This window comes from Pseudopipra pipra, chromosome 4 (assembly GCF_036250125.1).
Source record: "Pseudopipra pipra isolate bDixPip1 chromosome 4, bDixPip1.hap1, whole genome shotgun sequence".
NCBI classification, from domain to species: Eukaryota; Metazoa; Chordata; class Aves; order Passeriformes; family Pipridae; genus Pseudopipra; species Pseudopipra pipra.
In genome coordinates, this window is record NC_087552.1 from 70,662,996 (window position 1) to 70,805,315 (window position 142,320).

Here is a 142,320-nt window from a genome sequence, read left to right on the forward strand (position 1 = left end):
CTTAGCACTGTGTGTATATACATTTGTGTGCATGTATGTGTATGCATGTCTGTGTCTCAGCCTAATTACAGGCACAACACTGTGTTTGCAGGAAAAACAGCATGTGCACCCCACGCTCCAGATGTCCCAAGTGTCCAAGTTACAGCTCCTCTTAATCAATTCCTTGTGCATCACACCACACCTCCCTCACACAGTCCCCATCTGCCATTCATCCATCACAAATCATTCATTGATACAACTCTTTTACCCACTTGTTCAACACCCAGGCAAGCTCCAGGAAGAATTCAGCTTTGGGAGTTCAAGTTTTAATGCCACAGTCGGAATTGTCTGGCTGCACACCTTCCTCTACACAGTACTGTGAGCTAACCTTTGCTTGTCTTGTGATACTTTACAGACATTTATTGAGAGATATTAAAAAATGATAAATATTCTTCTCTTGAGCCTACGTCAGGTGCCATCATCATGTAGTTTTTCTGGCAGCAAAGATTCTGCAGAGAGCTGAGAATGGGTGGTTACACGCCTGACACAGCATGGGAAGGAGCATATTCAGCTGCCAGATCACAAATGGTGAGTGGTGATATCCATTAACACAGAAACATCCCGGTGGTGCCTGCATGCCCCTCACCTCCAGGTCAGCACTAATTGCATTGCCGGGCTTGGCCACACAGCACAACACGCTGTGACAACTAACAGCACTTTTCTTGTGAAGAAAGCTCATAGACTCAACCAGCTGAATATAAATCTCCATTGGCAACTCATGAAATCTGCATTTTTCCCTCCCATCCTGTGTCCGGGAATACAGCACTGATGCTCTGTGAAAGCCTATTATGGGTAAGTGGGAACTCTGCAGTTATAAAACAGAGCAGGCTCTTTCTTCAGTCAATTTATTGTGCCAAGTGCAAAACGAAGCTTCAGCTTTTCATGTTGTGAACCAAATATTAAACCCCCAGGGTCTGGGTTTGTTTCATGAGGCTGCCATGTGGCACTGGGTAACAAGAGTATTGGTTTGGTCTAACACTGAGCTGGGAACTTCTGTGCAGCTCAGATAACTTTATTCTCAGACCCTTTCTGACCTTCAGACTAATTCATATTGCAGAAGCACTGGCTCCCAGCTGTGGACCACTGATGGCTACCAACACAGGTGTGTTTCACTGCTGGGGGGGTTTACCTTCTCAGAATTGCACTGTAGCAGTGACAAATGGGCACAGCAGCAGCAGTTGGAGTCACCACTTGGAGACTCACAGGGCACAGTGCGAGAACCAGTATGGCCATATTTCTCACTGGGGACTTTGGCTTATACCAGGAGTCTCAAAAACACCTTTGAGACAGGTGAGAGCACTGTAAGTAGGCTTAAAACCTTCTTTCATCCCTATTCAGACTCATGCCTTGTTTTCTTTGAGCCCTGGGTGGGCTCAGAAAACTGTGGGTCAGTCCTGGTGTGCAGATACCCATTGTTTTTGTGAACAGATCTCTGAGTGACTACAGGAGCCCTGCAGACTCCAGCAGATTCCTCCCCCATGTTTGTTCATGCCCAGCTGACATCCCAACTGACCACACTTGGCAGGCACCGTCAGATGCATTTGCTAAAGGATTCCTGCAGGTAAAAAGGAAAACAAACCTCTGATTTTGCTTTATCAACGCTGAAAAAGTGTTTTCTAAAGGGGGGTCACTTCCCAAAGTGAGTTAGAGGCCAATGTCTATGCCATAAAGGGATTCAAGTACACAAGTCCCAGTTATGGCTTTACTAGGCAGTACTGGAAGTCCACGTGTTCCCTATGTTTTTGGTAGGAAAGGTCTTTAGGCAGTTGACCATTTGACAAAAAAAGAGGATCCTAGTAGTTCTTCAGGGATGATCCAAGTCCATCTATAATTCACATTTGGGTTATCATTTGGGACTGATGACCTTTCAAACAGGACCTGGCCTTGTGAACACTTGCTGAGAAGGCAGAGGCTGGGAACCAGGCTGGGGTGGGAGAAGCTGCCCAAGCCCTTCTGCTCTGCTGCAGTTCCTCTCCACACTGAGTTCCCACCAGTCTTCAGGACTGGCAGAGACCAGAGGGCCAGAAGCTTACAAACCACTGGAAAATTCCTCAGTATGGCAGGAAGGTGCTCTTTGAGGAAGGTGGACAGAAATGCTCAGAGCATCCACCTTACAGTATCATTATCCTCTTTGGACACTCATCTGCCTGGGTTTGGTGCCTTCAACCCCACCACAATGCAAAGGGAAAACTGGGAATGTTGGAAACATGATCCAGAAAACAGTGGAATGGGAAAGCTGCTGTGTGAGGCAGTGTTGAGCCCAGCTCTCCCATGGGAAATCAGGTAACTCCCCCCATTTTCATGGGCAAAAAGAAATTTCTCTTCTTCATGACCTTTTCCTTGTAGCTCAGCCCTGGGATCTGGTGGTGAGGGCCATGGTTGAGAGGAGGTGACTCTTAGACAGCTTTGGAAGAGCATCTGAAAAGATAACTCTGTTCATTTGCTCACTAAAACTAGTTTCTACCTGCTATCAGATTAAAAAAACATAAACAAAACAAACATTTGTTTCTCAGTTCAATAAAATAAAAATAAAATTCTTTGTAGTTTGCTGACTTGAAAAAGGTAACAGTGGTCCCCTATTTCAAGGAACAAAGAATGATGAATAACAAGAATCTAAATCTTTAAAGAGCAAACAGGCTTTTTTTTCTTAAACACTAGAGCTAGAAGTGTAAATTTAAAATCCAAGCACTAAGTGGAAGCAGGCTATTTTTCATGTGTCAAAGTTTGAAATGAAAAATATTGATTGGCTCCCGCCTCATTTTTTTTAATTCCACATTTATCCTTGATAGGGATGAGGGCAAATTACGGAAAAAAGGATGCCACTTCAGAAGAAACAGGACGTGTGACATCATAACTGGTAACCCATAAATTATAACAGGGAGAATTGCTGCTTGTTTAATCTCAGACTCAAAGCCAATCAATACATTTTCTAGCTTGCACTGATGGAAGTTCACAGTCTCCTGGGTACCTTGGTAGCACGTTTTGGGTGAGCATTGACTCTGCTGCTAAATCTCCACCTCTGAGGACCCACTTCTGCCTCTGCAGAAACATATTTTCATTATTTTATGCTACACCACAAGCCAGTGAAGAGGTGCTGCTAGGTAACTCCAGCTAAGGAGTTTAGAAGATCTTCAGAGAAAGACATCTTTCTTCTTTGAAAAGATATGAATGCTGAATTTTCCCTTTATTGCTTTCCTATAGTTTTGGTCTTACAGAAAAGCAATTTCACCTGAGAATCACCTGAGACTAATGTATCTTCATAAAATATTCCTGTCTTCACTTTGGAGATGGTTGTTTTTCGCTGTACATGATTTGTTTTTCAACCAAACTAAAAATATTTTTGCATTTTTGGTGGGATTTTTCATTTTCTAACAAAACACATCAGCAGCCCTACATGCAATCAGGTTTGTGAAGATTCCAAATAAGTTTCCCCGATACCAAGCATGAAAAACTGGATTTCAGACTCATCCTGCTAACAGCAATGTTTTCTGTATCCTGCTGTCCCTCTCTTATTGGATTTTAGGTGTTTTTGGTAAACACAAAGCAATAAGTACATCAAAGTTGTTTGGTTTTTTTTTAGTATCAACACCATCAGCCACCTCTTCTGGACACCAAGTATTTAAGTACCCTCTCAAGACATTGCACAAAGGAGACTCTATAACACTTTATGTTATTTTATCTTTTTTTTTTTGCCTCTCTTCAGGCATTTTTTGCCAGTCTCTCTCCGATTTTTGAGACCAGTTCCTTTAAAACATGTATTATCATTCAAGTGGCGGAGGATGCTGGTGCAGATCAATTACTGCACACGCTCCTGCTTTAACAGAATTGCACATATTGGCCTTGCAACCCACAGAAGCACGGAGCCCACAAATGAGATGCTGCTTATTTTTGAAATGGCAGCATTTCTATCACAGGAACCTGGGGAATATGGTCAATACATAAATCAGCACATAGGGAAAAAGAAATTTGAGTTGCAAGGTTCTGCTCCGAGACCTTCAATTTCATGAGTCATGAGGTTCACAAGCAAAGGTTAAAAATGTTCTTGGGCTGCCAAACTCCAATGACTGCTGGGTCTCTGAAAAAAAAAAAAAAAAAGGAAGAAATTTAATATGCAAGATTCTTCTCCTAATGCATGTTTAATTAAAAACTTAATTGGTTTGAGCTAAGTGTTTCTGAACTCTGGTAAAGTAAATGAATATTTAAAGCTCCCTTGGGGCCATGATGACAAGCACTAGCCAGAAAAAATAGGATTTTGTTTTACCAAAAAATGAAGGTTTTAACACGACACGATGTAGCACCAGGACCTGTCAGGCAGCCAAAAGTCTGAAATGGGCAGTGGGGGGGAAACCTAATATTGCAGGGGTTTTTTCTCTTGCCAGAAACTCAGTTTTGTTTTCTGTTTTCCAACAAGTGTTTCTTATGGTTTTGTTTGTTTGTTTGTTTTTTCAAAAATTTTTTGGTTTTGTTTTGTTTTGGGTTTTTTTGTTGTTTTTGGGTGGGGTTTTGTGTTTTTTGGGGGGAGGCAGGAAATAGGGGGTCAGCAGGTGTTGAGGAGGTTTTTGTGTAATATTTTTTCTTCTATTTAATGGAGTAGCATTTCTCAGGCAGTCACCTCACTGGAAAGAGCTAAAATTGCTCTAATTAGAGCAGCCTTTTGGGACATTTCTGGATGTTCATTAAAAAAAGAGACAGCACACAGTAGTCTTCATTAATACTCCATGCAACATGAACTATAGAAAAGAAAAAAGGAAAAGCCATTGTCAGAAAAAAATATCTTCAGATCCCTCTTAACCTTCTGCAATAATCTACATAAAATGTCTGACAGCCTAAGAGCTGATGACCCATCAAAGGAACCCATTCACCAGGATGAAGCTTTTTGTTCAGACATGTTGTGGCTGCTCCATCCCTGGCAGTGTTCAAGGCCAGGTTGGATGGGACTTGGAGCAATCTGGTCCAGTGGAAGGTGTCCCTGCCCATGGCAGGGGGGTGGAACTCAATGACCTTTAAGGTCCCCTCCAAACCAGGCTTTTCTGTGATGCTATGATTCTATGAAATGCAGGATTCTGTGTTCTGTGACTTTGACTTGCAGCTAAATCTCTTCTGGGTTTTCCACACAAACCTCAGACATTTGGGGACCACTCAGCAGAGGTCAGACAACAAGGATGGTCACCTTTGGGAAGGTGCACAGAGAAGAGGACAGAGACCCTTCCCCACAGTCAGAGCCAAAAAGCTGGAGCTCTGCTTCTTGCAGTGTGTGATTTTAGCACATCAGAAGCTGAAGTCACCTATCACCTCATCTTCCTCTGTTGGCTCATCCCCATGCTGCAGGAAGGTACTTATCCCTCAGAATTAATGAAGCAGAGAATGTAAAATGCTTTAATTCAGTGTCTGACATGAGAAGGGCTCAGATCCTCCCTTGGATGCTTTGGGGACATGCCCATTTCTTAGAACATCAGATCTGAAGCTGGCAGCATCCTACCCCTGGTTATGTAGCTTGTGAAGTCTTTGCTGTCTGTGGTGATAGCTTCAGCTCAGGTCATTTCCTCATTTTATTCCTGGTATAATTCTCATCCCTCAGAGCCAAAGGACTCTTCTTCAGCCATGGTTTTAATGGATAAGCACTAAATTTTTTACTACGAGTTTCTGTAAAATGCAGCCACTTTCCAGTCAGATTGCCCAAGGACTCCTAGAGATGCTTTGCCAGCTGTGCCAAGCAAACCAGTGGATGGTGGGATGAGAAGGTTTCCTCAGCCCTCTTACTGGGTTGCTTTGTACCTCCTGAATGAAGGGACCCAGGAAAGCTTCTCCTGCTCCTCAGACATTTTGCCACATACTTGAGCTCCTGAGGTGGCCACTGAGCTCAAAAGGACATTTATAGGAACATCTGAAAAAAATAAGAGGAAATAAACTCCCACTGGATGAACCCACATCCCATCAGTGACAGAGGTACTGCAGATCTCCTCTGATTTGAATCCATGTCTCTGTGCTACCTTGGCATGAGGCAGTGAATGAAAAGTACCTCAGGTGTGTATGCTGTCTAGATAAAGGAACGAAAAGTCCTGCTTAACTCACTCTCAAACAGAAAAGAGCTGAGAAAATCTTTAAATTGCAATAGAAGGGAGAAAAGTATTGCTTAACTCACTCTCAAATAGAAGAGAGCCAAGAAAATGTTTCTGAAATTGCTTTATTGAGATACGATGCAGAGAGCAAAGCTTTGCTTCAGGTGGTGTTCACAGTCAGACCCAAACAGGACAGTGCCTCCCACCAGTGTCCTGGTGAGCCTGAAGGTCACTCTGACCTTAATCTGCTTTTTGTGGATGTACCTGATCTGGGAAATTCTAGCTTTGTGGCTATGGATAGTGTCAGATCTAAAGGGGTGAATGGCAACTTCATCATTAAAGTCAGAAAAACATAGTTTTACAAAGGAAATAAAATGTGTCAGAACATCTTATAACCTGTGTTCTTGTTTGTATATGGTTCCTTTTCTATGTCCAGATTTTATTTCCTTACCTTGATTAAAACTGACTCAGTCAAGCTGCTAACATAAATAGGCTGGATACCAATGCTTTGAATCCAACCTATATTTATCTGGCATAAACTATATTTGTCCAGCAAAAGTCAGTGTCAAATAAACAAATGTGGCCTGGCTTGCATGAAGACAGACATGAAAAATGGAATAACCAAAAAAAAAAAGGTTTAGTATTCTAGATTAGGCAACGGGAAGCAGATAATTATTGGTAAAAGAGGTCTTTGGGGGTCCTTAGAAGTCAAGCCTGACACGGCTGTCAACAGAAATAAATTTTCAGACTTTGTTCATAAGTTACTGGCTAGATAAAGCAATTAGTTCCATAGTTCCACACCGAGAGAGCACCTGGTGCATTGCTTTATGTGAATGCTTGGGAGAGAATTACTGAGCTGGGATATCAGGGGGAAAGGGGGAAAAAAACAAATATGAGAAAGCAATGAAATGATACAGAGATCTGCTGGGTGGACACGATTCTGGCAAGGCAATGTGCACTCACTCTCACCCCCTGCCCCCAATTTCTGTTGTCCTCATCAATTATGTTATTTTTCATTCCCTTCCTCACTCTCTCTATATCTGTTCCTGGAAAGGACAAGGTTTTGATGAGAAGGATTTTTGTCCTGCCCCTGAAGGGCCATGTAATCCAGCTCAAAGTAGTTCATCATTTTATCAGACAAGATGTAATTTTCCTCTATTCAACCTCTTCTATATCATGACCTATCAAATGAATCTCCCTCTCTCCTGTTCCTTCTGAGAGCCAGCAGATGCAATTGTGAGGTGGCAGAGGGCACAGCTGGGCACAGCTGGGCATCCCCAGCACAGATGCCAGGAGCTGCTGGCAGGAACACAGGCCTTTAACAACCTACCAACATGTGAAATGATTCTTGCTGCCCTCCGAACTGTTTCATTTTTTCATCTGCCTTCCTTGGTTTTGTATTTATATTCTAGCCCTTCTCTTGCCATCCAGATTTAATGACCAATAATATTCACACATTATGCAAAATCAAAAATCCTTGGAGTATAATACATAATTTCCAGCACATGCTTCTTTAATCTCCCTGAGGCTCACTTATCTTTGGAAGAAAGCACCATTTCCAGAGTTTAATTTCCCATCACAGTGAAGCAGCATGTTTCTCATCCTGCCAGTTCAAACACATCCTCATTTCTACAAACACTTCCATAGACATTCGGATCAGGTGTGTGTTTTCAGCACAATTATCCCACAATTCCTGGTGGAACAGCAATGCTTTGACTTCTCTGATCAGCTTTCCACCCATGGAGCTGTGAGGCATATTGCAGCATCAGTTAAGCTTAAAAAGACAAGTGATATGTGCTTTTACATGCAAATGTTCTATGGATATGTCATCACCACGTTACTGAAGTTAGTAAAAGGTTTTTCTATACTGGCAAGGGAGTTATGTTATACAGCTCTAAAATACTTTGTAACTGTAATTGTCGTTTTATTGACAGGTACTGGAAGGAGGGATCATGTTCTTAAAAAAAAAAAAAAGCACCTTCCACTAGATCAGGCTGCACAAAGTCCCATCCAGCCTGGCCTTGAGTACTGCCAGGGATGGGGCATCCAGAATTTCCTGCAAAAAACTGTTTGTAGTTCAGGCCTTAAGGCTTGTAAATAATTTTTAGCTCCTCAAGTGAAAATCCATACTAAAATGTGAAATATTAACCTTGCCAGGCGACATTTTATCCTTCAGCTAACGAATCACATCAGTAAACAAGTCTCTCCTGGATTCAAGATGAAATGCCTTGGGGAAAAAAGACTATTAATGTGCTGTTACTGTGCTCTTCAGCATAAGGTAGTCTACATTGTGTTTGTATTTATGTCCATTCCACTTGATCTGGGTAGGAAGGGATAAGATTTGAAAGGTTATATCCAATTAAAGATAAAAATAAGCCACAGATATATTTGCCCAATGGCAAAAACATGATGCAGCTTTTTGTAGAGAAGAGCACATCTCAGTGCAGCGTAGGATGGTCTGAGATATTGACAGTCAGAGCCCAGCTCTTCTCCTGCGCACAATTTCCCTGTCCACCTGAGTATTTCTTTGTGATTTGTCATTTCCTACCGAGAATCTTTTCTGAAGATCAGGCACCACCACCCTGACGTCACCCAGCGAGATAAAGTCTGTGCTCCAGGCTCGTCAGAAGGAGCCGTCGGAGTGGAAACACACACATTTCACAGCTCAGCAGCAAGACTTGGCTCCAGTCACGCCAGGAAATGCTGTGCATGTGAATGAGACTCAGCACTGTGCTCTGGGGATGGCACATTAAACAGTGAGAAAAACATTTTCCAATGGGATTGTAAAATTGAAATGAGACTGGCTCTTGCTGGAAATGACAGGTCCTGGCATCAGTGCCGTGGAATCTGAGGAAGAGCGTTTAAGAAACTCTGTGTTTCAGAAGTACACTGCCCATCTCGCTATGGAAGGATGAGTTTCTTCAAAATTCTCCAGGATTTCAGAAGTAACTTTGACTTTTTAAAAAAGTTACCTATTTATTAAAGCCTATCTACAGCAGATTCATCATGTCTGATGTTGTGAGACTGAGACTTAGTCTTTTGATCCCATCTTCTACTCAGCCCAGTGCATTTTTCTTTGGCTCTGGTCTGCTCTGACATGTTTAGAATTACAGAATCACAGAATGTTTTGGGTTGGAAGGGACCTTAAAGATCAGCCAGTTCCAGCCCCTCTGTCATAGGCAAGGACACCTTCCACTAGACCAGGTTGTTCCAAGCCCCATCCAACCTGGCCTTGAACACTTCCAGGGATGAGGCATCCACAGCTTTTCCAGTCAATCTGTTCCAGTGCCTCACCACTCTCACAGTAAAGAATTTCTTCCTAATATCTAATCTAAACCTACACTGTGTCAGTTTGAAACTGTTCCTCCTTGTCCTGTCATTCCATGTCCTTGTAAATAGTCCCTCTTCTCCTGTAGCCGCTTTAGACCCTGGAAGTGGCTCTAATGTCTCCCTGGAGCCTTCTCTTCTCCAGGCTGAACAACCCCAGCTCACCCAGCCTGTCTCCAGAGCAGAGGTGCTCAGGTCTTCTGATCATCTTCATGGACTCCTCTGAACTTGTTCCAACCAGTCCATGTCCTGCTTGTATTGGAGGTCTCAGAGCTGGACACAGCACTGCAGGGTGGGCCTCGATACCTGTTGTAGTCCCAGGGCAGAGATGAAGCTGTGCTGTGATAACCAGAAGGACCCTGGTCTTCCACTGAGGTTTGTGAGGAAGTAAAATGCATTTACTGCACGGCACTTTGTGGCCATGTGAGAGGGGGCATCCCAGTGAGGATGTCTGGGGTATCACCATGGTGTACTGGAGACCCTCCTCTGCATCACCTGGTCCAGAGCAGAGCTTCCAGGCAACAGCCTTGCTGCTGCATGGGAGGTGCCCATGAAGATGTAATCCAGAGAGGGATCTACTTTTTTCTTTAAAACAGGAAGCCCAAATGATGGTTTAACATCCCTTTATTTTAGGTGCAAAGCTACATTTGAATTTCTAGACTAAAATTTGAATTCCTGGACAGCCTGATTAAGGCAGAGCAACCCCAGAGAAGCTCTCAGCTTGTGTCTGTGGTAAAAATGTAGCTCGCAGTCCCATCCACAGTGCTTCCTGAGGTTTATCCAGGGCCAGAAGTTCAAGCTGTGATAGCAAAGGTTCAGTAGGAGCAAGCTTTGGCTTTGGTTTCTGTGGTTGCTACAGTAAGAGAGCGCATGAGAAGAAAGCAATTCCCAGGGAATGGTGGTGTTCAAGACATTGTTCTTCTTGGGCGTTGCAAAATGTGGGTGTCTCATCTTCCACTCGGCCAATGGTTTGTTTCTTCATCTCTTCTGGGATGCACAAACAGTATCACCCTGCGATGGGGAGCTTTGCTGAAGGCACTGGATTGTCCTTTAGTGGCTTATCTTCTGCAATGTTTCCAGCATGCAATAATCCCAGATGCCTGGTGAAATCTTCCTCCCATCTTCTCCCAATTACTCAGCCTAATCCTTTCCAGTCTGTAATCGAGCCAAGCAGCCTTGAGAGACACTAATGTGTTTTGTGATTGTAGTTTGCTTGCCAGCGTTTATGACATTTGGAAAGACAGTGGTGAGTCATGCGAGACAAATGGTTAGTGCCTTCTATTTTTTTATGTACGTATATAATTAGATTTTTCAGCACAAGAGAAAACAGCCTCTGTCCACCTTGTCAGAAGAACAATAAAAAAGGAAAAGAAAATTTTCTTTGGCAACTTTTTGCAGGCTGACAAGTGGTTTTGAGGATAAGATTCTTAGATGGCTTTTTTTCTTTCAGAGCTACACAATAATTTCAGCGCTGTTGCTAGAAATACATAACAGAGCCAGGAAACATAATTGTTGGAAGCAAGTAAAACATGGCAGCTATTCAAATAGATACTCTGTCCTGATACAGTGTGTAGGACATACTGACTTTTTTCCTCCAGTGGTTTTGTGTGTGGGCATTTAGTGCTCTCCTCCCTCTCAGGACACATTTTTGTGTATCACTCTGCCCACTGGTGTCTTTTCTTCCAAGGTTAACAAAAGCCTTTGCATCTGCCCTTGGTGGTCTCTGCAACAGATCTCTAGTGTCTACTCAGTGGAATTGCTGACTAGATTTATCATTTTCTCCCTCCCTCACATCTGACGTGGTCTAACAGATAACACGCAGAACCAGGGTTTTTGTTTCAGACCATGACGTTGAGTCATTATGCTGTTTTTGGCAGGCAGTGAAGGCTTAAAAAATGTCCACTCACTTCTGATGACTCAGTTTAAGCATCTTCATACCTCTTGGGCTTGAATTTTCCGATGGTCTTTGAGAACTCAAAGAACACACAAGGCTTAGTTGCACAACCCCACTGCAAACCCAGCCAAGGCATCCCAATCTGGGTGCTGAGGAACGGAGGTGGCCATAATTAGGGAGCACTTTGGGGAATGTTGGTCTTACTCACCAGGTTTCGGTTGATTCCTTATTAACATAAGGGTAAAAATACCAAGGCTCCTTCCTGACAATGGGCTTCTGTTTGCACAACACAGGGATGCTCAGTGAAAGTGCTGCGGTGTAAACAAGGGCAGGGAGCGTGCCCACGTTGAAACCCTGACCATCTGATAACTGGGACATGCCCTACACATGCAAAAACATTTTGCTTAGAAGTACCATCAAATTTCTGGAGAAATTTCCCACACAAATAAAAGGCATCTGCCCAACAGCTACAAAGAGATAAACAAGCCACTTCAGAGATGTGAACAAGCAATTTCGTGAGAACACGCAGCAGATGCGTGCACAGTCCAGTGCAAGCTATCCAAAGTTCCCAGGGAGTGTCCTGATGTCTAACAGCTGGTACTACTGTAAAAATCATTATTGCTTTCAAGAAAACTCAGGGATAGTTTCCTGACAGCCTTATATATCTGCGTGTGAACTATAGGATACCTCAAGCACAGCTATGGCTGTTATATTATCAGCCAGTGCAAAAGGACTGTAATCTGGCAGCATCAAATCTATTATCCCTCTACAGAATGAACTGCCCAAGGTCTTCCCATGGAGTGATGAAGATTCAGCTGGAGCTGCTCACTGCTGTGTGGAGGAACACCAGAGTGTGACTGAAATGAAGCCACAACGAAAGACTCAAACATTCAAGGGCATTCAGGAGCCGCCGCTGTTGCAAGTCACAAGGCAGAGATATGCCATGTCTGTTTCTGAACATGCTTTTACAGCTTATGAGCCTCAAACGCTTCACTAGCTCAAGGGTCCATCCATAATAGAGCAGAATTTGGACACTAACCTCCATATATCAATTAAGTCAGTTAAGTACCTACAGACCTGCAGCTGAGGGTTTATGAGCTGAGGTAAGGAGTGAGCGACCACAGCTCCATCTGGTAACCACACTTTGCTTGTTGGTACCAATGAGAAACTCATGTAGAATGACAGAAAAAACGGATTTTGAAACTCATTTTCATCATGAAACAGCTACCAAGGGATACACTGTCCTCTCAAATGAGTCAGGCAGTCTGTACCTCAGCAGTCCCCCTGCAAACCAGCCCTCTGCACCGCCCTGATCTCTGCCACAGCTGGCCAGTCCTGCTCTCTGTCAGAGACTACATCCACATCCTGAACTCCAGGAAAGACTGGGCTGAGTCTGCACTTGGGTCGAGATGCCTGCCACATTTTACAGTTTGGGTTTTGAAGAGATAAATTATGATTGCTCTTCTTCCTCCCCAAGTGGGACTAATCCGATGATCCAAAATTGCCTGTAACTGTATATCCATCTTCCTGCCTTGAATTAATGGATGATGTGAAAATAAATTCTGGTAAATTCTCTCCTGGGCTCCAGTAATTCCCATGGATTTTGCTAAGAATGTTTTGGGTCTTTCCGGTTCCCTTGAAAATCGGGAATATGCTGATTTTTCAACAGAGTGACACAGGCTGCAGTTCAGCTGAGGCACACACAGAGACGTGGAGGTATTTGCACAGTTAAAAGTGTATCCAGAGAAACATTGCTGGAAGGCAAATGTGGAAGGCAATAGGAATACCCGTACTATTTATTTCCAGAATATACATTACATAATTGAGACAGGTGAAATTAGGAGTTTATATCTCCCACACAGCCATTGGAGAGAAGTGGGACCACTTTTGGGGTCCGAGGGGCAAGTGGAAGCAGCGTAGAACAGTTGAGCTGAGTGCCTGGCACAGGCAATAAAGAAATCCCTCAGTGTTCATCTTAGGAGTGAATATGTCAAGGTAGAAAGATTACAAATCCCACCTGAAAAAGGAAATATAAATATATGGGTTCTGATGAGGGAAAATTGCAAGTGAAATTGCCAGGTAGAATTCATCAAGCACAAGAAATGTCTCAGACGCTACAACACATAAGATATTGAAAAAAGCACAATCAGAGAGCACAGCAGGTATCATGTGTCAAAGGAACTTCATTGCTTGGGCTGATGACTAACACCACTTACAGAGAAGTCAAGCCCAGCATGCCAATGCAACCTGACAGTGAGCACATCTCAGAGGCAGCTGCTTCTGATTTGTAGGGCTGCCAGAAAAGTGGTTAGCAAGTGCCTTCAGAGGCTTCTGTTCAGAAATCCTGTCAATCAGCAGAGTTAGTAAAGAGTTATTTAACAGTTGAGACAACTGTTTGTACAGTTTCACACCTGGATAAATCAAGACAGACAGGAAAGCAAATGCTCATTTCTTCCTTCTACTTCTCACACCGCTGCCCTAAGAAGGGGCTGAACAAGAGGCAGTGCCATCAGTGTCCCCCTTTCAAGAAGCAAGGGAAGAGAAAACACCAAAACAAACCTGCCACTCCCACAGGCCTATTTACCCAATTCCACGTGATTTACAGACCTTTCCTATCTGTTATTCTCTGTGCATTTCTTAAATCTCCACGTGTGGTGGGGCTATCATATGCCATGGCAGCTGCCCCACTGCTGAAGCCGTGAAGTCTAAAAGCCACCAAGGAAAGTGTTTTCTTGTATCCTTCCACTTGGAAACGTAACACATTGGTCTGAGCTCCTTCCCCCACTCCTCAGGGGTTTTAACAATGCTTTCCAAGTAGGTACCAAGTGGAAATGAAGCCTCAAACCATTCTGAGTATCCCATCCCCTGTACCATCTTGTTTGCCAATTTAAGGAGCTGTACTTCAGTATCTGCATAAACAGCTCTACTACTCCTCAGATTTTCCTAGATCAGGATGCTTTTTATATACAAAAGGCTCTGCAATGTACATTTCCTATTACTCTGCTCGTGGTAAAGATCAGAAAGCCAGATAAATTCTATTTTCTCTCACTTCTCCCTTTCCAGATAGCACTGAATATAATGTAAACCCAGAACCCCAACAATCCATGACATCCTAAGAATTCCTGCTTGACAATACCCTTGAAATTCCAGTAAATATTAAATTGTGTCATGTTTTTTGATGGTCTGTAACATCAATCACAGATAACATCAATACAAGTGTCTGACACAGTATTTGCAGCACTCTGTCCAAGCCACAATCTTCCTCTTCTTGCTGTTATTTCCTTTGCCATTTTTCTGAAATTGGTGCTATTGAAGAGCTGCAGGCCTTTGCTATTATTCTCTACTCCATAAAAACTCAATTATTGGAGTCTGATAGCCTGCCTGGATTACATGAAGACAAAGAAAGGCCCAGCAGGAGGAAAGCATGGCCGGGTGACCCTGTGATACCATGGACAGCAGCAGAGACCCCTCCAGCCCCCAGGAAAGGTAATTAGGTAGAGAGGCAATTTCCTTTGGATTTTTGAACTATTTCTGCACTATCAATTCGAGGGAAAGAGAGGAGGAGAAAAAGAGGGGTTCAACAAGGCCAAATGAAAGGTCCTGCACCTGGGTCGGGGCAACTCCTGGTATCAATCCAGGTTGGGGGATGAAAGGAATGAGAGCAGCCCTGGAGAAGGATTTGGGGGTGCTGGTGAGGATGGACATGAGCCAGCAATGTGCTCTGGCAGCCCAGAAAGCCAATTGTATCCTGGGCTGCATCCAAAACAGTGTGGGCAGCAGGTGAGGGGAGGATTCTGCCCCTCTACTCTGCTCCGGTGAGCCCCCACCTGCAGTGCTGCCTCCAGCTCTGGACCCCCAAGATAAGAAGGATGTGGACCTGTTGGAACAAGTCCAGAGGAGGCCACAAAGATGCTCAGGGGGCTGGAGCACTTCTGCTATGGAGACAGGCTGAGAGAGATGGGGGTGTTCAGCCTGGAGAAGAGAAGGCTCTGGGGAGATCTTACAGCACCTTCCAGGGCCTAAAGGAGATTATAAGAAACATGGGGGCAGATGTTTTAGCAAGGCCTGTTGCCATAGGAAAGGGATGATGATGTTTTTAAACTATAAGAGGGTAGATTCAGACTAGAGATAAGGAAGAAATCTTTAGCAGTGAGGGTGGTGAGGCCCTGGCACAGGTTGCCCAGAGAAGCTGTAGATGTCCCATCCCTGGAAGTGTTCAAGGCCAGGTTGGATGGAGCTTTGAGTGACCTGGTCTAGTGGAAGGTGTCCTTGCCTATGGCAGGGGGGTTGGGACTGAACGACTCCAAAATGTTCCTTTCAACACAAAATATTCTATGATTCTGTGATTCTATGGAAAATATGCTTTAGGAAAGTTCTGTTAAAAAAAAAATGAACTAGCTATTATTTAAAATTACAAGGTTTTTCTCCTTTGCATAATTTTATATATATTATATAATTTTAAAATATTAATATAAAATGTGCTATACTTAATATAAATGTGTAGATTTATGCATAATTTAACTCTATTTGTTGATGTTTGGTTGTCAGCAAATGGAGAGATAACAGACTGTGTACCAGATTTTAAATAAAACCCTCAATCCAGAAATTATTTTTATTATAACTTCCACCCCTTTGCTCCTTTTCCCTGAGTGGCTCCAAGAGCTCAGCTGGCAAAGAGGACTGGTGAACCACAGACAGAAACTTTTCTTCAGGTTTGAATACTGTTGATTTTTTATTAAAATAAAATATTTTTCTCAAATTTCAGTTTCTATAAAAGCCTTTTTAAAATTAAATGTAAATTAGAAGATAACTTGAAACACAATATTAAAGAATTTTACACCAAAGTTGTCAAAGCTGATATTTTCAGAAACACATGGAAGCTTATGTTGACTAAAGTAATGGAATCAATCAAAATTCATAAAATACTCTGATCCACAAATAAGAAATACTTATTTCTCCAGCTTTTCCTTCCTTACTTCCTTCCTTTCCTTCCTCCTTTCCTTTCCTTCCTGCCTTCCTTCCTTCCCTCCTTCCCTCCCTTCCTCGAGTGGAAAAACATAATTTAAACTATATTTTATTATTGTCAAAGGGTAATCTGCTATTTCTGAATACAAAATGATCCAAACATGCTCTTCCATCACAGTTTAGTTATCAACATCCAACACAAACCCAAAACCTGGGAGGCCAATGGCCAGCCAAGAGCTAGGCTATTCCAGGTAGAGGACAGTAAATCTGAGTTTCTTTACTTTTCACCAATCCTACTCAAGAGATTTCTTTTCCAGACTCATTGAGAAAACTCTGCAAGGAGGTTTTTGGTTATATGTGAAGCCACAGTCCAAAACCTCTGCAATTCTATTTTGAAAACAGGTGGGAAAGGAGAGAGACTTACTGGTGACAGCAAGCCAGTGTGAAGAGTTGATGCATTTGGGTGTGATTTAGGGGGTTGTTTTAGAACAAGGGCTATGGACGAGGTTGCCACCCAAGCACTCAAAGAACGAGATTTTCACACCTTTTCTTGCCAAGCTCATTTTCTGCCAGCTCATTAAGTTGAGTGAGCTCCCAGAGGAGTCCGAGAGGTGTCAGTCACTCCCTCAAGCCCAGACCTGCAGCTGGGGAGAGGGCTTCTCCTTTGCAGGAAGCCAATTTAGCCAGGTTTGCCCCCGGGAGATGCCTAAACAACCCACCGCCCTGCTTCCAGCTGCTCCAAAACCCAACACCCACCATCCCATCGCTCCAACCCCGACCCAACCTCCCTGGCAAGGCAGGGAGGGACTGGACAGGTGACACGTCACCAACGCTGATGCCACAGGTTTCCCTTCCAGTCTGTTTTTTTTTTTGGCATTTTGGTTCATGAACAGAACACCCTATTTAGCAACGGAGGAGACAACCCCACTGAACGCCGCTTATTTTTATTTTCGTGCATCAGATCGCCGTGCCCCTGCAGCTGCGGCGGGGCGGGGGGAGTGGGAAGGCTGGTTTGAAGGCAGGGAAAAAAAAAAAAAAAAAAGCACCATTTCCACGGGGAGCTCCGGCTCCCGGAGGGATGAAACGGCTCCCGGCTGGGAGCGGGGAGGAGGCGCGGGGAGGAGCGGGGCAGAGGAACGAGCGCGGCGGCTTCCACGGCTCCCTCGGTAAGTGCTGCCGCCGGCATCCTCATCCCCGTCCCCATCCCCGGGCAGGTCCTGAGATCCCCTCCCCGGGCTGGGCTCCCCGTGGGCTGTACTGCCGCCCCTCGCCGCTCCGGGTGGGACTCCCTCTTTAGCAGGCTTCCCCCAGGCAGGTCGTGTGCTCCCTGCCCAAAGGACACACACCCCTAGACAGCGTTTCCCAGCCCGGGCAGGGTTTCTCCCGCTCCTTCCCCATCCCCGAGACAGACCCCGGGCTGGTTCCCCCTGCCCCGGGCTGATGCAGGGGCACATGTGCTCTCCAGCATCCTCGGGGTTTTGCCCTGCCGGTGGCCAGGGGCTTTGCTCCCCGGAGGGTTGGCATTCTTACTCCCCGAGTTTTGGAATTTTTTACCCCAGGGAGTTGGATTTGGAACCCCGGGGCTCGCGATTTGCACCCCGGGGGTTGGTGTTCTTGCGCTCAGGGGCTGGGGGTTTGGCACCCCAGGGCTTGGTAGTTTGGCAGCACAGGGACTGTGTGTTTGGCAACCCCGGCTCGGTCGCTCCCCCAACACCAAAGGGCACCCCCATGTTTGCAGAGTGGATTTAACTTCGCCTTGAGTTTTACTGCTGTGGTTACACTCCAGTCTCTCCTCTCTCCTCGGGGCAGTGGTTACGAGAGATTTGCTCTGGCTGTGGAGGAGCGTGCCCGTCTGCCGGAGGGCGATCCCAAACCGCTGTGCTGGCTGTAGGTGCGGGTTCCCTGTCCTGCCTTGGGGCAGGAGCCATCAGCCTCACGCAGCCGGGCTGGGAGAAGTTCCGTGGGGAGGGATCCGGGAGCCCCGAGAGCTGCTCTGAGTCCTTTGTACCCTGCTGCTGAGCAAGATCCACGCTCCGGGCTCAGGGATACTGGTCAGCTGCTTCAAGCCGGCCGGCTGCGTTCAGCCGTCAGCTTTGAAGGTAAGGATACTGTTCTTTGCCGGGTTTCCAGCCCCGGGGCTGGCAGAGAGGCCGTGGGAATTGTTCTGTGCCGATTCCACACCTTTAAATGTGGAAAAAAATGCTGCCCTTCAGATGGGAAAGTTGGATAGAGGGAGGGAGAAGGAAAGTCAGTGCAGAGGTTCAGTCACTGCGTGGCCTCCTTGAACGCAGATTGTACGGGTGGAAGCATCCCCAGGGATGTTCCTGCTCCTTTATCACCACACAGAGCCTTGCACAGTAATGCACTGTTCAACAAATTACTGAGCTGATGCAGTTTTCACTCACGGGGAGGAGGAGGAGGGAAATGTGTTTGAGGTCCTGGGGCAGGTGAGATTTTCGAACCTGCTGCCGTAGGTTGGTTCCTTCTTGGTTTAGCAGAGTCTGACAGCAAATACATTTCCAGTAATGTATTTCCATTTTTCATCATTCCTGTAAGATTTTAAAGTGCAGTCAACCTTGAGATTGCAGAGCTTGTTTCTTTTTTTCCTCCCTTGCCATCAAAATATACCTTTTACTGACGAAATTAACCTTTTGCTTGGGATTTTTCTGCAGAATAAATTAGGTCAAACTTTCTGGATGTTAAAGGGAAACTGAAATGATGGGGTTGCTTTGCTCAGGCAACCTGAGAGCAGAATCTAGCCCATGAGTTTTTTTGAAGGGAAGTAAAACTATAATAAGAACAAATAAGAACAGTGCAAACCCCAAGGCATCTGAGATCCCCAGGAAACCTGGGATGCTCCCACATCATGGTACAATTGGGTATTTATCCTATTGGTTTAAGAGGGCTCCTTACAGAAAAGACTGAAAGACTGATGTTGTAGAAAGGCTCTGGGGTATATGAGCATCACAACCCCACGGGCTGGTGCAGCTCATGGGAGAATTTAAAAGCAATATTTTAAGCTGTGGAAGTACATCCCTGGGAAGGATGGCACATCCTGCTTTGTCCCAGTAATTTCCACAGAGATGTTAGGATTGCCTCATCTCCCACTTTCCTGCATTAACAATTCTCCAGGTGGAGAAGCTGCACTTCTCAGTTAACAGGGACTGTGGATGAGCTTCCAGGGCCCCTCTGCCTGGGGATCTTTGAAAAGGAATCAGGAGCAGCAAGACCCTGTTGTCTGCACTCTAAATTAGGGTTCAGGGTCCAGGCCTGAAGTTTCAAGCACCCATCATCCCTTTCTTTTGTCATAGAGAAATCATGGATGTAAAATAAGGACAGCCTTATTTCCAATCCTCAGCCTGTCTTTGTGTTGACCAAAGAATAGTAAGACAAGAAAGTTTTTCCCTAATGTTTTTTGAGTGTGGGCACATCTGTATCCTGTTTTTCTTCATCATTGAGTCATACTCCTGGATATATCCTGCATTAAGGAACCTTCTGTGAGTTTTTCACTTGAGAAGACCTTTTAACCCAGGTTGGTGGTAAGATGACACTTGAGGAGCACAGGGTACTTGCAAAGAGAAACTCTAATAACCGTGTCCTAATGCTACTTAAAGTTTGAGAGTGGTGTGTATTTGCAGAGCAGTAGCAGAGCAATGTTCTGTAGGTAACAATCTGCTTTAATTAGAGCTGTACTAACACTGATACAGACTTAATGACCGTCTGGGAACAGTCTTTGCAGAAAAAGGAAAATGTGGCTTTGAAACCTTCTTGTTTCAGTTACATCTAAAAAACCCCAAATAATTAATCCAGACTTCTCCTCTATCATTCTCATCTATCCACGGCTATAGAACAAAAATCTGACACCATTTTTTTAAAACCTTAAGACCTTGTGTTTTACAAACCAATGTCAGATTTTAAGGTTTAAACCATAGGTTTTTCGTCAAAACTGATTTTTGCTGTTCATGTCTTAGAAGACCCATGGTCTTCTGGGACAATGTGGGGCTGACTGGGTGGTGCTCATGTGTGTAAACTGGTTAGGGGTCAGCTTGAGGTGGGAATCAGAGGACTGTTTCCAGACCTTACAGAAGTACCAGAGGTGTGAGGACACCAGCATGTCCCAGCAGATATGGGAGATGAGCTGGGAGATGGATGTGGAACATGGAATGGCCCTTGCAGTGGCAGGTTCTGGAGCTTGGCTGGCTGTGTGGCCACAGGTTGTCTCCACGTGGTTTTCCCAGCTGGCAGTCACTGTGCAGTCTGTGCAGACCATGCAGGGGGGGAGAACGGGCTGAACAGTTTTCCTGCCAGGAAGTGTGGCTGCATTGAAATCCAACTGTTCTGCAGGAGCTCATCCAGCCTGGTGACATCCTCAGTGGGGCTGTTACAAAGAGTGGTGCAGATTATCCCCTTTCCTGTCAGTAACAGAAGAACTGGAGACAGGATGCTTTATTTTACTTTTATGGGGTGTTACTGGCATGTGAAATGTCGTCCAAGGAACATTTTCATTGACTGATGTACTTAAGACACCCTGCAGACTTCTAGCAGTGCTGACTCAGGGGGCTGCCACACAGATGATGTCCAAAAAATGTGCCTGTTCATCCCAGCTTGGCTGAGTAGAAGCTTTCTTTCTTACCTTCTTAGTTATTTCTAGACAGCTTTAGTTATTTCTTGATTTTACTTTTTTTTTTTTTTTTAACTTGAAAAAAACAAACCCACTAAATCCAGCAAATAAATAGAAGTAAAAGGAGGGAGCTGAGGATTTTGAAGGATGAGTGGGTGCATGTGATACATGATTACATCCAAGGACAAGGTCAGCATTGCTCTTAGAAAAAGCAGCCCAGCTTTACAATCATATAGGAGTGCCTGGAAGAAGTGAACAGGTATGTGGATGAGAAGCAACTAGCTGGTGTAGCCTGCTTGGATTTCTGAAAGGTTTTCAATATGGTCCCTCATGGTGGGGGATTTTAAGGAAACTTAATAGCCCTGAGCTAAGAAGGAAGTTCTTTGTGTGAATAAATACTTGTCTGGAAGGTGAAATGTGGGGGGAGAGTGGACAGTGAGTCAGCATGTGGAAGAGAGGCCAGTGATGCTCTTTGCAAGGATAGGGGCTGGGATATGTGGGAACCTATAAACCTCCAACTGGAAAAATCATGAATCCTGAAGTGGTGATATTTGCAGGTGAAACAAAGTTTAATCAGGGCCTGAAGGATAAGGAAGGTCTAACTCAATGAATTGTAGAAAAGGTTTTATGAGACTCAGTGAGCACTAAAGTGGAAGAAGAAACTCAACTGTGAAGTGATGGAGTTTGGGGAAGATGAAGAGAACTTAATTTCCTCATTTCATCCTATTTTCCTATCTAAAGCTGCTGTTACTGCTCAGGAACAAGACCTTTGGATGGTGACAGCCCAATGGAAAGGTCAGTTCAGTGTTCAGCACCAATCAAACCAGCAAACCGAGCCCGGAATGGTCATGAAAGGGAGGCAGGACAAAACAGATTATGCCCTTAGATAAATCCACAGTCCATTTACCTCTCAGAATTTTTTTTGAGTGTTGGTCCATTCAGACTGGAAGATGAAGCTGCCCATGATGGCAGTAAAAAATCTCTTAACTTCAGAGCCTGAAAAAGCACCAGGACAACCCAGGGCAGGGCATGGGCTGGAGAGTGGGGTTATGGGAGCAGCCAGCCTGGGCAAGCAGCCTCAGCTGGTCTGGGGGTGGCAAAGATGATGGTGATGAGAATATAGAATCATAGAATGGTTTAGGTTGAAAGGGACTTTAAAGATCATCTAGTTCCAGCCCCCACACTTTGTGGACATGGCATGCTGTTCAGTGGGATCTAACCCAGCTGCTTTAATTTTTGCTTTCAGATGTTTGCTTGTCCTTTCTCTGATCTCGGTACATTTCTTTTTTCTTTTTTTTTTTCTTTTGTCTCACATTTCCTCTGATGATGCATTTTTGTTCACAGAAGGGCTTTTAATTGCCATGAAGGACTTATGCTGCACATTTATCCTCACCCTTAGGATTTCAGACACTTCTAATGGACTCATAACCACGGGACAGTGATGGCACAGGCACAGCAGGGTGCGTGGATTTTCCTTGGAGTAAATAAAGCATAAACAATGTTTCTGTCCTTCATTTCACACACCTATAAGTTGTGCATCAAAGTAATTTTGTTTTTCCCCTTTCCTCTCTTTCAGATTTTAACAGTGGGAAGATGCTGATGGACAAAAATGAAACTTGGCTCTCTAATTTCTCCTCTGCTGCCTCCTCCTTTGTGAGGAGAGGGATCGGGCTCCAGGAGGTGGTCATTGGCCTGATCCTCACCCTCATCGACCTGATCACCCTCCTGGGAAATACCGTGGTCTTCCTCTGCCCCGTGGTGGAGAAGAGGCTGCGCACTGTCACCTACATGTTCATCATGTCCTTAGCCATGGCAGACTTCCTTGTGGCCTGTCTGGTCATGCCCTTCAGGTGAGGAGTGTCACTGGTACAGTGACACGTGCATGAACGTCCTTTCTCCCTGCTCTGCATCCGCTCTTTGAGCAGGGCTGGCTGGAAGTTCACCTGCTGGGCTTAGGGCTGGGCTTAACTGTGGGTTGGTGATTATCTGTGCTTCCATGTCTCTGCCCCGTGTTATGGATCCCCTTATAATGGATGGAGAGACAATTCCCAAGGGTGTTTTTCCTGCTGGCCACACAGGGACCCTGGCTATCTGAACTAGATGTCCAGCTTTGCCCATGGCTCCAGGGCAACGAGTCCCCTCTTCCAGGAACAGCTCTGTGTTGCACGTGGGGCCAGCATGGTTGGTAGAGGATTTTGTGGGCTCCAAGTGTTTGGGGAATGTGAGCTGAGGACTGCATTAAGAGCAGTGACTGCTGATGGAGTGGTTGTTGTATCCCATCTTTCCCACTGTCTTGGCTTCCTATCTATGTTGCTCCTTTGAATTTCAGTTTGCTCCTCAGTTGGCATGCTAGCACATGCCAAAGAGAAGGGAAAGAAGTGACCTTAGGAGCCAGTTTGGCTCAGGAAAATGTGTCAGAAAGGAAAAACAAGGTAGGCACCTGATGCATTAATCTCAAGAGTAAAACATCTGTTTTGTTCCTGGCTTGGTTTGTTTGAAGGAGTGGCTCAGCTGAGCTTAGCTTTTTGTCTGGGTACTCCAGCCAGCCCAGTTGTTTCCAGGCTGAGTATTTCCAGCTACTCTTTCCTTTTGCAAGTGTAAGTGAAACACAGAGGTGGCTTCACTTCTGCTCAAGCTGTGCATTTTTTTTTTGGCTTTTACTATTCCTTCTTACCCAGCATCATTTCCAAGCTGCAGAGAGACCTTTTACATCAGAGAAGAGGGAACAGGTGTCCACTACCCCGTGGTGTGAGAACATCTGCTAGGACAGGTGCATCCCACCAGATGCGTGCAGATGAGAGCCAGGCACCTCCTCAGCTGGGGTCTGTGTGTGGGAATATCCTGGATACTTCTAGAAGGCCACAGCACTCACACCACAGGCTCTGCAGCATCTCTGGGGATAAGGAGGGCTCTGAGGAATGGCAAAAAGGCACCAGAGTCCATGACTGAACTCATGCTTCAATTCTGCATGTCATTTCCCCATCTGAAAAAGAGCCATGAAACCTTTCCATGTGTGTGCAGTGGGACCCTCCATGATGCCCTCATGGGGACCATCATGGTGCAGGGACAGGCTCTGCTGTAGATCCATGTTTGCTTGAATTTTTGCTGGTCATCCCCCAGAACAAAGAGCTGCCAAGGGCTGGGACCTTTTAGCTGCACTGCACCCGCCTACAGCAGTTGTTGTGCTCTGGAACAACCTTCACAAGTAATTTTAAAGAGTTGTTGCCAATCAGATGTAGACCAGGCATTGTTTTCTCTCTCCTCTGACACCGAGTTACTCTTTCTGCCCTTGCTGGAAGCAGAGCCCACCTGAGCTCTGCAGAGCAACAGCCTTGATCTCACTGCATTTAACCAGCAAGCTGGGAAGTTACAGGATAATTAAAGCTTTGCAGGACTAGGGAGTTACTCATCAAATTCACACACAAAGGTAATTTCAGCAGCACCCCAGGAGTTGCAGAAAGATGGTGAAAGAAAGGGGAAGTGAATGGCATCTCATTGAATGCTATAGAAACATGCATCAGCCTTCCTACAGCTGCCATATGTTCCTTCCCTCGCTGCTCACTTCTCACAGGCCCCTCTTGACTTTGCTGGAATTATTTCTGGTATAATGTCTGCTTTTTGCTAGTGTGTTTACCTCACTGAGGCGTTTATGAGCTACATAATGTACAAGCTGCATAGTCTTCCTACCAGAATTTTTTTTTTTTTAACCAAGAGTTGAAATCCTCTAGTTTTGAAGGGTGAGATCAGATGTAAAGTGAATCTCTTAGGGCACTGGAAGAAAGCTATGATAAATGGAGCTGTGCAGATGTAAATTTGGGGAGCTTAGTGGGGCAAAGCCCCTCTCTCAAGGCACCCGCTCAGGGTACAGGCAAGAAGCACAGGTTTGGTCTTCTTTAGCCATGCTCCACCTGTGGGTTATTGCCCTGGGTTGTGCTTTGAGGATGAATCCCTGCTGTCAGAGCTGCATCCCCATCTTTAGTACCTCCATGATAAAATATGGCATTACATCCGTGCAGTCATGAAGAAATAGAATCACAGAACAGTTTGAGTTGGAAAGGACCTTAAAGATCATCCAGTTCCAAGCCCCTGCCATGGGCAGGGACACCTTCCACTAGACCAGGTTGCTCAGAGGCCCATCCAACCTGGCCTTGAATACTTCCAGGGAATGCACGAACTCAGCCCTTTGAGCTTTGATTTCCACCTGTTTTCTCTCACAGTATCATTTACGAGGTGACGGGGATGTGGCTGTTTGGGAGGCTTTTCTGCAAAGTCTGGATCTCCTTTGATGTCATGTTCTGCACGGCATCCATTGTCACACTGTGCTTCATCAGCCTGGACAGATACTGCTCCGTGGTGACCCCCTACCACTACTCCAGAAGGATGTCCCGTGGCAGGTGAGTGGAGTTGCTTGTCACTTTGGGTTCCTCCAAATTGTCACTTGGGCGTGGCCTGCATTGAATTTGTCATTGAATTTGAAATTGTCAGCAGCTACTGACAGCTGCTGCCCAGAAGCAGTGTGTTGTGGCAAAAGGGTCTTTGCACTGTTTAAAACTCTGCTGAAAATGTCCCACGTGGTGCCAGAGAAGAGGAGGATACAGCTGAGCTGGTTTGATGGTGCTCCTGGAAAAGCAGTTTTTGAGCTAAGGATGGGTTGCAAAATGGGTAGAAACCAGTGATATGGGCTAATTGGACCTACAACTTTTGCCCTTTGCAGGCATTCCATTGGCATTTCATAGAATCATAGAATGGTTTGGGCTGGAAGAGACCTTAAAGATTATCCAGCTCCAACCTCCCTGCCATGGGTAGGGGCACCTTCAACTAGACCAGGCTGCTCAAAGCCCCATCCAGCCTGGCCTTGAACACTGCCATGGATGGGGAAGGACTTTGAAGCACTTCGAAGGACTAGGGGAAAGAGACCCAGAAGAATGCATGTAGCACTACTCTTCCCTCTCTTAAGCTCATCATGTTTTCTGAAGTGATATTCAGGGAAAACCACAAGAGCATATAAGCTCCTGGGTTGGTTTCATGGGAAAGGTTGAAATGTGAACTGAAGGGCAGGGAAAGTCATCTGAGGGTGGGCAGAGAGGACACTGCAGCAGTGGGATGCTCTACAGGGGGAGTTCAGGCTCTTTTGGGCATGTTTTTCTGCCTCTGTACCCCTTGCTTTGTATGATATGCTGAGTGTGTGCAGTTGCAAAAGTGAGGAAGGGGCTGTGTGGCCACCCGTGTGCGGGTTCAGCTCCACCCCCATCATGCCTCAGAGGGTGAGAAAATGGCCAGATATTAAAGCTGAAACTAAACTGAAAAATCCACATGCTGTTGTTTTAAATAGTAACAAACATCCTCTGTAAAACCTTTCCTCCTCTTTTTTCAACCAGCTCTGAGCATTCCTTTTGCCGCCCCCAATTCTGTAAACCAGCGACCAATTACCCAGTTGTTAGAGATATTCACGTCTGGACTTGTTGTACCCCAGCTTTTTCCCTTCTCCTGGACTGCTGAGCAGTGATATCCCACACAGGTTACCATGGGGATTGAATCGTACTGGATGTTCTCAAATCAAAATTACTCAGACCCTCTCTCCCCTCCCCGTTTCTTTCCTTTCGCAGATGCATTGTGATGACCTGCATGGTCTGGGTGTATTCCTCCCTCATTTCCTTCCTTCCTGTCATGCAAGGCTGGAACGAGATCCCCGGGGTGGACTTTGATGCGGGCAGGGAATGCATCTTTGTCACCAACTGGATTTTTGCCATTGTGGCTTCTGCCCTGGCGTTTTTCGTTCCCTTCATGGTGATGTGCAGCATGTATTTCTTCATCTACCGAGCTTCGCGGCTCAAGGCCACCCGCATCATGTCCCAGACCCTGGAGATTCACTACCACCCCAACAGCAAGCGGCAGAACCACCTGCAGCTGGAGAACAAGGCCACGAGGACCATCAGCATCATCATCTCAGTCTTTGTGCTCTGCTGGCTGCCCTACTTCGTCCTGAACGTCTGGCTCGCTGCCAGGGGCACCGACTCCACCAGCACGGTCCTGGTCGACACCTTCAAGATCATCACCTGGTTGGGATACTGCAACTCCACCATCAACCCAATGCTCTACGCCTTCCTGAACAGGGACTTCCAGCGGGCCCTGAAGAAGCTGCTCATTTGCAGGCACAGGTCTCAGGTGGACATTGGAGAAGACATGGTTTCCATTGCCACCTTCTCCAAGACCGCTCCAGATCTGGAATACAGCACAGCGGTGCCAGTGCCCAACGGTGCCCTGAAGGGCAAACCCAAGTCATAGGGATTGCAGGGTCAGTCGCTGGAGGTGGTGATACAGAAAGTGCCAGAGCACATCCTAATGGAAAAATAATGGGTAGCAAAATAAGGGAAGGAGGGGCTGGAATACTGCAGCTGGGGACATACAACAAAGATGCATTTCTTAACCTTCCACAGTTATAAGAATGAGGAACTTTGATATTTTTGGGATAATTTGTGATACTAATGGAGTTAATTCCTTCCTGGGTATTTTTTTTTTTAATGAGCATTTCCCAAGACAAATTCAACCATAATGTTGGGGAAAAAATATCAGTATGATAATGTGAACTCATCTTCCTGTGCATCCTGGTGATCTGTGTCAGGTGGGACAGTGTTTCTTATCAAGCCACTGTAGCTCTCATTTCACAACTTCATTACAGACCTGACCAGTTTCAGTAACTCCACCTGTATCAGTCTGGGTGTGGGAACCATGAGGGATGTGGCCAAAGAGCAGAGCTTGCTTGTTACCGAGGCACCAGTCCACAGCCTGGGCTGTTGCTCAGGGTTCAGCTCTGTTGCTTCTGAGATATTGAGAGGTTTAGAGCTTTCTGAGGCTTTCTGTGAATTATCTGTGAGCTAATTCTGGAAGGGAACATTCTATGTGGCAGAGCCCAGGAGCAAGACTTGCTGTAATGCCAAGAGCACTGAGTGCCCAGGAGTTTCAAAGAGGGCTACAGGTGGCTGACACCACCCAAAGAGAGGATGCGAAGAGGAATCATTACTCACTTGTGTGTCTTGCACTGTGATGTCTATGGACCACACAGACATAAAAAAAAATCATGATAAACGGGAACCACAATTTTTACTACTTCCAAGTGCTTGTCTGGACTTCCAACAGCTTTTCTGTAGCAGGGTGACATGAGGGCTGGTGACCCCTGAGACAACAGCCATCGCTTCCCAGCACAGTTGTGGTGGGGTCTCACACTGGTTTATGTGGGAGGGTTGCTGCACTCAGAGCCTGCTCTTAGACTGATCTTCTGTGGGCATGAAACACTTCAAAGATGGTTTCTGAAATACCTCCTTCTGAGTGTCAATCACTTCCTTGGGACAGGCAAGGCTTCTGCAGCCTGGGAAGCAGAGCAAGCACAGCAGAAATATGTCCAGGCTAACATTTAATGCTAAAACTACCAGACTGAGGCACTGAGAGGGGTGAAGAACTTCATTTTGCTGAAAAATTAAAAAAAGGGAGGATAATACAAGTTCTGAGTCCTGCTCTTCCACCTCAAAGGTAGCTGAGGACTGTCCTCAGAGGTGCAGCAAAACGCAAGTATGTCCTGCCTGGAGCAGCTCAGCTACTGAAAAGACAGGTACAAGGGTCAGGAGTTCTCTCTCAAGAGTATGGTAGAAAAAACAGCCCTGACCTGGGGTTGCAACACTGGTTCTCCTGTCAAATGGCTCTTCATGGAGTGGGTTAGGTCTCCCAGATCCTATGACTCCAGTAACAACATGGAAGTGGTAAGTAGAGTAACTACACCTTATTCTGGGAGCAGCATCTAAGTCCAGTGGGCACAAGGGTGGACAGGGCAGGATTCTTGCTGCTGCCACCCTGTTAATTTTGATAAAACAGGGCAAGGAATTATGTTCCAGCCCCAAGAGCTTTGGGGGGGAAGGCAGCTGAGGGACAGGTAATATCCTCTGTAAGAAGGGGATTGCGACAGTGCATCACAGCCCCAGTCAAAGCCCCTCCTGCAGGGCTGTAGGCTCCCAGCTATCCCAGTTCAGGTGTCCTTCCATAAAAAGAGCTGGCAGGAAGGAACGCACAGTTCGCAGGAGAACCTCTCTGATCAGGGAAAAGGCTTTCTCAGTCAAACGCTGGGGCAAAGAGGTGCAAAGACAGGGACAACACACTCCAGCAAAGACTGACCCAGGCAGTGAGGGGCTGAGTGTGGCCAGATGCTTTTGTGGGCATGGGCCACACAGGGGAGGGTTTGTACACACCTTTGAGGGTAAGTGTAACATCTCAGAATATGCAGACACACCTAGTGTGAACACATATACCAGTGTTGGTACTGAAATGCTGCAGGGCCCTTGGAATAGGCAGCTGCCTACATCAAGTTAAAAATACCTTATTCCTCATTCCTGTGCTCCCATCTGTAATCACTGAGCTGGCAGGGAAGCCAGAGAAGTTTCAGCTGTGGCCATTTCACTGTGCTGTTGTAGCTGATGCAAACTGGGAAATCCAAGGGAAGAGGACACACTTAACTGTCTTCTGCTTTAACCCCAGCTAAAAGCAATTAAATTCTGTTTCTGACCAAATCTTCTCTGCAGCCTTCTGGCTTCACCTGGACAAGTCAGTATCTAAGACAGTTATCCAAGAGCACAGGGGAGACCATCTTTGTAATTCACCTCGGTCTTATCACAAAGCTGCAGAGAGTCAGCAGAGTGTCAGCTGGTTTAATTGCTGGTCGCAGTGTCACACCACAGTGCAGTGATCCCCAGAAGGATTTGCATCCAACACCTTTTTAGGAAACTGATTTCAGAGGCTACAACTTTAACAAATTTAACTCTGTGAAACGTAAAAATGCATTTCTAGAAGAGGAATTCTAACAGTATAAGAATTATCGCTTCTTCTTCCTTCTCTGTTAACAGGTGAGAGATTGCCTCCTCAATCCACTCAGTTTAGAGCCCAATTCCCTTCTTTCTCCAGATCATATCTCACTTCCAAGCAGCACATTCGGTTTTGCGTCATCACACACGCTGTGGCCAGTGTGAGACAGGAAAGCAAAGGAAGTTACAGGAATGCAGAGCCCATCCTGTTCCCACTGCACAGGGCTGCCACCTGCAGCATGCACAGATCTAGGCTTCCCACAGAAGCAACCACTATTTTGTCTTATAAATAAAAAAAGTTTATTAAATCATTTAGACTTGAAAGAAGTCACAATAATCAATGCACTCAACAATTACAGCAAGTGCATCCTGTACACCACCAACCCAAATGGATTGATTCTGTATTTTATAAATAAAAATTAACATATGTACAGTGAGAAATAAAAGCATGGCATTAGGCAGTTAAATTAGCAGATTACAGAAATGCCTACAGGTTGATTTTTTTTTTTTAAAAGTACAAATCTACAAGATTACATACGACACGTATGACTTCATTAGCTTTAAATTTTCAGAATCACAACATTTTCGTACATAATTTTGACTATGGCTCTTCCAACCACCCCCCATTTAATGGCAAAAAGCTCCTTTTCCTTCTCTACAGCTTCATCTGTATAAGATGCATTCCCTAAGATCTACAGTAGTGCAGAAGTATGAAATGATTTCCTCTAATGACTGGCTATGGACAGTGACAATATGTACAACTGTGGTACTTTTTTGCTTTAAAAATAGTGCAGATTCCCAGTTTACACACCAGGGACAAAAATGGAGTCATAGTTCATTTCAAAATCATCTTCATTTCACCAAAGAGCAAGTGATCCAGATAGATACTCACTAGGCTTAGAGACTGTAATTTGCTCTATAAAAATACAGTATTTTAATTCTATTTACACGTTACAGATCTCTCACTTACCCAGCAAGCTGACATTTACAAGCTTCAAAAAACCCCAAGAAACCCAAAAAAACTGACAATGGAGCACAACATTGGTAAGCACAGTAGCTGGACCCGTCCGCCTCGGAAAGTTAAGGTAAGGAAAATGGAATGTGGAAAGTGTGGTTACTGGTTTTCCTTGGCTGTCAAAGTAAAGGAAAATCTGTCCAACGTGTCTTATACACTAAACATGGCAAAAAAAAAGTTTAGGTAAACTGTTTCCAAGATAAACATTCTGCATCATAGGATCCTTCTGCTGAACAATCCCTGTAAAACCTGCCAAGTGGAAGAAGTGATCCTGAGGATAGTTATTTGCTTGGTTGTCTGGAATGTTTATTTCCTGATAGACTCATTGTCCGTGACCTCTGCCTAAGCACTGGTTTGGGTGGGAGCTCCAAGTCTTCAAAGACAGGATTTTCTATGATTGCTGCAGCCTCTGGTCTTTCAGTGGGACTTGGAGAGAGCATGTCCTTCACCATGGTGTACTGAAAGAAAACACGACACGTTTTACATGAACCAGTTCATAAAGTCTTTCTTCTTTAACGTTCTGACTTCAGCTGTGGCTGTGTGAACAAGCATAAAATCCCCCACGCTCTTTCTGAGTAATTTGGGTGTTAGTGCTTTGCCTCAGCAGCCAGAAGTGCATTAAATATTTTAAAATGTATCAGTGTGCATCTGTTAAACTGGCTTCACTGTCAAGGACCACAAGCAATTTGGCAAACCAAATCTGATCCAAGATTTAAGAGTTACAAAACCTTTACATTATTTGCAATCAAAAAAAAAATATTAAATATGTGAAATATAATTTACAAGTGATTTTTAGCTTCACGTTTAAGCCACCATGTTTTAAGTCACACAGTAATTCACAGTTTCACAGCAAAACAGAGGTTTTTCCTTTAAATATAAAGGTAATTTGAATATTTACTTCAAATTTAATCAGAATTAGTGTCCTGCTGCAGCTGAGCACAGCACATCACCTTCCCCCAGGCAGCCTACAGCTGTAAAGCAGGAAAGGCTGGTCTCATTTAGCTGCTGGACTAAAGCTACCATGAACACCTGAAAGCACCTCAGCTTTTTACTGGAGCGGTTTTGTGCATCACCTCCTCTTTATCTGCAACCACATCACTTTACAGCCCTGACTAATAAGAACACAGCACAATTTGCTCGTATGTTTTCCCACTTGGGAGATCCAGTTCCTGGAGGGAGATCCCATCCAGCCATGGATGTGCTACCTACAGTCTCCCCTCTGTCTGGAACTCTGCACTTTCTCCTTGGGAATATGGATTTATTGCAAGAAATCATATCATGAAGTATGTGAAATGAATGACTGCACATTACAAAGGGAGGTCAGGTAATATTGTACAGTTATTGGAGGTAAACCTTGTGGCAAAAGTATCATCATCCACATTACTGGAATGTCATAGCTTTGAAATGTAAAGCACAAGGATAGAGAAATGCATCTTAATAACACTAAAGTGGTTTTTTTTTTTCTCTGTTTTTACCTGCAAAGCAAATGGAAAACAAAGAAAAAAGCTACAATGATTAAAGAAAAAGGTATCATAGATAGCATCAGATGTACTTACCTCTTGTGCATATTTCTGAGTGAACAACGGTGGAAACTTCAAATTTCTAACATCACTTAAGGTCTGCAAAAATAGGAAGAACAACATATAACTTTTCCAAAATAGCATTCTTCAGTAATATTACTCTATTCTTCAAAAATATGCAAACTATGCAAACAAATCAGCCTCATGGAAAAAAATTTCTTTTAAAAAAGTCTTGCTTTAGTGATTAAAAAAATCACAACATACTTGAACAGACAAGTTGCTGCTTCTCCATGTATACAGACTGCAATAGGAATTACAAGAATTGTGATCTCTGCAGTTTTAAATCAGTCAGATACACAAACTTGTACTTTCTCACTTCAGCTCAACAAAGTCAGCAGATCTGTGTACCACCCATAACCCCCAAGGTGGTCTACACCAGTATTAAGACATGTGAAATTACTGTCTCTGTCTTAGTAACACAAGCACCAGTCTTTATTTAACATTTATGGAGGAATGAGCAGATTTATCAGCAGTTGTGATGGGTATTTCTGTGTTTCTTCCATACCAAGGCCACTGGCTCCATCTAGTGACAGTACTTTCACCGTGTTCAGCCAGAAGCACAATATTCAGCCCTTCATTTCTTTTAGGAATGATCTCCTTTTTCAAATGTTTGAGCACAAAATATAAAAATTCCAAAGTTAAACCGAAATTCAATTCACTGTTATTCTGCTGAAAGTATAAACTGACCAGTTAATAGTGATGGGCAACAGTCACACTCCTGCTCAAGAGAACTGAGTTTTATGACATTAAAATGCTTCAAAAAACTTTTCTCCTTCTCTGCCAATTCAGCCTGCAACTAGTGACCTATTTCAAAACATCTAATTTGGAAATAAATTGCACTGCCACAGACCAACTGCTAACAGCTTGAGACAGAGGCAGGTCTCATGCTCCACCTCTGGGGATTTTTCCAGCCAGTTGTCACGGATTCCTAGAATTTGCTGGGTTACTTGGTCAGGCAGAGCATGTTTTGCTTCAGCAGGCAATGCTAATGCTTGGCTGATGCCAATGAAAACCTCAGCGTAACAACTCAGAAAAAACTCCTGAAGTAGCCAAATTTCAGAACTTGGCAATGAAGGGGGTTGGAGGTTCCTTCTGGATTTTAGCAAAAGGAGCAGGATGATAGTGAAAATCATGGGAGGTCAGGGCACTCTTTTAACCCTTTTTTGAAGTAAAACATTGGAATTAGATGCAATTTAAATTTGATTCTCATTACTTGCTAACTGGAAGGGCAAAGCTTGTAGTCTCTGCTGTGTGAGAGAGAGAATCCAGGATGGCTCTTTATTGGGAATACTTTTTTACTAAAACTGATTTAGGGAAATTGAAATTGGTTTCAGTGCAAGAGGTTAAAATTAAACACTAGTTCCTCCACTAGACTATGCTCCTTTGTGCCATAAAAAGCTGGAGCATTTTAAGCAAAAGACTGCAATGGCTGAAGCACTTGGTCAGGCTGTTGTTGTTTCTTACCTCTCTGCTAAACCCACTCCATCCCCACAGGAGAATGTAACCCCCCCAAGCACATATAAATGATAAATACGAATTATAATGACTCTTTCTCTCCTGCACAGGTCACTGGTCACCATGCACAAGAGGAAAAGCCTTTCTGGCTGTCGCCCTTGTTCTCTATGAACTTGTTCCTGAGCAAGATGGATCTCATTGTAACAGGAAGCAAGAGCTGTAACGAACCACCAAACATCCCAAATCCACATTTGATGCAATGAAGGTCATCAGTTATGGGAAGATTGTGCCTGAAGCTGAGTGAGACTCACAGCTAAGACTCACTACAGGAAAAGGAACAGCAATTTTTCACAAATTGCTTTGGGTGAAAAAGCAGTGCAGATACAAACGAAAGAAGAAATAATAAAAATGCACCGCATGGTTCCAGTTCTTGAATGAAAACCAAGCTGGTAGGCTGAAAGTCACAAGCTATATTTGTTGCTTGAGTTCTTGGATATCCTAGTTCAATAGTTTCTCTTACTTGGCTTGACAACAGAGGAGCTTTGTAAAGAAATTAAAGCCTCCATTCAACTGCACACATTCGGAAGACTGCAATTTATTTTCCGTGATTCAGGGGGTCTGTACAAGGCTGATAAAGAAGTTGTGCTGCTAATTGCAAGGCTTTCTCAAAACTGACAGGAACCTCTTGCCAGTGTTTCACCAAGTCAATAGCTACTTTAAACAAATGCTCCGAGGATAACCCAAACACATAAATACCTTGACCCTCTCCATCTGTGTGCTGAAAGGGTAAAGCAGCTCAAAGAGAATCAGTCCCAGAGAAAAGATATCCACTTTGTGCGAGTAGGTGTTCCCACAGATCTGAAAAGGCAAAATCAGGGTTAGGGCAATCAAGCTACTCACTGCATGTCATTATGTACCAGGTAAACAGCACCCTTTCAAGGCCACCTATGGAAGTGGTCAGCTCTGTGCAGGGCTGAAAGCTACAGCACAGGCACGTTGGCAAACTTCAGCAGTGAGCATCAGGGACCAAGATCCTGGTCTGATCCTCAGCTCCTCTCTGCACACCCAACTGCAAAGCAACGTTTCACCTTACTTAAACCCCATGCAGGAGGAGTGTGTCCTCCTGCAATTAACTGGAATGTTACACAGTTACCCTTGTACGGCATTCAAAGCAAGAAAAATGATTACATCAAGTTTGAATCATTAGCCACTTTTTTGCTATAATAAATATTATATTAAAATACTGGTTTTGGAATTCAATTTATCTTAAAACTCTACTTTGATGAGGAAGAATTTAAGTGGCTTGACTGCAACAATTTACTAGGAGTGCCTGATCTTTGAGCTCCCAGGAACTCAGGGCTCTTCCAGGCATTGCCAAATACAGCTTTAAAGCAGAGAGCACAAACCTGTTCCGGGCTCATGTAGAGTTTGGTCCCTACTTGTCCTGTGTGCCTGGCATAGGCTGGCATTGGGGTCAGTACCGATTCCTCCTCCTCATCTTGGTCCATAGCAGTTACCAGTCCAAAATCCCCAACCTTTACTATGTCATCCATTGTGAAAAATATATTGGAAGGCTGAGAAAACAAAGAAGTGAAAAGAAAAAAATGAGTACTAAACAAGTGTCCGTGTTTCAACCATTACAACACTTGGTTCTAATTCAGAAGCCATGCTGTCAGGGCTAAAATCACTCATTAAACTGCTGAAGTGTAACAGCTAAGAATTGTAGCTACTGAGGAAACACTAATTACTCCTGCATTAAACACTGTCCCTTCCTGAAACTCAAAATGCTCATTTCTTGCCATTCAGCAGAGGTTTACCAGCACCACACAGATCTGCTGAGGAACATACACAAGAGTCAACAGCTGCTGGGAACAGCAGAGATAAGTTATCCAGCTCCCCATCACATGGCACATTCACACCAGATGCTGCAGTTCTGACTCCTGGTCTTTCTTATTCTAATCCCGAAGTGCTAAACTCGTTCGCTTTATTATTAACCAGCGCACAGCATGTCATCCTAACATTAAATTACAGATAATGGAAGCCTGGGAACAAGGCCTGCTTTTCAGCTGCTGCGTAAATGTGCAGTTTGACTGGGGAGAAGCTGTCAGCATAACAGAATTGAAAGTTTATTTTTGATAGAAGCTTAAGGACTTGGCAATTCACAAGAGCAGCAACAGTGATGATCTGGCTTCAACTTTCCTTTAGCTTGTTTGCTACATACCACCATCCTTGGCTTAACCTGATAAGAGACTGGAACTGAGATGTCCCTTTGGTAATGGTCCATTAAATGGACCATTTAAAAAACAGATGGTTTTTCAAAAGATTTGCATCCTGGCTGATAGAACAGCACCCACCAAATGGATGATTATTTCTTTGAAATAAAACCACTCTGCCTCTGTTACAAATACAGATGAACACACAGTTTTGAGGAAAGAAGAGACTGATCCTGCAAGCGGGAGGAAACAGCAGGATAACGTACAGGGAAAGGGCCAAGGTGTGGTAAAGAGGCAGGTGGTGCTGGGTAAGGTCCTCTCAGAGCTCCTGGACCCTCAAGACTGGGAGAACATGGTCTGTGTTTTGCTGACACAAATGCTGGAACAGGAGGAGGCAGACAGAGAGAGGGCAATATTTTTCCACAAGATTAAGGGACTACAAAACTGACCTATTTCAAAGCCCATCCAACTTCTTCAGTTAAAGACAAACCCACTGTGTGCAAGAGAGAAATGAGATGGAAAAAAAGGTTTCTTGGCTTTTTTTTTTTAAGCAACGGACAGCTCTGAGATAAGCACTGCAGAAACAGCTCCCCAGTGCCCACATCCTGCCTCTGAAACTGCCTTCTGAGCCAGGTCTTATCTCCCCTATATTTCCCTGTAATGAATGTCAAACCCTTCAGAGTCACAGCACACTTAGGGCACAAAAGCTACTACCCTGTAAGCCCACAGGACCTCCAGGCTCTTGCTGAAGCATTTGCACAGCACCCATCCTTCGACTGCACAGCCCTGCTGGCAAACACCTTTGCATCAGGATTTTAATGCTCAAGGATCAAACGTCTCCATTAGGGGTTTGTATCCCACTGCCTTGATCCCCATTTTCCTCCTCCAACAAACACAGAAGAGTTCAACAAGATCTGTCTTGCTTCATGGAGGAAAAACTCTTCTTAAGAGGAAGTTTTATTTTTATACTTCTCTGGCTGGACACAGACTGTCTCTGAATAGGTTGGCGTATAGTTTCTACAATTTAAGGAGAAGGGACTCTCTGCTATTGCAAAGTACCAGCAAAAATAAACCCTCAAGGTCTCATTTGGAAAGATGAAGTCTAAGGCAGATGCACACAATTTTGATTTAAATCATCAGAAGACTGCATCAAATATAACCACCCTCTAGTTTAGTTATCTTGCCACCTGCACAAAGAAATTTCTCTCCATATTCTTCAGTCAGAGCAAGAACTCTCATCTTTTCACAGACATGAATAAGTTTCTCACACATTTGGAAGACTCTGTTTAATTTAATTAATGCTGTAAAATGTATCCAAGACTGTTCTTGCAGTTCTATGAAAGTGATAATTTCTTTTGAGCTGCCAAGCATGACCGACAGCTTATCCTGGGAATAACATTAAATTCACTTGACAGACAGACTTTTGTTTCTGTAATCCATTTTCTTCAAAAGAATTTGAACTGTGACCTACTCACTTGCCTACCTAAATTCCTGTCAGTATCTCTGATTAGCAGGAGCCTAGCTAATGCATCTTAATGTGCACTGTTAATTTAAATACTTAAAATGTCTTCTTGGATCTTTTAACATTCATACATACAAATTTATTTACACACAGATCTACCAGTTCTTGTTGGTGCCAATGGGAGGAAGAACTGGCCTCTGCTACCACTTAGCTCTGCCTGTAGCAAGGCCAAAGCAGCTTTGCAGATTATTCACTTGTTAGTGCTGGCATGAACTCAGGGTTGCATGACCAATCTCTTGGACAAATTACAAAATTAGGTGAGATCTGTTCCAAGGAGCTTCTGAAAAGTACAGAAAATAATTAAATATACTGCATGGTTTTTTTGGGCAAATTAACACATAACAGACAAACTCTGGGATCCAAGAATAACATCTGTACAAGCACAGAAAGTTTCCTGAAGGAGAAAGTTGTTCATTCAGGGAGAGCGTTTCCAAGTTGGTTATACCAAGTAAACAAAATTAAATCTCTTGTTCAAATTGCTGCTAGCATTGAACTTTTAAGATGTTCCAACAAAACCCTCCACACCTAGTGATTAAGACTAATACAGTTTTAAGTGAAGCTCTACATAAAGTTTACTGAACAGCGATCTCAGTGAAGGGAGCTACAACTGACAGTATTGTTAAGAAAGGTTATTAATTAACATGTCTAGCAACATATTAGTACAGGGATTTAATTACTTTTATGGTCAGTTTCTCAAGCACTAAAGATTGTTCAGATAACTTGTTCAAGGTAATTGCCTAATGCTGATGGGAAAAGAAAATACTTGGATGGGTTAATGAGTTTTTCTAACTATGACATATCCTTTCAGTATTACTGAATTTGAATTCCCTTTTACTGCCACATCTGAGATGGCATTTTTACCTTTTGCTTCTACTGATATCAAATGATTACCATCTGAGAAGCTACAACAGCAGTTACAGCTATTTCAGTGATGACTCCACTAAGGTGGGTATTAATGCCTCCTCAAACAAGCAAAGAGAAACAGGAACTGCCTCTCCACTTTAGCAAAAGGGATCCATTTCTCAGAGCTTGTGCTAATAAAATTAACTTAAGCTGGGCTCTTCAATTAAATTCTGGTATTTGGTAACACATACAGTACTTTAAATTTCAGCAAAATTAGGCACTAGCATAGGAGAATGAAAGAAAAGGTGCAACAAGTTACTCCTGACTTCAGTTACATTAAATATCAGAGGTTAAAACCACTTTTCCCAGTCCTAACTGTCTGGATGCTATCAAGCATTAAAAATATTACGAATCCTGTAGAAAGCTGCGTTGTGATAGTCAGCATTGACTCAGAATTCAACTCTAGGACAGTTTACATTTCAATCCCAGAGCACTAATAATCAAATTTTACTTTCTCTAACCAAGAGTAACACCTTCCTCTTAGGCTGTATTGCTATAGAAAGAAGGAAAATAGAATCACAGAATCATAGAATTATTTAGGTTGGAAAAGACCTCTAAGATTGAGTCCAACTGCAAACTTAACGTTGTCAATTATCTGCTTCACTTGAAATGGTAGAACAGGATCCAAAATAGCTTTGTCACACAGTTCAGCACTGAACAACCCTGTCTAAAGAACATGAATTAAAGATGCCATAAAACAAATGCAACTGATCTGTGCCAGGTACAAGAAGTCTTGCTGTAAGAAAGACTTTAATTGCAATAAGCAATGATGAATGTTTATTTCCTGGAGCACTGCACCTCCAGATTAATGTACAGACGTTAACCCAGCTTTTGTAACACCCATGCTGAGGTCACTGATAAGAGTCAGCTATTTTAGCAGGATTTGTCTCCAGTGCCATATTACTCCCACATACAAAACAATTTTACCTCTATCCACACACTCATCATCTGTCAGTTTAAAGCAGAATTTGACCCTGAACTAAGCAACCTGGCACTGCTGCTTTAGGATCACTGAAATTTGTAACTGTTGATGCTCAAGTCTGTAATGTAGCAGAGGGACAGTTACTCTGTGATACCACTTGAGTCAGTATTTGAGTCAGTTCCAGGAATTTTACAGCACCAGAGACTTCTGTGAGGTATTTGGGCATAGGTAATTCAAGTTAGGACAGCTCCAAAGATAATCCCACAGTACTAAACCAGAAAACGTTTGCCCACAGGACACAGCCACTGAGATAACCGTTACAAGCAAAGTTCAGATGTTCAGTGATGATCATGGCAATAAATAAATAAAATTAAAAATCCAACATACTTTCTACAGTAACCTATGAATACAAACCTTGAGATCCCTGTGCATTAATCCTTTGCTATGCAGAAAGTCAACTGCCTCAGCTATCTGCAGAAATATTTGCAGACACTCTGTCCTTTCCCTCTCCTCTATCTCACACCTTCTGCTCATCCAGTCTTTAAGGTTCTCTTTCCTGCAGAGCTGCATCTGGATGTAAAGATACACCTTTGGAGACGTGGGTTTAACTTTTTCTGCAGTATTTTTAGAAAGGTCCAGGCTTAAACTTGTTGGCCTTGGTGGAGAAACAGAGAGGGGACTTCCTGAAGCAGATTTCTTGTTATCAGATTCCTTTGTACTTTTCCCTTTATCCTCAGAAAGATTCTCATCATGTGAAACATCAACTTTATCTTCCTTACTAGAAGCATTTCCACAGCCAGAATCTTCAAACACAATGGAAGAGGAGGTCCCTTCCTTCAGGTGTACAATAGGAACAGCTGAAGAGCAAATTTCCAGGGAGGAATTTTCCAGCTCATTACTGTTGATAGTACTGCCTTCTACATCACAGCCCATAAGGACACTGTCCTGAAGGTTTAACAGTGGATCTTCTGAGTGCTCTAAGTCCCTGTTGTCTGTCTCAGAAAATTCCAGAGGAGAAAAATGGCTTCCAGATGAATTTGACTGACCACAGGGTATCCCCACGGATCCCACACCCTCTGATGAAGTGGCAATAATTTCAATGTGTTCCTGCGTCGAAAATGGCTCTGTCCTGATCTTAAATGATGGGACATCCATTGGGCTGGGAGAGCTGAGTGGCCAGTCAGTGCTGGAAAGCAAAATTGAGAGATCAGTACTACAGAAATTGTAGCAGGTTCCATCATTCCACTCATTCCACTAGAAATGCATTTTCAGAAGATTTTAACAACTGCTACCTCTGAGACCCATGTCCTACCGTAATGGTGAAGGACTACCCAAGTGTGGGAATCACTAACAACCTGGATTTAGCATCCATTTGCCTTAGCAAGGATAATGTTTTCTCATTGAGACAAAAGTGTTGATAAAGGAAAATTTAACAGTCTCTGCTGCCTGGACTCCCAATGTGCAATCAGGCTTATCTTCAGCTTGAAAAAAATTCAGTCCTTTGGAACACGCACTGCAATGACTATTTAAAGTGCCTGGGAGGAATTACAGCTGTGAAATGTTATTTGATGCCTGAAATATAAAGGTCGCTGTATTCTAAAAATTGTGAGGCATGTTAAGATGTTATTATGAGACCACTCAATAGTCTTGCACTAGGTCTCATTCTTTAAATGCCAACATACACCCACTTTTTCCTTTCTCTTTACACTCTCTAAACTCCTGTATCTAATTTACAATTTTTAACCTACTTCTACTGAGCTTTACAAATCGTCACTCTGATTATCCCTCGCATATTTCTGCTAAAATAAATTCACTGAAGCCTTGGAGTACTGAATCAGATCCATCTAAACCAAGATAGCAAAGAGGAGGAAAGCAATAGAAATCCAGTCACCCAAAGATTCAATTACACAAGTTAAATTAAGAACTACATGATGTTTCCTAAGCTGAAAGAAGGACCCTGACACAACAGAGGATCAAAAAATAGAGAGACTCTATGCAGAAGGGTAATATATTTGTACCTTGTTCAACTGAACAGTTAACAGGCCAAGTTATAACTTTCCTACACAGTCTCTCAATTCTCCTGGATCCTCTACCACTTCTCCAGTTCTGCTGATAGACAATCTCAAATTTAACTGTTAGAGAGAAACCCCTATGAGTTACCTTTCATCTTTTAACCACTGTTCATCCATCTTTTCCTGCCATCTCTCAGGTGGAGCTTCCAGCCACGCGTTGAAATACCGGACAATCCCTGGATGTTCGAGTTTAGCCAATGCCTTGACTTCCCTCATCACCTTTTCCCGAGCCAGCTCCCTGCGGTTTGGGGTGAGGGCAACAACGAGAGACATGGTCACAAAAAGCAACAGCACAGCACATAAATTTCTGCAAAGGATTTAATAAAAGCTGCCCCAGCACAAACCAGGCCAGTAGTATTGCTTTTCACATCAAAAGACAAGTATGTTTTAAATTCCCCAGAGTAACTCCTTTAGGTTAGAGTGTGGAGGAGCAGTATGGGCTCACAGTGGCTAAATATTTAGTCATCCCTTTTCACATAATCACAGGCAGCAAAACTGAGAAGAAAAGGTAAAAAAAATCACTAAACAGCAATATTCTACAGGGATATAGAAGACACTGACACAAAAGATGGACAGCAATACCTTAGGATTTGTTTTTAATTGGAATAATGTAAGGAGACTGCATAAGGACTATCTCTGTCCTGTGGACAGGAAAGCAGGTAGCCTTCTGTCTCACTGAAGTAATTTATCTCTCTTCATAAGTCTAACTGAATCAAATGAAGTTTGATGGTTTTATTTAATAGGTTTGAATATGCTTAGAGACTAAGAATTCAGGCTACCTGAAATTTCTGAACAAAACCTTTTATCTTAAATAGTCACAAATTATTTAACACATTCAAAAAAAATAGTAATTCTAGATTTCATAGCTTTACCCCCTCCCTCTTGCTGTTCTAACTTGAGATTTCCAGAAGCAGTGTCTCCCATCTCCCACTAAAAGGAAGTGCTGCAAGCTCTGGGTAGGGTAATTCAGCAGCATGGCTTGACCACCTATGACTGAGAGAAAAGGTAGGGGTTGTGGGACCAGAAATGGAAAAAATGGACAAACGGAGACAGAAAAGCTGGTGAGGGAGAGAGAAAAGAAAGGGAAGGTGGAGTAGGAAAGGTAAGGAGAGGAAGGAGAGAAGCAAATTAACAGTGTGCTACAATAACTGGTCCTGTTAGCAAAGGCTCTATTCATCAAGGAAATCACAGGAGTTCCCATGGAGCTGCAGCATCGTCACAAGGGTCCTGCTATCCAAGTATTTTAGCCAGGCAGGTCACCCCTCTGCTGTGATTACATATGCCAAATTCTTGATGCCAAAACTAAGTCAGCCCCCCCATCAAAAAGTGTGTCATTCATGCCAATGAAATATCTGGGAATTCAGCTCAGGAGCAGATGGTTCAGGGTAGGACAGGATTCCACCATTCATTCATTACTTCTGTGTCTCAACAAACCCATTCATTACCTGTTGGGCAAACGGATCCTTTTGATAGCATAGTTGCAGTCATCCACTTTATTTCTGGCTTCGAAAACCACTCCAAAACCTCCACGACCCAGACACTGAATTGGTTCAAAATCTGTCAGATATCTGTGAGCAGCAGAGTGTGAGGAGGGGACAGAAGAATAGAGGGAGGTAGAGGAGAAAAATGCATTAGTATAGATAGAAAAATAAAGTAATTTATGACTTTGACTGAAGTAGTTCTGTAAGGGCAAAACACGCTGAATGACTTGAAGCATTGTTTGTTTTTCCCTGCTCACCCACTGAAGCTGTCAGATGGTTCTCTATTTATGAACTGGGCAGTTGCTGATTGTGCCTTTATTCAGTGTCCACCCCAACCCAGCAGGATCCATTCTGCACACACTAGACCACCTGAAGAGGTTTTTCAGAATATCAGGTTGCACACTTACTGGATCATGGACCACAAGGATGCAACCTAAGTTTCTACAGTAAACCAGGTGGTGACAGCTAAGTATTTTCTGAATCATGACTTGCCTTTAGCCCTACCCCAAATAACTATTTCTGCAACTAGTCCTTCTAAATATCCTTTCTAAAACATCACTGTCCTTAAACTTTTCTTATTTTAGCTCACTTTAAATACTCCAGTTCTTGCTTTCCATGCAAATGTACAGGAAGTGGTCACATTTGCCCCAGAGTAAGTATCCTGACATGCCCCTATGAAGCATTCTATCTTAACCAACTCCTTTGTAACAGCAACAAAGGTTTTCTTTCAAGTATAGACTGCTTATTGTGCAGAGTATATAAAAAATCACCTGTTTCCACCTGCAATTGCCTTTCTCTGCCTTAAACCATAAACACAGAAACAGAGGGAGTAAACACTGATAAAGACCTTCAAGAATCAATCAATCTCCCATCTTGCATATCAGCAAGAAATATGACAGCAACCTTCCTGATGACATGTAATCTGTTGACTCTCTGGAATTGCTTACACTCATCATAACTGCAATGTCCTGTCAGTAATGGGGTCACAGAGTTCTTTGTGTTGGTTGCTGATCATCCTACAAAGTCAGAGGACTAGGAGTACTTAGGTAAGAACAAGTGAACACCTACTCTTCTATCTCCAGACAGCATTAGTTGTGACAGTGACAACACCCTGTTCATGTTGTGTTGGATAGAGCTCACCTTGACACGTATCCAGAGTTCTTGACATCACTCCAGCTGTTGTCTTTAACATCTCCACAAGTGGGCTCATATTTGCAGTCAGTCTGACACTGTGTTTCAGATTCCTTCCGCAGCTAACCACGGTTTCCAAAACAAGAACAAAACAAACAAACAAACAAAATCAACTTCTTAAGTACCTGAAACTAGTTTGTACCCCAGATACAGCATTAAATAAGTATCTCCCAAGATGCTGAAGCAGTCTAATCTACCTGCTGAAGCCATTAAGCAAATTGTGGCAGCTGGCAGCCTTCACAGACAGATTAAACAGTAAATTTAGGCTTTTGATGTTTTTAATCTCATTAGTTATTAACTTATTAATATTACTCACTGCAGACTCAAAACTGAAAGAAGCAGCTAAAATAACAACCTCTTAGAATTCAGGAAAAAACCCACTTACTCTGCTGTACGGATGGGGATGGAAAAGTTTGCGTACAATAAAAGTTGTGGCCACGATGCAAAATATGATGGTGCCAACAATTTCCTTCCACCAGTGGAGCAGGAGAACAGGATCTTTTTTGCGAATGTTCTTGTAATTTGTATCATCAAAAAATCGAACGGTTATCTGGTTGCTACGTTTGTTTCTCTCTCTCTTGTAGTAGGGTAAGTAATAACCATTATCTGTGCATGAAAGACACAGAGAGACAAGATTTACTTGCAGGTAACTAAAAAACAATTTTGGCTTCTCATTAATAAGGTTTCCTACACAGACATAGGGTATTTTTGTTTGCACGCCCCATGATTTTAAATGGCACATGAGCAAATTCAGTAAATCAAGGTGGTGGACAGCAACTAGGTCACCCACCAAAGTTTGCCTCTTCAGGAGGCCTGACCACCGATAGCTTTAAGCCAGAATATCTTTCATATGGAAAACTTTCCACCACCAGGCTGTGGTGGTAGCACTGTCAGCAAATTCTAAATAACATAATTCTCAAGCTTTTTCCACTTGGGCCAACTATCAGTGGCAATGGCAGCACACAGAACAGCTCTGCAGTAGCAATTCCAGGCACTCTGAAGTGCTCTGCGTGGCACTCGCTGTACCTACACCACAACCTGGAAATCCTAATTTGGACAATGATTTCCCAGTTCATTAAATGTTAAAAAAAAAATACACGTATTTAAGATCAAACAGCTGGTCATTTGTTGAATTTCACAGACAATAAATGGGTAAACCTGGCTATTTGAAACACCTAAAATTTGGAACTTCACCTACCATAAGGATACTGCAGAACTGACAGTGCTCCATTACTGTACTCCTCATGAGAATACTTGTCATTGCTGAGGCACTTATCAAACTCATCGGAGCCCACCAACACTGGAGTCCTGGAAGGAGAATCTAAGCAGAAAAGACACAGTTTTCTGAGCTGAACTGTTCTAAAAATTCTGTTCTCATATTAATTTAATGAGAACTCCAACAGCATAATCTTAGAAAATCCCTCTTGCACCAGACCATGAGAAGCAAATTTCATGCAAGGAAACATTAATAAGGATATTTTAAGGTTACAGTTACTTAACACCTTCCCCCCTTGCTAAAAGAGTAGTTTTGGACAAGTCAATTCACTCATATTCACATCACTGTGAAAAGCTTCTTCCTCTTTTTGTTGAAAAATTCAATTTAGAAGACCCAACACTTCGTTATTAAAAAAGACCCTGTCAAATCCATAGTAAAAGAAAGCAGACATTAAACATTTAATTAGAAAAAAAAAAAACACTTAATAAAGCACAGAAATAGTTCCTGAACTGCTTTACAGCTGGAAATATCAGACTAGTTTGGAACATACAGGAAATCAGAAAGATGTCCTGTTTTTTTTCTGGGCTAAGACAATAAATGAAACTCTGAATTGCTACTTACGGATTAAAGGTTTCCACTTGATTTTGGGAAGAGAAATAATTGCATTATCATTCTTGGATTCCAGAGCCTTTGGGTTGGTTGGGAATTTCTCAGAAAGTCTGACTGATGACTGAAGATACAACTGGCCCCTGAACATACCTAAGTAATAAATCAGAGAGCATATTAGTCTTCAGATTTAGTTCTCTTCACTCTCATAATAAAATTGCCCAGTAAAATGTGGTTAAAACCATTTTTGAAAATATTTCTTTAAATTCTGAGAACCAGAGATACCGACTCTGATTGCTAGGCTAGATGAATTCAAGTAATATGTTTCCCCTGTTCTAGAAAATCAAGAGGTCAGGACACCTCATTTTCATTGCTGGAGAGCTGGTGCTACAGGAAAATGCCAGAAATTTTTAAGAGCTATAAAGCAGCTTGGGCTTTTAAAACCCCTCTCAAACTTCCTACACTTGTTAATGCTGTAGAGATTATTCCTCAACAGCCACTACCAGGGAGGCTGGAACTATCTGGCTTCTTCTTAGTGTTATTCTTTATCTGTTATTCTAACCACTAACAGGAAAGCTACAAGATATAAAGATGTGGAGAAAAAGGCAAAGGCAAACCAAATCTTAGAAAACCAAAGCACATTTACCTCCCAGAGACAGATAAACAGGTGAGAAGGAGGACCTGGGGCCATTATTTCAAATTGTTACAAGCCACATCCAATGAATTCTGACAGTTGGATGAAAACCTAGTCCTGTAAAATCTTATCTGAATTTTCTTCATGGTAAGTTACTGCAATCAGTGTACAAATTAGCAGGCAATAAGACTGCCTTGTTAGCTATAAACCTGTCTTAAAATTTCAAGACTTCTAGTTCTCTCCAATGTACTGAAACTACGAAGCAGTGAACATTTCAGAACCATAATGGAAAAGATTTATAGTTTTGAAATCTACCAGTACAAAAAGATCTTTACTACAACCTCAACAGGGAAATGAATAACATTTACTACAGATAATGCTGCAATTGGTGTCTCACCCAAATAGACACTGGATTCTGTGGCCCCTCTGGCAGCTTCCACAAGATCTTCTTCATCTTCCAGTACCTCATTATTTGCAGTGTAACTTGTGTCATCAAACAGACTGATTGGAATTACTTTGCCATCCTTAAGCAGCCATGCAGAAGCAATTGGAGTGCAAAACTGAAGGAGAGAGAGGTAATTGGAAAATTAATGTTGTATTAACGAGCTATTATATAAGAATAATGCTAAACAATGTGCCTAAATTCCTTGTTTTAATTTTTGTAACAGATGCAGCAGCTCAAAGTCAGAACTTTAGTTAAAAAATTACAAGCAGATGTGTGCTCTTTTACAAAGACAGTGCCTGAAACTCAAGATGAAAGACATCTTCAAAACTTCTACTTTTGTGATATTTAATAGTCTGTCTTTTCCCCTACCTGGTATTCCCATTCCAGATGTCCTCCTCGTTTGTTAAAAGCCATCACTTTCCAGTCAGCCACCGAGACCTTTATCACTGTGTCTTTCATCATAGCTTCCTGCTCCTCCACATCCGAAATGATTTTTGTTTCTTCTTTGTTCATAGTTGATTTAAAATTGCTCTCAATGTATCCTGCTCTGCTTTCAATATCTGGGACATAGCGCAGCTCAAAGTGACCAACACTGAAATTCCACCTTAAAGAAAAAGAGAAAAACTTTGTAGAAGCAACTTGTATATTCCAAGGAAGTCCCAAATCCTCTGTCCAGAAGATTCCTAAACTGAATTATCTATATTTGGCCCATATTTTCACAGTAAACTCTCAGACTGTCAGATGAACAGAACTGTACCAGGAGGGGAGTGCTAATCCAAAGCATAAACCAAACAAACTGAGAAATCTTGCCTAACATGATGGGTGAGCTGAGAAAACAGCTGGTGAAGTAGGGCCAATGCCATTGAAGGCTTAGTATAAGGAGAGGGCAATTAAAATCATCAAATAGTACAGCTGGGTCTGCTTAGTAGGAAAACATTGTGGAGCTGATGAAAGCAACAAGTACAAAGCCTTTATGAAGCAGCATCCTACACAAGACATATTTCTCTTCACTAATTGAGTGGATTTGATTGGAAATGTAAGATTTTTCAAACCGAGGAAGGGACAAGCTTTTTTTGTTTGTTTTAATCCAACACACTACCTAACACAGATCCCTTGGCAGATAGTTCATGAAACCAGGACCACTCGTGTCCCATCGGTTAACAATCAAAAAAGACAACTACATAATGAACTGTATCAAGAACACAGTTTTACTGCATAGCAAAAAGCTCTTCAATTCTTGTAAACCAACAAAGATACAGATGGGAAAGGATGCCAAGTTTGTGTCTTGAACTGCACGAAGGGGTAAATATTCTTCAACAGTCTGGCAACCACCAGGAGCCTAAACTGTCTCCTTAAAGAATTTACACCCTTTTGGTAAACGTTTGGCATATTTTACATACATGTTTCTTTCTCTGAATTAAAACCCCAGATCTATCCCATTCATTCCATGTCACCAGGAAAGGCACCTCTGTTTCTAACCACAAAGACAGGAGAATTCTGGTGCACAAGATGCAATACTATGGTTTTTGACACACTTCTCCCTGCTAATTTTAGTCTCCAAGAATAACAGAACTCCAGATTTCCAGATTTATCTTCTCAGACATCTGATCTGAACTCTAATCTATTGGAGTTCCCATTAGGTGATCCCTGATACACTACAGACGCACAACCTGTCACATCCTGCTGCAAACAGAAGAGGGAGCAGGGGAACAGGGAATGATGAACTATCCACTAAATTGCTGGGGAGTTACTGTATCTACATACAGTAACCAGCCTTCTAAATCTGTATTTTATCAAATGGGGTTTGGTGGGCTTTTTTAGCAGAATATATGTCGGCATCTTTATAAAAATCTTAACGTATTAAAACTTAAATGTGACCGCATTAGGAAATCCACAGATTGAACCAGTTTCTACAACTTGTAAAAAACAGACCACCTACATTATGAAATCAATAACACAGATCTAAGAATGATTTAAAATATCAACTTAAAATGAAAGCTAAAGACATCAAGTATAAAAAACCCACCAGAGATAGTTACCACGAGCAGGTGAAGAACTTAACCATGAATCAGTAGGTTGTAAGAAGACTTTTAGACTGCCCCTTCTTGTACAAAAAGCAACAGTTAGAACTAAAATTAGTGACATTTGCCTTGTGCAGCAGAACAGTGATAAACTGAGGTATGCAAGGACAAGGGAAGTAATTGTCATTTGACTCTCATCTTTTCTGTCTGACCCTAAAACTGAAGCCCAAGACATTTTCAAAAGCACTGAAGAGCAAAAGGGTTCGATCCTTGCCAACAGCCCAGAGCATTCCTCTGGTTAACAATCTAAACTCCCTGTGCAATTCCTAAACTGATGAGAGTAAAAAGAAGGTCAAATCCTTAAAACATTACGTATCAAGAACTGTGTCTGTGGGACTGTCTCTGAACTCACTTTTCATTGCCGCTGCGGGGTCCAACAGCACGGACTGTTTTCTGGGTTCGGTGTAACAGGAGCGTCTCCTCCTGCTCCGTCTCGTCGTCGTCCCAGCGGCGACACCCCACAGCCGAGCAGATGTACTTCACCTAAGGGACAAGGCAGGAGACTCCCCTGTGCAACTTCAAAACAAGCGTAACCAACAGCGACACTCAAAGCTAACAATCCTCACAACACATTTTTGGCTGCCGGGCAATTTCGAGCACAGTGACTTTAGATGCTCGACTTGGGGGATGCTGAAAAGCCTGGTTTAAGAGATAAGGGCTTTTCAGAACTAGGATATTCGAAGGATCCTAGAAAGTTTACAGCTTGTGGTATTTTGACTACCATTTGAGTATATTTTGCATGTATTTCTACTTCTAACAGAAAGAAACCTTAGCTTTCTCTTTTCCCACTATTTTTATGGACATCAAAAGAGCATTCCTACAAGACCCACAGCATAATTCTGCTTTCATGTCGTATTTGTCTCAGCATAACTCTATCAGCTTCAAATGAAGTACTACTGATTTATATAAAATACCACAGAGCCTTCCCCCTTTGCCTTGTCAGCTATTTAGGAGAAAGAAAACCTTATTGGACTCTCACAGTCACACAGACTTTGCAACAGTCCAAATCTCAAACAGAATTTGCATTATACGAGCAACTGTATTTTGAAAAGGGAGTTGAACACACTTAGGAAGTTTGGATTGACACCAAACTGCCAAAGACAAGAGACTGCCTGAACTGTTAAGAAGGAAGAGTCAGGCACTATTTCTCCTATGAGACACCACTGCTACTGTGAGTGTAAAGAAGGAATAAAAACAGAAATTAAAACCTCCACTTCCTGAGCACTGGGGGAGAAGCAGTCTGTTGGTGCACAGAGCCCGGTGAGGAAATCAAAAGGAATGCATGAACTCTTGTTTTGGGTCTATGCTCTTTAGCACTAGTGATGACTCTACACCACACCATAGAAGTGTTCTACATTAAAATGTATGGTGAAAATGAAAAAAAACCCCACCCTGATTTTGCTTAAAACAAACACTGCGAAGTTTAAATTTTTTTAATTGAATCTATTTTTTACTTGTTTCAAAATGTAACAATGTTTCCGATTTACCAAATGTCTGTTCTTCACTACACAAAGCATCTACGAGCACTTTAACGACATCTGACATTAAAGAGGGGGATGGGTATGTCAGTTCTAGGACTCTGAATAATGCAATTAATTCCTGGGCTTTTTCTAGCCTTTTTTCCATCTGTGCTCTTTCAGGACACACAATTTTGAACCAGCGAGTTTCAGAAGAAAAACACCTTCTGTACTAGTCAGATAGCAACTAGTTTTTAACTTTTACATATGACTCTACAGTGTAAGAAGAGCTTCTTCTGAGAGATAGTAAACACACTGACAACCACTACAAGTCTTAAACTTTTGACTATGTTGAATGTTTTTCTCTTCTCATTAGTTTGGGAAAATCTGAAATTAGTTATGAAAAAAGTGTCACCTAAAGCCTTAACTGATATGCAGTAAGCTGGACAGCAAAGTCTACTTCAAGTAGAGCCAGGTGATAAAGCTGAACTCCTCTCCCAGCCTGGCAGAAAGGGGTCATCCTCTTATCCTCGCCTCTGGTCACAAACCCCCTGTCCCTTCCCTTGTCCTGGCTCTGGCACTCCCCGACTCCTTCCTACAGCTCACCCAGCATAAAACTAATCCAATAAAAACTGGGCAGTGCTCTGCTGCGTTTGCAAGTCGAATCAGCTGAGCAAAGGGTGAGACAAGGCTTAAAGCCAGCATAGGGGATGCAACAGGAGCTCCCAGGCAGGAGGAGATGGCAGTGAGGGGCTCAGCCATGCCACCTACTCCAGCCCACTGCAGCTGTTGCCCAAGAAGCTCAGGCTCTGCCCTTTTTGCCCTGCAGTTATACACTTGAGCTGTACCACAGTTTAAATCTCAAGAGTTACAAGAGTTTGCAAGACAGTGCTCAAAACACACACACACAAGACAACTTTTCAGGCTCTTACCTTCCCTGAGTAGGAGCTCAGCCCATAGGTTGTCAAAGACTTTCCCCCAACCAGGACCACATCCTCGCCAAATTTGTAGGATGACTCCAAAAGAGATTCTACTGTGAAAGGAACTGCTTCCATGCTCTCTCGATCCCGATCCCACTGGAAAAGGTCCCCATCCAAGGAGGGGATTATCATCTTATTTCCAAATACCTAAAATAATTGAACTGAAGGTTAGCTATGATTTAACCACAATTTTATCAAAATACACAGACCACAAATGGAAACGGAAATGCTGTAGAAGCAAGTCCAGTTCATTATATTCCAGTGTCCTATTTTATGGTTTCGTATCCCAGAGTCTTATTTTTCAAAGTCACGCTGAAGACAGAAAACTTTCAGGCCTTCAAATCAAATCCATATTTCACTATTCTTATTTGAAAAACAGTTCAGTGTGTGACACTTCTTCAAAACATTTTAAAGCTCAACCAGTTGACAGGTCAGTGTTCATCTAAACTGCAGAAAATATGATGTGGGTAGGAGCATTCTCCAAGAGACAATCACTGGTGAAAGTGCAAAGTTTTGCAATTATTTGTGATAGTTTCAAGACAGTGGCATTTTAAAAGAAAAACCGAGGCTGTTTTTACAATTAATGACTACTCCAGAATATCTAATGTTCTGTTAGGCAGGGAGAGCAATTATCACTGAAATCAGAGCTCACATTTCCCCTTTGCCTTTCCAGACAGTTAAATCTGACCACTCAGAATTTATGTTTAAGCACACTGTTCCTTTAAAACCTGCCTGGTTTTTTCCTAAACATACAAGTTAAAAAAAAAAAAAATTAAAAAATCTTCACAGGGATACGACGTTTCATCCATTACAGTGAGATTTTCAAGGAGATCCTACTTCCGAAGGATGAGTCATTGTCAGTGAGTACTAAGGGACTTATTAAGAAACTCATTATCAGCATGATGGACCGTAACTAATACTGTGGAGCCACAGTGGCTGTGCCCATCAAGAACAGTGAGAAACTGTTATCCACATAATCTTAGCTATTGAGGATATGGATTAACATGGAACATTTCAATGCTTTTCCAGAACCTCTTGTCCAGCTGGGTAGTATCCTACAACATTATTACATTAAATTTCGATACTTTAAGCATTAGGATTTAAAGGTTACTTCTAGTACACATATATTTGTCATTTCAAACAAAATATTCCTGCTCAGACTCTGAGGCACACACGTGTATTACGAAGTGAAACAAAAGATGCAGAAGGTTTCTGGTTATTATTTCTGGAACCACTGTGAGGATCCGAAACCACATCTACATGATTCAAATTCTCTCTTACATGAGACTTTTTATTCCTCTAACTGGGTCACAAATGAGCAAACGGAATTAAGCAAAGTTGGGATTCACCTAAACAGGCAGGGAACGGCAGATGTTGTAAACGTGTGCATGTCATGACTAATATCTCTCTCCCCTTACGTTGTTAGACACACTTCATTCACAGAGAAAATTCAGGTGAGCTACCCGACAATGCTGGTGACTTTTAAGATCCCCAAAGGATTCAACACCCATACTTTCTGGCTTTGAAAAGCCTCATGATGACTGACAATTAAAATATAAACTCCTCTCAGGAGCACAATGTGTAACTGAAGAGAAGATAAAAACAAATCCCTGAGAGTAGTTGTGAAGCTCTTTACAAAGCAAAATGAGGTGTGTTCTTTCCCTCCCAGATATTTACCTTATGGCAAAAAGGGCCAAATATCCTGGAAGAGACATTGAATGAGATATGTGTGATACACAATAAATGTTGCATTAAGGTCTACCATCTGGGAGGAAAAATAAACACATAAGGCTCTATATATACACAGAAATAAATCAACAAAAAAGGTAACATTCCTGGGGCAGGGAGGGGTCATTTGTAAAAATCACCTGATCAGCAGGGAAAAAGCGCAAACAAATAAGGTTTACATAAGCATTCACATTCAGGAGCTGCCTTGTGATCCCGAGGAACAAAGGCACGCAGATTTTGGAAAACACCAACAAAAGATGCCAGTGCCAAAGTTGCAGCTGCAACCATGGTGGAGTACCTTGTTAAAACACGCATCACAGAAGAGTAATATCACAAAATGTTTTTGTAATATATTCTTTCAAAAATGCCTAATAATTCTGGGGACAACACTTAGCCTGTGCAGCTGTCACCTTGCATTAATAAATCCTCTGTAAGGTTTCTTCCTGCACATGATCAATATACCTGCCAGCAGCCTGGAGGCTCATGCTCACCTCCAGCAAAATGAGATATCCTGCTCCAAGGGCTGCAGACCACCCCATCAGTTTGTGAAGAGAGGAGGCAGCAGTGTAAACTGCCCAGCAATTGCTGCTGAGCAAGGAAGGCTCTCGGTGGGTAACGTGAGCTCTGGGGACAGTGTGACACATGTCACCTTAAGCGTTTCCCTTGTCCCAAAGCTCTTGCTCCAGGGTCCTGAGTATGAAATTTTTCACTAGTAAACAACACAGAAACGTTGGCCATTTCTAGGAATCACACACCCAAATCCCCAGCACGCATCAAGATCACTCAGCAACACACACTTGTAATACTCCCAAGATATGGATCAAACCAAGTCATGCCTTCAGAACTTCCCTGGCAGTGGGTCACTCATCCATCACAGCCTCGGTTCCCATAGGCTGTGCAGAACAGATGATGCCGTGTGGTCAGCTCTGTGATCACCTGCCCGTGCTCCCAGCCTTGAGGGCATCTGTGGGAGCAGCACGTCCTGCGTGACATTGGGAAGGAAAGGCTGAGAAAAGACACAACTGCTATGGGTGAACACATCAGGAAAGGGAGCACAGGCAGCAGGAAGAGCTGTGGCAGTGAAGGACAAAGCGCCGGGGCAGGAGCAGATGGGGTTAAACTGACCATGAGTAAGTGCAAGCCAGACATTTGGGTTACTATTACAAACGTGGTATTTCACTACAGAAACAGAAGAGGGGGAAAAAATCACCTTCTTTTAAGATTACTCTATCTGTAAGAGGGATTACATTACACAGTGCTGACCAGGGACTGCACCTGATTACGGCAAAGGTCTTCTTTTACTAAAATAGCTTTATTTGAAGAAAGGGGCAGGTATGCAAATGTGCCACTTGCAGGTGCCCATATACACACACGTAACAAAAGCCATTTGTGGCCATTTGCGGCCACTTGTGGCGACATCTGGTTTTCAAAAGAGCAGTTCAGCCAGAGGCTTTGGAAGGACATTAATAAAAACATCAACTCCTATCCAAATTATGCAGCTCATTCTCTAGTAGATCAGAAGCAGCAAAGGGACTTTCCTTGAAAGTACTAGCAACTAGCATCGGCATGCAGCTCAGGTAAAGGAATGACATCACCCTGTATCTCAAAAGCATTACCTCATCTCCTAATCCAAGGAGTGAGTCACCCAGGCAGTCAGCTGCAAATCTCTTGGCACAGAAAATGTAGGTTACCACGATGCACTTACACATTCCTCTGATCTGTCAATGTAAATAGCTATTTGTTCAGCTTCACCGGTCAGCAATATGGCACATAATTGTTAAGTGGCTTGTCTTTCAGAAGTAACACTTAAAAAAAAAAACCCAAAAAACCCCCCCACATTAACTATCGAGCCCTAAATGAGACGCTGCTCTTTTCGCTCATTAAAGAGTTTGAAGCCCAAGTTCTCCATTGGCTCCGCGCGGGGCTCTGCAGCCCTATCAGCGGCGGGGCTGCGCAATCTCCAGGCCGACGGGTGAGGTAATGCAGTTTCTAAAAAGCCCTCACAAAAAAAGCGAAAAGGCAATAACGATCCGAAATGGCATTCGCTACCAGGGAATTTGCTGTCTAGACTCTTTACTGGAAAGGAGGGCACCGTGCGCCAGGTGCCGCGGCAGGTTGATGGGCGCGGGGAGCTGATGATTTATAGCGGTGGGGGAAAGGGAAACAGAGAGAGAAAGGAAAAAAAAAAAAGTGTAAACAGAGATCAAAACGAGCTGAAGTACTAAAGCTTCCAGGAGCGGCTTAACAGCAAGCGTGACATTCTACCCCATTCCCAACACTCTTTATCATCTGAAGCAAAAATCGAGCCTGCTCACGTGCAGACACATCTGAGCCAAGTCTGCTGCCAAAACAGTCAATAATATTGTTTACAGATGGGCTGGACTGTCTAATAACTTCAAGGAAACAACTAAGCACAAGTAAAATATCTTCTTTAGAATAGGAAGCTTGATTTTATGCCTTTATGTTTTTCTCACACTTTAGCTTGTAGTTTTCAAACCTCGCTGTTACTATAAACTGTGAGAACTTCATTCCAATTGCTAATTAACTAAGACTAACCTATATGATCTTAAATTATAAGGGCGCCAATTTTTTTCCCCTCTATGTTTAGCCCTACAAAAGGATCACTGTAACAAACAGGATCAAAGCCAAGATCAAGCATGCTCTTAAGAAAGCTACTTCTCACTGAGAACTGTGTCTTTTAAGCCTCCTTAAAATTAATCTAGGCAACATATTAAAAGTCACATATGGCAGCTTCATTCTAAAGGGTAGAAACAAGAGTCTGCACAAACAAATCTGGGAAAGAGAAAGCCATCTTGCATGCTCCACATTAAAAAACAAACAAATAAAAAACCCAAACCCCACAGACAGACAGTAATGCAGGTATTCCTACTGTAAATGTTTACAAATTTTTCAGGTTAGAGATATATATACACACACACACACATTTTTTGAGATGTCCCTAGTTTGGGCTGGTCAGGAACTGGTTTATTGTCTGTTCTTTCTTGCTTAGCATGCAAGATCTTATCTGCACAGATCCACCGGTTTAGGATTCCTTTCAGTAGAAGAGGTTATTTCTCCTCTTCACCTTAGATTTCAAGATGCTGACTCACCTGTTTTTCCTCCAGATACCTAGAGAAATCCTGAAGCACAGGACACTACAAGGGTGACATTTTAGTATTACTAACAGGCAAACCCTAATGAAACAGCAGCACACTGGGGTGACCAGCTAGAGTCTTCAAACTTCTGCAAGGCCCACAACAGCCCCGCTTCCATAAGAAGAGAACAAAGAGAACATTAGTACACTCTTTTGAAAAACAAAGGCTGTTGAGTTAAGCTATTGCACTGCGTAAAGCACTGGTAAAAGAGCAAAGTATTCTTCAGAGTATACAATGCTGTTTAACCAGCCAAGGAAGAAGAAAATTGACTGCAAAGGGGAGTCCCTGATTTACATCAGTGAAACAACCTTCCCAGTCGTGTTCAAGGGCAACAAGGAAGCTGAAGCAGGAAATACCAACAAGCAGGTGGTTGTTTGTCTAGAAAAATCTTTCCTCGTGAGTGGCATTATTTCTGATCTCAGCACTACACTTGTTTACAAAGTGCATACCTGTTCCTGACCACCTCCTGTGTCTGTTAAGCAGAGCACATGCCCAGACCAGTTTCAGGACCTGGACTGTGAGAAAGGCTGCACCTGGACATTGGATAAATCAGTATTTTATTGAGCTGTTTATGAGGCAGGATCAGATGGCCTTCCTCCTCTGAACAGGTAAGAGCCAGCCTGTGCCAGAGCGGCACATCAGAGGAGCCATGGAAATAAGGTTTTGTCTCAGCTAGGGTGTGACAGACTGAAAGAGCACACACACACCAGCTCTGCACAGCAACAGTGAGAAGAGACGTGTCTCAAACCTCAGGCTGATTTTTACCTGGGTGCACAGCTCACCCAGCAACAGTTCACAGCATCTGTCTACTGGCCAAACCTGGTTCCCAGCTCCTGCCTACATTAAGATCCTTATGAGAAAAGTTTAGATCTATTACAGTCCTTCTTCACCTTCCACCATCCCCCATACTCCATAAGTTCGTAGTTTCGGTTTCATTTTCACGAATACACGAAAAAAAGTCATAAACGCAACTTTCACGGCCCTGTACTTTGTGTATGATGAGCACATCAAGTGTTGCTGTAACCCTGTGCCTGGATAAGTACTGGGGAACTCAATTCCAAACTCCTTTTTAATCTGTCCTCAAAGCAACACCTGCAACATCCTTCCCACAACTCTAATAAATGACAGGGGTTGGCATCTGTCATGATTCTACACTTCAGATCTTAAAATCCGATCAGTTGTAACCACCAGGGTCCCAGCAAAACTGTCTTTTACACCAACAGTGTAAAAAGCAACAGATGACAGCAGCACAGTAGAGAATTATACTCTCCTTGAGAACATCAGGGGCACAGTATCTTGTTTAGCTTGAGTTTGCCCTTAAAAGAATTACTCCTGCTCTGTCCTCTGCCCTCCCTTGAAGAGCCATGCAGGGAATTGGAGGAATCACACTGTGTTAACCAGGCCACCCCAGCCTCAAAAGAGATCACGAACCCAATAGTGTTTGCTGTGCAATCAAACAGACCCTTCTTCTGAAGACAAGCAAACTAAAATACCACTCTTACTTTAATCATAGTCAAACAAGACTTGGGGCTTTGACTACAGAGATGCCAGCCTGCTCTGCTGCCATGGTAACAGACTTTTAAAAACTGTTCTCCTTAATAATAATAAAAAATCCAACTGCACAGTGCTTTAAGAAAGACTTTATTTTGACATTATTCCATCCCCCTCTTTTTCATGGCAAGTTTTATTAGTAAGACTGTAAGTCTCCTGAAACTTAAGAGCAGTGCTTTCTGAGGCAAACCGGTGCTGCTGCTACAGAGCCCGTCACTGAGCTCCTTGGAACTAACAGCACATAAGGGAGTAGATTAGTGAGGAAAATGAAAATTACTCAAAGCCTTGCCTCTCCAGAGAGAGGCCCTACACAGAAGTTCATCAGCCACCATGGCAAAATTGGTATTTGTATTGAGTTTGCATGGCAAGGCTTTGGTACTGGGGGGGGACTACAGGGCTGTGAGGGACCCCATGCTGGAGCAGGGGAGAACATGAGGAATCCTCCCTTGAGGAGGAAGATTTGGTTTTATTTCTCATTATCCTACTCTGGTTTGATTGGTGATAAAACTAGTTTTCCCGAGTCTTTTTTGGCTGTGACAAAACTGGTAAGTGATCTCTCCCTGTCCTTATCAAGCCTTTCGATGTATTTTCCTTCCCCTGTCCAGCTGAGGGGGGGAGTGACAAAGCAGCTTTGGTGGGCACCTGGTGTCCACCCAGGGTCAACCCACCACAGTCCTTTTCCTGCATTGGGATGTTTTAAGAAAATGTTTTAACTCTACCCCACCTCAAAGCTCTCCTGCAGACTACCTGGACTCCTACAGCACCACTGAGAGCTGACCAAGATGCTGCTCTTCAGTGACATGGACCATGGGCAACAGCAGAAGCTCATGGCACTCCAGGGCTCCAGGATTCAAGCTGATCTCTGCTGGACCTTGAGTGTTTCTTCCCCTGGCCCTGCCTGGACAGGTTGGTGTTTTAGATAAGGACACAAAGTCTGTGTGTCTTGAAAAATTAAGCCATAGAGCAACTCCTATAGGAAGAGAGCCTGATAGGAGGAGGACAGAACACAGAAAATCACAGTCTCCTCTTTCAAGGATGCGAAGAAAGTAGAGTGAACAAAACATGCAGTGAGTCTGACAGAAAGATTAATAGTTACCTCCTTATGGAGCACAAAGTCCAGAAGAAATTCGGAAATGAGATGTCAGCAGCTGTGCTGCTGGAGGAATGATTTGCTAAACTGTCTAAAATGTTTAGCCCTTGAAACAGGCACTTCTGTATACTGATAAAGATACAGGCTGAAAGTTAAAAAAGGCTTTAGAGCACAGTAAATTACTTTGCTGTGTACTGGGCAGCTGAAACCCAACTAAGTTATCCATTACCTGAAACAAGTATTTGTCTACAAATTACTAGATCCACTTTTATATCTGTAAACACCAGAACTGCTCACCATGCAGTGTGCTGTAGGCAATTAAATTATGAACTCTCTCCCTGCCCTTATCTTGACCCAGTAGGTGAAAGGTCCAGAGCACAAGACTTGCAACAAGCGGCTGAGCGAGCTGGGGTTATTTAGACTGGGGAAAAAAGGAGGCTCAGGGAAGACCTTATTGCTTTCTACAGCTACCTGAAAGGAGGTTGTAGCCAGGTGGGTCAGACTCTTTTCCCACTAAACAAGCAATAGGACAAGAGGAAATGGCCTCAAGTTGCACCAAGAGAGATTTATATTGGCTATAAGGAAAACTTTCTTTACTGAAAGGGTGATCAAGCATTTGAACAGACTGCTCCAGGGCAGTGGTGGAGCCACTGTCCCTGGAGGGATTTCAAAACCATGCACATGTGGCATTTAGGGATGTGGTTTAGTGGTGGCCTTGGCAATGCTGGGTTAAGGGTTGGACTCTGTGATCTTAGAGGTCTATCCCAACCTAAACCATTTCATGCTTCCATTAAAGACAATTAAACAATACAGACTGTGCTGACGGCAAACATCCTTTCCAATATTTGCATGATTTTGACTATATCTGTGAGCATGAAATGAAAGTTAGTTGTAAACATTAACCCAGAGTGACTCAGATAAACTTTCTTGGTTTTGTTCAAGGCAGAGCATCACTTGTGAGGACCAGAGTTGAGAGCTCTGGTATCACACAAGCCACAAAATCCTGTTCTGTAGCTGCCCATGTCTCATAACAGAAGTTTTCCTCCCGCCCAAACATCCTTAAAGCACCGTGGCAGGACACACATCAACACTTCATCAGGGCTTTATCAGTGCTAACTACAACCAGTGTCAGCAAGGCAGCCACCGATCTGCAGCTTCAGGAAGTCTTTTGGTTTTTCAACTGAACAAGACATTGAACTAAGATGACTGAAGATGTGCAGTGTCCATAAATACACAAGACTACTTGTCTAAGCAATGGCCCTACTTATCATCTCAACAAAAAAAACAGGTACTGCATCATACTAAGCACCAACTCAGCTCAGGCATCCATTAGCAATTCCCATTCTCCTCAAGGAAGTTTACCACCTCCACTAAAAGAGCTGGTTGCAGTTTCCTAGAGTAGCACAACTTCCAGCTATCAGAGTACTTTAAAACAATCTCTTGTTGGTGACTTTTTGCCCACTAAAAACCATTAGGAGTTTATTTTCAGGAGAATTATAATTGATATGTTTTAGTTTCACCAAGAAAGGAGCAAAAATCTGTCCTCAGAAATCCACAGGTGTCTCTAGTGAAGTTTCCCAAGCCTGTCACCTCTTCATGTCCACGCACACAGAACTGAAAGGAACTGCTTGTTCCATCAGGAATCCTAACACATCCATGTAGTTAGAGAGCAGTCACATCCATTCTCTCCCTGCAAAACACAGGCTCCACACCCCTGGAAGCCCTAATAAGCCTTCTCTTCATCAATTGCAATTACAATTTATCTTGCTTTGAAGTACAATTCTGGACACTCACTTCTTATTCATTACGAGCTTTTCCAGGACCGTTTAAGACACTAATCTCTCTCTCTCTCTCTCTCTCTCTTCCCCGCAGGCAACACAGATCATATTTCCTTGCCCTGCAGAGGAATGGAGATGGCAGCTGATAACCTGTCACGGGATCTCTCAGTACACAGTTTTTTCATTTCTGAACTGGTCATCTCCAACCTTCAACAACAAAACTGCTGTAATCAATCCCCAAGTCTTGTATTTCATTTAGTACAGTTTAATTTCATTTCTATTATAGAAAACCTGTACTGTTGAGAACCAGATGATGCCTCAGCCTTCCTCTAGAGGAATCATATCTTCAGCTATCAAAGCATCTAGTGGTCCCAGTAGTACACAAAAATAAGGGCCAGCTACAGGACACTAGAATGCTCTTTTACACTCTTAGACAACCAAAAATTATACCACCTTACCTACAAGGAAATAGATTTTCCCCAGATTAGGCAATAACCAGACCACTGATTTACACTCTGCCTTTTTGAACAGAGTGGCAATTCAGGGCTTTACACCTGGTCACAGCATACTACAGCTGGAAAGTAATTTTACAGCATTAATAGATTTTAAAAAATTTTTATTCTTCCTTTTGAGTAAAACTGTCCTTTAAAAACTTGCACACACTCAAACACTTCAGAGAACCAACTTGCTATTCTCTGTATATGAAAGTCTGACCCCACAGCACAGCATCTGCTCCTGTGAGAAACCTGTACAGTGCACAAAGACTCTTCCAAGGAGAGATTGGTTCTGTTGCTGGTGTGTCCCAGGCCAGATGATTTTAAGCTGCACAAATACATTAAAAGTTAAAATTAACAATAGCAAGCTAGACAGAGCCATTAATTTTTAAGCAGAATTCAGAGAGAAAGCCATTTTCTCAGAATGTTTGCATAGTTTGAGACAAACCTCCTTTTTGTTTGTCCAGTGAGTGTTAGCAGAGTCAGAATAGTTTTATGCACGATTAATATAAATTCCTAATATTCAGCACTGCATTTAACAGCTGCTGTAATAACCTTTTAAGTGAAAACACTCAAGTCTGACTGACAGCCTTAAGTGTTCCCCACCCATACCCAAGACAAACATATCTCAGCTTTTCCTTGGATGATATTTACAGGCAGTGACTCAACTGAAAAACAACTATAGTAAAAAGCTGTGAACCAAACAAAAACCTAATTTTTATTCAAACTAATAAAATGCTGCTGCAGGAGTGCCCTAAGTGGTGGGTGAGACTTTCCTAATTCTTTCAAAGTTAAATTATTCACCCTCCCCAAACCTCTGGGAGGGCACATAAAAGAAATCACAATTCAAGCCCCTCAGAGGGCGTTTTCACCTCTTGTCTTGCCCTGACCCTTTTCAGTGTGGATTTTGCGTTTTCTTCCATTCCAAAGTATAAGAGGTCGAAGGATGAGAATTGCTGAGTTTCCTCCTCTGTTCCCAAAGCAACCCAAGGCAGATTTTGGCTCTTCTCTGGCTTGACTGGTTACAGAGGTTGCCTTGTCCAAAGTGCAGGAAAGTGCAGGCAGTCAGTACCTCAAAGTGAATCCCAGGTGACTGGACACTTCACAGCAGAATTTAGTATTTCTTTTGGGGAAGCAAATCACTGAAAATTTGGAAAGGTTTATAATGCTGATAAAGGGAAGGAAAAAGAACCCCCCCAAAAAGAAGATACATTCACAGTGTGCATTAAATCCAGGCACTAGTGGATTTTTTTGAGACTTCAAAATCCTTTCTCAACTCAATGCTCTCAGCATCAGTTTGTCTTCTCCAAAGGGCAAAAAAAGATCAATTTGCTAAAGGTATCTATGGGTTCACTTTGCCTACAATGCAATGAGATGTCAGACGACTTCAGTATAGAACTTCCTTGCATCTCCACATTTCTCTGGAGAAAAAATGTAATTCCACAAAAATGTGCCACTTTTATGTCCAAAAAAGACGACAAAGATGCCTCAGTTTGTACAAGACTTGATTTTAAGTGGCTATCACAATATAAAAATTAAGATATATATGCATACAGTGCAATTCTAAGGTCATAACAGTCTTTACAGGCATAAAAGGGTGTTGACAGATCTGGTGACATGGCATAACAATTATTCCATTTTTCCAGGATACAGTGGCATGTTTACTCTGACTGCTATAAATGTCAGCCTTGCAGGCTAAAACTGATTTTGTCCCATGATCCTCAATGTCTCCAATAAGGAAATAAGGTGCTTACATAGGGATTAGTCTCTAACAGCCCAAGCCCGAGCCAAGGCAGTTACTTTTATCAAGTCCATCCCAGCGCAGCCTCTGCCCAGAGCACTGAAACAACTTCGAGCTCCTGCAGCACTTCTGACAGCACAGGGAAAAGTGGTGTCACCATCCTGGAAGTGTTTTTAAGCTGTTACTCTTGCCTCATCACCACCCAGTATCCAGCTATTCTCCCCTTTCTCATCAAACACCAGCCACTAGCTCTTACACAGAAGTATCTCCACCATCCAACCAATCCACAGGAGGGTTTTTTTTCCTGACTCTATCTCTTCTCCAGCTTCCCACTGTCCCACCAACCATGCCAGCCACTGCTGGCCAGTCATTTTAATATACAGTCAAGTTCACCTTGCATTTCTCTCATTAATAGATCCTTTAAAAGACAGAAACCCATTAAGGAATGTAGTATAAAGCCTTGAAGGTAAGAGAATGCACTATCCTTATTAGCAAATGACAATAGTCTTATGATGTGCTGTGGACCATTCCCACTGCTTAAGAGGCAGTTCTCCATTTTCACTATGATTGAGCATCATTACTTCAACAGGCTGATTCTCCCAAAAGTATTCTAAGTATACCCAATATATTAATTACAAACCTAAATTTTAAAGAGTAAAGTGTTTCCATCAAAAGTAAGCTCTCTTTTAGAAAAGTTGTGACTTTTCTCTGAATTTCATCAAGCAATCTTTACATGCAAGTAATAAGAAGACCTGGAGTTGTAACCGTACAGAGAAGGGTTTTCCATTTTACCTCAACCCATAGGGAAACAGAGTTTTTTAATTCTTATGCACAAGACTGAAATGCAGAGTCATAACTTTTCAGCATTGGCACCCTGACCATGATTTGTTTATGCTGGAGCTTAGAGCCAAGGAAAGAATTTTAGCATTTTAGTTACCCAGACACACAATTAGTTCTTCAGCAGCCTTTCCTTTGTAATTGATCTGTTCACATGACAAATGATGAACATCTCACTTGTCAGTGTCTTAAGCAGTAGTTTCAAGATCTGAGGCGTCTGACAGAGCTGCTGGAACACTTGAAATTTCACTACCTCACTTGGCTAATTAACACACGAGCTCCAGACAGCCAGGTTGACATTTTACAGGCAAAGGAAGTAACTACAGTTCTACTAAACACTGCAAGTTTGAAGATCTTAATGTCTATTCTTAAAAAGCACTTGGAAATTAAATTCATGCTTTTGCCCCACAACCTAGAACTACAGTTCATTGCACCCTCACTCAAGAGTTAAAAAAATTCTCATCGAAACAATGAAGACACAGAAGCACACACTTTGCTCACTCTGAAAGAACACAAATCTTTATCACTGCAAGCGTAAAAGAGTTTCTCATCTGCCATTTCTTGCAAGAAGATGTAGGTTAACAGCTTACATAATAATACAGTTTTATGATTAATTATTTGTGGTTGCTAGCACAGAAACCCTTGTTACCTCAAAAATGTTGGAAGAGGAAGAAAAAGCCTCAATACTTAGTTTGAGAGAGTAAAACTTAACATGCCACATGTCCAAATCAGAGAGGAAATACCATCCAGCGGGGAGATGAGAGACTCTGAAACTTCAATGAATTTAGTATTTTGACCTAAACTAGAATTTTCCCAACACTGATGCAAATTACTCAAGTGATTCTAGGTTCACTGCATGAAGTCCTTCAGCTGATACCGACAGCAGATTAAACACTTAAATATTTAAGTGTAGTTTATTCGGAGTATTCATTACTTTTGTTTCTTGTTAAAGTCTGTCTTAACAGCATTTGTTTACATGACAGTAAGTCTAAAAAGGCCCATATTCATAACGCTTAACAGCTTCTAAAAGGCCAAAATGAAGTTTTACTTCCAAAATTAGTTCTCTGATAGGCTCTGCATCTTAACTGCCAAAATCCATCAGTGTCTTCAGCCACAGCTGTAGAAGTGAAACAACTGAAAAGCATTTCTGAAAGCTCAACTTCCTCTATGCATAACAAACTCTCTTTAAAAGTGTATTTTTATGACTCCTACGACCTACTGACTTGTAGCCACAAAAGACAATTAAATATTGCACGGACAAGATACAATTTTTGTTGTTTGATCATCAACCTTTAGTTTCTACAGTCATACCCCATTGGGAAAACATCAGAACTCTGGACAGACCAGTTAAGTGACAAAATCTAGATGTGCAAAACCACTTCTATACTCTGAAATGCTGGCATTCCCAAAAATCTTTAAAAGCCTGGGCTCCTGCCTTAATTTGCAGTGAAAAATGAAGTTCATATTTGCTCAGATTTCAAATATGTTCTTTTTATAACTGGTGATTCTGTTTTCATGTGGTCATTTGCAGCAACAGGTAACAGACCAGTATTTTAAGTATCTGGCATTGAAAACATTTGTGAAGGATCACACTATCACTGACACCTTCCACTTTACAGTTCTCCACAGTTTCTGCACTCTTTTCAGTTCTGCTCTTGAACATATTTTTAGGGGGAAGTTCTTCTTTCCTACAGCGTTTTTTCTAAGCCACAAAACCACACCTGAACAAATCTCAAAAAGCTGCATCCATAAATAAAATTCCCCAGATCAAATCTTTCCTTAGACTTCTTTACACCAGAACAGAGGTCATCTCCATAGACAGCAACAAAGAACCACAAGCAAGAAGCTCATACAATATGAATAACCCTGAATTCAACTTTCATTCTCTGATGATCATTGTGCAAAAGTATGATATAGGACTGGTCATCAAATCCAACCATCCATGACAGGGAAGGACCGTGTACTTTGTCATCACTACAAACTACATTGGTGTTTTTATTCCTCCTCATTCTAGGAGAAAATGACTTAAGAGATCTCATTTATCCAGTGCAGGCAAAAAACAAAAACAAACAAAAAACCCAAACAAACAAACAACGACAAAAAAAACCAAAACCAAAAACAAAAAAAAAAAAGAAGGAAAAAAACCCTTGCTTCTAACTTTTAGCCCAAGTTTATTCCAACTGATGGTGGAAATAGCACCAAACAAGAAATTTAACTCTAGATTTTTTTCCTACAGTTCACCAGCAAGAAGTGATGCAACCCTCCCTTTACAACTCAGTACTTGAGGGTGACCTTCAGCACTGTTTAATTGCTAAGACATTGTGTTTCACAGGCAGCCTGCTTATCTAGTCTAAAACACTCTAAACAATCCTTTGTTCATCTATTAAGTCACAAGGACTTTTGCTTTTCTTGAGGGACAAAAAAAAAAAGCCAGTACTTGCCAAAACATACTTTAGTAATACAAAGCAGATGATCCTTTTATTTGCTTCAAATTACAAGTAACTTGTTTTCAATCAGCAATTACCTACAATTCCCAAACTCAGTTACATCATCTGGTTTGATAGTTATCACATACATCAATGCCAAGGCCAAAATGCTGACACACTCTAGTTTGAAATGGCAACATGATGTAAGCAGTCCAAAAAAAAAAGTTTCAGAACAGTCTGGATAAAGTTCTGTAGCTAAAAGTTTGCTGCATTATTTAACATCTACCAAACAAGGAGGAAGCTGCTTTCATTTTATTAGAAACAATTCCATTTTTAAAGATTTTGTCAGGACAGAGATTAAGCCTTACCTCTGGTTTGCTGAGACTGGATGACACAAGAGAACCTGATCCCACATCCAGATCCCACTGTTTTCTCCCACTGTTTTCTGGATCCAGTGCAGCAATTCGTCCATCCAAAGTGCTGATAATTACTAGAGATCTGCAAGTTGGAAACGTTCACAGTCAAAACCACAGCAGTATGGACTTCACCTATTTTATGTTTAGTAAAATGTAACTCCAAAGTTAAGTCTCTATACTCTGCAGAACAGCAGTTCAGCTTGGTAGCTCTACCCAGACCAACAGAGTGTAGAAGAGCTGAAGTCTCTGGTTGAATGTCATAAACTAATTTACACGTTATAAGACACTTTCAGAGTTCAGTTTCTAGGTAAGATACTTGACTTTTTGCTCCCACAAATGCAGATGTTACCACCTCAACACCGAATGAGATAATATTTTTTGAGGTATCTATAAGGCCAGTATGGATCCTACTTTTCCCAGTCCCTTCCAAACTGATCTTTAACCCATCCTTTCAAAGCAACCTAAACCTGAAACTTGCAGCCCAGCAAATCAGGACGTAAGAAATACTAAGTTGCAACTAAGTTTTCAATGGCTTTGGATCAAACACGAAATCCCGGATATTTGACAAGTCTCTCAAGTCCCTCCTAAGGCACTCACAGGGCACTAGAAACAACCTCCAACACCTGCAGACCACAAAGCAAGCAAAGTGCCTTACACAGCTCAGGTTTTAAGCAGTCTGATATCTGGGGAAACATGGCCATGGCAGGCTGGCTGCTGATTTCTACAGCCCCTGAAGCTCCTCAATTTCAGTAAATCTTCTTTCTTACACAGCTGTACAATTAGAATAAGCTTTTCTGGTTGGGCTAGAACTGCAGCATTAAAATAAACAAACAAACAAAATAAACAACACATCAGAGACAAAGCACTGACAAGGCACTTTTGAAGGGCCTTTTTTTTTCCTTGAAGATTGTTTCTCTCTGACCCGAAAAAGCTGGGATTGTGTTGTCAGTTTTGGCTTGCAGCAGGCTCAACAATCTTCAAAGGCTGTGGGAGTGGAGCTTGATCACTTTACAGGCTGCTTGCACTGAGGGGGGGCTGGATCTGGTGACCCAGAAGGACCTTTATAGTCACTGGTTTCGATGAGAATAAGAGACTGTGCAAATAAAGTGATGGGGAGATTAACCATTTTCAGGTGGAGGTGAAAGGGCAGGGGGCCAGTAATGCACACACAGACATGTATAGGAATCTTTATTTTAAACAATAAGGGACAATAAATTATTGTGTAGAACTGAAGCCAAATATATTCACTTGTCTGAAGTCACCGGGGCAGTAACATGAAATTTAGGGAGGAAACGACAGGGGCTTTCAGTGTGCTTTAAGGAGGCAAAAACCAAAAGCATGATCTTAAAAACACATTCAGGAATAACGGCTCATTATATCACTTATAACAAAGGTCATGTAAAACACGGCAGTTTTACATGTAAAAGCAACCCACACAATTAATAGGACTTTATAATGTACTATAGCACTATACTATTAATAAATAGAAAAATAAATACATCTTCAACCTCTGCCAAAAATACCACAGCAGCTCCTACTTCTGAAGGCAGCCAAGCACCACATTCCTCCAAAAGCTAAGTTTAAGAATTTGTTAGAAAAATACCAATTGTGCAAATATTTGCACAGTAGAAGACATAAATTTTTATAAGCTGAGTACAAACACTTATTCCAACTGTACAGAAACCAAGACTGGGTTAATAATAAACCAGATTGCAGGAGTCTGACTATTCTCAAGCGCTGTGAACAAGTGCTCTCACACTAAAAGGCCTTGGACACATATTTAACAGCATCTGTTTGCTTTATGGTAAAACAGCCTATCTGAAGCCCCTCTTGCATTGCATAAAAAAATATTATTTCAAGTGGGTCTGCTTAAATTTTATGTTGATCTTCCTGACAACTAGGTTATAAAAAAAAAAAGGTAGAAATGTAGCTGGAATGAAGGGAATTTTGGCAGCAATAACACAGAGAAGAAAAATCCCAAAAATCACACTGTGAAATGTTTGCTTCCCATGTACTCCCGTTGTTTTCCTTTATCTAATTCTTCACATTTGACTTCTCCCTCAGGTAACAAATGTTTTATGCCTTTGTATCTTACCTTTCCATATTATCTTTCCCCACCAGATGCAAACCTGAACCTTCCCTACCAGTTCCCTCACTATTCAATCCTCTCCACCGCCACTCAAGACGGCAGTTTTGGAATCTGCACCTGCATCCTGCCCTCCAGCCACCCAAATCATAGTGTAACCACACTTCGGTTTTAAGTTTAGATGATTAGGAAAGAGGAGGAGGGTGTGGGGAACCTTTGTACCAACAGCACACACTTGGAGAAACTGGTTTAACAAACTCCTTCTGCAAATCATAAAAATCCTGGCTTTTCTTGGGTGCAATGGAACTCTTTATTTGTCCCCTTGGCCACAGCTCTAGAATGGACTTTGTTTCACCTCCTGAGCAAACACTTCCATGACACACAGGAACAGGACCAGCTTGGCTATACCTTGATCTTGCAGGTGGCTACCTTTAGAACTGGAACTAGGTACAAGAAAAAGATCCATTTCTCTCTGATTTTTTAATGAGTGACTCATTTTGAACTAAATAGCCATGTTTCTGGTTACACCTTTATCTTGCTCTTCAAAAATAATACTGCATGTGAGAAAAAAAAAATTGCTAAAAATCCTTACTCTTGTAATAAAATCCTTCAGTACTTATTCTGTTTTTCTAAGAATTAAAATCGTAATACCCATTCTCCTCTTCTCTGATGGACTCCAGCAAGTTTAAATCCTGTCACTTGAACTCTAATTGGTGTAAAATCCTACATTTGTCTAAACGTGCCCAAGACCCATGCTAGTGTTATACTTTCTCACTATCAGATTTTCCATTTTTTCAAATTTCCCCCCTTACCCTGTGAGATTCCACTGCTTGCAGCTTTTGTACTGAGAGTATGAAGTGGTGACAAGAGACCTTCCCATTGCTCAGGTAGTCTAATCAAGCACTAGAATTAACATGTTCTGATAAAAGCAGTTTAGGCAACTGCTTCAGGGAACTATTTCAGAGCTTAAAAAACAGGCAGGTGACTTGGGGTGACAACTCCACAGCACCATTGTGAGTTTACTGCAGTGTATTATGCCCAATTCTTACAGGAAATTCTTAGAAACACCAGCAGAATACAGCCACAATTCAAGAATAAAGAGGGTCCCTTCAGCCATCTGTTTGCAAGCCTTTGCTGGCTGAAGGTGTCAGGGCTGTACTTGTAATTCCATTACAATAAACTGAAAAAACCACTATTTTGGACCACTATTTGGGACACCTGATTGACAAATTGCAACGAAAAGGAATTTCTGAAGCAGTTTCTATTTTGGTCAAGCCTGATAAACTCTCCCATTCTCTGAAAAACTACACCTTATCACTGGCTTTATCAACATCACCTCCTGACTGGGACAGAGCTTAAAGAGTACCTTGACCAACAAAGCCAGCTTCCAGCAACACACAGGTCCGAGACCACCACCCAAACCAGACTCCATCCTGCATACCATCATTCCACAGAAAACACCAAATACTACCCAACTACTCAGGGCTAAGGTCAAAAGCCACAACTGCAACACCAAGGAAGTGAGGAGGATAGAGACAAACAGCATCAAGGCTGCACATTCCTGAAACAAGATATTTGTTGGAAGTAAATCATGAACTAGACTGGGGAGTGAAACACATCACAGAGATATTAGAGATGTGAAAAAAAAAATGACCACCAACACCACAAACCCACAATTCAGTAGCCTCCATGAGCCTGGACCAGAACAAAAAAGATACAAAAAGGAATTACTCCAGATTAGGCAGTTACTTAAATCCAGGATCCATTAACTAGACACCTGAAAAACGAACATCAGTAAAATAAAGATATGCGCTTCACCTTGCCTGTAACTCCTGGTCCAGAATATATTATGAACCAAGGGATGGAGGAGAAGAAAATCCCTTCTGGGCCCTTAGAGATGGCCAGCACAGGACTAAAGCAAGGGGCCAGTACACAGAGCATACAAAAATATCAGCAGTCAGAGCAGCTGGCAGGGAACAAGCTATTGCTGTATAGTCAGATTTTATTTGCATTTTGTCACTATGAAAACACATCTAGACATAGTTCCCCCACCCTGACCATCTACAAACAGCCTCCAGGGCTAAAGGAAAATGTTTTCTTACCCTCTCCTATTCCCTTTTGCTCACAGACAGGACCTTGTTATTTTTGCTCACAGACAGGACCTTGCAGGAGTGCAGTGATAATGTTCCCCCTTGAAACTATGCAAAACATCTACTACAAACTTCCAGGTACATTGAGAAACGGCCATTTCCGGGCCTTAAATCCTTTATTTGTATCCCATCAGGAAAACAGACCACTTTTTGAGATCAAGTGGTCTGATCTACCTTACAGAATTGAAGGTATCTGATTTACCTGCAAAGAGAAGGAAAGGGCTAAGGTGGCAAGGGAAGATGAAAACAGGACAGAGGAAGAACACTTCTCTAGTTCACCTCCACCCTTTCACTGTACCAAAACTTTGTATTGATTCAAATAAGTTGCTTTTGTTAGGAAAACAAAGCAGAACTTGCCATCATTTTAGTACAGCATTTACCACTATTCCTGTTTCAGTTTAAAAGAACCCTCAACACTAATAAACTCAACCCTCAAAAGCCATTTGGGACACTGCAAATACAGCTGTTTGTCAAACTTGAACTCTAAGAACCTATTCTAACAGCCAAACCTGCATGTTTGTATGCAAAGAGCACAGTAATTCACTAGCCCTCACATTTTCTCCTAAGAAATATAGAAATATCTTGAAACCCAAACACTAATTTGCCTACAGCAAAAAATAGGTGAGGTTTTGGTTTTGTTCTTTTTTCAGATTATACTGCCCTGTTATATTATGCAGATATTGCTGAAGAACAATTACCTGAGGTCAGTAGAAATCTCAGAAATACAGATGAAAAAAATAAAGAAACGCAGGCAAACAGTATGGCCAGACAGCCATTCTATTTTTATTTGATGACAGCAAATCTGTTCCTACGCACTAATCAATTACAGAACAGCTACATTTAATCTCAGGCTTAATTTACTACATTGAACATCTTCAGTGTATTCTGGTTAGCTCTAGTAGTCAAAGAGAAAACGTATTTTTAAAAATTTTCAGGGCTAAATAAACAAAGGTGTTACTAAAAATTGAATACAGTAGAATTGCAATAAATTAGGTAGGATTTTGATGAGCTGATACACAAAAGAATGATCCTGTTGCTAACTGATGAGACTGCCCTCAAAGAAAACAGGATATGAAGTTATCAGCCAGTTTATTCCTCTAAGTGAATGCTCAGATATACTGACAACAAGCTTTGGGCTATTCATTTTTAGAAGAGGTTCTCAAATACAGCATTTAGTCATGCTCTTCTTCCTTTAAACTCTGGCTGTGGCTTATCACCTCATCCCTCCCAGCCAATTCAGAAACAGACGGGAAACGGCTCAGTAACATTTCTGCACTTGAGTCATTCATCTAAATCGTGCTTTTGCCAGAGCTTCTTGCCACACGCAGTTATTAAGTATTTTATTTCCCCCTGTTATATTCTGAAACTTGTTCATCAATTTGTCCTGCTCGTCTGGCTTCCCTTCAGGCACACCCCGTGCCTGTGCTTTAACAGGCAATCAAGTAAACGGGAGAACTGAATTTTCTTTAAAACAGAAAGAAGCGGTGACAGAGAGGGACACGATGGTCTGAACAACTGTGAGTTGCAGGTGTTAGAAGGAGTTTATAGACCACAGATTCGGTGCTTTAGGGTCTCCTTCCCGCAGGCACAGAACTGCCACCTGGGACCAGGGCAGGGAAGGGATCGAGACGTGGTATTAGCAGGGTAAGCAGACGGGCCAGATGTCACATAGCGTGACATCCGGTAGCTTATTTGTCTAAGAACTAAGGCACCCTTTCTCCTTGCTAACAACGGCGTGAAGAACAAGCACTTCAACGCTGGCGAGGTCTCGAAGTTCCCTTTGCTCATTGTCACATCCTCCCGCTCGGTCCAGCCTGCCCATCACTGCAGCCCCATCACGGGACACACCTCTTCCACTCCCTTCTCCCTGCGCCTCTCCTCCCGACCGGGACGCTTCCCTGCGTGTCCCACAGCCCAACACCACTCCATCTCTGACTCTCCCGCTTCTCCTCTCCGCTTTTTCCACTCCGACACTTCCGACCCATCCCAGCGCTATTCCCACACCTGCACGGCCCCTTCCCCAGACGCGACCCTCGGGACATCGCAGCTCCTTTCCTCCTCCCCAGCACCCCCAGCTGCTGATTCCCAGCCCAGGTACAGTCGTGTCTGCCCCTTGCACCCCCAAACACCGACCCTGGAAACTCTTCTGAGGCACTGACCCCCGACAAGCACCCCCACACCGGACCTGAGCCCCCTCCCCACCATCTCCGTCCTGACCCCGCCACTGGCACCGACCCCCCTGAGCAGCCCCAAGCACCGACCCCCACCCAGTCACTGACCCACTGACTCTCACCAGGCACTCAGCCCTCTCCAGAAGCCCCAGGCACTGACCCCTGACTCCCTCAGCAGCCCCAGGCACCCACCCCAACCCAGGCCAGCCCTGACCTCCCTGAGCATCCCCAGACAACTGACCCCCCCTCACCAGCCCCACCCACGACCCCCCCCTTAGCAGCCCCAGGCACCTGATCCCCCCTAACTATTCCCACTCACCGACCCCTCCTCAGCATCCCCAGCCCCCGTCACACCCCCCCCGCCCACCTGCTGCCGCTCCGGGCCTCTCCGCTCCCCTCCGCCTCCTGCTCTCCGGGGGACGCCGCGGGGGCCACGCTGCCCTCATCGTCCTCCACCGTCACGTCGGCGGGCCCGGCGGGCAGGGCGGCGGGCGCGGCGGCCGCCCCCAGCCCGAACGCGGCCTCCACGGCGGCCGCGGCATCTCCCGGACGCGACGGCTCCGGGCCGCCCGCCGCTCCCCCCCACAGCACCACCGCCAGCAGCGCGAAGGCGGCCAGAGCGCTGCGGCCCCGCGGCCCCCGCATGGAGGGGCCCGGCTCGCCCGCCGCCGCTCCCCGTTAGGACATTGAACGCCGCTGTCGCCGCTGTCGCTGTCGCCGCTGTCGCCGCCGCGGAATGGGCGCCCGCCGCGCGCGCCGCCCTGACCGCCGCGCCCCGCCCTGCCCGCCACGTACCGGCACCGCGCGCGCGCCCGCCCCCCGGCGAGGCGGACGCGCGCGCCATTGGCCCGGCGACACGCCGCTCAGCCCTCCCCTCCGCTCTGATTGGCGGGAGGCGCGGCGAGGGGGCGGGACGGAGCCGGGGTGTTTGTCAACAGAGCCCGCCGGGCCAATGGGAGCCACGTCGCGCTCTCCACCTCCTCCGCCCGCCGCGCCGGCCAATGGCCGAGCGCATGATTCACCGGGCCGCCCCGCCATTGGCTGCCGGCAGGCGCGCGCGGGCGGTGTGGCCCCGCCCCCTCCCCGGCCGGGTTGGAGACGTGGCTGTTCCTGCGCGCGGGAGGGGCGGGGCCGGCGGAGCGAACCACCTCGGGGCGGGGGGGGAGCGGAGAACGGCCCCCCCCGGAGCGACATGGACTCGCCGCGCGGGAGCGGCGCCCGCGGAGCCTTTGGGAATGGGATGTCCGGGGAATTGAGGGAGCGACCGCCTCTGGGGGTGTGTGGGGAGAGACTGGACGTGGCACCCGGTTGTCGCAGAGATCTTGTCCAACCTCGTTGATTCTGTGAGTCCCAGGTCACCCCCCCGGGCGGTCCAGGGCAGGACAGGTGATCCCGCAGCTGTGTCCACCCCAGGTGATCCCACACCTGTGTCCATCCCAGGTGATCCCACACCTGTGCCCAGTCCAGGTCACCCCACACCTGGTGATCCCACACTTTTTGTGTCCGTATTGATGCCCATAGGGGTAGTTTATCAAGCTGCACCTTTATTGTCTTTGTGACAAACCAAGTTAGTTACGAACTCTACATTGTGAGGCATCTCCTCCTGCCCTTAAATTACAGTTTCCTGTCCCCTTTTTCCAAGTTTTTTCAGCATTGGATTTCAGAATATGGAGATTTAGGATTCTGCGTCCATCCACATCCAGGGTAGGAAAGGCTGTAGTGCACCCCCAGGTATGTCCCCCTTTGCACAGGGGGTGAATGTAACCCACAGAGAGCACACAGCAGGTTTCTTTCCTCCCCCTGTGTACCTGTGCACACCTGAGATAGGTGGCTTTGTGTCTGGCTGCCTTGTGAGCCAGTCCCTTTATCCAGACCCAGGTTACCCTGCTTTGAACAACGGCCCTTGTCATCCTGATGGTACCACCCAGCTGCTGCAGATCTCGACTGCAAATTGCATTAGGACTGATTTTGTATTTACTTCCAAATGACTAATGAAAATATTGATTAAGTACATGTGTAGTACAGCACACATGATCCTGGAGAGTCCCATTAGAAGTAGCCTTATTCAGTAATGATTTATAACCACTTCTGAAAAAAATAATCTCTGTGGCCAGTGTTCAATGTATTCTTAACAGATGCTTTATAACTCTGTTTAATTAAAATGTTGTGCAGTTCTAGGCAAAAATCCTTTTAAAAGTTTATTACACCTTCCAGAGGAAATTGAATTATTTGTTGTCCTTTTGAAGCATGAAATGAGATTTCTATTAGACCTCTGACCAGCATTACTAATTCTTTAATGAGTCACATAACACCCTTTTTTGGTATTTATCCAGCACATTATCCATAGATCTAATGTTATTGGATCTGCATTTACTATATATCATTTTAAATGCCTTTCCTGAAGACAGACACCAACCTGGCACGTTTTTAGCTTTCTAGAATTGCCCTAATATATCAAGGTTTACTAAAGAGGAACATCAACAGGCAAGGGGTCTCTGCAGTCAGCTGTGTCTGTGCTCCTGGGCCACAGTTTTCCCTAAAAGACTAGAGCCTCACTGGCTACTAATGGACTGAGATCTATTAAATCACAGTTAAGTAATCCCACCACATATCTTCCTGTTTCTTTACAAACATAGATCATAAATGTTCAATGAACACTTCTGCATTGTTATTGACATTTTAATCATGTCCATCTAGTAATGGGCCAGAAACATTACTGGGGGTTTCTGAGATTTAGCCTTGACAGGTATGGATTTCCTTTGATGTGCTTCACTTCCAATAACTACTCTGCTTCTCATAACTTCTCATTTATACCAACACTTTTTTATTTTGGCTATTATTTTTTCGTTTTTACTCACTCTCTCCAGCCCATTAATAAAACAGAAGTTGTCAATGTATTTTCTCTCTTGATTTTGAAGTTGTGGCTCTTTGATTACCCAATGGACTCTTTAAAAAGAGCTTGTAATTGCCTTTTTTAGACTTCTACCTAATTTTTTTTCCTGCTTGCACTCTTATTGAGTGAGTTGAAAATACAGCTCTTTTAAAGGACCAGATATATGCAAAGTCAGGTCACGAACACTGCTCCCCTGCCAACCATTGAATTGCAATCCAGAGGTTTTTGTTTGGGTTTTTTTACTTACTTCATTATAACACAGTCCAAAAGAATTTACCTTGTGCCACATGCCAAATGGCTCGTGTCATTTTTAGTAACTTAAATGACATTTTATTACTTTACCCATATGGTCTTGTGCTACTATTTTCTTTATTTAGATAACTCCTCTCTCTTGAGCGTCTCCCTGTTCATCTGTTTATAAAGAGTAATCAAGTTCCTTGTTCTACTAAGCAAACCAAGCCAAAGGCTTTTATTCTCCCCTCACACTTTTGGCTCTCTGCTCTCACTTGCCCTCCCCTGCACCTGCCTCCATTTAAATTAATTTTTCTTGCATAGTGATGTTTTGAACGGTCACGTTGAAGGGTAACTATTTAAATTTTAAACGCCATTATTTTTTTTAGGTTATGAAGAAAAGCTGGTTCTGTGCCATGCTTTTTACAATAACTTATCTCTTGTCCCACCAGTTATTGGAGGGACTTAAGATACACCACAACCAAGTTCCAGAATGTCAGAATATGTCACAAGTAGACTTGCACTCCTACCTTTGTGCTGGTTTATTTATGGTTTATTATGAAGGTTTATTTATTATGCTTCAGGCAAGGCAATAACAATCATGAGCAAGTGTCTCTGTCTCACCCATAAGCATGACCTCATTTTCTTGTGTTACCTCCCACCTCCCGCCCCACATCAGACTCTTCCAATTGCAGCCCTTTATTGTAAGGGAGGCTCTAAGAATTTTCACCAAGTACACGTTTTCTTCTAGACTCCTCCCAGATTCCATAGCACCGAGGAATAAGGAATAACAATCAGAATGTAAAAGCTCTTATTTTTCTGTTTTGGAAACATTTCTCTAAGGGATGGACAATGTTATTCTCGAATCCTTATGACAAACATGGCAACACAGCCGTATAATTCTCTGTATTAAAAATTTGTGCCAATAAAACCAAACTTCCTGCTTTTTGCAAAGCATGACTCACATCCTCCATTCTGTTTTGACTGACTGACATAAGAGATCTATTTCAGTCATATGACAATAACTTTGAATCTGACTAGCCATTTATGTGGAAATCAAAGCCCGTTCTTGCAGGATGGATGGATGTTAAACAGGAATGGTGTTTTACCTAACTCCACTGAGGATCTGCCTGCTTTTCCCGAATAACTTGCTCTTGGAATAGCAAGACACAGCAGTGAAAGCCCAGCGTGCCACCTCGTGGCTGCCCTGTGCCCAGGGCCATTCGTAGTGCCCTGGAACAGGATCACTTATAACCTCCCTTTTCCACGAGAATTCAGACCATATGTTGTAATTAACATACCAGCACCCCTGCTGGAGTCTTTTCACAAGCAGAATAAACCCAAGTAATTCTTCATCCAACAGATCAAACCTGAGACAGGCAGGGAGGCAGGTGTTATTCAGAGGAAATGCCACTGAACTGGAGTTTGCAGGATAAAAAATTAGGTCGCAGGAATGTAAATTGCTGGGATGTGACAGGCTTGGGGTGCTGCTGCCAACCAGAAAGAGAGTTTATCTGGGAAGATGAGTCAGAAATATAAGTGATGGACCATAAGGTGGGAATGCTTCTTTTTGGGGACAGTGGTGTTTTAGGCCAGGGTAGCTTAAGGTGGTTACAAAACTCCCTTTCAGAGAGATATATTAAGTTTGGCTGACTCAGTTCAACCTCACTCACCTGGCAAGAAGAACATGATTTTTTTCTGGCTGTGTGGCAAGGTGAGTCAGCACAGGGTCATGGGAATGCCAGAGCCAGCATAAACTCTGTACCCAGGTTGAGAGGGGATGGTGGCTGAAGGGAAGGAAGAGCAGGATCTTCCCTTTGTGTCAACAACAAGCTGTCAGCTACCATGTAATTTCCTACCCTGTAATTTCAGCCTCAGATGCAGAATTCAGCATCCAGAATCACAGTCACCCTCACAGCTTGGTGGGCTGATCTGCTCCGTTCATCAGTGGAGTTTTCTTGGGGTTAACACCTCACAGGTTTAACAAGCAGAATGTCTGTTCAAATAAAGCAGGTTCAAACACCTCCTCATAATGAAGCAAGGAGGGTTTGACTTGGCTCTGGCAGAGGCTTTGACATGGGGCAAACACAGGCTTGTACAAAAGGACTTGGGGTGTTTGCAAACAAAGCAGGTTGTTTCTGAAATTCACAGAAAATCCATTTCTAAAATGTCCAACACCACGTTTTTGTGCATAGGCAAGGCTCAGCACACCATAACTGAAAGATTTTCTGCCTTCACTGGAGCTGTAGCTCACCAGCAGATTCAGACAAATTGCTAACAGAAAGCCCATTATCTAGAAGTGGAAATGTTTGTGTTTCCCCAGGCAGAGCTACTGCAAGATGTGTTTCAAGCCAAAACCATCAGCTGTTGCTGTGGGGATATCAACAGGTTTATGAGCCCACACTTCTGTGCTAACAGTCTGCTCTGATGGGATTTGAGAGATGCCCACATGTAAGGACGGCCTTCCTGAATCAATGTAAAATGACTGTTCTTTGTTTCAGGTAGCAGTCAAACATTTAGGGTACTGAATGGAATAATCATAGAATCATAGAATGCCCTGGGTTGGACAAGACCTTAAAGACCATCTAATTACAACCCCCCTGCCATGGGTAGGGACACCTTTCACTAGACTGGGTTGCTCAGAGCTCCATCCAACTTGGCTTTAAACACTCCCAGGGATGGGGCAGCCACAGCTTCTCTGGGGAAGCTGTGCCAGGGCCTCACCACCCTTACAGTAAAGAATTTTTTCCCTAGTATTTAATCTAAACCTACTCTCTTTCAGTTTGAAGCCATTCCCCCTGGTCCTGTCACTACATGTCACTATATGCCCTCCCAAAATCACACATAGTCTCTCCCAAAATCCAGTCAGTTGCTCCTTCACTTTTACCCTTATCACACCATGGAAGAGTACTGTGCTTTGGACTGATTCTCTCTGAATATATAGGCATAGCTGTGCATATTTACACTTTAAATGGGTAACTTGCAGGAAAGATCTTTGCCAGACAGCGAAAAACACCGAACCACTGTATATAACCACGTGCTGCTCTTAATAGCAAGTCACCTGCTCTGTACAGAAAGGTAAGGCCTCACCACACTGAGATAAGCCTGGGTAATGATAATAGAGTCTTTGTTGAAATCCCACCCCATTGTTCAAGGACTAGTGTGTCCGACCAGGGAAAACAAAAGGAAATGTTTCTAGTCCTTGAAAATCACAGCAGAATCGCAGAGGTTGGCAACAGAACAAGACAGCCATGCACAGAATTTAAAAAGAGAAGTCAACAGCAGCTTTTCTGTTGTGCAAATAAAAAGATTATTCTCTACACCATTGTGGCCTGACCTTGGAGTGAGTAGTAAGGGGTAAATACCTGCAATTCTCATTCACCTTGGTGGGATTTCAGCCTGGAGAGAAACTGAGGTGCCTGGGCTTGGTCCTTATGTGGCTCCCAGGACTGAAAATGCTGCTGCAGAAAGACTTCAAGGTTGATCTGTCTCTCTAATATGTTTCAGAAATAATTTCAACAGATGCCAACCCAAGATAGAGGGGGAAAAATACGGTACATGAAAAAAAGGGCCTGTGTGCTTCAGGACAGGAGACTTCCATGGGGTTTCATCCTGATCCTCCTGCAGGGCGGGTGAAGGACTAGTGAGTTCTGGTTGATACGTGCTCAGAGGACTGGTGAAAGTTTTAATTTCACAGAATATTCTGAGTTGGGAGGGACCCACAAGGATCATCACATCCAGCTCTTAAGCAAATGGCCCATACAGGGATCAAACCCACAAACCTTGTCTTTTTTAGCACCATGCTCTAACCAACCGAGCTAATCTGAGTTTTCATGCTCATGTTGCAACTTCCGAGGGAAATCGTGCTACAAAGTTAAAGTCCAGGAAAGGCTCTTGCTTAACTTCCTCGACACCTGAGTTGCAGTAACCCCCGGGGGGTCAGTGCATCGCCTGGGCCGTGCAGGGTCTCCCCCCGCCATCCTCTCTCCACCCCTATCACCTCCAGGTGGGACACCTTGCGGGAATGCCTCAACCCCTCCCGCCCTGTCAAGCCCGATCCATAGATACTTATACATGCCTATACATCGATGCAACAAGTTGCTCCGGGGACTCTCGGGCATTGTGGGAGCTGTAGTTCCGCGGCTCGCAGCACTACAAGTCCCATCCTCCCGGAGGAGGGAGAAGGAGGAGGCGGTGGCGGAGGAGGAGGAGGAGAGGAGCCGGCACGGCCCAGGCCTGCAGCCCGTGAGGAAGAGCCCCCCGGGGGCGGGCCGCGGCGGCATGCGGCTCCCCGGCCGGCTCGCCCTGCTCCGCAGCACACCCCTGGCTGCCCGGCCGCCGGGGAGGCTCCGAGCGGGGCGGGCGGCGGCGCGGCGCGGCTTCGCCCGCGGGCGGCTCGGCGGCACCATGGCAGAGGAGGCCAAGAGACGGGCCGCCTGCGCCGCCGTGGACAAGCACGTCCAGGTGAGGCGGCCCCGGGGATGCTGCGGGGCACGGGGGGCTCGGAGCGGCTGTGGTGGGGCGCGGAGCGCCCGGGTCGCGGAGCCTCCCGGGGCGCACGGGCGGACCCCGGAGTGCGCGGAGGGGCTGTGGGGACCCCCACAAAGCAGAGAGTGGCTCCAAGGTGCAGGGACCCCCCTGAGCACGGAGCGGCTCTGGGGTGCAGGGACCCCCCCCAGAGCACAGAGCGGCTGCGGGGTGCAGGGGGACCACCCGAGGCACGCAGTGGCCTTGGGGTTGCACGGAGCTTCCAAGTGCACGGAGCGGCTCCGGGACGCCGGGGACAGGCTCTGGGGTGCCGGGACCCCCCAATAGACGGAGCGGCTGTGGGGTACACGGAACTTCCAAGTGCACGGAGCGGCTCCGGGGCGCCGGGACAGGCTCTGGGGTGCCGGGATGCCCTCCTTCCCCCTCGCCCGCCAATACTCGGGGCGGTGTAGGGGTGAACGGAGTCCCCAGTACACAGAATGGCCCTGGGGTGCAGGGACAGGCTCTGGGGTGCCGGGACCCCCCGCTGCAGGGAGCAGCCATGGGGTGCACGGAGCTTCCAAGTGTGTGGAGCAGCTCCGGGGTGCCCGGACAGGCTCTGGGAGGTGCCGGGACTCCCCAGAGCACAGAGCGGCTGCGGGGTGCAGGGGGACCCCACAGTCCACGCAGTGGTCATGGAGTGCACGGAGCTTCCAAGCGCATGGAGTGCACGGAGCTTCCAAGCGCATGGAGTGCACGGAGCTTCCAAGCGCATGGAGTGGCTCGGGGGTGCCGGGACAGCCTCTGAGGTGCCGAGACACCTCTCCTCTGCCAGTACACGGAGCGGCTCCGGGATGCCGGGACAGGCTCTGGGGTGCTGGGCCCCCCAGTGCACGGAGCGGCTGTGGGGTGCGCGGAGCTTCCAAGTGCACGGAGTGGCTCGGGGGTGCCGGGACGGGCTCTGGGGTGCCGGGACCCTTCCCCGCCAATTCATACAGTGGCATTGGGGTACACGGAGTCCCCGGTAGACAGAGTGGCCTCGGGGTGCGGGTCAGACTCTGGAGTGCTGGGACCCTCCTCCAGTACACGGAGCGGCCGGGGGGTGCACGGAGCCACCCAGTGCATGAACAGGCTTCAGTTTGCACGGACCCCTCCAATGCATGGACGGGCTCTGTGGTGCGTGGATCCCCCAGTACGCAGAGTGGCCCCCGGGTGCCGGGACAGGCTCTGGGATGCCGGAACCCCCCAGTGCACGGAGCGGCTGTGGCGTGCACGGAGCCTCCCGAGGCACGGACGGATCCCGGGATTTGCAGAGCAGCTCCAGGCGCAGGGACAGGCTCTTGGGTGCCAGGACCCCTCAATGCACAGAGGGGCCATGGGGTGCACCGAGCCTTCCAGCACATGAAACAGCTCCGGGTGCAGGGACAGGCTGGGGTGCTGGACCTCCCCAGTGCGTGGAGGGGCTGTGGGGTGCACGGAGCTTCCCAGTGCATGGATGGGCTCCGGGATGCACAGATCCCCCAGCACACAGGGTGACTCCAGGATTCAGTACGGCGGATTGGGGAGAATGGGGGAGACCTCCAGGCCTTAAGCTGCTAGCCCCATTACCTGCGAGGTGAATGCCCTTCCCCCCACCCCTGCACGTGGTCCGGTGACCCCACAAGGAGCACACACAGACCACCAGAGAGGGACAGACAATGTGGGGTTGGGGTTTATAAGGCTTTTAGGAGGGTCAAAGGGGACCAATCACAAGTTCAGGGTCACACAGAAAAAACCATCAGGTAAGGGGTCAACAGCCAATAGGAAGGGGTTAACAAAGGACCAATGAGAAAACCTCAGGACACCTTCCCAGGACACCTCGTGTGGGAGACAATAGCTTCACAGGGGGTGTCTGGAAGAGGGAGACAGCGAACTGCAGAAAATACAAAAAGCCATTTTTGAAACATGTTTAAACCACAGTAAAAACTTCTGTTTCTATAACATTAGAGCTGTTTTCCTCACCAATCCATCTCTGACAGGACTTTTTCCATCCTGCATATGGCAAAACCATTGCCACAATTCAGGGGCAGGCTCAGGACTGCCGGGACTCCCCAGTACATGAAGCAGCCATGGGGTGCCCAGAGCCGCCCAGTGCATGAACAGGCTTCAGTTTGCACGGACCCCTCCAATGCATGGAGCAGCCCTGAGGTGCGTGGATGGGTTGTGAGGTGCACGGACAACCCCACTTGGAACATGGACAGTCCTGGAGTACAAGGATGGACCCTGGGGTGAACGGACAGAGCCGCTTTCTCCTTTGTTTTGGACTGTGCTCCTTTAGTTGAAATGAAGGGAGAAAACTACTTTTCCCTTCCGTACTGATCAGCTCCCTGGCAGCAGCTCTGTGCCTTGTCCAGCTCAGCACCATGCACACTGATTTGGGGTAGCGTCTTGCACCTCCAGACTTTCACCGTGCACCCTCCTGCGAGCTGGGCTGTGGTGGGAGTTCAGGCTGATGTCGTGCCCTGCTCCTTTCTCCAAGTCCAAGTCCAAATGCTCTGCTGCTGCACCCCGTTTCTGAGCACCCAAGCAACAGCCCCAAACCAGGGAGTGGTGTCCTGTCCTCTGCAGGGAGAGGAGTGCAGCAAGGGGCTTGAATGTCAGATAGGACTGGAGCTGCTTGAGGTTTGGCACAGCCTGATCATGAAGGTTTGGAGGATCAACGGTTAACGTCCCGCAGGGGTTTATCACAGTGTTTGCCCTTTTGCAACAGCAGTGATGAAACCAGGGTGAAGAGTTGCTGCCAAGGAGTTAGATATTAGCAGTTGGGGGAGGGGGGAAATTCCCTTCCCCTTCCTGCTCCCTCTCACGAGGTTAGTGTTCTGAGGTTCAGTTGCTGAGGGCTCCCCGTATGTCCTATAAAAGTTTGGCTTGTTTTGCAGCCTTGTTCCTCTGAGCAGTCTGTCCCTGCCTGAGAGCACACCCTGCCAGGCTAACATGATCAAAAGTAGTTTGTGGGATGGGGGAGCCTGGGGGTTCTGACAGCTGCATAAAAATCCCCTTTCTTACTCAAGGCAAGCAAAAATTGTGCATTGAGGGGTTGCGGAAGGAAGTTATGTCAGGGGAGGTTTAGGCTGGATGTTAGAAAAAGGTTCTTCACACTGAGGGTGGTTGGATGCTGGAACAGGCTCCTTGGGGAAGTGGTCACAGCACCAAGGCTGCCAGAGTTCAAGAAGGAATTGGATGATACTCTCAAGCACAGGGTGTGACTCTTAGGGGTTAATCCTATGCAGGGCTAAGGGTTGGACTCAAGGAGCCTTGGGGGTCCCTTCCAACTCGGCATAGTCTGTGATTCTGTGACTTTTGTTGCAAGTTGTGGAGCCAAGGCACAGCTGCTGCTGCGAGTTATCCTGAGCTCGGTGCGCCTTTTATTTGGGGTAAAGCCAGGACTTTTCCTAGTGAGATAGCTGGCCTTTGTAGTGTTTTATGGTCAAGCAAACTTAGGATAATGTTTCTCCAAACTTAGGATAATGTTTCTCCAGCTGATTGAAGTTCAGTGCCCAGCTAATGATGCTGATTAAGTAAATTAGGCAGTGTCTGGGGCAATACCCCAATGCTTGTTGTGCAAGTTGGCTTGAACCGGTGGTGGAGAAGCAGGTTAGAGTCAATGCCAAGGAGTTGGATGGTCTTGGCTGTCAGTTTGCACTCTCAGGGTGCAACTGCTCTTTGTAATGCATAAGTTTGTGTTTGGTTGTTAGTTATCACTGCTAACCAAGGGAGCAACCTTATCTCTGAAAACAAAGCTCCAGGCTTCCTTCCTTGCACAGCAGGGACATGTGAGAGAAGCCACTGACTTCAGGGTTTGGTTCTGCTGGACAAATCTCTCTTGCTTAACTGTGCTGAAAATCCGTGGCGCTGGGGGCTTGGTGCTGGGTGAGGGTCCTCTCTTGGCATCCTCCTTCACACCCATCCGTGCCTGTGCCAGCACAGCAGCTCCTTGTGCACCTTGTGGCAGGTGTAAACCTGAGGGTGGGTGGAGGGATTAGGAGAGGAGAACTTGTTTCTCTTTATTTTTTTTAATTAAAGCAAGTTGTGTACCCACAGCACTTGTCCACGGACAGCTGTGGGAGTGGAGTTTCTGCATTCTGGAGCAGACATGGAGATGACCAACCTCAGAAACCATGGGCTGTGAGGCCATGACAGCTCAGAGTAGCAGCGCTGCCACAGGGCTTGGGGCTTTAGAGCTGTAAGCTGCTTGGGGAGAGCAGGCTTTGTATTTATACAACACCTCTGAAGGCAGGCCTTGCGAGTGCCTCTGTTAGAAATGAAAATACGGGTGAGAATTTAAGGTCCTTCTGCCCCAGAGAGGACTGAGCAAACTTTGGACTTTGCTCTATATTTAACTCTTGCTTTTAGCAGGAACTCTTTGCTCTCTAATCTTGGAAACTAACTCTGGACCAGTCCACCCCTGTGCCGATACTGCTCGATGTGTTGCCTTGTCAGCTTCTGTAATGCTGGGCAGTGTCTTTAGGCCCTTGGGTTAGCTGAGAAAATGCTGTGGTTGCTGCCAGCTTCACCCATATGTGGGTCCTCAGCTGTGCTGTGTCTCAGTGCCTTGGGTTTGTTTGCTGGGGTTTTGGTAAGCAATCTGAATGTAATGTTTTTGCATGAGGTGCTGCTCCTTCAGTGCTCTGCTTCTTGCTAGTGTTTGCCCTGCCCCTATTTTTAAAAGTGGATGTTTTTTGTTTGGTTTTGCCCCTGCTTTAGCTGGGGTTGGAGCTGAGGAGGGAGAGCTGGGAGGTGCAGTAAGGCAGGAGTTGTGACAGCATCTGTTTAGACTGACTTTAAACTGTTTTTCTGGGAAATCCACCTTGTCCAAGCTCATACTGTCACCTAAGGGAGAGTGCTTCACCCCTCATCACTGATCAGTGGATGGGACTCTTGTGGGATGGGATCAGCTGGGACCCTTGTGAACTCTTCCCCTTTCATTACAGTGGAGTGGCTGATGCTGAGGCTCTTTCCCCATCCCTTTAGGGCACCCAGCTGCTCCAGGAAGCTGTCCCACACTACAGAAATGAGGGCAAAGAGAAGAAACTGCCTCTTCCCAGATTGAAACGAGTTTCTTGGGAACACTGGTACTGCCCATGTCCTGCCAGCCTCTGTGTAGCTTTGCTTACCCCTTGGCTGGCTGTGCTTGGCTCTGCCTGATGGGCTGGTGGAAATGAGAAACCTCTGGAGCTGTTGGGTTTCTGCTGGCAGCGCTGCAGGTGTGCAGCTCTGGCCTGTTGCTTTCCCCATCTTTTGCAGAGCTGGCGAGGGCTGGGCTGTAAGCTGAGTCTGGTTTTGTAGATCTGTTTTCTTTAAACTTTTAACCTGCAGAAGCAAGAGAAATGAGTAATCCTGGGGGAGTGTGACCTATCTTGAACTCCACCCTTCCAGGCAAAGTAGTGTGCCAGAAAGACTTTAGCTGGTTGAAGTGCTGCAGGTGTGGCTTTTTCCACAGCTGCCAAACTCTGGATTTGCTGCACATGGGGAAAGAGCTCCAGATCTGCCCAATGTCCAAGAGATAATGCACAACAGCTCTGTGCCTGCATCTCTGGCTGGCTCCAAGTCTTTTTCATGTGAAGTCTCTGTAGTGATACTGGGCCTCTTTAAGTCAATTTAAGCTTTGGATCCCGTCCAAAGGAAGGGAATTACACTGAAAATGGAAAAAGCGCAAGAGGCTACAGGGAGTGGGAGACTGAGCTGATAATAAACAGAGATTTATGTGGCAGAGGAGACGTCTTGCAGAAGTAACACAAGTGCACCCATCCACCCTCAGTCTGCAACACCCTTTAGGAGTGTACCTGTGTTACAGATGAGACAGTAACGATCCTTCTTAAACCAGACCATAAGCAGAGAAAGGCCAGGATGGAGCTGTAGTTAAAATTTGATCCTCTTCATCACATGCTGCCAGGCTCAGCCACCTTCAGAGTGTTGCTGGACTCTTGTATAGGCAGTTTTACACTCTGTTTTGGAGAACAGTTTTTATTATCCACAGGAACAGCTGCTGTGCTCTCTGCTTTGGCTGCTGGTGCATCTGTGCTGTTTACCAACAATATAGTTGGCAGCAAACCCACCCAGGCTTTTACTGTTCGGCTTCCTTGGGAGATGTTATCTTGAGGTTGTTTCCTCTACTTCCTCTGTAGTGTTTGAAACTCACAGCTTTCCGGCAGGAGAGGATGGATGGAGTGCCAGCAACTAGCCATGAGTGTGCACTGAACACCCCAAGATCAGAGCACAGTGGTAATTAGCAAACACATGTTTTTTAATGAGAGGACAAGTTGCTTAAAATCCCTTGGCCGTGGACCACGGTCGTGCCCTCACTGGCACAGCGTGTTCCCTTCCTTGCCTGCAGTGTTGTGTATCGCCTTGCATCTCTGGGCAAGGCTCCTCTTGCATGTGTTTATAATATCAGTTTTACCAGAAAAAGTGGACAGCTTGTGTGCTGAGCCCCCAGTAACAGCTCTCTCTGTCTCTCTTTGATTTGCAGAACAATCAAGTTCTCGGGATCGGAAGCGGTTCTACGATTGTACACGCGGTGCATCGATTAGGTAGGGTGCTCCCCTTGTGCTCCCCTTCCTGGCCCTCCCACCACAAACAGTCCTCTTGTCCATCTGTCCCAACTACTTGAAAAACACACTAAATCATCTGGATGCTGACTTATAGCTCGTGCCTTGGGTCATTGTTTGGGATATTGTTTGCCCCTCGTTACGGACTGCTTGAAGCTGAAGGTTAAAACAGGGCTCCAAATTTATGGCATAGAGAATTCTGAGGAGGTAATGATTTGCCACCTGTTCTGCCCATACAGCCAGGAAAAGCGCTCTGCTGGCACCCACCACAAACTGGAGCTAAACTCCTCGGTCTTATTCCAGCTTTGCCCAGCTCTGCCCAGTGCTGACTTGCTGTGTGGCTTTGGGCCATGCAGCTGCTCTGCTTCCTTTAACCCATTCATCTGTGGCTCACACTGCTTCCCACATCCACCTGATTCACACTGAGGGGCCTGCTGAGGTGTAATGAAAACGAGGAATGTGAAATCCTCCTGCATTTTGTTTATATACCCCACAGCCAGGTTTATCTGCTCGCCCCAGGGGCAGGTTTGCTCAGGGTGTGATTCAGAAAATTTCAGTAAAATATTCAAGTGAGGCAAATGCAATTCTGCAAAGTGAATGTGAGGGTTAATTATCCTCACGCCTCATTACAGAGTATGCAGAGGTTTAAAGTTCCTTTGCAGGGCACTCTCAGCCCCAGGGCAGATCTGCCTGTGGGGGTGCTGAACTTTGGATGTCCTTGGATGTGGGACAGAGCAGCTGTGGGTGCCATGGCAGGTTGGGAGTGCAGGATCAGCCCTGTTGTTCTTGGGGGTCTTGGTTGGACACAGAGGGGGAATGAACAGAATCATAAATGTTGGAAAAGACCTCCAAGATCATCGAATCCAACCATTAAGCCAGCATCACCATGTTCACCACTAAACCATATTCCCAAGTGCTGCATCCACACGTATTTTAAACACCTCCAGCTATGAAGATTCCACCACTTCCCTGGGCAGCAGAGTTCAGTGTTTCACACCTGGGTGGCTCTGCATGGGTGGGGAGTCCCCTTGTGACCTCCAGCTGCCTTGGGCAGAGCTGTCCCGCAGCCCACGTTGGGCTGAGGTCTGAGCACGAGGCATCTCTTCACTTTGCAGGGACACAGCAGGGCTGGTGCTGTGCCTGTCCCTTGGCACCCACCTGGCCCCAGGCTCTGTGTGTGTGTGTGATACCCTTTAATTTTCTGGGAGCTGCGGTTCAGCCTTCTGGGTTTGGCTCAGTGTTGCAACCACCCACCCCCGCACTGAGCACAGAATCAGCCTCTAAATAAATGGGTATTGTGTTTAAAGAGGAGTGCCTGTTCCAGGCTGCAAATTCTGGCTTTTCATGTCTCCTGACTGCGTTTGCACAGGGATGTGGCTTGTAACAACGTACAGCCTCATGTATTGCATCTTCAGTCCTTCCAGCAGCAGCGTTACCTTGGCTTGCTCTGGTGCTCTTGCTGACTCTCGGGCTGTTGGCTTGTGCCTAAGTATTGTAATTACTAAAATAACATTTTGTCCATAATGATATCTTAGTAATAGATTTTAGTCATTTGAGGTTAGCCTCAGGGAGGAAATATTTCCTTCCATTTAATGGAATACTGTACTTTATTAGTCCTTTCCCTGCCATATATTTAAATGTTCTATAATAAATTAATGTGATGTCCCCAGGGCAACAAGCCAGCAAACCTTTCAGACAGCTGCTGGAGCTCTCTGTTTACACGGAGAGCAGCAAAAACCTGTCTAATGGAGTGAGAGAGGGGCGTGGGACTAATTTCCCAGGTGAGGATTTGCTGATGGGGCTCCTCTTCTGCTGGAGACATAAAGGTTAATGGCTCATGGTGGCTTGGGCTGAGCCAGGGTGGGTGTTTGAACATTTCTGACTGTTGAAACTGAGTCTCAGTCTAAGCAGGGTGGCACCTGTTTGCATTTTGAGCGTGACTGAGTTATTTGCAAGCCAAGCAAGTAATTGAAATGAATCAGAGGGGCTGCTCCAAACTGAGATTTCTTAAAGTGAAAGTTGGTGTGTTTTTTCTTTCTATAATGAACAAACCAAGGCTTCTGCTTTTTTTTCCTTGCAGCTGAGCGGGTTAAAGAGGAAAACCTGACAATTGTCTGCATCCCTACGTCTTTCCAGGTGAGCACTTTCCTCTTTTGCTTTCTGCCATTCCGCTCATGGAGTGGATCTTCCCCTTGGTGAGTTAACCAAAAGCACTGGTGAAAGCAATCGTGATGCAGCCTGCAGAGAGATCCCATGGAGGTGATGGTGCTGTGTTACCCTGACCTGAACTCAGGGGTGCCCTAGGGCTGGGAGGTGTGTTTTGAACCAGTGTGGTAGGGCTGGTTGTGTCAGGGTTGGTGTGTGGCTTCCTCTGGATCCCACTTGCAGGAAAACGCTGTTTAGTGGTGAACCAGACTCGTAATGCAAAGCTCACTGGAGACTCTTTGAGTCTGCATCAAGCCCTGAAAGCCTTAAAGAATAATAGCGAGCTCCTCTGTTTTCAGGAGGAGCTTAAAATGCTTCAACTGGATTTTATAAGAAATTGCAGAAGAGAAATTGGCTTAACCTTTCCTTTGCTGCACAGCTTTTGCAGGAAGTTGTTCATACCAAGCCAGATGTAGAGAGGTTTGCAGGGAAAGGGGGAACCTGGCTTGGTGGTGAAATGCAGAGCTGCTGGGGAAGCTTCTGAGCTTCTTCCACGCCTTTGGCAACTGGCTTTGGTCTCTTTGCCTCAGTTCCTTGAGGTGGGAACCTCCCTGTGGGCAGGGAGAGGTGTCATGATGGGGACCACACAGGGGGGTTTTCAGGGCTGGGTGGCAATACCCTGCTCAAGGAATTGGGTGTGTCCTTCTCATAGTCCTGGTGTGGACCTGGGGATTGTACTTTTGTCACAACGGTGTCACTGTGAGGACAGTCCAGCAGTGCAGGAGAAGGTGCAGAGCCTGTGCTGTGAGGTTTTCAGGAAAGAACTGAGTGGGTAAAACCCTGAGCAACCTGGTAGCTGACCCTGCTTTGACCTGGAGGTTAGATAGCGACCAACCTGAATTATCCTAAAATCTTATGAAAACTTAACATCCTCTTACCCTGCAGATGTTTAAATGTGAGTGTAGAGTGACAGGACTCTCTGTCTTCCCAGCTGTTGCAAGCATCCAGTGGCCAACTGGAGTATAATGCAAGGTGCTGCAAAGGGCAAAAAGTGAAAAAAAAGAATTTTTTTTAGCCTATATCACTACTTCTGTTGCATATATGGACTTGTGGTGAGAGTCTTGTCTTCAAACTGTCTAAAATTCTTCCCATCCTGTTATATTCTCATCCTGTTATATTCCCATCCTGTCATATTCTCATCCTAATACCATGTTCCCTTTGAACATAGGCAAAGTGCTCTGAGTTCAGCCTGTAGGTCTTAAAGAAAATTGATATAGCTCCTGTACTGAATGTGAGCTGGAGCCTGTCCTGCCTTGAATTGTCGCTGTAGTTCATTTACCACTACAGAGCTTCTTACCAGTAAAACAAAGAGGTTGCTGCTAAAGGGAAGAGATAGATCCACAGCCAATATCCCCAGCATGAGTCTCGTAGACCTCGACCAAATCCTACTGAAGCGTTCCCAAGTCAGCAAAACAGCATCTTATTTTCACTATGTACAGGTGTAAATGGCTGCCTGAGGTCACTGGCAAGGAAGAATTGGTTTCAGTGGGCTTTTATACTCCTCCCTTCCCTGTTGTCAGGTTGGGTTATTCCACCACCACCAGTAAAGCTAGAGCCGGGGTAAGTATCTGTCCCTTGGCTTTTGCGTGGTTTCTTTTCACCTGGACGTGTGCCCAGAGCACGGAGTGGGACTGTTCCTGGCAAGTGCTGTGCAGTTACCACCACCTTTCCCCCAGTTGTGGGAGCTCTGCTTTTGATTCCTGCTGGCCTTGCAAGCAGAGCCTGAGGAAAGCCAAGACACCTCGTTTCCACACTTGCTGACTCTAAGCCTGTTCAGGATCTGGCCTGCATGTGCAGCACCGTGTTTTTCAATGCTTTCAATTCCCAGATCCCTGAAATCTTCTTTATGTGGTCACCATGTGATGAATGTCAACCCACTGATTTTTATTCCTTCTATTTTGTGAGTCCTTAGGTTCCCACAGCCCCTGGGTGTTAAAGCTGCATGCTATGAAATGCCATGTTAAACTACTGAAATCATATCTCATTGCCAGGAGTACCACCTGCTAATTCTAATGGTTCTGGGATGCCAATACATGTGACTGATGCACTTTGTTAGTGTTGGTGGGTAAAATCCAAGGGAATCAGTTGATCCAGGCTGTCACACTGGGCTTTCTTGGTCCAGCTACAGCATGGTGGCAAGTTTGGACTCAAGCAGAGTCTGTGCAAGGAGGGAGTCTCTCTTAGATGATAATTTGTTACATAGAAAATTCAACCAGTTCAGGATTCTGCAGATGACACCAAGTTGGGTGGGAGTGTTGATCTGCAGAGGGATCTGGACAGGCTGCAGAGATTCCATTGGACTGAGGCCAATAGAATGAGGTGCCTTTGGTCACAACAACCCCATGAGAGCTCCAGGCTGGGGGAAGAGGGGCTGGAAAGCTGCCCAGCAGGAAAGGACTTGGGGGTGCTGGTCCCATAGTGGCTGAACATGAGCCAGGAGTGTGTGCCCAGGTGGCCAAGAAGGCCAGGGGCATCCTGGTTTGGATCAACAATCGTGTGACCAGCAGGACCAGGGCAGTGATTCTTCCCTGTCCTGGGCACTGGTGAGGCCGCACCTTGAGTGCTGTGTCCAGTTCTGGGTCCTTTGGGGCAAGAAGGACGTTGAGGTGCTGGAGCATGTCCAGAGAGGGGCAACAGACCTGGGGGAGGGTCTGGAGCACAAGTCCTTTGAGGAGCAGCTGAGGGAGCTGGGGGTGTTGAGCCTGGAGAAGAGAAGGCTTGGGGGTGACCCTATTGCTCTCCACAACTCCCTGATGAGAGGTTGTAGCCAGGTGGGGATTGGTCTCTTCTCCCAAGTAACAAGTGACAGGGCAAGAGGAAATGGCTTCCAGTTGTGCCAGGAGAGGTTTAGATTGGGTATTGGGAAAAGTTTCTTCGTGAAAAGGGTGGCCAAGCACTGGAACAGGCTGCCCAGGGCAGTGGTGGAGTCCCCATCCCTGGAGGTATTGAAGAGGCACGTAGATGTGGCACTTGGGGAGAGTGTTTAGTGGTGACTGTGGCAGTTCTGGGTTAATGGTTGGATTTATGATATTAGGGGTTTTTTTACAACCTGAACAATTCTGTGATTTCCAGTTTAAACTGAGGGATGGAGCAGAGGGCAGCTCTGGGCACTCTGTGATGTGTTGCCACTAGAGGGAAATACTCAGCCACTTCAGGAAAAGCATATCAGAGCCACCAAGTAGCTGTTTCAGGAGCTTCCCACACTTTTTTCCACACTTTTCAGTTGTGCTTTTCCCCTTTTTTTTTTTTGTTTATTTCTAATATGAAAAATATTTTCATTGTTAGTCCCACATTGCTGTGGTGTAAATATTTAATTTTCTTGCTCACATTTTTCAGCCAAAGGAGATCAGAGGGGCTGGATGAGTGCAAGGGAGAATGATTTCCGAGCTGAAATAACACAGGACTCAAAAATTCCATATCTGCTTTAGTGCTTAGATGCAAGTAATTCCCACCAAGCTCATGGGGCCTCCTGCTATTTAGTATGTAGAGACCTGAACCCAGGATTCCTGTTGCACCATCTGAGCATTTTAATTCACATCAGCAGCAGGGTTTTATTTTGATTAAAGTACTCTGGTCTGGAAGCATCATTTTCTCCTTGCTGTTCCTGCTGCTGGCTGCAGCCCCTCCTCAGGGAGGAGCAGTGGAGCTCTCCCAGGGAGACCCCATCCTTGCTGCAGCTGGGCAATGACACCACAAGCCTGTTTTTCTTTCCTGCCCCTGGTAAATGGTGTTTGCTGTCTTCTTGGTGCACAGGCCCGTCAGCTGATCCTGCAGAACGGCTTAACACTAAGTGACTTGGACCGACATCCAGAGGTAAGTGGGAGTGCAGAGGTGAGACCTCACCTGACCTTCCTCTCGCCTGGTCCTTCATAAAGCATCAGGCTCCTTTGTCCTCCCCTGAGGATGAGTTTGGGCAGCCGCACTGTGTGTGGCTCACTGAGCCAGTTCTCACTGAGTGAGAACTCGTGAGTTAGTATAGGAGGAAACGGCCTCAAGTTGCACCAGGGGAGGTTTAGACTGGATACTGGGGAAAAATTTCTTTGCTGAAAGGGTGGTCAAGCATTGGAACAGGCTGCCCAGGGAAGTGTTGGAATCACCATCCCTGGCACTGTACAAAAACCACATAGATATGATGCTTAGGGACATGGATTAGTAGGGACCTGGCAGTGTTAGTTTAATGTTTGGACTCAATGATCTTAGAGGGTCTTGTCCAACCTTAAGGATTCTATGATTCTAACAAGCTTAGTTTATTTTTTCCCCCAAGCCTTAGTCTTGTCCTAGTTCTTGTCCCTTTAGATGGCAAGTAGGTTGCTGGATTGTGTTTTCTCCAGGTGTTAGGCATCTCATCCAGACTGAGGCTTGCTGGCCTGAGGCAGGGATATTGTGCTGCTGAACTGTCGCCAGGATTTTCCCTGGGAAAATGTTGCCTGCTGGTCCTTAAATGATGCTAGAGGCTGATGTGATGTGCCTTGCAGGCCTGCAGTTGGTTGTAGTTTCTCTTCCTCCTCTTCTCACATGCCTGTGGGTTAGAGTGGCTTCTCCTTTTCCCACAGCTTGACGTTGCCATTGATGGAGCAGACGAAGTGGACTCTGACCTCAACCTTATCAAAGGTGGCGGGTGAGCCCTGCTGTCTGTCTGTCTGTCTGTGCATGGGGCTGGTTGGGGGGGGCCTCTGTCTGCCTGTGGATCTCTCTGGGGTGGGCTGGAGAGGCTGAGGGGACCCTGTGCAGGGCTGTGTGTGCACCCACTGTGGGAGATGGCCCCTGACCAAGGGTGTGTGCAAGGAACAAGGGGGATAAAGTGATGTGTGAGGATAAGGAGAGGGGCAATGGCAGCACCAAAACCAGCAAGCGTGTGGTGGAGGGGACTGGACTTTGAGGCTATCAGGCACAGTGAGGAGCAGTCTGATGTTTCATGGTTTTATTTTTATTTTTTTCTCCCTTGCAGTGGCTGCTTGACACAGGAGAAGATAGTTGCAGGATATGCAAAGTGCTTCATTGTTATTGCGGATTACAGGTGAAAATACTACCATTATACCTCTGGGAGGATTTGGATGGTCCTGTGTTAGGCCATTATTGTCCCTCCAGTGGGTCAGGGGAGCAGGAATAGGTGGAAATGATCCTGGCTCACAGTGCTTCAGCATTTCAGTTTCTCTTTTTTTCTTAATTTTCAACTCAGCAGGCCTGCTTGGGAGTGAGCAGAGCATGTGGGCAAATGGCTGCTCTGCTGTCTGAGCTCAGTGATTGTCAGCACAGGATAAATTTCCTGTTCTGTACAAACAGAAAAACAACTCCTGTCCTTGTCCAAAACATGTCAAAACAGGGCTTGTGAGTCAACAGAGCATCATGCATTAAACAGGCTCCTCCTGTACATGGGCACATGTGAACTGACCACTGTGTCCTCCAGGGCCTTGTGCCTTAGGGGTTTGCAAGAGAGACTGGGGTGATGTTAACATAATGTCCAACACCAATCCCACCTCAAACTGTGTCCTCAGGAAAAAATCAGAGAACCTTGGGGAGCAATGGAAGAAAGGAATTCCGATTGAGGTCATCCCCATGGCTTATGTCCCTGTCACCAGAGCCCTGACCAGAAAATTTGGAGGTGTGGTGGAGCTGCGGATGGCTGTCAGCAAAGCAGTGAGTGCCCCTATCAGCCCTGCTGCCCCAGAGGAACCACCTGAATGTGGGCAAATGCAGGACCAGAGTTCTGGCCTTTCATCTAGTGGAATTCTGGGCTTTCACTCCCAGAGAGGCATCCTGTGTTATTTCTCCCAATTATACCTTGGTTAATGAACTGTGTGTTTAGGTGTTCAGACCTCATTGAAAGCCTCTCTGTCTCACATCTCCTAAAGAAGGATCTCAGAGCAGGGAGCAGAGGGATTCCCAGTCTGGGTCTGAGCTGCTGCTCTGTGGGGATTTTGGGGTGCTGGAGGGCAGTCTGTGCTGCCAGAGAGGGTCTTGAGCTGGGGGGCAGCTCATGCTGGGTGATGGTTGTTGTGGACTGCCCTGATTTACTTGAATGATGAGTCTAAACTGTTGCAGAGGGGATGGCTGGTCCCAACGAGGGCTGTGACTGTCCCTGGCTGGGCTCAGGAGACAAGGAGCTCATGTCATGACAACTGGGTTTGCTTCCCAGGGCCCTGTGGTGACAGACAACGGGAACTTCATCCTGGACTGGAAGTTTGACAAGGTTCATCAATGGAGTGAAGTGAACACTGCTATAAAAATGATACCAGGTAGTTTCTGTGATTTTTTTAAAAACCACAAAAGCTGGCTAAGGTTTGGTCTGTGCTAGGCAGCCTGGACTGTGGGAGTTCCCCCCTGGATACAAGGAAATGTGTGTGTGTTTACTGCCCTGCTGTGGGTCCCTAGATTTGTTTCTACTTGAGAGATCTGTCAGCTGAACTGGCACAACTGTACCCACGTGGCTTTTTCATACGGTGATGAAAACATGGGCTGATGGTGGTTGATGTTGATGCTGTTTCCCATTAGGCACAACAGTCCTGTGCTCTTCCTTACTCTCCTTAACTCTCCCATTTAGAGAGTCGCTTTTAGTGGACTCTGGAGGGAGGATTTGCATTGTGTTATGGTATTTTCCAGCTCTGCATCCCATTTCCAATGGGAAGCCCTACAGGCTCACTTTGCTGTGGGGATGCAACATATCCGAGTTCTTGCTGTGCAGGAGCAGCAGTGGTTGATCCCTCTGTTTGTAAACAAAACAGCCTCTCTGCAAGGACTCCTGCCTTGCACGAGACCTGCTGCCCAGGCCAGAGTTGCTTCTGGACCAGCCAAGTCTGCCTGGGGGCACTGGCACTCTCTGAACTTCAGGGAAGCAGCGTCTGGATGTCTGTCTGGTTATCTTAAGCAAAGTCTGCTCTTCATCTGGTCTGCTTTTGAATACATGTTGTATCTTTTATCTTTGGGTATATCCCAGGCCTGCCTGGCCCTGAAGTTCATAACACAAGTGCTTTCACTGACTGCTCATGTGTTGTCAGAACATGCAGGAACATGTTGGGATCCTGTTGCTCAAATCCCAACATCCCCACAAAGCAGCAGTATATTGTCCTGGCACCACAATTAAAACACAGGAGCAGGCAGAGGCCATGGGTGTAGGCTGGGTGAAGAGTCACCAGTTGCTTTTGTTCAGTGGCTTTGCTTCCCTCAATGGTGCTTATAAGCTGATTTACTGAAAATACACACATTTTCTTTTTCCCTGCTGTAGGAGCAAACTGCCAGGATGCTGCTTCTGGCAGTAGATGGCAGGTTCAGACCTTTGGCAGAAGCAGATCTACCCAAACCAGTGACTGATCCAAATGAACCAGTGACTGCTGCTGGTCTGGGCTATCCCTGGTGCTCCTTATCCTAATCCAGTTGCTTCCCAAGGCTGTACAAATGCCTGTATCATTAGAGCTGTTTTTGTGCAAGAGGCAAACAGTGGCTGGTTATGCTGTTTGCAAATGAAACAGCAGGGACTTCTTCCTTGCATTTCTTTGTGGTGGAGAAAGGAATGGGAAATGATGGGACGTATTCCATCGTGTCAGTGTGGAGATGGTCTCAGCACTGTTTGCTGCTCAGAAATGGACCTTCTGAGGGGAGAAGAGCATCTTCCCGACACAGAAGTGGACGAGCAGAACTGTTAAAGCCTAAATACAGTGGTGGTAGCAGGGCTCTGGCCACCCTGTGGTTGTGGTAACCCTTGTCCTCCCTTTCTATCCACCTTTCTGGCCTCTGGCTGTGTCTCAGTGATCACTGGGAAGTTCTAGTTCACCCCACAATTAAGTGCAACCACAGGTACATTTGCAAATGGGTGACAAATTGCAGAGGTAGCATCAAACCTGCAGAGTCTTAACATTTGAACAAGTGTTATCTGGGTGTTCTCCAACAGGATGATCTTTTAAATGTGTTCAAAGGCAAAGGGAATAGTCCTGTGGGTGCATGTGTAGCTTCCTCTTGCTCCTGTGAGTCACCAGGTGGCTGAAAATGCCTCACTCGTGGTTGTGTTGGTGTGATGGGGGTGTCTGGGGTGGTGTGAACGTTTGAGGGAACTTTGTGAGTTGTTTCTCAGTCTCTGGAGAGTTTCTCCAGCAGCAGAGGGTGGCTGCATGGGAAAGACTTCCTGGAGGCTCCCTGTGTGGCTGATAGAACATCCCCCAGTGTTGGACACTTCTCCAAACCTCTGATGGAGGCACTGGTGCCTTTTAATGAACAAAACGAGGGGCAGAGCAGAGGATCCAAGTGAAGGGGTGGCTCTGGCATTAACCAGCATGTGACCTCTTGTTCCCTAGGTGTGGTGGAGACGGGGCTGTTCATCGACATGGCTGAGGTGGTGTATTTTGGGATGGAGGACGGCTCAGTTAGCGTGAGGGAGAAGCAGCCTCGCTGACAGGGCTCTGCTGGCTCTGCCTTGCCTTCAGCCCAGTTGGATTCAGCTGTTGTAAAGGTGCCAACCTGATGTTTTGCCTTAACAAGCAGCGGTTATCGCAGGAGACTGATGGGAAGCTGATCAGAATCCGCTGATGTGTTACTGAATGTCTTTTTATAAAAAAACCCAGACAAACAAATGAAAAAAAAAAAAGAATCTATTTCTATATATATATTTTTACTTTACAGGAACGTTGTCATTTTTTAACGAATCATTTAAACAAATTGCTTTAATGTTTTTATTTTATTTTCTAAGAAATACTTACCAAAAAGAATACTCCCTGTTTTTGTGTTTGCTTTTTTTTTTTTTTCTTTTTTTCTCGAAGAGAACTTGAACCCTTCTGGTTGCTCGGAGGGCTTAATGATTGAGGTCAGAAATACAATCCTAATGCATCATTCCTAACCACCCTGGCTGGGAGGGTGACGTACGTAACAGGAGCACATCCAGCTGGGACCTGCTGATGCCTTATTTGGAACCTTTTTGGTTCGGTATTTTATGCCTTTTATTTTTCTATACCACTGTTTTTTAATAGTTCAGGATGTCTAGTTGTCCTCTGTGCACATGACAATTCTCTGAGCCTAGGGTGATCTCTACATCCCCCTCTCTGGGACACTAATAAGGGCCTTTTCCTGGCCTCTCTATATGGAGGAGACACTCATCCTTTGAGCCAAATTCTGCTCTCATTGATTCAGTACCTCTGATTAAAGTCTGTCCTGTAGCTGGAGATGTTTGGGACTTCATCCTTGTAAACAGAGAGCAGAACTGGGTCCTGGATCAAGTTTACAGGAGCATATTTTAGCAGCTTAGGGCAGCGTGGAATACTGTTCAGTGGCAAATGATTTGGTTTGGAATGAAGGTTAATTATAACCCCTCACAGCTCGTTGATTTGTGGAAGGACATAGCAGAACGCACAGGAAAACGGAGTCTTCCTGCCTCAATTTTCCACATGTAGCAGGAGAGAGACACTCGTTAAATATCTCTTTTTCGGTGTGTAGGTGCTTTGCATGGTTCTGATGTTGAAATGCAAGCCCTCTTTTTGTGTTTTAGACACTGAAATAAAAGAGCTGTTATACCGGACTTGGTTGTAATTTGTTTCTTAAAGTGACTTAGTTTGTAGACAGTGGGGCAGATCATGGTCAGAGTAACTTCTGCTGTAATTTGCCCTTTACAAGAGCCCCTCCTCACCCAGGCCAAATTCACCCTTCTGCATTTGAATTCTTTTTGCTTAAGGTAAATACATTATTTACAATTAACCAGATTATCTGGTCAACACTTGTTATCTGCAGTGCTTGCCTCAATAGAGAATGTCTTAAATTTGCACATCTAAAACTTGTGCATCTAAATGCAGATCTTTTTTTTTTTTACAAAAAGGAGCTAGTTTTACATTTTTAGATCTTTCCCTTCCCCTTCCTGCACATTAATTCTGAAGCACTTGTAGAAAGTAACTGGGCTGCCAACAACTTGCTGGAAACACTGGAATATCTCTTCCCATAAGCCTGGCGCTCCAGGAGCCATTTGCAAAGCCTCAGTTCTTGCCACGGGCTGTATTCAGATGCTCTTGGGCTCCTAATGTAACCCTGGGTGAACAGAGAGCAACCGAGCACAGCTTTGTGCCCAAGTGCCTTTCACTCAGTGCTGCTGGAAATGGGATTAGCGGGAGCAAACGCTGCTGTTGACTCTCCTCTCTCTGAAATCAAACAGCTCCTTCTCAAAAAGCCAATAAAACCATTACTGCACCATTACTTTCTGGCCCTGGACCAGCTGTGATCTCACTCAGCTTTGTGCTTAGCAGGGTCTCCTTAGATCTAAGGCTGAAAGTGGCAGGTGTGATTCTTGAGCTGCTCTGGGTGCCTGGCGAGCAGGTAGCACTTGTGGGTGCTTTTGCAAGAGATTCCCCTGCTGGAATGGGAGTTTGAGTGGGCCTTGGGCTGTGGGTTATGGGTACAGTGTGCCACTGTACCACACAGATGGAATTAAAATGTCTGTGTGGAATTAAATTGCTGGAATGCCAGAGAAAATTTAGTGTCTGAGCCAGTTCTGGAGGCTTTGTGCAGATTTCCCTTGTGCAAACTCCCCCAGCCCACACTTGCAGAGTCAGTAGATAGGTTTTTGAGTTTAAGGGGATCTTAGGGATGGTCTGATCCTTTCCCTTTGGAGGCTGCCAGGCTCCCTGACCTGTCATGACCTTCATCTGCCAGCATGTGTGGGGCACAGGTGTGGTGCAGGCAGTCCATCCCCTCCTGGGGTGGCTTTAGCATGCCCTGTCCCTGACACAGCCCTGCTTATGCTGATGCTTAGCTGCCTAGCCACAAGCATGTTTGATGAAAATTAAATGTACAGGCAGCAGAGGTATTTCTAGTCCCTGTTTTTTGCTTTTCTAGAAATTATTACACATGGTTTTTCTGAGAGCTAACAGTTTGTAGATGAGCATGCCATGGTAGATCTCCAGATAAGGGCAGGTACTGCAGACACCCATGACTTCCTTGGGTAGGAGCAGCTCAACTGTGTCCTCAGCTGCTCCCAAGAGCTCCTGGGCTCGAGTTTGCTGAATTTGATTTTGCAACCTTGGCTGTTTCACTGTGGCATTTGCTTTGGACTTTCTGTTTTTTTCAAGATGCTCTTCAAAAGAGCCTTCAGAAGCCTTTAGAAATGGAGCTGCCAGTTCTATCCCACCCTGCCCCCTTGCACCTTGGGAAGAAAAGCAGGGACATATTTTTAGAGGATGGCATTGGGAAAAAATGGTATCAAAAGCAGGTGGAAGGAGGTGTCCTTTTAAAGCCCAAGGCAGGCTGGTCGTGACTATTTAGGGTGCATTCCTGCAGTGGGTCCTGTTACCTGTTGTGATCCAGCCCCTGCATGTTGCCTTTCAGGTTGTGCACAGAGGGTAATGCACAGCTTATTTACCATTAGCATTGAATTATGGATTAACTTGGCCCTGGAGGAAACAAACATTTCAAGAAACAGCAACAGCAGCACTAAAATTAATGAGCAAGGGAGGTAATGAAACACTAGTTCCATTCAAAAAAAAAAAGCAATATAAATATAGTAAGAGAGTGCACCAGATTCAGTTTAATTAACCTGTGGTTTATAGGTTAAATAATTAAGATGAATTAATTAAACTAACTAGAAAGAAATTGCGTGTTTAGTTAAACCAAATCACTTTTTTCCATGTTACAAAGCACGTATTACTGTCTGTCAAGTTCTTATTATTGTCAGTGTAGGATGGGATTTATGATCTGACATAATTATTGTTCTGAGAAATGTGACATAAAAAGAGGTGAAAATAATTAAGCAGGCAGCATAGAGGATGTGTGCTCTGGGTATTAAACCAAATGATTAGAGCTAAAGTAATAAAGAAAATAAGCACAGCATAACTGTAATGAGTATTAGTAAACTGTAACAAGTATTAATATCTTCTAAACATAATGCCAGATCCATTTTTTAACCATGTGGATTTAACAAAAAGTTTTGTAATAACTCTGGCTTTGGTCTAGTTGCACCAGCAAAGAAGGAGGAAATGGAGAGATTTCCTCATTTTCAAAGAGATGTTTCAAAGTTATTGAGCCTTATGAATCCTCCAGAATGTTTTTGCAGTCTTATTTCACTCAGTACATCAGCAAAAAGGTGACACGTTTCAGACTGAAGATGAACCTAAAGACCTATAAAGTGCCAGGTTTTTGTACTGAAAACTTCTAAAGTTTACTCATTTCCCCTTCCAGTAACTTTAATGGGAGTTGTATCATCCCTGTAACTCTGTAACCCTGATAACCAGGTTTTTATTGTTTTCAGGTCACTAGACTTTCCTGTTTGCATTTTCACAGCTACTGACATAAACATCTTTTAAACTTCCTTAATTACACTTTCACCCTTGTGAAAATCTTGCCAAATCATCGAGATAAATGTAGTGAGCAAAAGAGTAAAGGATCAGTGACTTGGGTTTGACCATAAGAAATTACATATTACTTTTTTTAGTGAAAACAGAAGACTTTGTACAAGAATATCTTGGTGTAAATATTCTTAATCATGCTAAACTCAAAATTCATCTCATGGCATAGTGAAAAATGCATGCATGTAACTTTGATCATAAAAAAAAAAAATCAGAGAAGCTGAAGTTCCTGCTAACTAGAATGGTCTTTTTACTGTGCACAAACTACAAGTTCCCTCCTGGTGGTCTTCCAGTGCAGGATTAATTAAAGAAAACACTGCATCAAGTATCTTTTCTATTATAAATGTCTCGCAGGTTTATGTAATCTCTTACTGAAGCTATTACTGGAATGCCTTATAGATCAAAATCACTAATTAAACATTAATTCCCTTAAAACATTTTCAAAGCTTTCATTTCAGTAACTTGCAAGTTATTTGCCTGCCACAGTACACTGTCTTCTTGCAATCAGTATTTAATAACCCATGCAGTTTTAATCCCAAAGTAATGTATTTAGCAATGACAAATTAAATTGAAAAACCCCACTGTAAATCTAGATGGGACACCGGGATGCTTTTCTTACTATCTTAATTTCTTGCTGAAAAAAAAGGACAGTCCTGCCTTCCTCTAACACTTAAATGAATGTTATTTTTTGAAGGGTAGATTATCATTCTCTCTTTTATATGTAGCTTAGTGAGGGCTGGACCAGATCAGTGAAGAGTCAAATCCAACAGCTCATAACTAATGTACCAAAACCCTGTATGATTGAAGAGTGAGCAGATATGGTCACATGGCTTTAGGATACGATCCGTGATATGAGCATCTTGGGAAAACTCAGCCACTGTGCTGCAGAACTCCACTTTTTTGACAGGTTACTTGCAGGTTTCTGTGCAGGTCAGCTGGGAGCAGAAGGCTCCTGTGATTGTGGGTTATCATTATGAAAAGGTTCTTTCATCTTTCTTTGAGAGCTCAAGCAACACGTGCTGACTGGCCAGGGCTTTGAGGTTTGCACTGTGTGTTTTTGCTCAGGCTCTACATTTTTCCTGGTGATTTGCTGATGTGACCAGCCCTGCCTATCTACACCCTTTTCAAGTGTGCCCTCACGCCAGCGTTCTCCCTGGGCTCTCCTGGGCAGGAAGATCCCCAGCAGCCCAAGGCCACTATCACTCGGTCACCTGATCTTTTGAAGCTCCTCAAGGAGCTGCTCTGCTGTCATTTGTACTCCATGAGGCTCTGTCTGTGGGGAAGCCCTTGCAGCAGGATTTTCATCCCTGATAACAGAACTGGGACCCCACAAAGAGTCTCCTCCATCCCCCACCCCCTCACAGCACCCCTTTCCTCCAGGATGGAAAAACTGCTGAAAACCGTTAAAAAATTGACCTTTAATCAATAAGCTTGTTGTATGAGAGGTCATTATCCATCCTGGTTATCCAGGAGACCAGGGAGCTGCACACTCCCTACCCTCTCAGCAGGGACATCAGCCCATGGGACAGGTTGGGTTTAGGTATTGGTATTTCTGATGCCCACAGGTGCCTGACAGGCTTCATCTGCAGTTCCTGGGATGCTCCGCCTGACCAACACCATTGCCTCAGCAATAAGGCTGTCCAAGAGCCTTTTACTGCTTTTAAATCAAGTCAGCAGGAAACTTTTAGCAGATTGAACACCCTCAGTTGTAGAATCATTAGAAAAATCTTCTCATAGGATTGTACATCTGGATGTGTCAGCAAGGTTTTGCCACATGTGTTAGTCACAATCCCATCGAAACATTACTCACAGGTTTGGTATTTTTTAATCTATCCAGCCTGGCCAATTTCTTTCCTTTACCACCTGGTTACTTAGTTGGAATTTTTCCCTGGAGTAAATCTAATATCTGAGCCTTAAAAGTCATGGATGTTCTAGAGATGATGAACAGAAAGTCGGTAACATCTCCCATATGCCAGGTCATCAGGGAATATTGCATCCAAGTTCCTTTTCTTTATCTCAAAATGACATTTCTTTGCCTAAAGTGCCATGAATTCTGAACACCAGTCAGAGAATATTGTTCATTGGCATTGTGGGAGGCAGCAATTGGCAACCCAGCCAGGACATGACACCAACAAGACCTTGTGGGGGAATTCCACTGACTGGATGTTAATTTGGAACATTCCACAGCTGGAACAGACAGGTCCGGGAGATTCCCAACACATCTGGATAACAACTTCCTGGCACAGGGCCTCAGGGAGCTGACTCAAAGAGGTGCTCCTGTGAGTTCATGCTTGTTCCCAGAGAGGCTCTCATGGGTGAGGTAGCGACTGGGGACTGTCTTGGCCACAACAACCATGAAACCATCGAGTTTCAAATCTCTGATACTGCTGAAACCCATCTGGCTCCTGAGATGGACCAGGCCCAGGCAAGCATGGTTGGAAAATCAGCATCTTTTACTGACATGTCACCTCCCAGGGGAAAGCCACTGGTTGTTTTGAGTCTCTGCACGGTGACGAAGGACAGTGACAACTCTCCAGAGGTCTTTGCAAAAATAAAAATATTTATAAACAACAAATGAACTGACTTGAATTCGAGACTGGCAGCGGGCACTAATCCTCTGGCTGTGCTGCCATACAGGAGCACCAGAACAGCCTGCAGAGAGTCTGCAGAGCCCGCCTGGAGTGGGAGGGCTGCAGCGTGTGGGAACCCTGCTGCTGGCTGGGGGTCTGGGCCGACAGCAGGGCGGACGAGGAACTGGAGGGGCAGTAGGAGCTGTGCCGGGCAGAGACCTGGCTCTGTGACCCTGCTGCTGGCACCTGCCCGCCCGGGTCAGAAGGAGCTGCTGCCTCTGCCCGCTCCTGGGAAACCGTGTGGGTTTTCTGCAAGAGCTCCGCGTACTGGGGGTTGACCCAGATCGTGTGGATGGTGATGCGTTCCCAACTCTCGTGTGACGACCTTTGGTCGCTGCTGTCCTCGCCTTGGGACAGCTCTGGGTGTCCACTGAGCTCCCCCTCAGAAAGCTCTTGTGCAGTGTGGTCTTCCCCGTGCTGCAGCTGCCGGGAACTGCAGAGCTTCCCCTCTCCCTCCTCCTTGGCCAAGGCCCTCTCCTTGGTCTCCGGCGCTGCCAGCGCTGCCCCTGCCCGCTGCCCGCCGAGGACATGGGCTGTCAGCGGGGCGGGCGAGGGGCCGGGGGGGCAGCAGGGGCTGTGTGGGGCAGGGCCCCGGCTCTGTGCCCCTGCTGCTGGCACCTGCTTGCCCGAGGCAGGAGCAGGTCCTGCCTTTGCCGCCTCCTGTGCCTCGGGAGGATCAGCTGGGCAGTGCTGCTCTTCCTGCGGCTGCCTGAGGTCCACCTGTGGGAAACAGGAGGAGGCATGGGATGAAGGCAGCTGCCTTGGCACAGCTCGAGCCTGTCCCACCACCCTTCTGCCCCGTCCCTCACGCTTTGCCTCCTCTGCAGTCTTGGCAGCCCCTCAGTGGGCTGGGATTTGGGGTTTGTCTCCTCCTCCTTGGGCATCTCCGTTGTGCTCTGCCAGAGACACCCCCGGGAGCAGCTGCCTCCTGAAAGAGGGGCTCTCCTGGGAGTGGGTGCCCCAGGGCTCTGAGCCCCTGAAACCTCCCTGGGGTCACAATGACCTCTGGGCATGGCACAGCCCCCATGTTACAAAGTGCCCTGGAATCTGCCTCTGTCACAAAGGGACACCCTGGCACCCCCAGCAATCATGAAAACATCTGGAACCACCTGGAACCAGCTAGGTCCGGCATGGGGCAGCCCCTGCTCTCCCATCCTGAGGGGAGAGAGCCCTGGTGCCCACAGCCCCACAGAGACCCTCACCCCGGATTTCTGGCTCCCTCTGGCTCAGGACCAACTTGGCCTTGGGCCTTTATTTTATTCCCAGCCTTGACAGCAGCATCTCACATGGGGGCTTATATGCCATTTCTGTACGTGTCCTGTGTCTTAACACAGCTTTTACTCTCAGCTTCATAAAAGTGGTGCAGTCATTAAGTGCTTAAAGTGAGCACTTGTAGCTTATTTCAATCATCCAGGTCGGCAACATTTTGGTTATAAATGAACAAACAAGCTTTGTTTGGTCAATGAATTCTTAGAAAACCTGAACATTTTTGGATTAAATAATACTGAAAGTTCCAAACTGAATATTCAGTAAATGAGATGGAAAAGCCTGATATCTTTCTAGTCTTCATTTGACTAAGTTGAGAGAAATATATAAGATACAACCCATCTGAGAGTCCACATAATGCTGTTACTCTGTGGTGGGTGGCTGCCTTTCCCAAGAAAAATTCTGTGCAGAAATTCATGCCCTGAGGCCTGTATTTACTGCTTGAGGAGTAAGTTAGGTATTTTAGAGGTGTCATTTTTTACCAGATCAGTACTGTTATTTAGCCAGATGGCTGAGCAAGCATGGACAAATACTGTCTGCTATAATACATTTATTTGTCTATTGATCCATCTCTACACCCATTTTGCTGATCAAATAGATGGCTTGAGCAGGACCAGGAGCAACTTATTCCTAGTTTTACCCCATCAGTAACAGGATTTGTCTCACGTAACTTCCCACTCAGAAGCTACATGAGCTTGAGCAAATGTGGAGCCCTGTGGAAAGAGCCAAGTGGATTCACCCCACTTGGGTGTATTTTAGGCAGGACCATCACCTCCTGGGAATGCCTAACCCAGATAAAGGCAATTCATACTCCCTCCTGCCTCTAAGTCTCTCAACATCAGAGAACTGTAATAACACTTTAGCAAAGTGCTGCACTACTTAAAATTCAATTTTAGGAGAGATGGGTTGAAGTGAAAAGGATGAATACAAGATTTTCCTGAGTTCAAAATATTCAGTGGAGGATGCAGAGAGATTTTTTCAGATCTGCTCAAGTACAGAGGACTTCATGTTGGTCCAAGCTGTTGCTTACTTGCTAGGAAAGTGCAATCTAGTGAAAGGCTTCCACTGATCAGAGGGTGACAATCCACAGTCCCTCACCTCCACTCAAAGCAGGAACAACTCCAGTGAGGCAGGTGAAGCTCATGAACCAGAAATCAGTGTCAGGTGCAGATGGATCCAAAGACAGAGAAGGAAGATATTTTGAAATTTTGAATTAAATGCAGTTTTAAAAAATACAGGTGATATATAGGAAAATCCCTGATGTGACACATTTATTGGACTTGTTCTATGCTGAGGCTGCTCAGGGGGAGGATATGGAGATTCATGTGCTGAAAAATTCCATGAAAGCTGTGTGAGAGTGGGGGATGCTTTCTGGGAACAAGCCAGGGCATGGGAGAAAAATGACAGCTGATTCTTGCAGCTGGGCAACACCCCCAAATTTATGTTGTTACCTCTCCATCAGATGGATGGTGAAACGTGGCTGTGCTGGGGATGGGGCTGCTTGCCAGGCAGCCAGACACTCCCTACATCCATTGCTTGCCATCATATCAGCCCTGTCATTGCCTTCATCACCCACAAAGGTCTGATTTAATGCACTCAGGTGCCAGCAGCCAGGTTGCTAAAGAGTATTTCTGGGTTGTGGCCAAGCCTGACCAGCCATGGGGTTGTTTTTTTTTGCAATACAATTCCAAGAAGACAAAAGAGATGAGGGCTCTCAGTTTTCACCTGGCAATACTAGTTGTCACCCCCACTGATAAACAGATGGTTTGAAACCATCCTGTTTTTCTGGAGACAGAGAAGGACTCTCAGACAAACATATGCAATGCTTGGGGAAGTCAGCCCATGCAGTGAAAGCAAAATACACAACAAACCTTTGGTGTCTTGAAGATGATCACCTGGGGCATGTCTGATACAGTTCCATCCCTCCTTGCCCTGAGGATTGTCTGGTCCAATTGGCACAGCTTGGGCAGTGCAACAATGTGAGGAAGCCTCCCCAGGTCTCACATGGTGCTTCTCCAGGCTGACATGGGGCAGGAGAGGGGCTGTATCTACAGCTATGATTATTAATGTTTTCATCTAGGATTTACTAGACTGATTTAGGAAAAGCTGGGCTACATATTGAGGGTAGGAGGGGGAAAAATGCTCCCTTTTGCCCTTCTCTTCCCTTCTGGGCTAAATTGTGGGCTGAGTTTCTCTTCCCTCCAGTCATGAAGGGCAGTTGGCACCAGGCTTGGGTGAGCTGTGATTTGGTATTATCTCAAAAGAAAGTGTCAGTGGGTCTAACAGAGATGCTCATTTGGCAAAGCGTGTCAGCATGAGCAGACTTACTGGCCTCAGTTGGTTTTAGGCTGCATATGAAGTCAGACAGACAAAGCATTGCTTCAAAGTGCAGAAGAGGAATTTGACTAAAATCCCTCTACTAAATAATCTCGTGACAGGCAAGTCGTGCAAATCAGGCAAATGTAGATGAACAGAGTGGGAACCATCTGTCCATGCTTGAGATGGATGATGGCTTGATGATGGACTGAGGCAGTTCAGACAGCTTTGTGCCACTCTGGGTTCATGTTACAGTCCATCAGTGGAGAGCCATGGGCCACTTACTCCCCTGTGATCCGTTTCCTAACCTGTGGTCCAGCTCCTCCTCTGCAGTTCACCCCAGCGTGGAAGAAGCACAGAAGGACAGTGTGGATGAGAAGGGGACACCAGCCTGAGCTCAAAGGCAACAGGCAAGTGCACAGGAGGTGGACGTGGAAAACTAGAGGGAACGTAAGGGCATTGCTCCAGGGAATAAAGGTGTTGGATGGATATCCAGTGAGCAGACAACTTGGTCCCTGCCAGTAGGATCTGTGTTGGCTCTGCCCTCCCACACTATCAGATGATGCATCCCAAGTCTCTTCTGTGGCTCCATGTGCCTTCTCACATGTTAGAATTTATTTGTCACCTTTGGCTCATTAAGACTTTTAAGGTGACAACTATGTGAGGTTAAATTACAACCCTAGCTTTCCTCTACACAGTATTTCCCTAATTTGCATGGTCAGAAGGAAGATATAAATGACTGCGAAATCAGCCATTTAAAAACTTACCTTCCAAGTGTCTTTGTGTGTATCACCACACAAGGTATGATTTTCTTATTATTGCACAAGTAAATTGAATCAAAATGATATTTTGTCACACACAGGTGTATGATGAGTGGTGTTTTGCTGTGGTCTCCCTCAGGACTTGGGCTTGCCTCATTCTAAACATGTGAATAATCCCTGTGAATATCAACACTGCAAATATTTCTGTTTGAGGGTAAATGTCCCTGTGTGCTTCAGTGGAGTGTGAGGGCAGACAGCTGACAATCCTCTGCGGTGCCCACTGAAGTGGTGTAACCAAGCAGAAACCCCACTGAGCTGAAAAATGCCCCTTGCTCAGGAAAAGCAGCCTCTGCCTGTGTGCTTCTGATGCCCTGTGGTGGGGCATCTCCCAGAGGGGTGAGAGAACTCAGGATGGGAGAGTGTCTGGTGGGTTTCCTCTGGTACCCATCACAGGTCTGATCCAGAGCTCACTCAAGGTAAGAGTGCCATTTGTTTTTGTGGGATTTTAAATCTTTTTTTTCCTGTTAAATGCACTCAGCTTTTAGAAAAGGACAGTTGGCATATGAACGAATTTATCTAAAGGATTTAAGTTCCTGGACTTTCCCACTTCATCTGCCTTGGAGGCAGAGTAGGAGCAGCCAGAAGAGTCAAGCCTGAAAGACCATCCTGGTAAGTACAGCAGGCTGGATGGTGTGTGAGGAATGATGTGGGCAGCTTGTAGAAGAACTACATGGGTGTCAGTGTGGTCTGAGCCATGGTCTGAACTGTGTATCTCTGGTGTGCATGAAAATTGATCAGCACTGGGCTGGGGATGGCTGCAAGTTATCCTGGTGAACACACTGGAGCTTTCCTGCTCTGTGTGAAAACAGCAATTGGAATGAATGCTCCTCATGCTTGGGCTCTCTGAAAGGAATTCAATAGAAAGCAGCTGGTTGCTGCTGTGAGGTGCCACAGGCAGCAGTGCTGGGCAGAGATGCAGATGTGATGCTGTGGAAATGATAGAAAGTAGAAGCTGTGCAAGGCTGATGCCTGTTGTACCAAATCAGCACAGTGAGAACACTCCCACCAACATGTCCACTGCTTTTTGTAAGGTACTGTTGCTCTGACAATCAAACACTTTTGCCTTCTTTTTCGTTGTACTTTTTTATTTGTTTTAGTCTTTCTTTTCTCCCCCTCTCTCCCCCTTCAGGGAATGCTTTAATAGCAATTTCACAGGAATTCAGTTTTGGTTTTGTTTGTAATAACCGTTGTCATTGGAGTGAAAAAGGAATCCACAGGAGCAATTACTGGTCATAAGAGAGTGAGTGAATGAATTAATTATCTTCAGCTTTGTTATTATTTTCATGTGCATAATGATGGCACAGGCTGGTGCACTGACTACAGTGTGTTTAGGGGAGGAAGAAAAACTCTCTCTGAAAGCCTGTGGGAGATAATTAGTTTGAACCTCCCTCCGAAAATGGTGTATTTTTATTTTTTTTTTGTGATGATCTCAGTGCTAAGTCCTGAGGATGAACAGGTTCCTAAAGATGACACCACAGAAGACAGAAATCATATTACCCTGGGAACAGGGGAAGAATGTTCTTCCCTGACCTTCACATGGGCTGAAGCAACTGTGCTCACTCCTTCACCTTCCAATCATTTGCCTCTCTGCCACAAGCTGCTAAAATAGAGCAGAGATGCTGCCAACCTCTGTAGCAGTTTGGCACTATAATTAGCTCCTTCAACAGAAAACATCCCGAGTTTGGCCTAATTATGTTCAGTTGATGTTATTGCTATTTCTTCACTGTTTCATCAGGAGGAGGTGGGTAGGTGTTCATGTGTTCAAGCATCACAAACCACAGTGACAACACAAATGTCCTACACTATAACTAAAGAAAGTACAGAAAAGTTACTTCCAGCACCAAAATTATCAAGATAAAGGCAAAAGCAATATTCTGTGGTCACTTTGCTTTCCTGCCTTCAGCACAGGTTTTTTTGAGTCCCACTTCAAACCTCTTCTCCCCAGTTTTCTGCCGTAGCTGCAAAGGGTCAGGGAGGTCCTGCACGTTAAGTTTCCTTCACATTGAACAAACTGCAAAGTCTTTTTGTGCCCAAAACGAGAGGATTTGAGAAACACATCAAGAAAGGTCTTGAGCACCTTCCACGTCCTGAGGACAAAATCTTGGTTTGTTTAGTTGCATGGCCTTTGTGTTTTGGTCCTCGGGTAAATCTGCGAAAGTCCTTTTCGAGCCAAGGCTGTTGAGGAAAACTGCCCTGGGAGAGCAAACAGCGAGGCAGTTGTGACATCTAGTGGTGGTTTTGGCTGTTACACTGCCGGGAAAAATCACGGAATCGTGGAATGGTTTGAGTTGGAAAGGAGCTTTAAGACCATCTAGTTCACCCCCCCTGCCATGGGCAAGGACACCTTCCATTAGACCTGGATGCTCCAACCTGGCCTTGAACACTTCCAGGGATGGGGCAGCCACAGCTTCTCTGGGCAATGAAAAATATATACAAAATAATGTTAGGAATGCACAGATAGGTATATTTAGTGAAAGCTGATTTAGTGCTTTTAAGGATACACAGCCAGAGGGATCTCAAAGAGATCACAAGGTCTCAAGTGCTGCAATTGCAGTGCCTTCACTGCCGTTCCAAATTTAGCTACAAGTATGTGAAATGAGGATTAGCCCCTTTGGATTTAGTTTAGACATTTGTCTCCATTTTGTAGCCATTCAAGAACTAATCATGAAGCAAAGAATTTCAGTAGAACATTAACTTGGTCCTGCAGAACTTTGCACAGTGACATTGCTGGGTCAGCAAGATTTCAGCAAAATTAAAAACCTCAGACAAAACTCTTCACTTTAGAAAGAATCTGGGTACTTTTTATGTTGTCAGTTATTTTTGCAAGGACCAAAGTGACTTCAGCATAAAAACAGTCCAGTTTGAGCAAAATCCTTTTTTTCTTTAGGTTCAGGACAAATCTTGTTACGGGATAAATATATATTTATATGTTATTGTGGGGTTGTTAAATCTACAGAGAAATATTGGACAGAACTTCTACTCCTCATCAAATCCACAATGCCTGACCACAACAAAAACAATTTTAGCACAAAAACTTTCAATTGCTGTGTTTGTGAAGCTCCTGTAGCCAACATTGGGATTTCCAGACTGCAGGTGATCTCTCTGACTGCTGCAAATGAGCCAATGGTATCCAATAAAACAGAGTAAAAAGGTGTAATTTGTCAGCTCAGAATTTCTTAAGGCTTCAACATATATTCAGATTGGACAGGGCTCTGAGCAACCTGGTCTTGAGGAAGGTGTCCCAGCTAATGGCAGGGGGGTTGGACTAAGCGGCCTTTAAAGGTCCCTCCCGACACAAACTATTCTATGACTTTATGATTGAGGATTAAATAAGAGCTGCAATTGAGCTTTGTTTGTGTTTTCATACCTGTGTTCCCAGGGGAGGTAGGTAGGTGAACAGCACTGAAACTAAGGGAATAGCCCCAGGAGATTGTGAGAGGAAGAGGTTTGTCAGCTGGGGCTAATAGAGGTCACCAGTTCCAGCTCCATGACCACAGAGCCCAGCCCAGCCCGGTGGTCCTGCATCCGAGTGATCTCCCCATGAAACAGCTGATGATGAAAATGATGGGGGAACAAGACAAGATGGAAACAGCTGGATCTGCTGCTTTCTGTGGTGAAGGAGCTTGTTCCACGTGTTTGTGACCTCTGTGGACGCTGGACCAGACCTGATCTGTTGTAGGCTGTGCTAGATTTAACCAGTTTGAGACCTTCCTCTTGGATATCTCCAAGACATCTCCAAACACTGCTTCTGGGTACTCCCACTCCTTAACACTCTTTTGTTTTCTGATGCTGATTTTCAGATTTATGGCTTTCTTAAAGACTGCAGGGATAAAATATTAAAATCGTTCCATGCCTAATTATGCAAAGACAGAGGAACCAAAGTGTTTCCTCTGGGGTCAAAGAGAAGGTGCCTATTTCCACATCTGCAGCTCCGGCCCTTAGTGTTGCATCAGCTTTCAGCTTAACTCCTGCTGAGCTGCACCCCACAATCCTGAAACCTTAAAAGCCAGCTTGGCCTCTGGGGAAGGAGACTTGAGTTTATTTATCACACAGGGATTCAATGTTATTTAGAGGAGTTTCTTTCAGGGCAAAGAAGTACAGTTGGAGCTAGATGATCTTTAATGTCCCTTCCAACCCGAAACATTTCATGATTCTATGAAAGAATTAACAGCCAAACTCAATTCCTTACAGCAGTGGGACAAGTAATGAGCAGGGGCTTTTCTGGCATTTAGATTTCAAGGAACTTACACCTCATTTTGCTCCTGCTTCTTCCTGGATGGCAGAGGCTCTGCAGGATCCTGTATCCTGCTTCAACACCAGGAAAACCCCATGCAGGGCCTGTGAGAGCAGAATTTGTCCTAGTCTGTTGTTTTCCTATTGTGAAACTCTCCATTCCTTGTGACCAGCAGTGCAACCTGGTGATCTGGAAGAGCAGGTGTCCAGAACGTGACCTTTCCCAGCACGGTGGGGCAGCCCCAGGTCTGACACCTGTGTTTTCAATAAACCGGATCGCTGTGCTTGGCTGCCCCTGTCTCCAGGAGGGAGAAAGGCAGTGGGATGTGTGTGGTTGCAGCCCAGTGAACTGCTACAAAAAGCCCATCAAATGTCAAGCTTTTCTCTAAGACCTGGAGTTGCTGAAGCATTCCTGGCAAAATTTACTGAACGAAATGAGTAAGCTCTGATAAGCCTCTGATATGTGACAGAGCCAGGCTTGCTTCAGATCCCACAGCAAAGGAAAATAACCCAGTATTTAGATGAAGATGATCACAGGTCTTCAGCAGCGTCTTCCTTCCTGGAGAAATCCAAGCCACAATGGACCTGAAAGGGTCAGTCTGGGGCTGGCAGTCCATGGGTACCATTTCAGTGTTCACCCTTGGGACTTCCCGCTAAAGTGCTTCCGACATTGAAACTGTGACCCCAGCTGGTGCCAAGCTGATATCTGAGCCCCTGTTTGTGAAGCACCATAGAAATGTGAGGCTCTCTAGAAATGCCAAGCCATGGCATTGCTTAGGGGAGAAGAGGGCAGTGTTTGTGTGCTTCCTTATTTTCATTTGACACTACTAATACTAAAAAAAAAAAAATAAAAAAATTAAAATAACTATACTAATAGAAATACCACAAAAGTTTGCATGATGTTTCAGAAGTAGAATTAAAAAATTGTTTGCTGAAAGCAGAATGGGCATTACACAGAAAAAGAGCAAGTGAGATGCTCCCTTTCTGGCCCCACCTACACCCACCTTTCTCTCCCCGCCATAACTCTCCTCTGGTCCTTATTTCTGCTCTCTGGAGTTACACCAGAAATCCCAGCAAGCCCATTTCTAACAGCCATAGCTCTGTTACTGAAAAACCACAGGCTGTAGGGAAAAAATAAGGCAGGTTAAAGCACAAGTGTGGCTAATCCCTCCAGAGGAAACCCTCAGCTCTGAATTTCTCTGCGCTCTTCACGAAGGAAAAAGGAGAGCAGTGGTCCAGTTCCTCCTCATGACTCTCTTAGGGTTGAGATGCTGAGACTATTTTTACTTACAACCTGTAAATTAAAGTATAGAAAACCACACACTAGTCTGTTTTTAGAAGGTTAAGCATCCTTAGCTGCTGGAAGCTGAATAGAAGTGAGGCCAGGGTTTAGCTTCACACTTGGGTCCCTGCCTTCATCCCGGGGGTATGGCAGAGAACGACCAATTTGTTTGCACAACCTTAAGTTCCAGTAATAGGAGATGATGATGCCACTAGAGTTAACAAGATGCTTGAGGATTTCAAAATGCAGGGTTGTTTTATTGAGGGTAAGATTGGGAGACAATGATCAGACATCAGCTAATGCCAGGAGTGTAGGTCCAGAGTCATCAGCGATGTGAGTAAGGGCTAAACCAGCTGAAGAACTTGTTCCTGGTTTAGCAATTCTCTAAATACAGGCTTTGTCTCCAAGGATGGCCTTCCTGCTAAACCCTCCCTCTTGGAACCCGAATTTGTTAAAGAGATGTCTTTTAGCTCTGGGCAGCACCAGGAGACAGACCTATTTCTGATTCTGAATGGGAAGTTTGGGGTATATTCTATGCTATTAAATATCTGCCCACAAAGTCCATTTTTTTGGCTCTACCAACTGTACTGTTCATACAGCTGCCAGGCTGAATACAACTCTAAGATTTTTAATGTGTCTGAGTTTACTGTGGGGATCAAGTGTGTGATTCTGCCATAGAATCACCGAATGGTTTGTGTTGGAAGGGACATTAAAGACCATCTAGTTCCAAGCCCCCTGCCATGGACAGGGACACTTTCCACTAGACCAGGTTGCTCGGAGCCCAGTCAAGCCCAGTCTTGAACACCTCCAGGGATGGGGAGTTCACAACTTCTCTGGGCAGTAGGATTATCCCAAAGGATTTCTGCTTGGCATGAAGTTCACCACAATGTTTGTGGTGTAAGGGGCTGCAGTCCTAGGGCAGTGAGCAGCTGGGAGGGAAATGATGGAGAAGGTCCTTGAGCAGAGCTCCAAATAGACCTGTTATCCTTGCTACACAGGAAGGAAATGCCACTTCTTATTTACTATTTAATATGCAACCAATATTTGGAAAACTTTGAGGTTTGCCATCTTTATGCCATGATCAGGTACACATTCTGTTAAGAAGAGGTCTGCAGGAGCATGACATTCCTGTCCAGCATTTCCTTCAGCTCAGAGATAAGTGCTGACAGTCCGGGCACCTGCTATTCACGGGAAACTGTGCTGTAGGAAATGCTGAAAACCTTGGAGTGAATAAGCTTGTTTCAGTTTTGACCTTCCATTTTGGTATGTGGGAAGAGATTGATGGAATCCTACAAGCACCCACACCAACCAGTGTTACAGAAAAGGCAGGAGAGTCCACTTGGTCGGAGCAAAGAAGAAGGCATCCTGCTTTGTATCACTCTCTTACGATAACATTTACAGAGATATGAATGCATTGATGGACAAGCTATGTCTACTGAAGCTGTCAGTCAAGTGCAAGGCTCAAATTCCTAAGAAACCTGTGGTAGCATTTAACCTCTGGCTGTGCAGATGTAAACAGCAAATGTAAACATGAACTATGATAGGTGGTGGCAGCAGGATTCCCCTGGTGATCAGTGTACATTGTCACCCTCTGGCAAAGCAGTGACAGGGCTCCGAGTCATTTGTCATGACTGTGGGATAGGAAAAAGTGTCAAAGGCTTTATTCAAGAAAAGCAACTGTACTTTTAGTTTCATGCTGTAACAGCCCACTCTGTGTGGTCTGCAGGCCTCATAATTTCACAAGCTTGGAACTGAACCTTTCCCCAACTACAGCACTAACCTGTCTGTCCCTGCCTCTATTATTTAGCACTGGGTCCAAAATACTCCTGGGTGGGAGTCAGGTCCAGCTTCAAACACCTTCTGCAGAGGTACCCACCGTGGGCTGCTGCTGTGGGTGGGTTTCTAAGTTCTTCTTGCAACCACTAGAGATTGTCCAGATCTGGGAGGGCTCCAAGGGAGCAATTCAACCCTCTCCTTGCAGCAGACACCTAGAGATAGCAAAGGAAAGACTGTTGTCTCTGCTGACTGTGTGGACCAGGTTTGCATCGGCACAGCAAGAGCTGAGATGGACACACAGACACACCTGCCATGCAGACACCTTCAGGTGGCTGAATTTGGACCTGAATTTCAGCCTCAGCTGTGCACTGTTCAGACAGCAAAAAACTCATATTAGGTGTCTAAATATAGGGGTCTAGTGCTATGTGAGGTGCCCTGGGGTATCTGAGGCCTCTGTGGAGGGCTGACTGCTGGGATACAGGACTAACAGGAAACCCAGGCTTTCCTGGAGAGGCGGGAGGAAGCAGGATGCTGCTGGGTGGCTCATGCTGCACTAGATGCCAGTCCACAAGCCAGTGTCATGAGCTGCAGTTCAAACACCTCTCCTGGGTTATCTGCAGCAAGATCAAGGTCGGTATGAAACACAGAAGTAGAGACATGTGGATTCACACATGGAAATGTGCACATGGAAATGAGGATGATGTGTGAGTAAGGGGCTGAGTTCCTTGTGTGGATGAAGAAGACTGACACTGGCAGGCAGTACCCTTGCCGTACCCATCAAGGCCTCGGGAGAAGAAAGACACAGGGGGTTGGTGCAGGTGACAACTGTTTTGGTGTTTCTAAGTGCCAGTGCCTTGAGCACAGTCGTTTTTTCATTCTGTGGTATAATATCAAACTTGGACTCCGGGGTGTAAACAGGACACCCTGAAAAACCTGGATGTCTAAAGCATTTTTGCTGCTTTTAGTCCTTAGCTAAATGCAGATATTTAAGGGGTTAGTGATTTATTTGCATTGCACATTTTTGGCTGATGATGGAAGTAAACAAAGCATTAGCAATAACACCTCAAAAACATCAACAGAGTGCTTTTGTCTTCTGCTGTGGCTGAAGCTGCCAGGTAAGTCAACATGAACATGATGTTCCTTTGGGCTTTTTACTAGAAGATCAAGTGCTCTGTGAGGGATACTAAGCAGAAAGTCCTGTGTTTAATATCAGCAGATCTGCTTTCAAACAGGATTAAAGCCCAACTATAAGTAAGAAAGCAAGAAAAATGTTTTCACTAGAATTGAGTTAGTCCCTGGGTGTGTGGTTTTCATCAGGTTCAGCTCCAGGATCTGTGTTGCTCTTAGAATGAAGTTCCTTGTAAAAATGCATTAGAGAGTGACCCCACAAATTATTCGAGTTTTGGGCTTGCCACAGTGGTTGAAAATTATTGTTCTTGGATTAAATCTCCAAATCTTTCTTAATCTTTTGGCTATGCCACTAGAACTGGGTCTGCCCTGAACTTCTGTAAGTCAGCCCCTGGCACTGCTACCTGAGTGTTGCTAATTGCTGTATTGTTTCTCCCTGGGCTGAATGGTTTCTTTCTAGGCAGTTGATTAAATCAGCTAAATTAATGTTGGTGGGACAGAGTGTTCTCTGACGAGAACCAAACCACTGCATTAAAACAATTGAAAATAGTTGTTTTTTTTTTTCTTCAGTTCCATGTATGTCTGCTCAATTATATATTGTACAGCTGTTTTCCATACCCTGAAACTTCAACAGTTAGAGTGATGATGGCTGGCATTGATATTAATTACAGAGTCAAAATACAGAGTCAAAAGACTCTATATACATTCAGGTTTTTGAATGCAAAGGACTGAAGAGATGTCTCTGCTACTGAGGTTGAAAAAAAAAAAAGCAAAAAAACCCACCAAAACAACAGAAGTACCAAACAACAACCCAAACACTCATCTTACATGATTCTATTGAAAACCCCCAAATCTTTGTTCGCAAAGCCTAGCCATGATGATTGAAAACACTAAAAAACTGCAGTTGTCCTTATTTTTTCATATTGTTTGACTTCAGGCCTGAGTTATTTTAAGTGCCTTTGGTATCCAACAGATGTACTTCTAACACTACATAGCTCAACATAAAAAGCAGAGCAAGAATAACTCACTGTATAATTTATTTAAGGCCAAAACCTCCAGATCTCCCTGTTGGTAGAAGTGGGACTCAGAATTCTCTGACCTTTGGCAGTGGGACAATCCTGCCTGTCACTGCCACCTATGATCCATGGTGAGGGGATCACTTAGGAACAGTTGGGCTTCTAATTGTTCCCTTTGGTCCTCTGATACCCAGTCTCCCTAAGTTCTTTGTGTGTTATTTTTCTAGATCATCTTCTCTCCCTTCCCATCCTGAAAATAAGAGTTTTGTTGAGAGACTGCTAAAAGCAAAATGTTCCTGTATATAGAATGACAATACAGTGGCATCTAAGTCAAATTCTATAATCCCCACAAGAGTCTTAGTGAAAGCCTCAAGGAAAAATTGATTTGGAAACGGATCCAGGTATAAATCTTTTAGTAGAAAGTGGGTTCCTTATAACATCAGTGTGTGTGTGTCCTCCTAGGGGTATCGTAAGAAGCTGAACATTTGGATGCTCCATTTATTTATTACAGCCTTGGTTTTAGGGACACAAAACGAATGAATTAATTAAGAAAAAAATCAGAGTATGACAATTCCTGAGGGAATACTTTGTCTCTTCTTGCCCCTCTCCCAGATACCCAAATATTTGTACGGATATATGCACAGGACACGTTTCTGGAGGCAGCTGATGGCACAGGAGATGAGCTGACCTGTGTCTGAAGCTCATGTGTGTAAGTTAAAGCATTTAAAACCCCCTTATGTGAGGACTCATTGTAGAGTTCAGTGGTTTCTTGTGACACTTATCTGAAGTCAGTTTGCTTGCGGCTGCAAAAATTGCACATTTTTTTAATAAATGAGCTGACTTCACAGCTTTCCCTGATTTTTCTAACTTCCCTACAAGTCCCAGGTACTGCATAGCCTCTGTTTGCTTTGTAGGCACTTCTCTTGTAACCATTGTCCCCGACACACACTCCTCTCAGGAATGTTTGCCTTGTCAAAAAAATGGAGCTGAGCCTTTCTTGTTGTTCATTAACCCTCTTCTCTTTCAGAACAGATGTCCCCTAAAATTTACAGAAAGAAAATGATGTTGCTAAGAATCTCTGTATGGAGAAAACACTAAATGTTGTTTCAGAAAAGTGTTGTTTGATTTATTCAAATGCACTCTTTTCCTGCCCCAGGATCAGCTAGGTAAGTAAACTGTCCATGGTGAATGAGAGAGAGGATTGTCAGTTCTCTTTAAGGTTTTAAAAAACAATTTAATCTCAAACCATTTAGCTGCAATAAAGCAGTAGGTGGTCAGGACCGCTGCTTATTAGATTGACTATCCTGGGACCATCACTCATGTCCTCCTTGTGCCATCCTTTTGGCCCTGGAGCATTTTCTTAGTGCTCACTGGACATGGTCAGGACAGGGGTTTCGCTCCTTTTCTACAGTGCTTTGAGCAGATTACTAACAAAGGATGTCAGGTATCATAGGATCAGGATTGTTTGGGTTGGAAGGGACCTTGAAGATCACCCAGTTCCAACCCCTTGCCATGTGCAGGGACAACTTCCACTAGACCAGGTTGCTCCAAGCCCTGTCCAACCTGGCCTTGAACACTTTCAGGGATGGGGCAGTCACAGCTTTTCTGGGCAACCTGTGCCAGCACCTCAGCATCCTCATTGTAAAAAAAAAATTCTTTATTTTATCTAGTCTGAATCTACCCTCTTTCAGAGAGGTAATACATTTCATTTGATTGGTCATGTAACTTGCATGTGGGATTATAAATTGTTACTGAAATTGGCAATAAGAAACCCCTAAAACTTAATTTGTGAGCATTGGTGGTCAGACATTCTTTTATTATCAGTGCTGGGCACACAGGAGGATTGCCCCTCTGATCATGTGTGACCCATTCTCGGCTCAGCATAGCTAATACTTACTTACAATTTTACCTACTCAGCAAATGTCTTGCATATTCACTACTTCTCTTATAAAGTTCATACGTATGTTAATTAGTCCTAAGAAGTTCTTCAGAAGTCCTTATTTGGTTACTAGGGGGTCTCCTGGTGGTCTCTTGGTGGTCATTTGAAGCGTGAACTTTACTTGAACTTGCCCTTTGAGCAGTGCATTTACAGCCGGTTGGTCACAGAGCGCCTTTGTTCAGTGTCTCTTATCCAAAAAGTGGATACTCAGTGTACCACTACTACTACCACCACTACTTCAACTAAACCATAGAATCAGCCGGGTTGGAAAAGACCTCTGAGATCAAGTCCAACCCTTGATCCACTACCACGGTAGTTACTAGACCCTGGCACTCAGTGCCACATCCAGTCTCATCTTAAAAACCTCCAGGGATGGAGAATCCACCGCTTCGCTGGGCAGCCCATTCCAACGCCTGATTACCCTCTCTGTAAAGAATTTCTCCCTAATATCTAAACCTAAACCTCTCCATGCCCTCGTCTTACTGATAGTTGCCTGGGAGAAGAGACCAACCCCCCCAGCTACAACCTCCTGTCAGGGAATTGTAGAGAGTGATGAGATCTCCCCTGAGCCTCCTCTTCTCTGGGCTGAACAACCCCAGCTCCATCAGCCTCTCCTCACAGGACTTGTGCTCCAGTCCCTTCACCAGCCTCGTTGCTTTCCTCAGAAACTCGCTTATTTCGCAACCACCTCAACACAAACTTCCGACAGAAAATTACCGAGCGGCGGATGATTATTGCTCTTATTTTTACATTGCGATAGGCCGGTGGGGGGGGAAAAAAAATATCACAGAACAACGGAGGATTATTGCTCTCAATACCAGCCGCTCAAAGAGATAAAACACCACCTTCTCCCCGAATAAAACTCGACTTTTTTTTTTTTTTTTTTCCCTCCCTCACGGCGACTACAGCCCCCAGAATGCGGCGCGGGGCCGCCCTTCCGCCGCCGGGGCGGGGCGGGCCGAGCCGGGGCCGCCGCCGCCTTTGCGGACGGGAGGGACGATGTCTCGCTGCAGCCCCGCCGCCCGCCTGCTCGGCCGCGTCCTCCGCCGTGAGTACCGGGACGGGCCCTCCCCGCCGCCCGGCACCGCTGTGGGCACGGGGGGGGGCGGGCAGGGACACGGACAGGGACAGGGACAGGGACAGGGGCTGGGCAAGGTCACGGCGGAGCGCGGCGCGGAGGGGCCGCGGCGGCACCGGGGGTGTCCCCGGCGGGACCGGCGGTGTCCTCGGCGGTCGCAGCGCTGCTCCGGGCGCCGGCTTTGCCCTCCTCGGGGGGCTGGCACTGCTCTGGCGGGGCAGGGGCACGCCTGGCTGCGAGGAGGCTGGTTAATAAAATATACGGGAAGTTTGTTTTTTTTTCCCCGCGGAGGGTGGGCGCCCGCGGGGACGGGGAGCAAGGAAGGTTGTTCTTCTCCGCGTTGCGGCCCCGGAAAGAATAAAAAGGTCAAGGGCCAGAGGAAGCTGGTAGAGGTGGGTGGTGGGTTGGGCGAGAGGCCGCTTGAGGCCCCTGAGTTACCTGTGGTTTCAGCACAAGGCGGTGAAGTTGTTTTTGTGTATTGGCCTCTTTCTGTGGAGAGCACGAGCAGTCCGACACTAATACTTCGGCTTGAAACATTTACTAAGTGTTGTGGAGAGCACGAGCGGTCCGAGACTAGTACTTCACCCGGAAACATTTAATATGTGTTGTTCTGAACATCATAATAAAACAATAAAGTGCTTCCTTTTTTTCTTTTTATTCTTTTTTTTTCCGTGCTTTTTTTGCTCAGTTAAAGCTACGTTCTCTATTGAAGAGGAGACTTTGCAAGGGCTTGTAGTACACAGAAGGGGGGATGGCTTTAAACTGAAATAAAGTAAGTTTAGATTAGCTTTAGGAAGAAATTATTGACTGTAAGAGTGATGAGACCCTGGCACAGGTTGTGGATGTCCCATCCAAGGCCAGGTGTCCAAGGCCAGGTGTCCAAGGTGTCCAAGGCCAGGTTGGACAGGGCTTGGGGCAACCTGGTCTAGTGGAAAGTGTCCCTGCCTATGGCAGGGGGTTGGAACTGGATGGTCTTGATGGTCCCTTCCAACCCAAACCATTCTGTGATTCTGTGAAATTAGTGTGGGTCACAAGAGCAGTTTCTTGGAATCTGAACTGAGGAAATAGTGCATTAATTTGGTTCTTGCAGCTGAAAATGAATGGACAAAGTTAAATCTACCTCATTTCACTCCACACAAAGTGTTTTTGTCTCGGTGGGATGGTGACTTGCAGGTCAGGGTCTGGCAACAGGATCTCACAGCCATAATCTGGTGTGAGTAGTTCCTGTGGCACACCTGCTGTCCAGTTGGGTATCCATGGTATCCATTCCTGCCTCTTGTTCTCCGTGAACAGGAACAGAAAACTATTTTCTTACTATGCAGTTAATTTCTGCCACTTTAGCTTTTGAATTGGCTCCCCTGAGCCTGATGACAATTGGTTCTGATGGAGGGGAACAGATGGGAATGTAGCACCTTCCAATTTAGTTTAATTTATACTCCCAGCAAAGCTACTCTTGGGTGCAGTTTTACGTGTTAAAACTCCACATTGTTCCCCTTACAAATAGCAGTAAGAGATTCAGGGAATAGTTCTTAAAATTATTTTGAGGGGTAGAGGAAAAGAAGAGATCTAAGTGGCTCAAGAAATGTCTTTTTGCAGCTGTTCATGAAATCTTTTATAGAAACTCATGCAAGATGACATAGCCCTTCATTGGAAACCTTTGCTTGGTTTGATAGTCTTTACAAAATGTTAAAAAACTGCTGAAACCTTAAATTTGGACTTTGTACATACATTTTCACTAACAAATAATTACCATCTGTTTCTCTTAGTGATTTAAAACCATGAGTTTCTGGTGTTGTTCTGCTGCAAAAGAGATGCAAACTCTTATTTTTGTTGGTGCGTTGCTGAGGGAAACGTGCAGGGTGTGTATCCTTAAGGTTTGGATCAGGAAGTTGCAAAAAGAGAGTATAAAATATGTCAGTGAATGGCAAGTGCTGCTCAGAGGTCAGTTCAGAGCACTGGTTGTATGTGGACGGAGTCAGGAGAAACCTGTGCTGGTCTGTACCACACTTAGAAGAGTCTTTGTAGGCACCTGAACGGATTGGAGAGTCAGGATTAGGGATTTCATGTCCTGGGCCTGTTAGAAGGCTCTGGAGAGCTCTTAGATTAAAAGATTACAGTAATTATGTGAGTAACCCTGGCAAAGGATTGCTGCAGAAATAACAGCCCAAACTGAGGAATTCCTGAATTGTTTTTATGTCAACAGTGTGGAGAGAGGAAAGCTCACAAAGCTTTTCCTGCACACGTTCTCAGTGGAGTGTGCCTTGGAGTGGGGAAAAGCGGCTTGTTGGCGTTAAAGAAATAGATAATTTGTGCTGAGAAGGAACTTTTGGGTTAGGAAAGAAAGATGTGTTGAAAGGGCTGAAATTTTTCTGCGTGTCATTTCCCATTAGTCCTAGTTTTGTTTTGATGTGGTAGGTGTAGCACAGTCATTGCATCTGCCCTTTACAGCCTGATTCATTGACTTAATTCCTCAACTCCTCTTTCATGTTCACAGATTGGGGTTGCCATAATTAACAGGAATTTGGCAAGGGAAGGGTGAGAGAAGAGTGGCTGGGGACTGATACCTAGAAATACTCTGAAAGCATAATCCTCTTAAACAAAGGAGCAAGATATTTTGAACAATCCCTCACGAGCGTGAAAACTTCTTTGTCAATAAGGATCATCTTCTGCTAATGTAACTGATAACCTCAAGGGTGAATTCTGGAGGTGGGTTTATGCTCTTCTGTGCTGTCAGAAGCTCCCCAGAACTGCTCTGTCCTCTTCAGGCCTTGCATTTGTAGACAGACGAAGGAGAAGGGAGATGGTCATAAAAGTGCAAATTAAACGTGTCCAAAATGTCAAAAGGATTTCTCAGAAACAAGCTGAATGTCCATAACTAAATGAAGATAAAGAGAGGGGTGGGATGTGTGTGTGTAAAAAAAGGACTTCTTAGCATTTTAAGTAGCACTCCTTGTACCTCAGTCCTTCCCTGAGTTTCCCCTGTGGTGATCTCCATTTCCTCCATTTCACTGGAGCCCATATGATTTCTAAGGCTTTCTTCTTTCCTTGCTTATGTAATAGAAGAGGAATGTCTTCCTTCATCCCTGAGTTCTGTGGCTTTTTCAAAGAGCAACAGAGGAAGAATTTCATTTATAACTTTTCAATCTTCTGGCAATGTGGGTATGAGCTTAGGTCCCTGTAGAATCTGCTGTTTCATCTTGCTATTATGTTGTGCTCGCTTTATGAGCACCCTCAGATGTTACCTCACCTTCCAAATTCCATTTTTTTTTTGATCTGGGTTAAATGGGGGTAAAGAAGGGGGCACTTTGGCTGGATTCCTGTCCATAGGAAATCTTACAAGAGTCCTGAAAATAACAAGTTTTCCACTTCGTATAGTTTGAGTGAGGAAGAGATTTAGCCCTTAGTATCTGTGCTACCACATGGCTTGCACAACCCAAATAAGTTGTGGGCTGGACTAGATGACCTTTAAAGGTCCCTTCCAATGCAAACTATTCCATGATTCTATGAAATGTAGCTCGGGTTGCATTGTTTTAAATGAGATTTTTGCCTGTGAGATGTTGCTGCTCAAGGAGTGCCTGAAAGCTCAGTGTGAACACCAGTGTGCTTTAAAATACCATGTAAATGGGTCAGTTTTCTTTTTAATGTGCAAATTCATGATTGGACTTCATGATAAATAACAGGGTATTTTTCAAAAAGATTTGTTCATTGTAATTCACAAGTGAGCTTAAAGCCCTGCTGGAGCCCATGGATAATGAGGTTTTTTCCTGAGATAAATATAGGTGGATTTCTCTGTTTCTTGAACTGCAGTGAGTTCTGGGCTTGGCTGGGGCCTTGTTTCTGGACATGCCAGAGTAACTACCAGCACAGTGTGTGTGTTGGAGTAACTGTCTGTAGTTTTTAGTAAGTTTTCTTTACTGTAAAACAATTGATGTTCCATATACAGGCTTTTTGCTAAATTTAGATCTTGCTTTACATCTCATCTGAGACAGCTGGGGTTTGGTATTTGAGCACTTTTCATAACTGCTTGGTTATCCTGTACAATGGGCCAAAGTAGGCTCTTGCCACAGGACGTTTCAGTTTTTAGCTATCTAGAAGTTAAAGGACTGGAAAGCCAAAATAAATGCATCTTGTTATTTGTATAACTTTATTTTTAAACAGAACAGAGGTGTGGCGGAAATGAAAGGGTTGCCTGGGAAAGATTGTCCAGTCTCTTATTTTATTTTTAGTACTCTTTGTTAAAGGCCTATTGCAGGCCTTCGTTCAACATGGTAATTTTATCTTAGAACTCTGATTTGACAAAGCACAACATTTCCCCTGTGCTGTGGTAAGATTTGGATTCGATAAGACTTGTCCTTGTGCTCCAGGACTTCATCTGGAGCCTTCACCTTTGCAGCTTGGCCTGTAATTTAGGCTTGTGCATTAAAATAGCATCACCAATGGGTTTGACTCTTGCTGGTTCACAGCTGAAGAGCAAATTTTTTTTCTTTCATTTTTTTTTTCCATCCTCCAGACTTCATGAAGCAACATGCATTTAGAGTCAAGCACCCAAATTTGTTCTAGTAAAAGCAATTGTCTAAACGGGTTTGGAAGTTGGGAGGCAGGTCCTGGGTGGAAGTTGAGACTTGGATTCTATTTCTGACTCCTACCTGCTGTGAACTGAGGCATGCCATTCCCACTTTCCACCTGTTTCCTTCTCATCTTGTATCTGTCTTAATTATGTAAATTGCCGGCTGCTTGCACCCAGGACTTGCTGTTTGTGCCACATGGAGCAGAGCCTCATCCTGACCCATGACCTTGCTGCTCCTGCTGTACTGATAACTGGGGCAAATGTTTCTGCTGCAGGCAGGGCCAGGAACACAAGTAAAAAACTGTATCATCCCACTTTAAAACCCTCAATAACTCGGAGTCATCGATCCTGGAAACTGCAAGGTGATTTTTAGGGTTTTTTTCCTTAAATTTCTTAAAAAATATATTGCTCCCTGGCTATGGGCCCATGCTAAGCTGCCTCTCTCTAGAGACAGCAGACAGCTCAAGCCTATAGCCAGGCTTTTTTGAACCAGCTGTATTTTCTCTGAAGCAGGGCCATACAGTAATGTAAGAAGCACATAGGGTTTGCAACAGTAAATCCACACAAAGCTTAAATTTTAAGCTGCCTTTTAGATATCAGTGCTTAGATTTTTTTTTTTTTTTGATAGCTTGGAAAATGCTCAAAAGCTTTTTATCCTTGAAAAATATATTTATACAGTGTTCTGAAAAGTGGGAATTGACAAACTTAAGCTTTCAAAAACAGTTTTGTGCAAGGTTATAAATATCTGAAAATAGATCTGGAATGGACAGCTGAACTGAGAGTGTAGAATTGCTTTAAGGTGTAGAGAAATGAGTGACTATTTGTGAGTTTGTCAACAATAAAGAGGGTGTGGAGTCTCCCTCAGTGGAGATATGCAGGAACCATCTGGATACAATCCTGTGCAATATGCTCTTGGATGACCCTGCTTGAGCAGGGAGGTAGGACCAGATGCCCCACTGTGTTCCCTTCCAACCTGACCCATTCTGTGATTTTTATTTTTATTTTTTCAAAGTACTGAAGTTGCTGAGTGACAAGTGTGTGGCTAGCAAGCATCCCTCTCTTATTTTTCAGGTGGATTTGTCAGTGGTGCAGCACAGACTCTATAAAACTTAGATTTGAATCAGTTTAGTGTTGCCTGTTTACTCCTTCCCCTTGCAGGCCCATTTCCAAACATTCGCTCCCATGCTCCCGGAAGCCCAGACTGTTTCCCCAAGGCATTGCTGGGGGTGATGACTGTAACAGCTTCTTCTCAAGGGAGATCATCCTTTGCTGTTCTCAGGGTTGGGTTTTACCCAGTCACACCTGCTGCCAATGAGGGATTACTTGAATGGCTGGGATCAGCCAGACAGATTCCCTGCTCTCCTGACCAGCATTCCAGCTGTTTCTGTGCCTCTTTTGCCTCTCCTTTGCTGGAGGCAGGCTGCTGTTTGCCAGCTGTGTGTTTGAGTGAGTTTATGTTGCAGTGCAGGTGCAGGGCTTTGCAGCCTTGTCTAGGAAGGCCAAGTCCTCAGCCGAGGATGAGGATCATCCTGTGCTGTCTTCTGCCTGCATCTTAACCCTGCTCGTTAAATCTCAACCTCAGGCATATTTACATAGAGTAATAGAATGGTTTGGGTTGGAAGAGACCTTGAAGATGGTCTAGTTCACAGCCACTTGCCATGGGCAGGGACACCTTCCACTAGATCAGGTTGCTCCAAGCCCCATCTAACCTGGCCTTGAACACTTCCAGGGATGGGGCATCCACAACTTCCCTGGGCAACCTGTGCCAGGGCCTCATCACCATCAGTAAAGATTTTTTTCTTAATATCTAATCTAAAACTACTCTCTTTCAATTTGAACCCATTCTCCCTTGTCCTATCACTATATGCCCTTGTAAATAGTCTTGCCCCATCTTTCCTGTAAGTTTTATTCAGGTACTGGAAGGCCACAGTTAGGTCACCCCAAAGCCTTCTCTTTTCCAGGCTGAATAATCCCAATTCTCTCAGCCTTTCTGCATAGCAGAGTTGCTCCATCCCTCTGATCAACTTGGTCCTTCCTGTGCTGGGACCCCAGAGCTGGAGGCAGCACTGCAGGTGGAGTCTCACCTGAGCGGGACAGAGGGACAGAATCACCTCCCTCATCCAGCTGCCCACAGTGCTTTGGATGCAGCCTAGGATATGGTTGGCTTTTGTATGGCTTTTTATATGGATTTGGTGTGGACTTTGTCCATTACTGCTTTGTATTTCCTGGCATAACAAATTCTGCAACAGTATTTGTGCATAATGTTGTGATTTAGGTTAAAACCCTGCAGGTCACCTAAAGTGCACTTTCACGACTTTCCTTATGAGTTTGCTGCATGCAAGTCTGTACCTTTCTCTGCTGAGCTTTGCTTCATCTCCATCTGAAGTTGAGGATCTGCTGCAGATCCTTAGAGAACGGCAGGAGTGGTTGGAGTTAAGTCCCGGATTTGCCAGCACTTTCTAAGAACAGAGTAAGGACTTTAGATTTAGCAATAGCACTGATGTCTGTGGACTAGTTCTGGTATGGTTTGGTTTCTCATCTCACTTTTTTTTTGGATAGAAATAAAGCATAACGGCAATGTAGCACTAAAATTTAGTTGGCAAAAGTTCTTGTGGAAGAGTCCCATGTAGTTCTGTCATAGAAATGGGTATGTACATGGATCTTAAATTTTCTGCACTTTTTTACCACGCCATATAAATTGTTATAATGCATTTTAGTAAATTCTGTGCATTAACAGTTTCTGTTGAAAAATACCTTTTTCCTTTTTTTCCCCCACTTAATAGCTTTTGTTTCCTTCCTAAAAATAGAAAATAAATATCCTTCCCTTGTTCAGACGTGCCTGAATAAGTATATGGAGCAGTCCAGGGATCATGATTCAGAATCTCTTACTTTGATTTCAACTTCACTTTTTACTTCCTCAGATCTTTGTTGGTGAAGCTTTAAAAGAGGTGAAGGGTTTTATAGTAACATGCTGTTGTTGATTTCTGCATTAGGATTGTGCCTTCCTGGGTTCACTCTATGCATAAAATAAAGTTTTTATGTAAAAGACTTGCAGGGAGTAAATTGGCTCTGATCCCCTCAAAACTCTGGTGTTTGAAAAAGCAATGGCAATAAATGTGTGCATCTTTTTTATACCAGAAGACCTCTCCTTCCTCCTCATCTCAAGCTTTCTTGGAGGGTAAAATTCTGCGCATTTCTTTTTTAATTGTTTGATGTCAACATATCTTTTCCTTCAGCACAGGTGCCATCATTCTCCTGAGCTTTTTGATATCAGCACTTGCTGTGCTCTTTTTCTGCAATTGTGTTGTTTTCTTTTGTCAGTACCAGAGTTGTGAGAACTGAATTGAAAATCTCTCTAGTGGAATATCTGGAGAGCTGTGTTTCCTCACAGGCCTGCGTGCATGTCCAGCAGTGATGTCTAGGTGCCTGTAGCCAGGAATCTGTTGGAAGAAAATCTCTTGCTGTACTGTCTTGCTTGGCATTAGGTTTTACCTGGGCTGAGGTGCCCTTGAGCACTTCAATTATCTCTCCTTGTCTAGTCTGGACTGTGCTCTGTTCACAGGAGGTGTAACATAGTACTTGTGTCATGCCTCTGGATATTGGGATTTTAGTTCTGCTTTGCCACTTCGCAGAATTTCTGAGAGGATGGAGACGTGTTCATTTGCAAATGAAAATAGTGGTTAAGAAGTTGTTTCTGTCTGTCACTTGTCATGAGGAATCCTGATATTAAGTGCTTGATATGAGAAACACTCCCTTGATTTCTAGTAAACTGAGTAATCACACGATAGGGAGAACTGCACGTGTTTAATATCTTAGAATGACAAGCACTGAATGCAGCTTCAGAGCAGAAAACATGAGCTGCTCATGGTCTTTTGATACAAGCACTAATCGATATGCACTTACTTGATAGGACATTTTTTGACTCAGAGTCTGACAGAACAGTGGATTAATGGTTTGTTCTCTCTTCTGTTTTTTTTTCTCTAGTTCAACAGAATGGAGTCCGACACTGCTCCTACACGGCATCTAGGAAAAATCTGTATGTTAACAAAAACACAAAGGTTATCTGTCAGGGTTTTACAGGCAAACAGGTATGCTTATGAGCTATTTCTTCTATCACCTTTTCAGTTCAGAAATTTAATTGCCTGAAAAACTTAATAATGTATGAAAGGGATTATACACTGGATTTGTCTGTCTCAATAGGAAGCTGAACTTCCTTCACCATCAGGAAGTGGTTTCCTTTTTTTGGCCAAATACCTGTGCACAAGCTTGAAACTTGGTTTTGAGTCATCTTTATTGTAGTACTTTTCATTTTTGTTCTTCATTTTGATCTTAAGACTTTTTATTGTATACAGCTGAAAGGGTTTCTTTGTAAAAGGAGATTTGCAAAAAAACCCTGTAAAAACCTTACCATTTTAGAAGTGCCTCTTTCACAAATGCATTTGAGTATCAATGCCTATGAATTAAATTTCTGATTTTATTTCAGGATATTTAATAATTTTCTCAGATTCACTCTCTTACACATTTGCAAGGGAAGAAGGCTGCTTTTGTAAAACTATCAGCTAGTCATGGATGAGAATGCTAATTTCTATTTTACTATAGTGTTTGTCATCTGCCAGACTTGATGTGGACAATAAAACGTGGCTGGTGTGTCTGCAGGTGTATTAGCAACACACAGCAAAATATCCTTTAGCATGCAACTGCAGTGCTCTGATATAAAAGGAAAAGCAGAGCATATGAGCATGATCTGAACTCATTTAAAAACATGTCAATGCACTCTTCAAAATACCTGATTGTATACATGTAGTGAAAACTTCCCTTCTCATTGTAGATTTAAGTGCCATAAATTACCTTCAGAATTACAGATAGCATCAGAATTTTTGGTTAATTTTATTTGCTATTACCTACCTTTTAACTTCACTTATTTTCCCTCTCATAGGGCACCTTTCACAGCCAGCAGGCGTTGGACTATGGCACCAATCTAGTTGGAGGAATTTCTCCAGGGAAAGGGGGAAAAACTCATCTAGGTCTGCCTGTGTTTAATTCTGTGAAGGAGGTAATTTGCAGCGGTGACTGGAGGGCACACAATTTAATGCTGCTGAAGGGCTCCTTATTTCATTGCTCACGCTGAAGAGACAAATATTTGAGCTGTGGATGTCACTGGGCAAGGAGTGAAATAGAAGCCTTGTGAAAGAGGGAGCATTCAATGTGGTCAAGTACAAGTTTGGCTTCCACTGTGAAGTTCACAGAGTCTGGATACACTTGCTTTATACATGCAACTAGATTCTGATTGATTCTGGTGTGTATGATGAATTTTTAGAAAACTATTTTCTAAGAGTATTTATGATGGTGATCATGGGGCAGATCCTTTCCAGACAGTGGTCAGTTCTCAGTTCCCTTCTTGCACTCTGTGTCCCATCTTCAGGGAATTTAACTCTTGCTTTGATCATAGTCAATTAATACATATCCATTTACTTAATTTATGCCTGAGAATGGATGTATTTTAAATGATTTGTTGTCAGATGTTGTCTCCAGCCCCACTAAGTATGTGATGTATTTTTTGTTGTGTCCACTGTAGGCCAAAGAGCAAACGGGTGCCTCTGCCACTGTGATATATGTCCCTCCCCCGTTTGCTGCTGCTGCCATCAATGAGGCAATCGATGCAGAGATGCCCTTGGTCGTGTGCATCACTGAAGGGATCCCCCAGCAGGACATGGTGCGGGTCAAACACAGGCTGGTCAGGCAGGGCAAGACCCGGCTGGTGGGCCCAAACTGCCCTGGAGTCATCAATGTAAGTGGTTTCTGGGTTTGGCCCGAGGCTGGACCGTGCTTAGTGGTGGTTTGAATGTTCCATCTGACTTCTCCCACTCTTTCCTTAGCCTGGAGAATGTAAAATTGGTATCATGCCTGGTCACATTCACAAGAAGGGAAGAATTGGTGAGTTTTTGAATATTTATGCGTCATCTAGAACGTAATTTATTGCTCTGGTGTTCTGCCTCATGAGGCTGGGCACATCCTGTCCCACAGACAGTTAGTACAGCTTGTCTGCCCTCGGTTTGTAAGTGAATTTTGGTATTATCAATCCTGAAGGCCAAAATCAAGAAGTCTTTCATAACAGGACTGGGTGCTCATGGTAGAGGCGAAGCAATTGGAAGTTGCCTTAGGTAGTGTAATGGCCTTGGTGTCTCCAAAGGAGAGTCTTAAGGAAACTCCATTTATCTTGGAATTTGAGAGGACTAAGCTCCTCAATGCTATTCCTTCCAATAGCTTGGCTCCTTAGGACCTATTGTGAGCTCAGTATTACAGCAAAGAGAAGAGATTACAGGCAAGTTTATAACGTGACAATTTAGACAACTATTGAAACATCACAAGGGGAAGTGACAAATATACCCAGTTCTCAGGCAGTGTAGTTAAGGGCAGAAAGGCAGTGACTTGTTCATGTTAGTTGCACACACTGTGTATAATCACACACCCTGTTGCATGCAAATCTTTTGTCCTGACTTTTGTTGACTCCTTGTGGCTAGAAATAACAACTTGATTTTTTAAAAAAATAATACAGTTCAGGAGCTATAGAGAAAATTCCTCCAAAATATAAATTTCTACTCAAATAGAGCTTCATAAACACTGTTGTAGACAGTATATGCTTTATGTTTCTTGTCAGCAAGGTAACTGGTTTAACTTGATTACTTTGCAACATTACTTCTATTTTTGATGAAAACTGTATTTTTTGTGGGAAAGCCTGTTCAATGCTGTTGAACTAAAGGGACTCAGTGCAGTTTTTCTAGCATGAGAAACTATCTTTTCCTCTTAACCACTTCTGACTTGAAAATATACTGCACCTAGGGAATGCTGGAAGATGTGTTAACACTCGTGTTACACCTCCAGCATTCAAAAGTGCCTGTAAACCTGGAATTGAAAAACCAGATGGCTGCAATTACGCCCTTTGTAGAAACCATTGAGACATTGCTCTATGACTGTAAAAAGCAACATCAACCAATGTTGCCCTGAGCTCCCTTCTGAGTCAAGGTTCTCTTCAGATTTTCTAAATACCTACAAGAAATGTCCTGTAGTCACAAGTTATTACAATCTGAATGCAAGGCACGTCAAGTGCAAAAGAATATTTTAAATCCTGAACCCAGTAGCTCTGACATTGCTGGAAATGTTTTCGATGGTTTTCCAAGGATCAAGGAATAAAAATGGAGCTGTGCCATCCTCCCAGCTTCGTCTAACACTGTGATGACCTTTGGTGATGTGCTCCCCAGCTTTCTATTACTGTGAGGCATCCAGGAATCATCTGAATATACTGCTATAAAAATAGCCACAGTCTTTGGACTCTTATCTGTAGCTTCTCTGGAGCAATCTGATCTTAATGGCAAACATAGCAAGAAAAAGCCTTTGCTAGTACACATCTCAGCTGTCCAACAGTATAAATAGTTGATAAAACTAAGGTTGTTAGTCTAGTGGTGTATTTTCTCCACTGTTCATGCAATATACTTATGATATTCCTTGCTAGATGGCTTGAAGTAGACGGAAGATTATGTCTGTTTTTCCTAGAAACCTTTCCTTTTGTACCATTAGTGGAAGTCTTGGAAAAATGAAGAAAAAGCCATGCAAATATTTTGCCCCTGATCTGGGCTCTGTGTTACCTTTCACTCTGAATTTAAAACTGGGGTTGTGGTTTCTTGTAATATTGTCACGTAAATGCCAAGTGAGTTTTGTAGAGCAGCAACAAATAAACTTAATAGTGATAACCTACATTTGTGCAGCATATTTCTGTTCTGGAGGATCTCTCCTGTGCCTGGCCTTACTGGAGATGTGATTAATACAGAATTCTTTTGTTGACTACTGAGCTGCGGCTTTGCCTCAAGTTCAGTGCATCAGCTACTTGCACACAGGATAAGAACTATATTCTTCTATTTTGTTTTCAGTTTTCTTTCCTGGTAAGGCTGTAGTATGATGAATTCTGTCTCAGCCAGTGTTATTGAATTCCTGGGCAGGTTTAGTCTGTTGACAATTAAGTGTCAAAAAGTGACAACCAAGAAACAGTACAGATAGAATCTTACAGAGAGTTTTCACGTTTTGGCAAGGACAGATGGAAAAGCTAGCATCTGGTGTTGTTTATTAAGGTGATTTTCATGAATATAAGTGCAACTGCCTCTAGTCATGTGCTTAACTCTGTTAATATTGTCTTCTTTTCTTTCCTAAAGGTATTGTGTCAAGATCTGGAACCTTGACATATGAGGCTGTTCATCAGACAACGCAAGTTGGATTGGGGCAGTCTTTCTGTGTTGGTAGGTTTCCTTGGAAACAGCCTACTGGACCAAGACTAATCTGGTTTTTCTTTACAGAATAAATCCAAAGTAATTCCTTTACCCAAGTGTAGGAGTTGCTGAATGGCAGTCGTGTTGAGAAATGAGATCCCTGTATGCTGTGAAGAGTATAGCCCTTCTCTCTTATTGTTTCCACATCAGGTTAATAAAACCATAAAAACCAGCTTTGAACAGAGAAGTGCCAGCAAATATGATGTCAATTTGGAAACAGATTTTTCCAAGAAGTTTAATATTATAAGGGGATAGGCATTTAGTTGGGTATGTTAAGTAAATTCAGTTTTCTTACAGCAAAATTCTAGAGCTGGGGTCTCAGTCCTTCTGTGCCCATAATATTTTGTTTACAGTATGAAAGGTGAACGTTCAGATATCAAAGCTTTCTTTAAATTGTGGGGGAGGTATTTGGAGCAGGAATTTGACACACTCAGACTTGGCAAGAGCCTTCAGAGCTGCCTGTCTCATGAGCCTTTGGGAATACTCCTCATGCTGAAATTTACTTTGCAACTTTTATCATAAATGCAATATCATTATCTTGAGTAAGTCTTTTTTGTGTGGTTTTAATTTTTTTTCAGGGATTGGAGGTGATCCCTTTAATGGAACTAATTTTATTGACTGCCTTGATGTCTTCTTGAAGGATCCTCATACCGAGGGGATCATATTGATTGGGGAAATTGGAGGAAATGCTGAAGAAGATGCAGCAGCATTTTTGAAAGAACATAATTCTGTAAGTCTTAAACATGTTGCTTCCAGACACCTTTGTAGTTAACCAACTTCTTTTGCCACTTCAAGGAAAACTCAGTTCAATTTCTAATGTCTGCTTACAAAAACAGTACTACAAAACAGTAATACTTTTATTAAAGAGAAAGAGGTGAAATTAGGAGCTTTGTCCAGATTAAATGTAACGGTTGGACTTGGTCTTAGAGGTCTTTCCAACCTTAATGATTCTGTGAACTGGAGAGCAGTGTCAACTTAGATTTTTATTTCTGTAACAATGCTTGTAGTGAATTTTTATTTTTTATTTTTTTTTGTAGTATATATGGCTCTGTTGAGAGATTTAAAGTTTCTCTTTGCTTCTGCTTTATGATGGTTATCAGGAGAGAAAGTATTCAACACTCTTTAAACCTTTTTGTTCGTGTCGTCTGAAGTTTCCGGCTGTTTAATGTCTTTGCCTGGCTGGTTGATATTTAAATACAAAATAGAAAATAAAAAATCCGCGATCTGGAATTGCTTTTCCTCTCACCCTCCCCCCTGTAACTGGGTATCTTTTGTTTCTTTCCAGGGCCCAAATGCCAAGCCAGTGGTGTCGTTCATCGCCGGCCTGACGGCGCCTCCGGGCAGGCGGATGGGCCACGCTGGAGCAATCATTGCTGGGGGAAAAGGGGGAGCTAAGGAGAAGATTGCAGCCCTTCAGAGTGCAGGTGTTGTGGTCAGCATGTCCCCTGCTCAGCTGGGCAGCACCATCTACAAGGTGTGTCTCTAGAAATTGGTACATGTGGCCGTCCAGAGCAAGAAGCCACTTCTCAGGGAATACAAGTTGGGAATGCATCTCTTACCCAGATACTCTGTTGCTCTGGACTTGGTTAAATATAAGAGCTCTCTTGACTGAACAAGCTGAAATTACTACTTAAAAGATATGTGCATACAGTTTTATGTGCTACTGTTTTATAGAAAAGTAAACATGGCAAAATAGAGAAGAGATTCCATTTTGCTTTCAAGTGCAGCAACTTGTCGAAATTGTTTTCTGGATGCAAAGAACCCAAATTAATTTAAAACATGAGAACATTCTCTGTAAGTAGGGTGTTTGAGGAAGGAGAGCCTTGGCATATAAGTCTGTTTTAAGTACTAATTCAGAGTTATGGTTGAATGTATACAGCTGAAAAACTGAGGTATGGAACGGGATTATTTGCATTTTCCTTAGTTGATATCTAAAAGAAGGGGTTGCTTCACAGCTAGAGGAAATGCATAATTCAGCTGTTTTAGGTATTTTTTGTTTCCTGTGGTGACTGTATAGTACAGCATCTCCACAGGGTGCTGTGGGATTCTTCTCTTCATCTGTTGTATATTTTCTTTACTAAAATGAAAATCTTTATTTTGTTTCTTCTCTCGCTTGAGTCCTTTGCTGTAAGGATTCTACTGCAGCTATTACACAGCACTGGGGTTTTTCAAGCCCATTATGTTATGCCTGGGAGCAAATGGTTCCTTGACAATATTGCAGTCTGAGAGCATGCCCTGACTGCAGTCTGGCACTTTCCATAGCTGTTTTGCTAATGTGAGGTGGGAGAATGCTTATTCTCCTTTCCCCTAGCTTGCACACTTTATGCATTTTATATTTTAATGTTTAATTCCAGTTTCTAATTCTTAAAATAAGTTTTGCTAAGATAAACACAAAGTAATTTAAAATAAAACAGTAATAGAAGCATTTTCTTTTTTCTCCCACTGGTAACATCTGTGTGCTGTTTGCAGGAATTCGAGAAAAGGAAATTGCTGTAAGAGAAGACACTTTGGAATACAGTCTCCAAAACACCAGTGCAGCACCTGGCCTCTGCTTACCTTTTGTCTGCTAATCTTCAGTTGCCCAAATGACTGATGCCCAAATGACTTGGAAGCCATAAACCTCCTGGCTAAACCTGTTTTGATGTCTCCCTTGTTTCAGACGTTATCACCTCGTTGTAAATCACAGCAAATTAATAAATCTACTACTAAATCTGACCCATCTTTTGAATTCCTGAAGCAGAGCTATTTTCTTCAGTCATCATAAAAAAAATCCTTTGTAACTTAAGCACTGCCCATTTTTAAGGTAAAGTTGCCTGTAGAGATGCTTTTAAGGATCAAGGCACTGACTTTATGCACATACCACACTTTGCTTTGTTTTTAAAAACTCCAGTCCCACTTGTTTGTTGCTGGCAAGTATGTTTGAACAACAGGCCAAAGTTTCCGTCCATTAAACCAAAGCTGCTGGATCTGAAGGGATTGCTTGTTGATCCACGTAGCTGGATATGCCTGAGGTCCAGACTTTCTCTTCAAGGCTGACTAGCCATGCACAGTGCAGTTCTCTACTGGCAAGGAATTCTGTTGTTTGTGTATAGAGATGGAATTGTTAGTCACAAAAATTAATATAATTTCACATGCAAAATATATATTCAAAATTGTCTGTATCTATGAAGATGGTTTGGTCTTTAGCTTACATTACCTTAATTGCCACTTTATCTTAACTAGAATTGTATTGCTAGTGTTCTGAAATTGCGACATAGAGGAGGAGAATTATTATTCTCTAAAAAAAAGAACATAACAAGGTAACTTACTTGTTAACCACTCCCAGCACTGTAATGGAAAGCCCTTTTTTTTTACTGTGGAAATAGCCCAAGTATTTTGCCTATAAATAAGTGTTATAGGTTTTATCAAGGTGGACTAAATCCCAGATTGCTTTATATAGAGGACTGAAAGTTCATGTAACCTGGCACTTGTCTAGAGCTAACCTTGTGTTCCATAAAGGTGCTGTTACGAAAACTCGTGTTGTTATTTATTTAAAACTGTTCTTAGTTTTCTTACTCCAATCCCTGTGGAATTTCTCTTCCTAAAGCAAGCAGTAGGCAGATGTCTCAATGCTGACATTTACAGCTCCTAGAGCTGAGCCCTGATGAAATGCATAAAAGGACAGGTCATATCTGTGCTGCACTGAATGTCTATTAATGCACTTTATGTATGGTCAGGCATCAGTCAGGTGATCCAGGCCTTGGGACAGAGACCAGGTGCTGTATTGTTCACCTTGGAGTGATTTACTCAGATGAACCTGACAGCCAGCCACTGGATGGCTGAAAGCAGGATTGGGCAGTAAATCATTTGATAAAGTCTGTGGCAACAGATAAGGGTTTTTCACTAGCTCTGCTCGGTTTTCTGGTGGCGCCTGATTAAATCTGGAGAAAAAGACCAGAAGGTGCCCTTTAACTAGAGAAATACACGTGCTAAAATGTCTCAGTCTGCAAGAGGGCAATTCCTCAGCAGTGAGTGTCAGGGTATTGCAACCAGTCTTCTTATAAGCCTGATAATCAAAGTAACTCATCGAGGTGCTGTGCTGCTCCACAGCACAATCTTTGGGATGGGTGGTGCTTCCTGATGAACTGCCCGAATTTCATCCTCGTCCCCACTATCATAACAGATGATCTTCCAGGACAACTGAGGTGTAGTAAGTTTCCTGCTTGGGGTTGCTCCATGGAAGCTCTTCCAGAGGCACCAGGTATTTTAGAAGACAGCCATAAACTGCAATGATTGCTGCACCCTGAGAAAGCATTTCCTTGTATCTTGAAACTTGAGGATGAGTTTAAAAATTCACCCTTGATGCCAAGGTTTGCAGCAGTGTCTGGTGCTGCACCTTAGCAGCTGCCTGGATCTGCTCCAGCCTGTGGAAGCAGTTTGTACTAACCTGCAACTGAGTGTCACCAAAGGATGGGGAAGGAACCTGACCTTGCCTGATAGAAATGCTTAGGCTATGCAGTTTTCCTGCCTAAAAATGTGCACTTGACAAATATGAGCTAATTAATGACAATGACTCTTTGGAAAACGTATTCACATCTGTTTAGTGCCGTATGTTCTGAATAAATGTTTTGGGTAATCTGATCTGGAAAATCATTCACTTATTTGTCTTTTTGGAGGCAAAAGTTAGGTTAGTGCTGAACCTTAAACCTGTTACTATTTGATAACCTAGTAAGTAGTTTTTATTTGCAAGAGAAACGCTGCTAATGTTGTTCTTCTCGTAAAATTTTTCCTTGATCTACACTTGGCAGTGATGTCTGTCCATAAATCACTTTCAGTTTTGAGAGATCAATTCTAGAAGTTCATTTTGGTTAGGGAAGTTTATTTCTGATTTTCTTGAACAAAGAGAGCAGGATGTAGACCCACTTTTTTTTTTTCTCTTACTGAACAATACTTGCCTTGGGATGATCACATAAGGTCTCCTTTGTGCTCTGAATGTGGAGGGAGAAGAAGAGACTGCTGTAAGATGATCAGCTCTAGGTTGCCCAGAGAAGTTGTGGCTACCCCATCCCTGGAAGTGTTTGAGGCCAGGTTGGACAGGGCTTTGAGCAATCTGGGATAGTGGGAGGTGTCCCTGCTCATGGCAGGGTGGGTTGGGACTAGGTGATCTTTAAAATCCATTCCAACCCCTTAGCATTCTGTGATTCTATGATTCTTATTTACCTGGTTCTTTCGTGGCGAATTGAAATTCTGCAACAGTGCTAATTAAAACCACTGAGCTGCCATGTTGAGATGGTCTGGGTGGTTTTAGTTGAATCAAAGATGCAACCTAATTTTGATGTGAAACAATATATTTCAAGCTTTAAGCTGAGGAGAGGAGCACTCATTCATGGGCCTTGCTGGTGTCAGGTGGATTAGAGGTTGTGCTCTGGCAGAAGGCTGATAATCAAGGGGACTCAAAAGTTCCTGCAAAGTCAGATTGCCCATCAGCCTAGGGTGGTGACTGATCCCTGCTCAGATTCAGACCCTGATCCCCACAGGTCCAGTGATTGGATTCCCTGGTAGCAGCCAGGTGTCAGTGCAAATTGGGCCAGGAAATGCTGGGATCTGAGCCACGAGAGACAGATTTGAAGAAGTTTCAAGAAGAAGCTCAGACTGACAACCATGCTTATGGCTTCAAAGTGGTGGCCAACTTGTGATGTCCAAAGAATGAGGTCTTAATTTTGTTGAAACTGTGGAATTAAGTCTTATGCACAAACATCATAATTTACTCAGTTTACCATCACCTTTACCCTCCCTTTCCTACTGCCTGTTGCTGGTCAGGATTAGATTACAGGTTTTCCTAAGAAGGGCTGTCTGATGCCATGGGCAGGAGCTTGCAGGTGATTTTGGAAGGTGGCAATAGGAGTTGTGCTGCAGTGGATACCTGGCAGGCAGCAGATTCCAGGTGTTTTACACAGCAGGCTGTTCCTTCCAGAGCATCTGTACAGGGCTGGGAGTGCTGAGACAGCCTCCAGCTTTGGGATGACCACAAATAGCTGGTGAAGAGGGAAGAATCAAGGTTTGATGTTTTCCACAGAAATTTTAACACACACAAAAAAAATCTCTTGGATATCAACTTCCAGCACTCCAGTAGTGATTAAATGAGATTTATACTACATGTCTTTGGCCATATCGTTAAATAATTGTTTTTTTTTAATGAATTATTTCATGAGGCATTGAGCTGTATTTCTCTATCAGAGATATATATCCCAGCACAGGGTGGTGCACTTGGCCTGTACTTAAGGCTACAGGCAACAGCACATTTGGGAATTGCTGCTTGACTTGCATCCAGCTTCTGCTCTGTGCAGCCCAAGGCACTGAGGACCCTTCACAGAGGGTTGACTGAGGTGAGTGGTGGGGGAAGCTCAGTAAGGTATTTCACAGTTTAGAGTAAGTAATGCACTATCCTGAATTTATCTGCCACTTCCTCCTCTCCTGCCCAGGCTGGATGAACCCTATGACAGAATGTACAATGGAGATGATTCTATGATAATTCAGGAATTATAACTGTTAGGTACCATTTTTAGGGAGAGGTTGCTTTGATATGTTCCCTGTCCTTGTATGTCTGGCAATTTGGTTTAGTGTTGAATGGACCTAAAATCAGTGTGAACAATTTTGCAAAATTTCTTGACTCAGAAATGCTGAAACACTCAGTTTTCATAAAGAATTTGTCAGATTGTCCCATCTGAACTCGAGGTGCAAACAGTTTGGTTTCTAGATGTGGAATCCTGGGAGTTTTGCTTCAGTTAAAAACTTCAGGAAACTTGCTAAGAAGATCACCAGGGTTGTGGGGAGGCTTGGGGGCTGTTTTTTCGATGGTTCCAAGTCTGGGTTTTCTGGCACCTCTTGTCTTCAGCCTGATATCTGCCAGACCTGCTGAGCATCCACAGCTCACTCACAGGACCTGGAATCAGGCAGTTCACTGCCACTCAGAGCATCCAAAAACTCTCGTTAAAACTGACTTGCTTTCTCCAACAGTTACATGATCTCAAAAGAAAAGGAAAGAGATCACTCCCTGTTTACACAAACCACATAAATTTATAGAACTGGGAGAAAAGAGTGCTATAATGACTAACCACACAGAGCAGTGTTTGTGCTGGCAGTAGGTGCAGTAGCCTATAACGATGTCTGTGCTGTGCAGATACATAATTAAGGGTCTCTTAAAACCTATTCTGTTGCTGTAAAAGACAGCACAGCAAATTTATAGTTTTCAGCACATCTGTAATGTTACGAGACAGTCTCTTTAAAAATCCCCACCAGCCTCCAAACCTGTTCCTTTTCATTTGCCTTTTTGCTCTCTAGGTGGCAGGTTTTGACTCCAAAACACTGTTTTGGTTCCTTCTCTGAACTGGGGCTCAAAATGTGCTGGAGAAATAGAAGATGAAAACAAACCACTACTACTGTATTTTTTTCTCGGTGTTAGATTGATTTATGATCATGTCCTTTCATGTGAGCTGGAGAGAGGTGTTAAAGAACCTGCCTGGTTTCCTCCCAGTGTTCTCAGTACACCTGTGATGTTGAAATTTCTTCTTGTTTTTTTCATGCTTGTGTGAGTATGTTGTCTGAACTGTGTGGGCTTGGCAGGCAAATGGGATCTGCCTTAGAGAAATACCTGTCTTCATTTTGAAGCAGACAAGAAATGGCTGGGACTGTTTTTTTCAAGGGCTTAGCAACTCTGACTTTCCTTTTTTCTTAAATTCAGTTGCCCAAGGCTGGAGGGGGGAAGAGGAAGGGCTGTTAGGGAGCAGAGAAATGAATTGACAGGCTGAAAAGGATTTTATTTTTTTTTTATTTACAATAGGAAAAAACAACCCAAACAAAACCAGTGTGCAGTAAAAAAAAAAAACCTCCTATGAGATAGTCACTGGCTGCTGACTCTCTAGAGAGAAGCAGTAGGAGATTTTGCTCTATGGAAGAAAAGCATCTCCCATGGGTCTTGTCCATCAGGCTCCATACACTGAAGGTGCCCAGGGCAATGGGTGAGCTGTGCCCAAAGGGCTTGGACCAGTCCCACTCCTCTGAGTGCCAGCTGGGGGACAGGACCAATTCAGTTTAGTGGAACCAACCCTGTCTAGTGGAAGGTGTCCCTGCCCA

The 142,320-nt window shown here is 44.4% G+C and overlaps 5 protein-coding genes across 14 annotated transcripts; 3 read left to right on the forward strand and 2 right to left on the reverse strand.

The window, feature by feature from the left end:
- The first annotated feature begins 16,963 nt into the window (after positions 1–16,963).
- On the forward strand, positions 16,964–37,434 carry LOC135413602 (octopamine receptor-like). Of its 8 annotated transcripts, XR_010430306.1 has the most exons (9): positions 16,964–17,450; positions 18,094–18,383; positions 21,463–21,700; positions 22,250–22,365; positions 22,482–22,755; positions 25,123–25,299; positions 26,512–28,659; positions 30,709–30,836; positions 33,912–37,434. XR_010430306.1 is itself a non-coding variant. In XM_064653527.1 (7 exons), the coding sequence occupies exons 4-7, from the start codon at positions 22,347–22,349 to the stop codon at positions 27,188–27,190; spliced, it is 1,149 nt and encodes a 382-aa protein (XP_064509597.1). In that variant the 5' UTR covers positions 16,964–17,450; positions 18,094–18,383; positions 21,463–21,700; positions 22,305–22,346; the 3' UTR covers positions 27,191–28,012. The 8 variants fall into 8 exon arrangements, 7 of the variants coding, with proteins under 7 accessions (XP_064509597.1, XP_064509593.1, XP_064509596.1 ...); XM_064653527.1 differs by lacking the exons at positions 30,709–30,836; positions 33,912–37,434 and having other exon boundaries at positions 22,305–22,365; positions 26,512–28,012; XM_064653523.1 differs by lacking the exons at positions 30,709–30,836; positions 33,912–37,434 and having other exon boundaries at positions 21,647–21,700; positions 26,512–28,012.
- EIF2AK3 (eukaryotic translation initiation factor 2 alpha kinase 3) lies at positions 30,028–73,898 on the reverse strand. The gene is made up of 17 exons (XM_064653521.1): positions 73,515–73,898; positions 66,693–66,822; positions 51,477–51,671; positions 49,440–49,570; positions 47,376–47,610; positions 46,959–47,121; positions 45,943–46,080; positions 45,304–45,426; positions 44,491–44,711; positions 44,055–44,167; positions 42,879–43,001; positions 41,522–41,671; positions 39,776–40,547; positions 35,208–35,375; positions 34,558–34,659; positions 32,323–32,385; positions 30,028–31,224 (listed from the first exon to the last, which is right to left on the reverse strand). Exons 1-17 carry the CDS (start codon positions 73,790–73,792, stop codon positions 31,048–31,050), a joined length of 3,282 nt encoding a protein of 1,093 aa, XP_064509591.1. The 5' UTR covers positions 73,793–73,898; the 3' UTR covers positions 30,028–31,047.
- Positions 73,899–80,225: 6,327 nt separating this feature from the next.
- On the forward strand, positions 80,226–99,029 carry RPIA (ribose 5-phosphate isomerase A). 3 transcript variants are annotated; one of them, XM_064653529.1, is made up of 10 exons: positions 80,226–80,735; positions 87,247–87,307; positions 88,996–89,106; positions 89,406–89,461; positions 93,284–93,343; positions 94,084–94,148; positions 94,479–94,547; positions 95,026–95,167; positions 95,667–95,766; positions 97,816–99,029. In XM_064653529.1, exons 1-10 carry the CDS (start codon positions 80,346–80,348, stop codon positions 97,911–97,913), a joined length of 1,152 nt encoding a protein of 383 aa, XP_064509599.1. In that variant the 5' UTR covers positions 80,226–80,345; the 3' UTR covers positions 97,914–99,029. The 3 variants fall into 3 exon arrangements, with proteins under 3 accessions (XP_064509599.1, XP_064509600.1, XP_064509601.1); XM_064653531.1 differs by lacking the exon at positions 80,226–80,735 and adding an exon at positions 84,792–85,353; XM_064653530.1 differs by lacking the exon at positions 88,996–89,106 and having other exon boundaries at positions 80,228–80,735.
- A 5,349-nt stretch (positions 99,030–104,378) lies between these two features.
- Positions 104,379–105,618, reverse strand: LOC135413605 (nuclear receptor corepressor 2-like). Its single transcript, XM_064653532.1, has 2 exons — positions 105,278–105,618; positions 104,379–105,188 (listed from the first exon to the last, which is right to left on the reverse strand). Exons 1-2 carry the CDS (start codon positions 105,479–105,481, stop codon positions 104,448–104,450), a joined length of 945 nt encoding a protein of 314 aa, XP_064509602.1. The 5' UTR covers positions 105,482–105,618; the 3' UTR covers positions 104,379–104,447.
- A 15,533-nt stretch (positions 105,619–121,151) lies between these two features.
- Positions 121,152–137,721, forward strand: SUCLG1 (succinate-CoA ligase GDP/ADP-forming subunit alpha). The gene is made up of 9 exons (XM_064653534.1): positions 121,152–121,293; positions 129,875–129,978; positions 130,827–130,943; positions 131,466–131,678; positions 131,767–131,824; positions 134,095–134,178; positions 134,787–134,938; positions 135,494–135,682; positions 136,678–137,721. Exons 1-9 carry the CDS (start codon positions 121,245–121,247, stop codon positions 136,702–136,704), a joined length of 993 nt encoding a protein of 330 aa, XP_064509604.1. The 5' UTR covers positions 121,152–121,244; the 3' UTR covers positions 136,705–137,721.
- The last annotated feature ends 4,599 nt before the right edge of the window (positions 137,722–142,320 follow it).

Coding starts and splice junctions, on each gene's coding strand:
- EIF2AK3 (XM_064653521.1), bottom strand. CDS start 73,792: ATGCGGGGGCCGCGGGGCCGCAGCGCTCTGGCCGCCTTCGCGCTGCTG. Junction 66,823..73,514: donor GAGGCCCGGAGCGGCAGCAG/GTGGGCGGGGGG, acceptor TCCAACTTGCAG/ATCTCTAGTAATTATCAGCA. Junction 44,712..45,303: donor AGTTCTGCAGTATCCTTATG/GTAGGTGAAGTT, acceptor TTTCATGCACAG/ATAATGGTTATTACTTACCC.
- RPIA (XM_064653529.1), top strand. CDS start 80,346: ATGCCTATACATCGATGCAACAAGTTGCTCCGGGGACTCTCGGGCATT. Junction 89,462..93,283: donor GCATCCCTACGTCTTTCCAG/GTGAGCACTTTC, acceptor CTTGGTGCACAG/GCCCGTCAGCTGATCCTGCA. Junction 94,149..94,478: donor AACCTTATCAAAGGTGGCGG/GTGAGCCCTGCT, acceptor TCTCCCTTGCAG/TGGCTGCTTGACACAGGAGA.
- LOC135413605 (XM_064653532.1), bottom strand. CDS start 105,481: ATGCCCAGAGGTCATTGTGACCCCAGGGAGGTTTCAGGGGCTCAGAGC. Junction 105,189..105,277: donor GACTGCAGAGGAGGCAAAGC/GTGAGGGACGGG, acceptor TGTTTCCCACAG/GTGGACCTCAGGCAGCCGCA.
- SUCLG1 (XM_064653534.1), top strand. CDS start 121,245: ATGTCTCGCTGCAGCCCCGCCGCCCGCCTGCTCGGCCGCGTCCTCCGC. Junction 134,179..134,786: donor GGGGCAGTCTTTCTGTGTTG/GTAGGTTTCCTT, acceptor ATTTTTTTTCAG/GGATTGGAGGTGATCCCTTT. Junction 134,939..135,493: donor TTTTGAAAGAACATAATTCT/GTAAGTCTTAAA, acceptor GTTTCTTTCCAG/GGCCCAAATGCCAAGCCAGT.
- LOC135413602 (XM_064653527.1), top strand. Junction 22,756..25,122: donor TGTCTGGTCATGCCCTTCAG/GTGAGGAGTGTC, acceptor TTTCTCTCACAG/TATCATTTACGAGGTGACGG. Junction 25,300..26,511: donor AGAAGGATGTCCCGTGGCAG/GTGAGTGGAGTT, acceptor TTCCTTTCGCAG/ATGCATTGTGATGACCTGCA.